This window comes from Cavia porcellus, unplaced genomic scaffold (assembly GCF_034190915.1).
Source record: "Cavia porcellus strain 051 isolate PalLab524CR breed Dunkin Hartley unplaced genomic scaffold, mCavPor4.1 scaffold_1, whole genome shotgun sequence".
Taxonomy (NCBI): domain Eukaryota; kingdom Metazoa; phylum Chordata; class Mammalia; order Rodentia; family Caviidae; genus Cavia; species Cavia porcellus.
In genome coordinates this window covers 62259265-62403443 of record NW_026947484.1, presented here as the reverse complement: position 1 = coordinate 62403443, position 144179 = coordinate 62259265, and the positions used below count along the sequence as shown (strand labels likewise).

The 144179-nt window shown below is 42.4% G+C and overlaps 1 protein-coding gene across 4 annotated transcripts; it reads right to left on the bottom strand.

Annotated features, from left to right (window-relative positions):
- Nucleotides 1-39325: 39325 nt before the first annotated feature.
- On the bottom strand, nucleotides 39326-111406 carry Rasef (RAS and EF-hand domain containing). 4 transcript variants are annotated; one of them, XR_010047726.1, is made up of 18 exons: nucleotides 110984-111406; nucleotides 89063-89209; nucleotides 85717-85807; nucleotides 81005-81100; nucleotides 78665-78742; nucleotides 76320-76435; nucleotides 74321-74389; nucleotides 72808-72892; nucleotides 71835-71923; nucleotides 68378-68612; nucleotides 67991-68128; nucleotides 67749-67896; nucleotides 66412-66493; nucleotides 65212-65326; nucleotides 56060-56179; nucleotides 49516-49592; nucleotides 47632-49372; nucleotides 39326-42362 (listed from the first exon to the last, which is right to left on the bottom strand). XR_010047726.1 is itself a non-coding variant. In XM_063249423.1 (17 exons), exons 1-17 carry the CDS (start codon nucleotides 111331-111333, stop codon nucleotides 42257-42259), a joined length of 2142 nt encoding a protein of 713 aa, XP_063105493.1. In that variant the 5' UTR covers nucleotides 111334-111403; the 3' UTR covers nucleotides 39326-42256. The 4 variants fall into 4 exon arrangements, 3 of the variants coding, with proteins under 3 accessions (XP_063105493.1, XP_063105520.1, XP_063105504.1); XM_063249423.1 differs by lacking the exon at nucleotides 47632-49372 and having other exon boundaries at nucleotides 110984-111403; XM_063249450.1 differs by lacking the exons at nucleotides 47632-49372; nucleotides 110984-111406 and adding an exon at nucleotides 110653-110924.
- Between the last annotated feature and the right edge of the window lie 32773 nt (nucleotides 111407-144179).

Here is a 144179-nt window from a genome sequence, read left to right as displayed (position 1 = left end):
TTAGCTGTTGGGAATGCTAATTGCTTTTTCTCTGCCATTAGGCACTAATCCCCACTGTGATAGAAATGTTTGCCAGGCTGGGGGCAGCAAAGTGAAGGGAGTTCACAACTTAAAGGTCACAGGCAGAATCACCTGCCCTAGCAAACAGCAGCATGACCAGCAGACAACTGCCTGCCCAGTGTTTTGCCCGCCATGTGCTTTGAAATTCCTTTCATTCATGTCCCGGGATTAAGAGTAGGTGATAACCATGGTCTCTGAATGTTCCACAGCCCTCTACCTTCAACATAAGCTTCTAATCATCACTAAGCATCTAATCAGAAATTCCTGGCTAGGAAACAGAACTCAGGGCTTACCTCATTCCTGGGCTATAGTGCATGAAGAGCTTTGTGAGGTGTGCCTGAGATCCATGTGTCTGCATCTCAACATCCACACCTCTGTGGGGATGAAATCCCTCAGTGAGTTTCCCAGCCTGTGTGAATCACAAATGCAAAGCCGCTCCTAAGCAAGTGGTTCTCTGTTTCTCACAGACACAGCCAGCCAAAGCAGGCTGGGGCTGTGCTCCTCTCCACAGGTGAACCTCTCCCAGGAGCACCCTGTACTTTAGAATGAGGCAGGGACAGAGCTGAAGACACACGTGACAGCTTTTCTTCCAACTGTATTTCAGCCCCATGGCACAGATCCAGAGTGAGCTTGGGTTCTGCCTGCCTAGCATGCACATGGCATAATCACCCCGCCTCCTGCTCGAGTGTAGGCAGAACCCAGACTCTTACAAGGGCATGCATGTGGAAAGGTGCTGGGGCATTCCAGGTGTAAGTAAGGGCCCTAATCAGTTGATTTCAAGTGAACTGAAAAGCAGATTATGCTGGCTGGCCTCGCTGAATGGGGACCATCAAAGGAGCTGCCCGAGTAGAGGAGTGTCTCCTTGCTGAGTTAGTGAGGAAGCCTGCAATCCAGAGTGACAGGTGTCTGTAGTGCTGGGGTATGCTCAGCTGACAGCCCACAAACAGCTGGGCCCTCAGACACGCAGAAACCAAAATGTGCCAGAAACAAGAGTGAGCGCAAAAGTGTATTCTTCCCCCTCCTCAGTGTCAAGGTGAAATTGCAGTTTGACCAACATTTTTTTTTGTACCAGGAATCAAACTCAGGAAGATGTGCTGGCCAGGCAGGTGCCATTGCTGCCGAGCTAATCCCCACCCTTGCCCATCGCTCTTATTGGAGTCAGGAGCCCTGAGGGGAAGACCTGGTGAAATTATCTCTGGAACCCTGTGCCATGGAAATGAGTAAAACAGCCTACAGTTTTCAGCCACCACAAGTTTGTAGCCATTTGTTACCCAGCAGTAGGTAACTAATAGAATGCTCCATTTCTAAATTAACGGTGCTTCGGCCCGTTGTAGCCCTTATCACTGCTACCTAATCATTAGCCTCTGGTTCTGTCTGCACTTCCCCTTGGGCCCACTGTGCAAATTTCTGGGGGAAACCAGTTGAGATATGCTGTCAGGCATTTTCATCTCTTTGTCTTGCTTTGTTTTGAGGCATCCCATATCACAGAGATGTTAAAAATGAATAGAAAACAGGACCAGACAAACAGATGAAGGTCCTGTCTGACACACAAATATTAGCAAGACAAATATTATTTTTATTTTTATTCAGTCCTTCTAAGTGCTGCTAAAAATCACATGAAGAAATGCAGAAAATATGTTTTATTCCTGTGTGTTTTAATCTTCGATCTCCTGTAGTCTTCAGGTCAATAAACTTCAGAAAACTTTCAAAGTCCTCAAATATTATATTTTACAGTTCTGATCTGTTTAGAAGCCCACTGCCAAGAACCAACAGACTTTTTGAGTTTTGGTTTTCCCCTCTGGGGCATGACAAATTAAATCTAAAATTTATATGGTAATGTGAGCGAGGAAGGGTCAGGACACTTAAGACTCCAAACTCCACCAGATATGAAGAATTATTATAAAATAATACTAATTATAACAGTGCAATGATTAAAAATGATAAGCCAAGAGAATAAAAAGAGATACCAGCCAGGATATTCATGTATTAAAACATAATATGAAAGGCAAGGCTTTACAAATGCTACCAGTGGTGCCCACAATAGCTTCCTAATTTTTTTCCTGGGAGAAAACTAAAGATTAATAATTCTCAAGTGAAAGTTTATTTAATTTTCCCTTATCTAACTATAGAGCAAAGAAGAAAAATAAGAATGGATAAAAATATAAACCAGTATCTTTAAACTGTAACGAAATAGTCATGTAAATGTGTTTGGTTTCCATCCCTTTGACACAATACCCAGCAGAATCAGCTTGAACGGGAGGGGAGGCTGGTTTTGGGTGGTGGCTTTAGAGGTCTTGGTCCACCCACAGTCACTTGGCTGTGTTGCATTAGGCCTCTGTCAGCACAGAATATCATGGCGGGAGAATGTGGCAGAGGAAGATGGCTCACTTCACTGTGCCCAGGAAGCAAAGAGAGAGAGAGGGGACCAGGTTCCCAATACCTCCTTCAAGGGCAGAATTCCAGCAACCCAACTTCCTTACCCTATGTCCACTCTTACAGGGACCACTCCTGCTCAGGAGTCCATCATCTACTGGGCACTATGTCAGGAAACGGACCTTTGGGGGACATTGAGGGTCCAAACCAAAACAGTAAGTCATGCAACTGAGTTGTATATTGCAATCATTTCCTTGTCAGATTAAAAGGAATTTAAGGTTAAATTGGGTTAACTGACCTTTTAAAAAACTTTTTAACTGGGATAGGGAAAGGAGAAAAGAAAGAAAGGAAAACATTGTATTACGTAGGTATACATATATAGCTATGTATACATATGTATGCAAGATAAATAACTCTACCACCAATCTGTGTTAGTTCATGGAAAAGAATAGCTTGTACTGTCACTTCTTGTGCCTAGATCTTACAACCTGAACAACTAGTTCTAAGATAACAATATGCAATGTATTAACTGACGCTAATTTCCTACTACGCTTTTTGAAAGTCTGTATAATGTCTATCCTTTTTTTCTGTTTTGCTTTTTAAAATAAAAAAATTAAGCTGACCTTTTAAAAAAGTAAATTAACTACTACCTTTGATGCAGCTCTCAAATACATAAGGTTAGTTTGTAAATGAGGAAGTGCCCATTAAAAATTATTTTAACATGTCCTCCTCCTCCAAAAGGCAAATATATGAAGATACAGTGTCTGGAGTATATTCTGAAATAATAGAAGAGTGGGCAGATTATATGAGAGAATAAATAAAGAAAAGTTATCAGGAATTGACAAGTATTGGTGGAAGATGTGACATCTAGGGATTTAATATATTATTCATTCCAATTTGATCTGTGTAATAAAGTTTTAAAATAAAAATGAGAAGAATCTAAACTTGAAAAACTAATATTTGGCTCAAATATCTTTCCAAGCACCTTGAATGAGAAGTAAAAGCTGTACAGATCTCAGGTGTTACTATTTTCAGAAAATGTACTCATGTGTTTATATGTGTACATGTGAACATAAGATGTATACCTAAATACATAACATACACTTACTTATATGTTATATGTATATATATATACAAGTGCATATATGTGTACCATGACCTTTTGGAGCTGACAAACCCATATTCTTATGCTTTCATATTCCATCTGAGGAGCCTGAGCTCTATTTTGGGTTTATCCTCTGTGCATAATTTCAGTGTGGTTTGCACTCCAGAGGTGCTAGAAGCTCAGTTCCCAGTGTGGCAGTGTTGAGGTGGTGGAGCCCACTGGAAGGAAATTAGGTTGCAGGGACTCCGCCCAACACACTCAGAAAAGAGTTGTGTGAAATTAGGGATCGCACCCAAAGGCTGGCCCACATACCAGTGCCCTTTACTAGAAGACAAAGAGATTAGTAACAGTACAACCCAATCTCTGAAAGTCCCCAACTTTAAAAGCTTGGTTTCTTCTAACCTTCCCCACATTCAAGACTAGACACAATTATAACGCATAAAATACTGCTTTATAATTATCTGACTACCTGTATTTATCTCTTCCAGTAATCTGTGAACAATTCAAAGTAAAGCTTTTTTTTTTCAATTTTATATTCCTAATGTCTAGCATAAAGGTTGTCAGATAACACACAATTAATTAATTATTAATAATTAATGCATGCTTGAATGAATAAATGAATGAATGCCAGGGTGTCCGTGTGTTCCATAGCAGGGGTTCTAAACAGAGAGGCTTCTCACTTTCTCCTTACCATCTGGCATCCAAAAGCTGCACCATATCCAAATATGACCTTGGTACCACAGAAAAATGTCTCTCTTCTGAATCACTCCCATCTGCCTGTCTACAAGCAGCATAAGGTTCTGAGGCTGAGACACACCTTGATTTGTTAAGGAGGGAGAGGGTGGAGCAGATGGTGAATTAAGGTACTAAAGCTCATTAATTCCTAATGGAGGCTTCCTCCTGGATGTAATTAGAACAAAAAGGAAGACGAGCCAAAGGAGGAGGATTTGGGAAATAAAGGAGGCAGCTGGAAGGGGTTTATGAAAGGTAGAAACCCTCAGGGAGCTTTCCATTAGAGAGGATAATAATGTCCACACCTCACAATTACGGCTCTTTACAACACAACCAGCAAAACATTTCTGCATGTGGTCCTCCAGTAGAGTCTCAGAAAATGGCTGTGGGGTGCGGAGGAGAGTTGTTCTCCCAGTAATCTTGTCACTCTGTGGCAACAAATGGAGCAGGCGACTTCCAACTCAGGTGTAAAGGTCCAGTGTCAGTCACCTACCTCGCTGGTCAAGCACTCCACTGTCCTTCCTTCTGTTCCCACTGCCAGCCATGCGAAGGCTCTCAGTTTCCTTCTATTTCTCATGGGCCTGTGGGACACAGAGCTGCTGTTTAGCCCAGGGATTTCTATATTCTTGCATTCCCATAAAAAGCAGCATGATCTGGAAAGAAGGGAATTTTCTCCCCAAGACCGAATAATGTCATTTGATTTCTCCCCATTTTTTCAATGCAAAATAAATACACATACACATGTGGTATTATAGAAACCGAGATACAAGAACTGTACCTTCTTTATCTGCCGAAAAGCGTGCAGTATAAATCTGAGTGCAGCATGAAACGTGGAGAGATCATTATCAAGCTCCTGCTGACTAGCATCAGCATTACTGTGAGCTGTCAGTCCATTTTGTTCTTTTTGTGTTTTTAAAGAAAATTTTAAATTGTATTTTTATGAGTTTTAGCAAATGCATGCATTAATGTGACCATTACCACAATAAACAGAACAGAGATGCATTAAAAAAATTCTATCATTTGAAAAGTGAATCTTTATTAAAGCTAACCTGCCCTTGAAGACTTCTAGTTAATTTTCTCAAACGTATGAGACTGACTTGTTTAGAAGTGATTGCAGAGAAAGTAAAGTGAATGTTCTGTTAAACCTGTATCAGTGCTTATAGCCGCTAGTCCCCGGTATTTTTCCCTCCAAGGAAGCATTCAGCCAACATTTTTATTGGACTGAGGCCCAGATGTGCTCCATTAATTCGTGCAACTATCTCTGTTGGAGTGCTTCAGGAATTATCATGCATGAACCCATAAAGTATAAACATATTTCTAGAAATCCTGTCATCTGGATAACATATGATCCTAAAGTAACTTCATAAATCGAAACTTCAAAGTGAGTCAGAGACTACTGGATGCCTTTTGCTATTTTAGTCATCTTAGCTTTGCTAGACACGTTTTTATATACGGAACTAGATTGTTTTAATAAATTGGTTCCTTTATTTTCAATATCCTAAGTTATTTTTGCTGATCTGTGATCTTTAAATCTTATCTAGTGTATTTCTGACATATAGATTTCATTAGTCCAAATTTGTCTTCCAATTGTACATTCCTAAAACATTCCATGGAAGGTTTTTCTCTGTAGTTTGTTTCTGATATTGCAAAACTTAGCATGAAACCTGTTAAGTTTTAGAGGTTTGGGGAAAGAAATACTTTATATTGCAATTTATTAAATCAGTTAACTGGTCCTTAAAAATCATCCATATCTCAACATGATAGTAAAATTATTTCTCACAATACTATTTCATTTCAAACCAACTATAAAGTGAACAATGTTTCCTACTCCAAATTGTCCATAGTTATCTTTTAGTGACTGTGCTTGCTTCAGAGAAGTTGAATGGAAAAAATATTCATTGAAAGAAAAGAAATACTCTGATTTACTAGACTATTTTCAAAGAAAAAAATAGAACCATAATTGTTGTACTCAGGATTTGCAAGTAAAATAATGTAATACAGGACACATAATTTTTAGGATTACTTTATAATAATCACCCAAAACATCAAATACAAAAGACTACAAGAAACCTGCCCACATACTAATACCCAAAGAATTCAGCTGAGGGCCTGGATCCCATGGCAATGTCCTCATGAGTCCAGCTGGAGGCAGAGAGCCCACAACAATGTCTTATCAAGGATCTGTGCTCAGAAGTCCCAGAGGCCAGTGGTGGAAACTAGAAAGTCTGCACCAGTGGACTGAAGGACCTGTGCCATTAGGCTGAGAGATCTGCACTGAAGCAAGGAAGTGATGCTTAAGGTAAGGGCCAAAGCTCCCCTGAAAAGTACACAGCCATCCTTAGCACCAGTGAGGTTCTGAGTTCCTCCAGTGATAACAACTGATTTCATTTCAGGAAGCCCAAATAACAAGTTTCTCCAGGAGAACCAAAAGCACCATCTCTTCCTCTCCAGCTCTCCTTTTTATGTTGTTGGCAACAAGCCTCAGGTGGGCTCCACACCCGGCACTACACAGATTCTGTTCAGTTGGATGTTACAAGTTGACCACCAGCTATCAATCTACCTCAATAACACATCAAGATAGCCTGGTTCTTTTATTTCTGGGTTTTTTGTTTTGTTTTGTTTTGTTTTGTTTGTTTTTTTTACCAGGGATCGAACTCACAACCTTGTGCTTGCCAGGCAGGCACTTATGCCGCTGAGCTAAATCCCCAGCCAAATACCCTGGTTCTGAAGATGATCTGGGATACAGAAAATCAGTATCATTTTGAATACTTGCATACGACTCTTCTCTTTTTTCTGCAGACAGAAAACAACAGTGTCATCCAGTTGTTTACTTACAGCTGATTCCTAATTTCCATAAAGAAAAGGTGATTTACAAATAAATATTATAGGGGTAATTATTGTCTGCACATATAGGTGATAGGTGGCTTGAAATGAAATTGTGAGGAAGCGATATTGATTTGTAGTAGAAAATTTTGTCTTAAACCATGGATAAATATTCTTGAAACCTGGAAAATGATGTCAAATTCTAAGAAGAAGAAAGCTCTTGTTCCCGGACAGAACTTCGCATAAGTGTTCTAGAATCTTTAAACCTCAGAATGTACTGAGCCTTTTCTCTTCTCTCCAAAGGTCATACTGACACAGGCTTCAAGGCACAGATTAAGGTCTGTGCTTAGAGATTTTCCAAGAAGGGGAACTTCTGTTTCCTGGGCTAAACCTCTTACTTCTATCCAATTTATCTGGCAAGGTCATATTTATCATGCTGAAAATTCAGCCCAAATCTACCTGCCTTTTCATTTAGCAACAGTGAATTTATTCAATAAATAATCTTTTACTGAACACTTGCCAGGAACTGCTTTAGGCAATGGATTCAACAGAGGACAAGAGGTAAAAACTCTTCCTCTCATGATTTTTATAAGACTAGCAATAAACTGGTAAATTTTCAATAACATCCTTATTTCTTGTGAGAAATCAGGTCAAATTCTTTTTATAAAAGCTAGTTTTGTTGGAATTTAATTCCTTTAACACAAATTCAGCAGCATGAAAACCAACATTAGGTAGAGTCTCACAATTCAACAGCACTTTTGGCTGGTTCTTTTCTACGACTTTGACTGGTTTATTCTAACCCAAGAATAAAGTCTTGTATTGCTGGAAAGTATTTATAGGAGTGAAGAATACTTTTTCTGAAAAGACACCTGTTCAACCACATCTTGGACCTGGAAATATCGTACATGGCACATGAAGGAAGGTGGAGGCTCTCTGGCCATGTTGCCCAGTCAACCCTGGAAAAAGGACAGTCTAGCCCTTCCATCATGGCGCCTAGGAAGGAAGCAAAGAAAGTCGTACAATAATGACCACTGATTTTAACTCTTAACCCCTGTGCTACCACCATGGTGCTTCGGCTGCCTAAACAATAGGCCATTTAGTCGTCACAGAAACCCACAAGTAACAAATGAGTACACTGGGCCTGAAAAGGCTAAATGATTCCCTACAACTAACAACTCTGGCAAATGGTGATGGAGGCTGTTGGTAAGCTTTCTATCATTATAACAAAATGCAGGAGATAACTAACTTTAAAAAGGGTAGTGTGAGCTATGGCTTGAGAGGTTCTAATCCATGATTGGGTAGATCAATTGTTCTGGGCCTATACTGTGGAAGGGGTTTTGGGGGCAGCAAAACTGCCTACATTACAAAGTAGACAACAAAGAGAGAGGAAAGGGCTAGGGTCTCAGCTCTCCCTCAAAGGCATGCCCCCCACAACCCAAAGATTCCACCACAGATACCTTCTCTTAGAACTTCTACTGCTTCCCAGAGCACAACCATGGGTACCAAACCTTCACCACAGAGGCTTTTGGGAGACGCTCAAGATCAAAAAAAGCCCATGGGTGCACACTAATGTCTGTCTGAATAGAGTTATCATCCTCTGATGAAGAACATGCTTAGTAACATAATGAAACCATACAAAGCAATCATGAACATAACTCATCATTATTGAACATCTCACACACTAGCCTTATCCAAAATGAAGAGGAAGGCATTGGTTTTGAGTATCAATTATGTATTTTTGGTTTCTCCTCTGAGTCTTCCCTATGGTAATAAAAACATAGTTGTCATCCTCAAATACATATTCCAATAAAAGGAAGACCTTCTCCTTTATGTTTGTATTGATTAAAACCTGAAGGAAATGAATGCTGAGATGTTTAATGCAGATGTATAGTTACATGCCTTAGAGCAAGTAGCTTCAAGCGCTGCCCATTCTGAAAATGGAAATATCAGGCAGAAGGGAAGTTCACTTCACTTTGTTCTAGGAAGTACAAAGACTCACAGCTCTGAGAATAAACAAACAGACCAGTCAGAATGTTTGCTTCTAATCAACTAAGGAAAAATGATTTCACAGTGCAGCTATGTAAAACCAGCTATGAGTATTTTAAGCTAGAAAAGGTCAAAGACAGTAATTGGGGTCAAAATATGATTGTTACTACACAAAGCTTCAATCCATGAGAGTTGTCTTTCTTCACCTAAATGTCTTTGTCTAAATGTCTTAGAATTATATTGTTTACCAGTATAAATGTGGTAAAAGGAAAAAGAAATTCAACATCATTTTGGTAATGAAACATAAATTCCAATTCTTCTTTTTCCATCCCTACAAAACTGCTTCTGTCTAGTACCAGGCACCCTAAACATTGCCTTGCCCATTAGAGCAAAACAAAACACAAATCACCTAAAGGCAACAGTTGGGTCAGAGGACAAAAGGAAAATGGCATTTAACCCACATAACAGGGCACTATGCCTGCCATATTCCCCTGAGCAATACTAGCTGTCATTTCAAGCTAGATACATACTTCCTGCATGCAAAGCACCTGCACTAGACATTTAGAGACAAGAATACGGATAGGTTCAGCTCTCTTCATATGATGAAGGAGAAAGAGATGCATGCAAACTAACCCAACATTAAGCAATAAGTTCTGAGATGAAGAGAAAAATAGCACATTTTGCAGAATAATGCTAACTAGTCCTGATTATCTTTTGTATGTTCCACTTTACTATAAACCCTTAGAAGCCAGAATTTGCATTTCCCAGAATTTTTGCAGATAATGAGTGCTTTAGTCTACTGTCTTTTTGTAGTAAAAGAGAGAAAACCAACTTATGTGAAGAAAATCCTGGTTCGAACACTCTTAAATCTGGGAGTCCTGATACCAGCTTTAGGCACAGATGGATGAGGTTTTCTGAGGAAGACTTAGGAAGTGCTCCCTCGTACTCTGGGCTCTGGCTTTTTTCCTTTTTTCCGGTTTCATTCTGTAAAGGCTTTCAGTAAGAGCCCAGAAATAAAGCTAGGTCCAGAAATACTGACATAATTTTATTACTACATTAACTTAAGCTATGTTGAATTAACTCATTAAATATTTTCAGTCCTTATTTAGACAAACCAGTGGACTAACGTATATTTCAAGAATCTCCCGATCCAGGCACAGACTCCAGGAAAAGCTCCTGCTCTTGTTCCCATGTTCCTGCCTTGGCATCTCACAAGGCGCAGTGTCGATTCCTCCTTGAAGACAGCTATTTTTATATGGACAACAAATTCTTATTTGGATCTGATCACACTATTAAACAAGCTAGCCATTCGCAGATAATTCCTAATATGTTAGCTCCAAAAGATGATACTTTAATAATCTCTGTAATTTTCTCTCTTAGAAATGACCTCACGGCACCAAAATCAAAGAAGATGGTGTTCTGCATGGAAAATCTGTGGCAGACCAATCATGATTCACTATTAGATCTGGGACCCAAGCAGGAAAACCACGCTTTGCCATGAGAACATTTCCAAGGCCTGCACCTTTCTCTCACTATCAGCAGAACTGAAAGGAATCTAGTTATGGACTAAAACAAAAACATTGGAAGGAATTTGTATAAAAGCATGCACTTGACATTTCCTTTCTAGATGTGTAGATTAAAAAGCCATCAATGTAAATCAATTCAAAGGTTGAATCTGACTTTCTCCTCCCTTAAGAAATGATCCCCAGGTACCAGCCGATCTTTCAATGTACTATGAGTGCTATTTCACATTGTATTTGTGTTTGTTCTTATGGAACACACTTGCTTCATTTTCATGTTTATTGAGGTGTAATTTACAGCCAGTAAAATTCACCCTTCCTAGTGTATAGTTCTAGGAATCTTAGTAAACAAATCTAATCACATGATCACTACTATAATCAAGATTGAGAATAGTTTTATACCCAAAATCTTCCCATGTCCTCTTTGAAATCAACCAATAATGCTTTTGTACTCTTTGTTTTTATGTTTTCTAGAAAGCCATACAAATGTAATCAACGTGAATGTCACATTTTCAGTCTGGCTTTTTCACATAACACAGTGCATTTAAGATTTCTCTGTGTCCCCAAAGATACCAATCACGCAAGAAGTGTGGATCAGAACACTCCCTCTAGGGGTTCTTGACTTTCTAAAGTACAGTCTCTGCGAAACCTGGATTCTGGTGCATTTAAAACTTTGTCTGCACTTAGGAAGGCAAGGAGGAAAGTGTGTTCTCTGGCATGCTAGAAAGGCGTAATCACACTCTGTGGTTACCACTGGGACTAAGTATGCTCCAAACTTATGCAGGATAAATGGCAGGACAGGAAAATTCATCAGGGACATCAATTAGGATATCAGCACGACTTTTATTATATTTTCTTCATCGCAGTATCAGTGACATACAGACTTATGACTTAAAAATATAACACTCTAGTGTTTAAATCTGATCGTCACTTCATAAAATGGAATTACCACTGAGACAAAGGAGCCCAGAAGATGGGCCTCTCGCTAGGGGTGCCAGACAGTGATCCAGTCCTGCTTGCCAAACTTTCATCATCTGTGCACCTTCTTTAAGAAGTAGGTTCTACACATATTTCACACTTATTACTTATAAACAATTTGTATTATACAGGTTATAATTTTACTAGACTAAATTTCTGTTCAAAAGGAACCTTCATCTTCTATCATCAGAGGAAAGCATTGCAACAAATAAAAGGTAACTCTGAAAACTTCCCCACAGTTTTAGAACTCTACCTAAAGGATCCCATGTACTACATCAAACCTGAGTTCTTGAGCTGATTGAAGGGGCAGCTACCCAGCTAAACACACTTGGCAAGATCCTGCAGCTGCAGAAGATGACCTTAGCTGAGCAAGGCTGAGGCAGGGTGCCTCTGCGACACCCTCCTCCATTATCTCACCATCTCCTTACCTTAGACTTCAAATGAAGCACCATCATGGCTCCTCAAAACTCAAAAAATTCATTTTCCAATATGCATATCTTTATGCTAGTATGACCTCCTTACACATTTTAGAATCTATAGGTAAACATCCTATTTTGTGAGGAAATTTATAACTTAAATCTCTTCTAACTTGTGGTCACTATGCCCTTTGTCAGCACCATTGACCTTCATGTTAATCATCTCATCTGCTTGAAGGGTATTAAAATGCTTGTCCTGATTCCTGTTTAATAAAGCTATCAAGAAGATTAATGAAAGAAAACCTCTATAATACTCCAAGTTCTCTCCAAAAAAGCAGCAGTAAAACAGCAGGTGCTTTTTGTGAACATACATTAGTCTTCTCATAAATTCATCCTGAAGGACATCAACCTTCCAGCTTATATTTAATTGGCTGATTATGTTGTCACTCTTCAACTCTTTGCCAAGTGACAGGGAAGAGTTTTCTTGGAAACCGTAGTTTCCAAACTTTCTCCAGCTATGCAGTTTAATTACATCTAGCAAAATAACAACAGAGCTCGTAATTAGCTTGGAGATTAATTACTGCTAGATCAATCCAAACACTGCAGCTATCAAATTCAACACAGGTGCTTAGGCACAGAAAAAAGAGTTTTCTCAATCCCTAGCATAAGGTGGACAGACGATATGCTTTGAGACTCTTCACATGAGCTTAAACACAAAACCTGTATAAAATGCCCTATGCTCTTAAAGTCAAGAAGTTTCTAAGTATTTAAAAAAAGGACCAGACCCACAACATTCAGAAGAGTGGCACCATATGTACTGAACTGTACTATGCCTGAGGCAAATCTTTCTTTAAAAATGTTTACAACTACAACTTTTTTCCCTTAAGTCATCTGCTGATTTTAGAACTATAAATCAGAAATAAAGAGTTGTTCAATTGGTACATTAGTCAAAATATCTGAGATAATCAACCTTTAAGTAGGAAAATTTATCTTGGCTCACAGTTTGAGGGCTTGTGGCCCACAGCCACTGGGCTGCACCACTTTGGGCCCTGTGACAAGGCAGGATCATGGGCTGGAGAGAAGTGGCCAACCTTGTGGTGGCCACAAGGCAAAGAGGAAAAGACCAGAGGAGCTGGAGTCCAACATGCCCTTGAAAGGCTGCACTGCCTCTTCATGATGCCACGGGCTCACGGCCATGCCTTTAGTCGACAGCCCTTGGGGACCTCTGAGATCCAAATCCTAACAACTAACACAAGTTCCAGTCATGCAGAATGAGTAAGTTCTAGGAACCTGCTACACAGTGTAGCACCCTCAGGTGAAGACACTATGTTATGCACTCACACACTTGTGAAGCAGATGAGGCTCACGTTAAATGTTCTTACCACACCAAAAGAAAAGGAAAAAAGGATGAGAAAAGGAAAAAGTGAATTCTAAAGATGATGGGAAGGTATTTCCATGAATTACTTTGATGCTGATGGCTTCACCAATCCGTACTGTGTCAAAGCGCATCCAATCATGTGTAGTAAATATGTGCAGGGCTGCATATGTGAATCTTTCCTCAATAAAGGTGTTTTACAAAGAAAAGAACAGGCAGAAAACCTTATTGAGCCTCATATTCATCCGAGGAGCCTTAAAAACCCACAGAGTAGGGTACCACTGCCCAGACAAAACATTGCCAGATCAAAGACTATAAACCAGAAGAAAGCACCCACTTAGGACACTGCATTCCTTTCTGAGAACCTTTGGAAGAATAAAAGGGTACGTTAGCTAGATACAGAAACGAGTAGATCCACTTTACAGATGCTGTCCACGTCTTAGTGTCCTTTACCTGGAAATCACGCGTTGCACCTTTAAATATACCTTACAGAGACCCCAGCAACACGAATTATGTCCCCAGGTGATGCTCATGCAGGGCCAGAGTCAGGACTGCCTGGAGTGGAGTCTCAAGGAGATCAGCCAGGTTACATAATTGCAGAAGACCCAGGAGGCCAGGGAGAGCCAGAAGGTACACTGGAGAGAGAAGAACAAAGCCAGAATACTGAGGTCAGAAAAAACGAAAAGATGAGGAACCAAAACTGCATCAGCCAGCTCAAAGGAAACTGATTAGGGTTGGGTTGAGGTAGCGTTTGAACGGTTTTATAGAACACATGTGTGTGTTGGTTTGTTTTCTGTTTGTTTTTTGTGGACTTGGAGAAACGGGGTCTCTTTGTTTGGTTTTAATACTCCAAATATTGACTAAAAAGAATAAATCATGTTGATGCAACCCAGAGGGAAACCTGTAGGATGGAAGAAGAAAATGAACTCTGGAAAGAACCAGTATGAAGATTTAAACTAACAGAACCACCGCAACCGAGCAGGGCTAACGCCCCAGCTCAGCCCGCCGCGGGATCGCGGTGGCTGCTGCAAAGCCATTTGCTTGCACAGGACTGGAGCGGCGAGGACACGGCTGCCAGGAGCGGAATGTTGTCAGAGCGGCATCCGAGCAAGCCCTGGGCTCCGGGAGGCTACCGCTGTGCAGCCAGCCGCACGCCATCTGGCCAGGCTGCCTTCCCAGTGCCGGGCCAAGCCGAAAGCAGGGCTCGCCCCACCAAGAGGAAACGGTGTCGGCAAGGCCTCTGGCGCAGGGCACGGGCGTGAGACCCGGAGACCAGAGCCTCTGGCCAGGCTCCGTGGAGGTGCACAGCGCACAGGGGTCGAAGAGCAGGCCGGGGGTGGGATGGGGGTCTCTCTCATCCTCAGCCCGCTCCCCGGGAGGAACTGCTCAGGCCTGCTTGCTACCTGTGAGGAGAGCTCTGCAGAGGTGAGTTCAGGTTCAGTTCTGTGGCTTCCTCACTGGTTGGCCATTGGCAAAACATTTCCTCTCTGTGAGCCTCTTTCCTCCTTGGAAATGTAAGAGGCGTAGGTTTGTGGAAGATGGTTCCATCTCGCCGGGTCAGTTGACAGGTACAGAGACCGAGAACTGAGAACACAAAGGGAAATCCCACTTGCACCCAGCTAACTGCCGGTTACAAAAAATTACTACCCGACTGTAGTTCAGAGTTCTTCCTCAGCTTTTCCTCTGTGCCTCAGTGTTTTCCTTTTCCATTTTAACAGTGGATCTTAAGAAACAGAAAGAGCCGACGGTTCAAGATAGTAGACAGACTACATATATCACTAACACTGCCCCCTAAAAGCCCACCGGATTCATGGGAAAGATAATTAAGGGACAAAGAGACGGTAGAGGATGAAAGGAGGGAAAAGCAATCCGCAATAAAACAGGGTTTGAAGGCATCTGGAAAGAGAAAACACAATGCGATCGAATTGGTAGAGAAACATTTCGAAGCCAAAAAAAATCAATTAAAAAGGCTACCCTCATTAATAAGAACTTTATTGAATATATTATTGATATTGATTATGTATTAAATAGGATAATTAAACATTAGATTATAATATTAAATTTATGAATTATATGACTCATGTCATGTTATATAATATTATGTGATGTTACATTATACTAAGCAGCCTTTGGGATGCATGGTGGTAGGGAAGATCTGTATACACTGGTATGGAAAGGCATCAGTAATGTCATGTCGAATGAAAAGAATCAGCACCAAAGCTATAGGAATAATACAAACCTACCACATGTGTGCCAGAAGTAAATGCTCATGTATGGAAGATGTATGAAGATGTATGAAGCGCCTGCATGAATACCAGCCCCACCCTAAGGACAAGAAACAGAGGGAGAATCCGCATGCATCTCAGAGCTGAGTAACGTCAAGGGCCAGGACGTAACTGAAGCCACCTTGCTCCTGAACTATTCTCATTACGCCTCTGCATGTCCCCAAGCAGGCTAGGGTGAAAATTTCCATTTTACTTTTACATTTTCTCATTTTTAAACAATCTTCCATGAGATTTCTCATTTCTTTAAAAATATATAAAGCCATAAAATTCTCTCTTTTCTTGTTTTCAGAATGCATAGCCTAGAAGTTCTAACATGCACATGGAACACCAGGACCAGCTCCTTTACACCCTAAATAACTCCCTCTTCCTCTCCTTTAGGGTCCCGTGTTTCCCCTGCCCTGAGCTCTTGGTGAACACTGTATTTCTGACTTCTTGGGACTATCACAAGACAAGCAGTGTGAGAAAGCCTCGTTCCCTGAGCACAGTGCCTCTAAGCTTAACCCAATGGCCGTAAGCATCAAGCTTGCCCCTTTGATTTTTGTGGTCACCCTGCAGTGTTCCATCCTGTGGCCTCATCTTTGTTCAGCCTTTCCCCTGCTGAAGGACATTCAGTCTGTTTCTCTCTTAGGACATTTCGTTAACAGCTTCTATAGTCATTTGTGTACAGGCTTTTGTGGGAATACAAATTTCCACTTCTCTTGGAAAATACCTAGGAATGTGTTTGTTGGGTGTTATGATAGTTAAATGTGAGCTCAGCTTTACATAAAACTGCCAAAGTGCTTTCCAGAGTTGCTGTGTGATTTTATATTTCCACCAGCAAAGGGTGAGAGCTCTGGTTGTTCTTTATCTTTAGCAGCTCTTGTGTGCTTGGCATTTTTTCATTTTGTTCGTTCTCAGGTGTGTTAGTAAGCGTGTGTTTCCTTCTAAATTTAAACAGTGGAGAAGAACTGAATGGTTGCCGCAACCATAAGGCAAAATAGTTTATCTCCTAAACTCCTGGTGAACAGAGATATAAGCAAGAACCTTTTAAAAATATTATTCATACACATGTGTGCCTGCTATGTTCCTCATTTGCATATTTCAGAGGTTTAGACTTTTCTTTTACCTTTTCATCCCTGTTTTCTATTCATGTTGTGTAGAGTTCGATTCTGTAATCCAAAGCAAAAACCTAATAAAAAGGGATTGTTAGTAAACACAGTAATATGTAAACCCTAAATAATTATTATTTGTATTAATGATTTATTACTAGGGCAAACTTGGTCCTCTACAGATAAATGTGGACAAAAGGAGAAGCAGCAAACGCGGTCACAGGATTCTGTCTGTTTTCACCGTGCTGACCTCCCCACGTTGGCACTGTCACTCGTCAGCAGCACATAACAGCAGAAGAGTTGGTTTATCTCCTATAAATGCCTCAAGAGTTCTTGGCAATGAGAAATTAACTACAGAAGACACAAGGGCCAATTGATTTTCTGGCTGCCAATTGTCCACTTTGTAGATTGCTAATGAAAGCCAGAAAAAGAGAAAGAACAATAAACAGGAGATACCTGGGCCGGAAGGCAGCGCAGGAGCTGCCCACGCATTTAACTGTAGTAATCCTTGCTGCTTCAGGACTTTCACGGAACCTTTACGGCCCTTGCGTCCTCCTCCCAAGGCCACATAGGCCACGAAACCAAGTCGAATGCACTTCCCTCCCAGGGCAGGGGCTCTTGGCTTTGCAGGGCTTGCAAAGAGCACCTTCAGTGATGGAGCGACTGTAGGTGCTGGAAAATACTTCTGAAAAAAAGCCATATTACAAAGAGGCTTACCATCATGGCACTGGGCAGAAAAAGGCTGGGGAGAGAAATTATTCTTAGGAACTGTGTCACCAACAGCAAGTCATGTACTCAGAGAAAGATTTGTGGTTCATCCTAGGATGATCTTGTGTGGGTTGTGATCATAATTCTCCTAAACCAGGTGAAATTAAACTTATTAGAAATGCTTTTCATAATTCTTTTGTGCACGACTCTAATCACAGAGGCCTAGAAATGTGAATTTGTTTGGATACATGATTTTACATTTTAGTTCAGATTTCACAGGTAAGATAGTGAGTCTTGGAGTAGCAAAATGATTTGCTGTATATCCTAAAGTAAAAGCAGAATCACAAGAAAGTTTTCAGATATCCACCCCATAGCATGAGTTAAAATTATCACTTTCCTGTATTTGTCGTCTCCTCCAAGAGAGTCGTTAAAACGCATTGCTTCTGGAGACTGCTGCAATCATTTATGACAAATTGTGTTTCTCAGAGACACTTACTCCAGAAGTACCTTTCAAAAAAGGAGAAATAAGGGGGGGAAAGGAAAGTAAGAAGCAGAGGTACGGGGAAATTTCAAATTTCACATTAGAGACCACTACAAAATTATTGGAAAATCATTTTTTAGTTAAGCTGTTTTTTAAGATCAAGCTGTCATTCTTAATGAGCTCCAGTTGACCCTATGTGTTTTACAATTTTACTCAATCTAAATTATTTTCTAATACTTCTGTTGGAATGGGATATACAATAAAACTGAAATTAATTTCGATTCCTCAATCAATTTTAAAGGAGGAAATTCAATCACAGGGATGTGACAATGACTATTTAGTTGGAAACTACTAATGGAGCCTCGTCCTTCAAAACAGTAAGAATAAAAAGGACCCAAGAAAATGAGTGAAATTTCTGAAAGCAAAGGAATGGATTTTCCATTTCCAAATAGTTCATTTCTTGGTTATATGAAAATACATTTAAGCCCATTTATGACCCCTTAAAATCCTTCCCAATGTTCATTTTATAACCTAGATGTAAGGTGTGTGGCATCTAAAGATAATGCATCCTCCTGATGTGATCTGTCCTGAGCCCCTGAAAACTGATTGCAAGTGCTGGTCAAATCCTCCCAGTCTCACTATTTCCCTTTAAAATACTGGAATTTGCACCTGTAGTTTAAGATTTTACAAATCACACAAAATAATTATCAATCCCTATATGTTGAGCACTCTTCTAAGGAAATAACACATACTAGTTGATTTAATTCTCAAGTAACCTTTTAAAGTTAAGTACTACTATTATTCCCATTAGGTTAAGACAGAAATTGTCAGTCTCATAGTCTATAAAATGGAACTGGGAAATGAACCCATGCTTGTGAAGAAATGAAGCCCACGTGTGGATGCACTATATATAGTTTTTTAAATCACAAATATAGAGACTAGGCAATACCATTTATTACAAAGAATCCTTCTGGCTAACCCCTGTTTAGTTTATTGTGAACTCTGCCTCGTAGGCTCTTGGTAGACTATTAACAAAGGTGCCTAGCAGCGAATCACTGTCCTGGTGGAGGACACTTTTGCTTCTTAACTGTCCTGGCAGTGTCTCTTCTTCATCCTGTAGTTCAACTGTCACCCATGTGTGCACAACCTTTCATCATAACTGGTGAATCCCTGGGAGAGTGTTAACTCTTCTGTGCTCTTGCATGAATTGCACTCTTTAAAGGAAAGTGCTTTTTACCTTAACTCTAAAAGTTTTGTGTGAACCTCTGCTGCTCGAGCTGTGTGTGCCTATCTTCACCAGCCCTGAATGAGTGATTTCCTCGATGCTCTGCAGTCTGCAAATGCCTGCTGAGAACCTGTGTACCCTTCCTGGCTTCAGCACCATGGATTTAAGGGCTGTTCACAGACCAGCACTTCTTAAAGTACAAATGATTCATCTGCAGATCTCATTAATGTAGATTCTGACTTAGCATCTCTGGGGCCGGAGATTCTGTGTTTCTAACAAGCTCCCAGGAGATGCATGCCCCGCCTCAAAGACCACTCTTGGAGTAGCAACGACCTAGAAGGTTTGTGATTTCTTCCATAATCAGTTTATTTTATCCATTATCAGATCTCTAGTATCCTCCAGCTATCTCCCTGCTGGCTGCAACTCTTGGGTTATAAAATATTCACACGCAGCCAATGTTGTCTCCCCAAGGTTTGCTTATTTTCTACTTAGCTACAGTCACCCACACGTATGTTTCTCTGTTCTTTAAGGACCAGACAACTTCTCTCAAGGTGGTGATTCAGGGAAACTAAAAGTGTATGAAAAGCACCATTACACCCACCCTTTAAAATATTTAATCCATAAAAAATTTGGTCGTGAAGTTGCTTGCCCTCTTCTCAGCTCGTATTTATTCTTTTCCAGCAGCTGAAAGTAGTACTCAGAGGAAATGGAAAATAGATGAGAAGAGAGCTTTGCCCAAGAGGGCTTTCATCAGTAAAGTAGCAAAGTAATTACCACACCTGACAACTTCCTAGGCCTTGTTTTAGCCCAGTTTTAATAAAAGAAAGATTCAACAATGGTTTATATTACCTGGCATTGCCTTTAATTTCATCAAGCTTCAATATGAAGACTTGTCACATTCATACTGAGACTGCTTTTGCTCCAGAAGTTCATTTAGGAAGCAGCCTCTGAGGCTCTAATCGTCTCTTCTTCAATCTTTCATTTCTTACACACTGTGATTCATAATGGTGCTCCCTCGCTCTGTGAATGAGGCAAATTCCTCATTGGGTCAGTCCCAGGTAGTTGTCAATAGAGAAAGCATACACTAATTTTAGGAACGGAAAGGACATTTCAGATAATCGTGCTTCCAAGACTTTACATTCACAGTGGGCCACATTCAAAGGTAAGGTCCTCCCACTTGCTGGACCAGGCTCTGTTTCACCAAGCGTGGCAGTGGCAGATCCCTGGGCATTTCAGTTCTGCTGAAACTTGAAGTAATGAAATGCTTTCCATGTGTGAAATGTCAAAGTGTTTCGAATCAAATCACCTTGTCAGTATAAAGCAGATCACAGGAGTCATAGCCCAATCACCAAGGCACCATTGTTTCAAGGAACTCTTGGGAAAACCTTGAAAAATATTTTATACTTCCCATATAATTCTTTTAGTATTCATGCTGCTTAAAGAGTTTATTTCCTGTGATTTTCTCTAAAAGTGGGCAGCAAGCTTACCTCTTGCATGACTGAAAGAGAATCTAACAACTCAGCCTAGTTTGTGGTTGAAGCATTACAAAATTTGAATATTGAAGAAGTATGAATCACTAATTGAAACACATTTTAGATGTGATATTTATGGTGCTTATGCAGTGAAAGCACTCCAAAAGCACTTCATTCCAAAATGCTTGGGCACTTTAGACTGTACCTGTTGTGTTTTTATAGGGCTGTTTTTATGACTGTAGTCTATTGAAGTTTTGTAAACCAGGAAGCTGGCCAGATTCCAAGGTAATGCCCAAGATCCTTACACTTAAAGTATCGGATTTAAAATACTCACATTAGGGAAAGAAATGATTCTCCCAAATTCTCAGCTCCAACCAAACAAAAAATAAATCTCCCTATTCCTGAGGTCTGGTAAGAGTGTTTTAGTGAAATATCAAAGAATGAGATAGGAATCAGTTAAACCATCCTCAAAAACAAGACTCATGCCAAAAGGAAGAGTGGCAGAACAAATGGAACCACACCAGAGACCTAACCAGAACAGCCTGGAGGAGCCATAAGACAGGAAAGGAGAGGCAAGGAGTCACTTTCATGGCGCCAAAACTGTCCTTCAGCCAACCCTTAGAGAACTATCCTGATGAGGCAAGGGTCCTGGTTTACATCCAAACTGGCCCACCAGACCTTGCATGTGCAGCAGGAGACTGGCTGACAGTGGGCATAGCTGACTCAGTGTTAGGAGAGGGTCTGGACAGAGGCTGTGGGCATCACCTGCAAGGGCTCGTCTTCCTTCCGGCTCCTCCCTAGACTCTGCTTTCTGACTGCCATGAGGTGAATAGTTTTCCTCTGCTCAGCCCTTTCACCATGCCACCAGTCACAAAGGACTGATATTTCTAAAATTAAGCACAAATAAACTCTCCTCCTTTAAATTGCAGGTGTTGGGTATTTTGTACCTCAACACCAAGAAATTCCAGTGCTTATTTAATGCATCACCTAGGAGTGATGTGAAGGGCCTTGGATGTCACCTATTGGTGACCATAAACAAAGCTCTACAGCTGTCAGCTAGCAAAGCTGTGCCGGGTGGTGTTTTTGTGCAGCGCTTTGTCTTCCCGTGTATACACGTCACCTCTGGGATGTTTCCTTAATGCTTCCAGACATCCCCAGAGATATCTGCCTTGGTCCCCAAAACATGTTCCATTTGTTCTTCCACTTTGGAAGCCTCCAAAGCCTCAGGAGGGTGTGGCCACACTGCAGCTGCTGCTGCTGTGTCCCCCAAGAGGGAGCCACCTTCCCTAGTGCTTGTCCTCCCAGGAAACTGAGAGTGTCCTGCTGTGACCAGGACACAGCATCTGATGCCCTTGGGCAACAGTTCTTCACTCAGGCCACAAACCAATGCAAGTGTGTGGGGCCCTGAGGGACTCAACCTTCTGGTCATCTTCATGTATCATTTCTGCATCTAGAAATTTGGATATTACTTCCAGAATGCAAAAGCACTTGCGAAATGCCTAGACATAATGTGATACTGGAGATTAGTAAGGTGGACTACAGCTCTTCTCAGAGCCTGAAATTGAAACACATCACTGGAATATAAACTCAAATTCAGATGTAATGGCCATGCTTCCAAGGTTTCCTGGACACTCCCTATTTCAAGCATTCTGCCCATAAAAACATTTGTCTTTAGACAATGCAAAAATGGAACAAATGATTATTGCACAGACTTGGAAGAGCCACATTAGTAACTCTACAATTGAGATGGAGTTTTTTTTTTTTAAATCCTTTTCTTTTTCTTTCTAATATATAGAAAAATTTGCTGAAAAATGTGAATTTCTAGGTATTTCTTGAGGCAAAAGAAGTATACTTTTTCATGTTCAGATGTAATGGTGAGTGTATCTCATTTCTAAATTCCTTTCTACAGCACCAGACCTAATTTCATACACATGTGGAGTAAAAGTTGAGAGCCACTCTCCTGAAGTGCACATGGCTCAGGACGCCTCACCCGGGATGGTGCTGTCCCAAGCGGCTGGAAACCTAGCAGGGAGCAGGGATACCGGCCATGACAGAAAGGGTTTGCTGATGCATGGCCTTGTTTACACCAAAGCAGCTTACATTCTAAAGATATTTAGTATCAGAGACAAAGCTATAAATATCTTCTGCCCTAATGATGTGTAAGCACAAAAAAAATCTCCAAGAAATGAGCAGGAACTTGACAGGACACTTTGAGATCTTCATCTGAAAAGAATTCAGCATTAAGAGTTTGTTTCGAGATAGATCTAAAAATGTGCCCCCAACAACATCCAGTGTGTTTAGAGGCGGGTCTCTCAGAGGTGACCAGATGATTGGCATTATACTCATTAATGGTTCATCCATTTATTAGTTCACAACAGAATATTCTGTTAGGTGGTAAGGACCAGGCGAGGAGTCATTGAAGGAGAACCTTTGGAGAATCTCTCTCTCTCTCTCTCTCTCTCTCTCTCTCTCTCTCTCTCTCTCCCTTTCTCCTTCTGCTTCTAACCACTGTGAGTTGATCAGCCTTCTCCTCCAGGGCTTTGCACCATGCATTGCTGCCTTGAAGCCAGCCCGTCATGCACGCACTGAGTCCTCTGAAACCCTGGGTCAAAATAAATCTCTCCTTCTTTAATTTGAATGTGACAAACATGCCATTCCACACTCATTATTAGAACCTGACGGTTAAAAACTACAAAACTAAAGTGCAGTCCAGCACTGTTTAATGATACAGGCCACAAGATCCTCCTGCAGAGACTGGCAGAAGACTTCTGGCCTTGTGGTAGCTTCAGGCATTGTTTGCCATGTATTCCCATAATATAACTCTGGGCGTCCACGTGTTCTGTCACACAGAGTTCTGTCACTTAGAGTTCCTGCTCTGCTGCAATTGTGCTCCCCAGACAAGCAACGCACCAGCAAGTCGCGTCTGTAACAGATGTGGGAGGCTTGGGGACGAGAGCTCCAGTCGCGTTACTGTTTCCACTGCTCCCTTGCGTGCCCGTCATTTACCGGTGGAGAGCAGGCCCTGGGTAGGTCCCAGTCCAAAGATGGGAGACTCATGAAGCCGACCTAAACACAGTCTGTGCCACAGCCAGGAGACCGGACCCCAGCATTCAGTCTCATTCACTCAAAACGCAGCAGGCCCAGAAACCAGAGAACAAGTTTGAGGCTGCTTACAATGCAAAATCATTCTGGAAATTTCCCAGCACAAACACATACATACAAGGGTCCTTCGCTCCTAGGCACTGACTTCCTGGAGCCTAACTGGAATCTATTGATGATCTACTTAAATGCTCCACAAGTATCTTTCTGAATTTATGCTTTGGTGGGCGGAATCTGGCTTCTTTAATTCTACACTGCAAAGTTATAGTGAGGTACAGAAATTTATCATGCAATTGTCTCTTTATTTTTACTTTGTGCCAGTATATAAATTCTCTTCATCTCCTCATTGCTAGTTTATTATGAGATTGCATGATCACTTAGCACATCAGTTCTTCAAAGGGGACAATTTCAATTACAGGGAATCATTCCAACACTGTCATTAAGAAAGAAATGCAGTAGGCGGCTAAATTCCAGCTAGATGCATGTATGGAGAACTAATGATTACCTCCAAAGTCCGCATTTCCTTAATTACAGCATCATGTTCAGTAAAGTTAAGGCTCTGTCAGCTGTCTACTACAATCTCTGAAAGGTTTATGCATTTACGGGGGAAGGGAATCTGTATCATTCAAACTTGATATGTTGTACAAGGCAAAACTACCATCAAGATGGAGTGAAACACTGCAGACTACAGTCTTCTTTCTAAATAACAAATTCTCTTGAAAGACAGAAAATAAACAGATGAGAAAATCAGCATTAGCATTACATATTTCTAATTCCTGCACTCTTACAGTACCCAAAAAATTCACTCCACAGTGTGTGTACACCCAAACAAGGAGCAGCTTGATTGCTAGCTCTAAAAACTGCATAAATTAATGACAACTCTCCACCAAAAATATAATACCCACTGATGTTTCAAAACAAAGCCTAATTTTTTGCAGGGCTCAGATAAGTTGTAATAATTTCATCTAGTGCTTCTAAAGTTAGATGTGAAAGTTATGTCCTAAATGAAACAAAATGCTCTTCTGCAATTATTTTTCTCTGAAGGGTAGAATAAATCTAATCTTCACCTCTCTTGAGACATGGCATCAAGCTGGGCTATACTTTGCTGTGTAAGCTGGAGGGAGCTGATCCATGGGGCTGGGGATGGTGGTAAGGAAGGAGAGAGAGCAAAAAGACATCCTGCTGAAGAAATCATCCCAAATGTTTTCTTGTTAGTACCAAGTGACCTTGCCAACCAACTGCTCTGCATTTCCCTTCTATGTCTGCAAAAGGAGGGAAAGGGAGAGAAGTATTTGCCAGGTTAAGGATTCTGGCTCAATCAATCAGACAGATCAGCTGAGTGGAAAGCAGAATCCGACTAGGGCTGAGGACACGTTAGTGTTTGCCATGTTTTCGCCATTAATTTTTCCTGTGGCTTGGGAGTGCCAGAGTACTGCTAGGTTTTTACTGGCCCACAGTAAACATGACAACTGCCTATTTCCAATGAGCACAGGAAACCGGTGCTCAGAGTACAGTGCAAACAGTTGCATTCTAATGGTGAAAAATGTGTCCCTATTTGGTCACACAGTTTACTAACACTGCATGCAGTAGGGGATTCTGGCGAAAGGCAAACAGACCACCCTAAGTGCTTCTGACCAATGGGTTTTAGAACCTATCTCTCAAGAACATGGGCCGAGTGGGTCCCTATCTGTCTCAGTGCCCCGCCCAGTGTCTCGTCCAAGCTGCTCACCATCTTCCTAACCACAGTCACTGCCACACCTCAGCAGTACAGCATTCGTGTCAGTTCATGCTGTCTCCTCTCTGAACTCTCTTCTGATTACAGCCCCAACCAAAGCTCTGCCAGCGATCTCTGGAGGCTCCCCCACACTGCCTGAGCTTGCCTTCCGTCTGCCTTTCCCCTTGTGCCTCAAATCCCTCTCAGACTATACTGCAGTGTCTTTTTTAATCCTCCCCTGAGGGTGTCACCTTCCTCCCCTGGGACAGACAGACTAACCCCAACCTGTGGCCCCTCCCAGAAGGACTGAGGCTGAGAAGAGTTTCACACTCTTGCAATGGGATGGCTGTGCCTCCTGGGGCACCAGTCCTTGCTCCGAAGCTTCAGTGTGGAAGGAAAGGAGGCTTCTCTCTGGGGACAGGGTTGAGCGTGACTCAACCACGCTCATCTTGGCAGCTCGGTTTCCTCCTGAGGAGCCCAGGGCAGCCACAGCCAGTGCCCTCAGTGAGTCACCCTCTGGAGACAACTGCTCTGTGATACACAGGTTCTGCCTCCTCCACCCACACTCAGCCTGGGCAGCAGCTCGCAAACCACAGCATCTCCTTGGGGGTGTCACATGCCAGCTCCAACCCACTGCCTGAATAATTCACTATGGCTGCACTGCCTTGCGGGTGCAATTACCGCTTTGCTGGATCTGGTTATTTATTTGTTTGTTGTCATGTTTTAGTAGAGGTTGAACCCAGGGCCTTCATACTAAGCTACAACCCTGGCACTTTTTATTTTATTATTTATGAATTAATTAATTTATTGAGACAGGGTATCACTAAGCTGCTAAATTGCCTAGACTGGGCTCAAATTTGTGATCCTCTTGCTTCAGCCTCCCAGAGTGCTGGGATTATAAGTATACTCTACCAGCATACTGAGCTCAATTTTCATTTGAGAGAAGTCTGCATAAATTCCAGAGACAACTAAAATTAAAATCTCTCTCATTACCAAGTTTCTGCCTTGATAGAGGTATAGGAATTTCAGTTCAAAAATCCAAGAAAAGATGTTTGAAGTATGAATGTGCATGCTCTAACATTATGAAAATTCACCACATTAATAAACAAAGTCTCCTGAAAGACCTTAAGAAGAGAAAAACTAAGCCAAACCGAAAAACCCACTTGGGAGTCCTCTTGAGTGCTCTTGAAGAGCAAGAATCACACAGGTTCACTGAGGTGGGAATGTCTCCGGAAATTCTGGGTTATGTTACCCACTGTATATGGCTCCTTCCTCCATGAAAAATTTCGCTTAGGTTTTGAAAACATAATTGAAATATTCTTATGAAGAGAGTGATCCAATAAAAATGAATTCATTGCTACTTCCTACAAGTCTGAGATGGGCAAATCTAGAATTTTTCAAGGGATCCAGTGCACATTTCTATAAAGACGAGGCAGAAAAAGCATGAATGTATCTTCCTGTGGAAGGAATGGTACACTTTACACACAGGTGTTTTATAAGCATCATGTTCACATAAATAAATACAGGCTGGAAAGTAAGAGGTTAATGAACCCTTGCTACCCCATATCTCCCTCTGTCTTCCCATTTCCCTTTCATCTTTCTTCTTTTCCTCTATAAAAGTCAATTCTTTAGAAACCCCCAATACTAGAATCTGTGAGTTGACTGACAAGCCTGAACTTTCAGGACTTGGTTTCAGCAAGAAAAGACACTGCACATGATCAATGGAGCCCAGCACAGGCTGGACGGTTACAATCCGGCCTGACCCAGCGTGTGACAGTGGGCTTACCTCCGGGTGGAGTTCCCTCACGTGGAAGAGGAGGGGACCTTCACAAAGGCTCGTAGGGCCTGGAGGTATAACCCAGCGGCTTAATGGCTGCCTGGCAAGCGCAGGTCCCAAGTTCAGTTCTCCAGTACAAAAGACAAAAACAAAACCAAAAACCTGCCACCCTAATAAATGCTCCTAAGGAAAGACCAAGATGAGAACTCGTGCCCCAAACTCAAAACCAGAATCACACAGCACAGTAACGAAGCAGCGTCAGCAGTGGCAGCACAGGTGTCACAGGGCTCTTGCATTTGTGAGCAAAATGTTATTTAGTTTTCCTGTGCAGCGACAGGCACACTTCACAGGTGGGCGCTGCTGAGCCTCACCCTGGCACCAGGGCTACGCAGAGCAGAGCCACACGGAGCAGGGCACCTGCAGAAGCCTCCGCCTGCTTCTGTGGCTACTCATCAGGACTGCATAGGGCCCCTGAAACAGGGACCCTGCAAGCTTTCCTCATCCATCTGCAAAACAATGACTTCCCTGCCAGGCTAAAATTCCAAGGAGCTCCCCACAGTGTGGGGTCTCTTCCATTCTTCCAGAAACATCGGCAGAAAGCGCTGCATTCTAACATCTCGCTTGCTTTGTGGCAGTCAGGCCTCCATAGACAGGCCAGAATTATTTCTAGACATGCTAAGTTGGGACCTGTAAGAAAGATAATATTCAGGCTTTTTTTTTCACTGATTATAAAATCAATTCCAAAATAAAATTCTGTGAAACTGTTCTAAAATACAGCTACATACTATTTTGTCGTGTGATAATAATTTGATACTTTTCTTCCAATCTTATGAAAAATAAAAGTTAAGACAATATTTGTACTATTAATATTTTAATAAAATTGGACTTACATCCAATATACCTATAATGAAACTATATTCATTTTTAGACATGCTTCCTGGCCACCCAGGACAAATCCACTTTATTCTTTATTTAGCAACTGAGTTATATTCCCGAGGCTGGACATACTATAGTCATCCTTCTGATGCCTTTTTTCCTTATTTTTCCCCCTGAATTTTCTGTCTATAATATCCCCAACACCTACATCTTTGTATACATGAATAACTACTGAAGAATAATTAACCCAATTTAGGAGCCTGAAGTGATATTTTAGGATGGGTTGGGTTTATTAATGCACCAAGGACGTAGCCCCATTTAACTATGGCACCACACACCATCCTGTAAAGCAAGCGACGGGGGTGTGGAGTTTAAGTTATTAAATATGGTAAAACTTAATTAGCTGTTTGCCTCAGAATGATTATATCTTTTTAAAAATGTCTGCCTCTTTTGTTTGCTATAAATATTTATTCAAATACATAAAATATACTAAGCAGCATTTTATCTGCATCCCATCAAGCAAATTCATTGAGGCATGTAGGCTGCATAAGCAGTGGAGTGGAAGGCCATGCTATTACATGGATAAATGCTCCAGAGTTACCGAAGCAAGACAAAAACAATCACGGGAACATGGGTCTCAGAATATGCTAAAGCAACCATGTTTGGGGGAGGGGGAAAGGCACTGCTCATAAATGGGAGACACAGAGATCCCATGATACTCCATAAAATCAAGTTTAAATGTTTAGTTTGATTCCAATAAATTGTTATCATTATGCTATCTGCCTTTAAGACATTTTGAATTCATCAAGAAGCCATGGTCATTTAACAGATGCACATAATGGAACGGTTTATAGGATGATTTTCTTTTAATCACCCAAAGGTCTAATAGGGTGGTTGGCCTGCTTCCCTAATAAAATTTAAATAGCTTTTGCCTCAGGTCAAAGTGAAGTCGTCTGTCCTAAGAGGAGTTCATCTGTGACATGCGTAATAGCTGCCCACTCTCAAGAGGAGATTTGAGATTACTGCCTATGTCAGAAGAATAAATATCTCTCCCCTCCTTGGGTGCTCGCACTCACACTTGTGCACACTGGCGCACATGCACATACACACAGAGCCACAGGAAGCGTAGTTCCCTAATCAATACAAATGGCTATCCATCTTCTGGACAAGTGTCCAGCAGACGGCGCGGTCTCCTTCTGGGTCCCTCCAGCTGAGCACCCCTCAGATCTATTCCTTCCTCACTCCTGCAGAACCGGTGCCCCCGGAAACGGGGCTAGCAATGCAGGGGCTCTGCAGGCCCCTTCCTAACCCTGCAGGCTGCAGACTGTGGCCCTCGGTAGCCATGAGATTGTGTGGCTTCCAATACTTTTCCCACCTCTCAGTTACGCCTGTGCCTGGGGAGTATTGTTCCTCTGGGTTTTAGTGTGGCTTCAGCCTTGGAGTCCAACTCATGAGTGACCTCTTGGGCTACTCTCTCCACCTGGCTGGACTTGCACACTCACCAGCATCACGAATCTAAGTGTGTATAAGCACACACTCAAGCTAACACATCCACTTAACCATGCGAGCTTGAGTCTGCCCAATTACCTTCACAAGTAAAGCTCTGCAAGTCTCCCCAGATTTTCCTTCTCTCCCTCCAGATCTTTACCCCTTTCTGTCACCACAGGTATCCCACCGTAGCAGCATGGTGAGCTGGCTGTGCTCATCATCAGGGGTGAAGGAATAAGTGCTTGTCCCTCTGAATGCCCAGGGACATATTTCCTTGTATTTTGCTGGCTTTAAAACTCTCCTGACAGTCCCTGAACCAACTGTTATGGCCAAACTATGTTAAACATAGAAGCCTCCAATTTTACCTGGATTCAGGGTTGCATGGTCTCCCAGGACAATGTCAACTTCTTACTGGAAGAGGGAGGGAGAGTGAATAGTGGGGTAGGGATCGAGCACCTGTACATCCAGACAAGCACATCAATTGCTTTGTATTATTTTGTCATGCAAGCTATTTAAATATAGAAGTAGTTTGGTCCATGAGTTTCTAAATACACCACTGGATGGAGAGAAGCTTCAGTTATCATCTAGCTCCTGGCTACTCCAGTGTCCTACAAGAACCAGCAGGACCACATGACTTCATCAAGATGTGTGTAGGAACAGCAGAATCTCCAGCCCTGGCACCTACTGATCAAGTATCTGCTTTCAACAGTACAATTGCTACCTAATGATCCTGCCTTAGGTCTCAGTTTACAGAGCTGGAACTGGGGGAGGCGAATTTTAGGTCTTACCCTACATGCAGTCTAACTATATCTCTTATCGCAGAGGAGGCTTCACTTGAAGGCAATACTACTTTATTAAACCTTTCTTCTAATCAGACTTTTGGTTTTCACTATGCATTTATTATTTTAGAAATGAACATCAGGATATAGGGCAATATAGCTTATAGTTTAGACATACAACTCTGTATGCAAAGAGGCCTGGATTCAAATCTTGGCTCTAGCATTTTCCACCTCGTAAGTTTGGAAAAGTTATTTGACCTCCATAAAATGTAATAACCTCTCTATGCTCTTCATAGAATTGTTGTCAGAATTAAACAAAGTGGGCTGGTGATTTAGCTCAGTGCCCATAAGCACCTGCAGAGCAAGCCCGGAAGTGTGAATTTGATCTCCACCCCAGTGCCAAAGAAACCCCCCAAAGAACTAAACAAGGAATGTAAGTATAGTTTATTCTATGTAAATATAAAACTTGATCAGCATTTTAGCACAATGTAAGCATAGTACTTATAAAATACTACTTTTGTCATTATTTCCCATAGAATATGTTTCTATATATTCATTGCTTCCAATCCATACGTTTTTAGACATCAGCAATACATATAGTTGAAAATAAGTAGCTCATACTCTGTCACAGCAGACTGAGTACCATCAGATTGAGTATGACAGAGGTAAAGCCCTCAGCATAAACAAAGGGCCTCCAAAACACCCCAAAACAGAACTTAATTTCACCTAGAAAAGGAGGATAAATCCTCACAGGAAACTGTACACCGCCTGCACTTTTAGGGGACCCTGAGAGTCCCATTAAGCTTAGCTCTTGAGGAATTGTCGTGTACTCTGTGTTCTCGACTGAAGGCATTAAAAAGCGAGTGAGACTGTACTCCAGCGGAATCACAGAAGCACACAACACAGACGTAAAGTGACTGAGACTGGGGCTGCCGGTCATCCTGTGTTTCCTGACTTCCTGGCAGAGAAGGGAAGCACGTGACAAGCAGGAGCCACAGGCACAGAGGGAGGAGCAGGCCAGGAGCGCACACTCGGGGCACCCTTCCAAGGTGGCAGCCTTCAGCCAGCCTCAGCCAGGGGGTGGGGCAGCCCATAACCGACCCCACCGCAGGTTTCAGCCAGCCCAGGCTGCCCGGGCCCCCGGTGTGCACTCGCAGGGACAAAGGGCCATGGGGCTTGTTGGCAAGCCTGTCTCCCTTACCAGCTAAGCAGTGTCTGAGTTTTCTCGGCTCACACAACGTGTCCCCGAATTTAACCTGAAGACCCTGATCCCCGAATTTAATCTGGAGACGCTGATTGGGACACGCCCTCGCACGCAGCCGTGCAAACACAGTATGTCACGGGATCACAGTGCATTTCCGTATCACAAAAGCGCTTGCACCAGCCACTCTGTGTGCCCCTGCGTGCTACTCTCATGCCACCTCGCCCCCTTTTAGGACCCAATAGGTCACAGAGCTGGTGCTGCTTTCAACCTCTAGTAAATTTTCCCAGCTGAGTGGCAAACTCCGCCAGAACAACATTTCCAAAGGGAGGCTGACAGGCTTCTAACCACAGTAGTTCCAGTGCGCCACTGTAATAACCTACTTCCTTTGATTGCATTTATTTTAATGATTATTTTCCCCTGCATGCCAATCCAACCCTTGCTGCCAACCCAGGGCAGGGGGAGGGGAGGAAGCGGAGGCCAAGAGCCTTGCCTTGGGCTGCCCTGCCACCTAGTGGCCGCGCCACAGATTCCACCCACTGAGCACCGCATGCGGCCACTGAGCTATAGCAAAAACAGGACCCTAGCTCCATCGCATAGGGTTGAGTAAAAAACTGAAACTGCCCTGTTTCACATAAACAAAACACGCAGTGAGAAAGAAAGGCGTGCCCATTGATTTACTTAGTGGAAATTATCATTGGCTTTAATGAAACTCTGTTAAGAAAACATTTTTTGAAAAGTACTAGAAATATGTTTTCCTCTGGAGTTCTTTTACTTACAAAAGTAACATTTGATGTGCAGTTTGAAATGAACTGAAAGAAATGGAATTCAGTATTACAAAAGGTTGGCCAGGTCCCGCTGTTGCAGTTACAATTTGATTGCAAAATGAAATGTGTTTGAAAATTATTTTAGACTCCTCTCAGAAGTGCTGTGGAGATTCATAAAGAGAGTGAGGCCAGTGATGGCTGATGCCTGTGTGTCCTCGGCATGAGAGATTTGACTGCGTTCCTGGTAACGCCACTATTTTCAAGGCTGACTCGGACGTCTTCTTGCTGTTGAGAAGGTCTTTACCCCCAGGCGATGTCAAATTGTACACAAGCCCAAGCCACTTTAAATAAACGCGAGGACCCCGTATTTAATGAAGTTGTTTCACTGATACAATGTATACAGTAGTTTAGAGAGAAGATAATTTAGGCATTGGGGAAAATAATGATTTAGTTAGTAATACCTACCATAAGAGTCAGGCAAAATGTTGCAGCTGCAACCCTTGCTGATACTCTGAGCCAATAATAATGGGTTTTTCTTTGATTTTAAGCAGCACACCCTACACCCAGTAACACAGACCAGTGTCACAGACCATATGGCTCTCTCTGTGTGTATCAATTGTCTGAGATCAAACACAAAGCCAGAAAATAAGAGTAAAAAGTGTATTGTAGCACAAAAAGCTTACCACCCATATATGCGCAAAATTCAAAATTAATCAAATTAATGATCCTACTCTTTACTGTTGTAGTTCTCAAGTAACTGTACATGGTGGATATTATTGCATCCTTATTTTACAGGTAAGAATTAGGAGGCACAGAAAAGTCAAGCACACTTGTAGGTAGATCCTAGATGCAAAAGCAGGTGGTTAGCCCTGTTCAGAGTATTTCCTTAAATACCAAGTACAACAGTGTCTCCTGAAAGCACAGTATGGGAAAGCCAAGAAACAATATAATAATTTCCCGTGTGCCTTTGTTCAAGGCAGTGTCTACACTGCCACCACCGTATAAATGCCCTTTACCTCCTAGCAGCCTGTCCCACTGAATACCTGTCTAATAACAAGACCAGAAATTATTACCAGTGTCTGGGACTTGCTGACTTTTTCTCCTGGATACTTCTCTGTTGGCACTGAGTCTGTAAATTCATCTAGGAGAAATCTCCCTTCCCAGCTGGTGTTCTTGGGCACTTTCTCACCCAGGCTTTGAGCAAGGGTGACTTTGCTGAGGTCTGTTAGGCCCCACCGTCTGAGGTGGGTGTTCAATATGTATCTGAATAGGATTGATGGTGTCTCAATCAAGCCAAAGGCATTTTCTGTATTGATGGGGCTCAGGGTAGCTCTTCTGACTTCACCACAATCCCTGGTGTGAAGATAGAAAGTGGTCGATTGCCCACCAGTGTTCATTTTTCTCCCCAAGATGCCCTCAGGGAAAATTAGAACACTGAAAATCCTCAATAAGATCGTTGATGACTTAAAAAATCAGCCAAGAGAAACAAAGTTCATCTTCAAAGCCATTAAGGTAAATGTCTCCTTTTTGTACTTTGTAAACCCTTCTGGTAGTTGAAGATAAACCCTGGAAGCTGCCACTGTTCCCACAGAATATTCAGTTGGCAGTGCATTTAATGACTGAATCTCAGGCTGTTAGGGGATAATAAAGTAAATTACCCATGGTGTTGGGGAACTGCAAAGTGGAGAGATATGCAATCTTGAAGTATATTACTAATACTTAACCACTAGACCATAGTTTCTGTTTTTCTTGTTCAGAAATATTGAATGAATGAACAAAGGAATCAATAAATCAACTGATAAAGAACCAAATAGATGAAAAAACCAAGATCTCCTGCACCAGGAAAAGGTAAAGGTTGCACATTTTCCTTTTGTACCTGGGCAGTGTCTTGAGCCCAGATGTGAATGCTTCTGATGAGCTGCCTGCTGGCCAGAGTTGGCAGCCTGCAGCCAGCCAGCTCCGCACAGGGCCTCCTGTCCTGCAATGGAAGCCAGAGGAGAAATGTTTACAAGGGTTATCAGGACAAAAGAGGCAGGTGGTAGGTGAGAAGAGTAGAGATGTGGAGTCAGAAGGTGAGAAGGTGTAGGAAATTGATGCACCACAATGGTTTTATTGTGCATTTTTCTTATAATGCATAATTTTGGAGAAATTTTATATGAAAACAACTGGGATTTAAAAATGATTACTATTCCTTGGCATCACAGTGGCCCAGTGGTTAGATCCAGTTCCCAAGCATGCAATCAAAGGGGCCGATAAACTGAGAGCCCCCTGATGACGCTGCTAATTATTAGAGACATGTTTGTTCATCAGAACAAGGATGCTATTATTAATCTGGATAAACCTAATCAAATGCATTTTCTAAAGCTATATACTTAGTCAAGGGCAGCGCTAGGGTTCAGTTCCAAGCCAACCGTACTCCACATACTGTTTCCTTGAGTCCTGACTTTGCTAACTTGAAATGAAAGTACACTGAATTTGAGATATTAAAAAACAAAACGAAAAAACAAAAACGTGGGCATGCCTAGCAGTCGGCCATTCACTCACTACGTGACCTTTGGTGAGTGATTTTAATCCCTTTAGGGCCTTGGTTTTCTTAACTAATTTTTCAAAATGGTAAAGTCATTAACTCCTTCAGTATTCAAAATGGTAAAGTCATTAACTCCTTCAGGATTTCAGTATTTTGTAATATGGAAAAATTCAGATGTCTTACAGAAAAAGAAAAGCAAGAGACCTGGGTTGTTCACAGGCATCATCACTGTCTCCTAAAAAATGAGCATTGTTTGTATTCAAATCCCCCAGTGAGAAAATCACTGCCCGGCCCAGCTCCTTCCTGAGTGGAGCCAGCAGCATAATGGAAGAACTTTTCTTCTGTGTTTCTTTTTTTTTTTTTTTTTTGGTCTTTTTTCGTTTTTATTGGTACCAGGGATCGAACTCACGACTGCCTGCTTGCAAGGCAGGCGCTTATGCCGCTGAGCTAAATCTTCTGTGTTTCTATTCTTAGAAGTTACTTTGGTCACTCACTTCTCACCAGGTCAGTGCTGCCACCTGTAACCTAAGGTAGGTTTGTTTCGACTCACAGCTTTAGAACTTTCAGCCCCTGCTCAACTCCTCCAGGCAGAAAGGGCAGGGCAGAAGGAGCTTCTTGCAGCAACGCTGTGCAGGTTATGGCAGCCCAGAAGCAGAGAGGAAAGGCAGAGCTAGGAAGGGAGGTGCAGGTCACTTTCCAGCGACTCCTCTCCCATCCAGGTCCATCCAGGATGGGCTCTGAGGGCAGCACCTTTAGGTAAAAACTCATCATGGAGTTAAAGTGCCCTCATGATCAGATCACCTTCCAAAAGCCCCCTCATGGTGTTACAGACCACTGAGTGTGATAGAAACACTACAGGCAGTCACACAGGGCTGGCTTCTCACAGGTGCCACTGCAGAAGACCAGATAGCTCGCAACTGTCAGAGAGACAGACACCTCTGCTGTGGGCCAGACCTCAAGACAAAATGTGAACCAAATGTGCCCACAGACTTCCTAAGGCTAATGATCAGGAATTGATACTCTAAATAGGTTCTATCACCCTGAGGGAGCCAGGCATCACTAATCCAACCCTCTACAGGAAGAGTCACTGCTCTTTAAGCTTGTCTGCTTGCTGTGTGACTGGCTTCCACATTTGTTCCCGATTTAATCAATTTTACCTGAGAATTAACCTCATTGGTTGACCATAATTCCGTCCCACTTCATGCCCACCTTGTGAATTCCCATGTTTTCCCCACCTTAGACCCGCCTCACCCTCATGGTTTTGCTCTATAAATGTCCCTAGAAAAGACAGTCTTTGGCAACCCCTTCAGGACTCCTGTCTCTCTCAGACAGAAGCTTTCTGTCTCTCAGTAAATATATTCTGCTCTCAACCTTTGTTTTTCCTAAAATTCATTTTTCAATTTTAGAGAACACAAACTCGTACTGAATGTCTAATAGGCTGCAAGTTACTTCCCTCTGTTTCAATGAGCGCTGTACATCTGTCTCTCTGTCTGTCTGTTTACCTCTGTTTCTCCCCCCTCCTCACCCGCCTTTCCGACCTCCCTCCGTGTCCTTTCACTTGCTCTCCTTCTCTTCCTTCCTCTTCCCTTCTTTTCTGTTTCTTTCTTTTGGGTACAGAGATGACAATGTGAGGGGCCCACAGGCTGAAACAGGAGGAGGGGCGAGGAGAGGCTGTCACCTAGTTGCCAGTGACTCCCAAAGTATAGAGGTAAAACTCTTTCTCTTAAATACAGGGAAAACAAGATTGTAACCTATGCTCGTAGGAGTTCTTAATGCGAATCACTGGCCATGAGTCAATTTTTTTAAATAAGCAACCCAATAGCATAAAGATAGGAAATTAACCACTGGTCTTACTTGAAAAGAACGGTTCATGTGAGTCAGTTACACAAAGAAATACAAGTCATATAATCAGTCATCAGAACATGAATTCACAAAATCTAGCTGAGAGCTTTTGCTCCGATGCAATACCTCAAAGCTTAAAAAATCCAATTCCTTCCTTTCTCTTTTCCTCTTTTTTTAACCTCTTCTTTCCTTCTCTTTTCCCCCTCCCCTCTTTCACCCTCTTGCTACCACTGTCTCTTCAAGGGGATAAAAACGCAATAATTTTAGAGGGAGAAATGATTATTAATCCAAAAAGCAGGACACAGATAGAAAGCAGGAGCTGCATCTGTGCACGGAAGGACAGAAGCGCAAATAAAACTCTTGAGTAGTCTGCTCCAGGCATTCTGGCCTCAGGTAAGAGCCGGCACCATGGCAGGTGGTGATGCTGGCTCTCCTGGGTCACAGGGCCGCCCACCTGGCCCGGCGCCCTCCACAGCCGGGGAAGGCTCTGCCCTCAGTATCTCATGTCTGGCACTGAGGCCGTATTCCAGGCCATTTACTTTGTCCCCTGTTAAGAGGATGAACTCTAGTAGCTCCTTTATAACATGTAGTAGATGGGAGATGGGCTTTCTAGAAGCATTGAATGTCTTAAAAACATCATTATTCACATTTTGCAACTATTTTGGCTGGGTTTTAAATTATATGTACATTGGAAATCATTTTAGTTATTTCTTCACTCTTTTCTTGCTTCTAATACTTCTGGTGGGATGTGCACAACCACTCTAAGTCCTGGTTTCTAATTTTTCCCCTTTTCTGGAAATGTGAGGCATTTTTCTCTGGGCATAAGGCTCTCTAACGATGATGTGCTCTATCTCCCTCCACACTCCTGGATTCTATGTAGACTCCTTCAGTTTAGCAATTAATGCATCGAATTCTGGAAAATTTTCCTTGAATTATTGATGACTGTCATCCTGCTTTCTCTCTTGCATCCTTCTGAAAACGTATTTTTCTTCCTCTATGGCCCTCTGGACCATTTAAAAAGATTGTGGTAAGCCAGGAGGGTAGAAGAGGAAAAGGAAGGAAAGAATTTCTGCTATCAAGACCCTTTGACTGTTGCTTGTTAATGGTACTTTGTTCTTGTTCCATGACTGCAACAGTGTTGTGTATTAAGTCACAATTAATGATAGTTTAATTTTCTCTGTGTAGTTTCTATTTTGCCATGTTGATACTTTTCTGTTTTATGTGGTCTGCATTTCCCACAGTTATCCAGGGACCCTTGTATTTTTTTTTTTTTTTTTTTTTTTTTTTTATCGGTACCGGGGATCGAACTCAGCCTGCTTGCAAGCCAGGCTGCTTATGCTGCTGAGCTACATCCCCAGCCCCTCCTTGTATTTTTTTAGAAAAGCTAAAGTCCTGACCGAAAGCTCTGAATGTAGAGAGGGCCTTGCCAATTGTGATGCTACTTGTTCAAAAGATACCTGATGTTACTATCTTCAGGTGTCTCTTCTTGGCTGGCTTTAAAATCTCTGGAATATAGAGGTTGTGCAAATCAAAGATTATTCTGGAATTTAATAACGGTCCTCCAGGAGAGGACTGTTAGCATTAGTGTCAAGTACACAGAGTAAATCTATTTCTACTGAATCATTTTTAAATAGCAACAATACATTCAACCATGCCTGGCATCCACCCCCAGTCTGGGTCTTCTTTGTTTTGCTCACCTAAAACTTTAGCAGACTTTAGTCAGGCTAGGAGTGACACAGCAAGAAACTGCAAAACCTGTGGGCAGAACTCCTCAAACTGTTCCTACCCCGCCCCACCCAAAGGCCCATGTATTAAAAAATTGGTCCCCAGAGAGCAGCACTATTAGGAAGAGACAGATCAGACTGGAAATCTCTGCATCATGTGAATGTGTGCCTTGAAGAGCTACTGAGACCACGGCACCTCCTCTTTTTGTTTTCCAGCAACATGAGGTCACAGCTTTCTCCACCATGCAGTGCCACTGTGATGTTCTATTTCCTCTAGGGCTGAGAACAAGAGTCTACTTTTGAGTATGGACTGAAACCTCTGAAAAGCTAAGGATCAAATTAAACCTTTCATCTTTCTAAAGTTATTATCTAGGGTGTTTTGTTACAGCAATGGAAAGCTGATTAACACATTACTCAATATTCAGTACTATTAAAGTTCTATACCTTGTGTGCACAGTAGGAAGTAACGGCTAAAAAAAGTGGCTAAGGGCAGAGCACATGTCTGATTTAAAATGAGTATGTGGACAATGAGGACATGAAGATGAGACCTCAAGCAGCATCACCTACTTGGGGTTCAGAAAGCTTCCTGGAGGAATCAGGTAAGCAGTGGAGAGGGGCGAACCAGAGAAAGGGACTGAGCCATCCAAAGCCTTAAGGACAGCCGGGGCACATTCTGAAATGTCTCAAGCACTCCAGCGGTCACACCCACGCCAGCCTCCATGCTACCCTGCTGGCCAAGATGACGCCAGGGAGCCAAGAACTGAGGGTCACACGTCGGTTCTTCTCCCCCATCAGCCAGCCTGGCATGGCCAGACAGACAGGGGTTGTAAAGGAACAGTCTCACACACACAAGTCCTGGAATTAAAATTACCTCAGGAATCTCTCCTGACAGAAAGAGCAAAAAGCCAAAAGAAGCATGTTTTATTGAATTTACAAGGCACAGAATATTTGTAGTTCCTTAGACAATCGCATTGCTATAAAAATTACACCATGATACAATTACTCATGAAGAGAAATAAACAGTATAAACAATATATGGCCCAAACTACAAAAGTATAAACCATATAAATCAAAATCATAAAACAATTATTCAGTTCTCAGAGGCCTACTTAATATATACATGTGAAATTTCTTATATGCAACAAAATCTCATAAAAATCATCACTATGAAGCCAATCAGTGTATAAATATGAAAATAAATCTTCATCTTTAACCTCAATTTTTCATTCAGCAGGGAGGCTATGTGGCTTGGATTTATGTAAATAATATCTAGTATTAAATAATCAAATGTCATATGTATCGTATAAAGCAGCAAGTGGAAAAATAAATTATGAAAACCCACAGGGCTTAAAGTTAACAGTGAAAAATGCCTCCTTATCTGACATTAGGCTCCATAATAAAATTAAAATATTACCCAGGGTATCAAGATAGCAAAAAAGAAGTATAGCATACTTGTATTTTAAAAGTTCTCAGAGGAAAAATAGAAACAAGGTGAGTTGCTTCTATAGGAACATGTAAATATATATAAATATATCAAGTAAATACATCAAATTAAGCCTAAGTTAAAAACACTGAATATTTCTTATTGAAAATACATTCTAAATTTGATAACACCTTCATAAAATGTGGATAAATAACCATGATCTCCCACCATGACATTAAAGGAGTATTTAGTAGCTTTTCTTTACACAGGATTGCTAACCAGAGATAGAAATCTCTAATTTGGATTACTTTGCTGAAGTATTTATCCCCACTTGGTTAAAAATGATGCGTTTGTCTATCAAAGGCACGCAGGTGATCTCCTGGTCAGTGTGGTGTGCTGACAGTACAATGCAGAGGCGAGGAGGAAGCTGGTACTGCTGCATTATTTATAGATTCTGAGACAAATACCATGAGACACTGGGGAGAAATAAATAAAAGTAACACAATAACACATATACTAATACACTCACTCTCAAGGCCCATCACTGAGGCAAATAACAAACGTGAAGCTTTGGTTTGGCCACACCATACCTCCCAGAAGAACCACTCCTACCCTGCATTTAGTTCCCACAAATGAGGTGTGGTTTTTGACCTGAAATGCAACCTTTTTTTTCAGAAACAAAAACATAAAATACAAAACTAGACTTTCTAGTAGCGTTACTGAAGATTCAACTTTCTAATTAAAATACTAAATGTCTTTGATAGCAAGAAAGCATGCTTTGAAAAGCTAAACGACGCTTTATCTTGTCATTTTCTATTTTAAAAAAATAAAGCTTGAGGAATTTAAACTTTGATCATGGAAACAACAAACACGAAATGACTGCTACACTAACTTGCTCCAATTTTCAACAAAAAGAAATGTTTTTGACTAGTATAACCCAGTAAATAATAGCTATTATTTAAGTTTTTCAGCAAGCTATGGAAGCCTGGGCCTGCATGACCTGAAGTCATCTACAATCTGGGATGGGAACATCTTGGACTGGCTCAGGTCACCAAAAGGTCGCTGGCATTTGCTGGCCAGCTGTGGCCACTGCTGGCTGGTTATGCTGGGGTACACATCTTGATGGGGAGGTCAGGGCGACTCAGTGGACTTTAGTCAACCATGAGCGCTGTTACTCTGCAGTGTTCTCAAGGTCCTCCGGAGCCACAGGCCACCCACGGTCATCTCAGCCCCTGTCCTCAGCCTCTCCTGGTCCCGGCAGCTGTATCCTCGGCAGTGAAAGCAGTGTTGCTCTGGGCACAGCATCTGGCAGTACATGGCTGTGTTTTCAACAGAATTTCTCATTGAATGTGGACTTTGTAACAATTCTGAGGTTAGAAAGTACTCCTTTTTATATATAACTTTTTTTCAAGCTTGATTTTTAACACATTAAAAATAGACTTTTCTGTTGCCACTGGAGCCTAACACTATCATCTTTCCTTCAATTAAATTCTGTTCTCATATCAGAAGTGAGAAAAATCAATACTGCGTTATTTAACAAAACAAGAAGCAGGAGTAACAGAGCGCTTCGCCAAGCCATCATGGGGCACTAGCTGATGATGGAAGTGCTGGGGCACGGACCGGCCGAGGCCACTCTGCCTGTCCCACAGAGGCTGGTGACCACCAACTCACTACTAGTCAGGTTAGCACGAGAATCCTCTCTGATGAGGGCCAACCAATCCAGGGACACTTGACGCCAAAGGCAGCCATCTCCTGCTTCCCATTTTTTGATGAGTTTTGGCTACAGTTCTGACAGGAGTGTGCTTTTTTTTTCTGGGATGTTGGAACATTGACATGGTGTCTCCTGAGGCTCTGTGAGGCCTGGGTGCCCAAAGCACTCACAGAGATCACGGTAGAGAAGAACTGAGGTTCCAGAGTGCTGGGAACTGCTAAGCTGGTCACCATCCAGCGTGTGGAGCTCGGAGCTCAAGCCCCTGAGCAGGAGTACCCCGAGGGCACAGAGCACCTGGGAAATGTCCCAAGGGCACAGGGTGCTAGAGGGGAGCAGGTGCTCCATCCTGAGGACACAGGAGAACACAGGGAAAAAAGTGACTGGGAAAGCAAAGGGGTGTGACAAGCGTATAAATAAACGCACTGAGTAGTTGAGCAGTCTCCTCCTCCCACCCGGAGGGCTCCACAGACAGCAGCTTTCTGTCTCTATCTTTTATTTTCTTCATCTTTAAGTCACTTGTCCCCCTGGGAACTTGGAGAGCTCTCATGGACACCGACACTAGAGACCTGAGACCACAGTTTTGACTTTCTGCTCCAAACTCCCCACGGGACAGTGTCAGCAGAATGCGCCACTCTGCCGAGGACCGAACCAGTCACCAGTGCAGTACTGTGGAAGACTTCACTGCCCAGGAGCTCGGGCACTTAGGCGTTGCAGCAGCTCTTCATTGGCGCTGACTTCCTGGAGCTGGTGCCAGCCAGGCTGGCGATGGACTTGCTGTCAGCCTCCTCCGTTCTTTTCTTGACTTCCCTAGGAGAATGAGGGTGGAGGAGAGGATTACCGAGGTACAAGTACTAGAAACACACACAGAAATATGGAGCAACTACATGAGCATGCTAGGCATTGTTTGAAAGTCTGTGGTGGGGGAAAAGTACTCGTGGTCTTCACAAGAAATCCACTCACTCTGCTGTGCTCCATTTTAAATGTAAAGAAATAAAGCCCAAAAAGATTTTAAAATTCTCTTAAGTTACACAAATGGAGATATGAGACTCACACCCCGAAGGCTGGCTCTAGTGCCTGTACTCTGAGCACAGGCCACGCATACACGTCCGCATGTGCACACACACACACACACACACACACACACACACACACACACACCCTACCCTACTCTTCCAAGGTCTCAGGGTGCTGTATCTTTGACACCTGCACAGTTCATTCCCTAGCACTCTGGACCTTGGCTCCCATGCCCACAGCAATGCCATAAACAAACCAAGGAAGTTGTCTTAATTACTTTTCTCTCTGTGCTCATACCGACACCCAACCAGTGGGCTGAGTTACTAAGCACACACCTTTAATCCCAGCACCACACACTGTAGACACAGCCACCTCTGAGAAGCGACCCCCCATGGCTGCATGAGGTTTTGGGGGACAGCCAGACATAAGCCAGAGCAAAAGTTTTACTTTAATTATACGCAATAACATAGGGCATAATGGATCTTTAAATCCAGGTGGGAAAATCTTTCTTTTGCTTCCTCCTTAGTTTCTTTGAAGAGGCCACACTGACAAGAGTCCTCCTCCAGTATCTTATGAAAGCCCCCTAAGGAAGTGTCCATTTAGAGGAGCTCATGGGGTATCTTAAGGCTCACCTTAGACAAGGTGCATGACTCTGTGGGTGAGCACAACAGTGGACCCCAGGGAGCCCCCATAACTCTGGCTGGTGCTCCCTCATCAGAGGGGGCTCTGCCCCTCCCATGGTCCAGGGCTCCAGTCAGGACATGCAAGCCCCAGGCCAGCCACCTTAGCCTCTCCCCTTTGAGGCTCTGAGCTGCCAATGTAGAGGCTCGGGGTCCCTGAACAGACAGAAACCACCAGCGTGCCATCGAGAGTGAGATGCTACACGAGCGAAGCCATGGGAGGAGAAAAGGAAGGAGGTCATAGCCCAGGAGCCCTGCGATTGCAAATGTGTGAGACTCCCAAACTGCAGCAAGCGATCTAGCCAAGGCTGCACTGTGAGGGGTTACACACAGTTGCTAAGCAAGTAAACCCTGGAAAGTTTATAAAAGAGCTAGCTGTTAATTGCAACTCTCAAAATACTGTGTGCTCCACAGAAACACAGTGTGATACACACTTCACTTCAGACCTTTTAGCTGCTACATTACAAAATGTAAGGATATGTGAAGTCGCTGTGATTAATATGTCTTATTTAACATAGCAGAGTAAAAACATTACCATTTCTGCATTGAAACATTCACAACACGCCATCACTTGTATGTCTTGCTGCTGGGTAGCTCTGAATCACCAGTGGAGCATGCATGACTGTCATGTCAGGGGACACAGGACAGGCTCCGCGGTAATAAAGACCTGATGACACAGTCCTGCAGGGACTCCTGGTTCCAGCCAACAAGAGTGTGTTCATCAATAATGTCAGTGAGCTAACTTACAATCTGCATACTGTCTGCAAAACCCAATAAACATTTAATACTCATTTCAAGAAGCTAGTGGCTACTAAACTGGCCAGCATGGCTTCAGAATATCCTGGTCCTAACTTCTGAAAAGTTCTGTACAGGAGTCAGAAGATATCTTAGCAGAAAAACAAATAAACAGACACTAACTCTCCCTGTAAGTCGCTAATAAATGCTGTGTTTTCACATTTTCCTTGTTTAACAGATACCTTGTGCACACACACACAACACCCAGCCGCTAAGTGACAGGTGGGCAGTGTCACCTAACCATCAGGCAAGGACACAAAGTCTAAAGAAAAGAAACAGAACCAACCCCACACCCAGAAATACTCAGTTCATACCTCGGCTCTGGGCCATCACATCAGTGGGCACTGGTTACGCCACTGCCTGAGATATTCCCATGTGTGGGAATTCATTATGCAGAACAGAAGATTCTATCTCAGTCTCTCTGACACTTAACAAATGCCCAGCCTATGCCTGGCTGTGGTGTCCTTACCCAGAAAGCTGTGCAGGAGAGGCAGACGTTTAAACTTCCAGGACAGGTTTCCTAGAGAGCACCTTACACCCTGTGTGGCAGGATTTGAGCATCTCCATGTGGTCTCTGACATAAGAAGATTCGTGAAGTAACAGGAATTCATCTGGGAAGGAGATCCAGGTGCAAGGAACAGTGGAACAAAGGCCGAGGCACCAAAGAGCATAGCCATGCTGGGCAGAGGTGGCCTACCTCAGACAGCACTCATGCCAGGGGAGGGGTGGCAGCCACATGCTCCGGAGCCCTGACTTTGCCCTGTAATTAGGACACTGACGTGTGAAGGAAGACAAGAGAAGGAATAGCAATGAGACTTTTGTTTATAAAGACCCCACTGATTGCAGGGTAAAGGATGATGGAATACTGGAGGAGAGCTGAGGCAGAAACTTCTGTACTAACCAAGGCAGGAAATCTGAAGTGCCAGCCAAAGGAGAGGGAGAGGGCCGTGTGGATCAGTAGGGTACACAACCACCAAGGAGCAGGTGGGGCTCGGAACCCACTGGAGGGAGAGGGCAGAAAGAGGAGAAGAGCAGAGGACTGAGGACTGGGTGACAGGAGTTGGTGTTAATTTTGCTGAAGTCCTGAAAAAAAAAGGCAATATAGAACGAGGAAGAAGATAAAGACACACACATGCTAGGATTTAGATATGTGGGGTCACTCTGCCAGTGCGACTTCCAGTCAGTCGGTCACTCCGAATGCACTTGTGCCGTTTGAGGAAACAGTGGTTCCAAAGTCAGCAGCTCGACAGCACCAGCTAGAGGTGGTTTCAGAATCCACGGGGTGGAGGATGCCCAGCCGCAGGCAGGCAAGTGAGCACAAAGTGGGATCCGAAGAGGCCCAGCCCATGTGGCAAACCCAGAGTCAGGTGGTAGCGCCTGACTACAGCATCCTCACAAGTAACGTACAACTCTTCCTTCTGGCAGGTCCAGTGGCTGCGATCAGGTACAAACCGCATGGCTGCCAGGCTATACATCTTCACCTGCTTAAACAGCAAAACTTACCTTCTGTGCCCTTATCTCCTACTGAACCTCACCCAGAGCTAAACACTTGCTAAGCTTTCATAATAACCCATTATTGAACCTGAAATCAAATATTAAGGGGGAAACTGTACAGCCACTTTTTCTTCCGGCCTTCTTTAATCTATGAAAAATGTAGGCATCCCCCAATGTAAAGAAATCAGAAAGATACAATTCCAAACCTCTAAAACAGTTTTAACACTGGGGAAACCAAGTGGCCTCACTAAAAACTAGTATGTGCTAATTGCATTATTTAAAAGTATGCACAATTATCACATACAAAAAAGAGAACAAGTATAACTGACTCAAAGTGTTCTTGCCTTCAGCTGATACATCACTCTGAACTTTTCAAGTTTCTATTTAGTTTTAGGCCATTGACTAATTCAGTGTTCACTGGACTTGGAACTGCTGCACAGAGGTTAAATCCTGTAGCCCTGGTGATGTAAATTTGCTCCCAACAGGACCGTGGTTGGGGCAAATGGCTTCCCTGCACTACAGGGAAACAGCACTTTCAGACGAAAGTCCACCGGGGATTGAGAGGTTTTACACAGAAAAGCAGTGGCTATTAACCAAACACATTGCCCACCCTTGAAAATCAAATTCCATTTCAGACAGCCTTGTAGTTTGTGTTTTCAGACATTAAGAAGAGTAGAGAGGACCATGCTGAGATCACGCCATGAGATGTAAGTCAAAGACTTAAGCGTTTTAGATAATGTGCACTTTTCTAAAGGCTGTGACACTTTTTAAAAGACTATTCTACCTGTGGAGACCATAACTTTTTCATTTAAGACTTCAGTACTTTGCAAAGCAAATGTGAAGGCAGAGAATAAAGCAGTCATCACATATTTGCTTTATTTATAATTTTAATATTCAACACATCACTAATATTAGTAGAGGTGCAAACTAGGCCATAATGCAGTGACAAAGCAAAGCCTTCACAAAAGCGTGTCAATATCATTGTCTAAAACTTAAAAAGTAACTATGACCTGACCACCACCCAGCAAAGTGCCCTTCTTATCAAAATGCCTTTGCACACCAGGTGCTTTGGTGTCTGCACTTCTTGTAAACAGACGCAGCCTGGCTGACCCAACAGGCTCTTGTGAGCAGATGGCAGGGGGGCGGCAGCAGCTCAAGATTAGATAAGACAGACAATCCACTCCACACTACAGGAAACAGGGCACTTTGTACCCATTTAACTTTAATGAGACAAATGAGCACTGCATAGGAGTATTCAGTGGAGTTGGGCTATCAATATAGAGAATCACATACTGTTACTGGAAAGGAACTTAGAGACCGTTTTATTCAGTCCTCTACTTCATTTTAAGGCCCTTTAAGCAAGGCAGGAGTTTATGGATGGTTTCATAGCTGTCTGGGGTAGATAAGAGAACAGACTTGGATCCTGCTCTGACCAGTCTTCCGTGGTGCCCGGCCGTGGTCAGTCACTACATATAGCTCAGGCATCTCTCACTGAAATGGCTGGTACCACAAGGGATTTAAAATCGGAGGTTTTGTGGACTTTAGAATATATGTATAGAACTTACCAGCTGACTATCACAACCCAAAAATCCAACATCAAAAACAGTGCAAAATTCAAACCTTTCTGACCACCAATATCTGTGTCAAAAGAGTTCCAAACTGTGGAGCACTTTGGATTTGGGACTCCCGATGAAGGACAGTCCACTTGCCCAAGGCCTGACCAGTGCCCTGTCCTCTGCGCTGCGTGGGTGCAGTACTGTGACTCTCCACAGCCTCGGCGAGGCGGCACCGGCCCTGTGGAACAGGGGTCAGCCTGCGGGTTCTCTCCATCCCGGGCTGCAGCTTCGTCTCCTCCCCCAGGGGCTCCTAACTCCACACGGACGACATGCAATGCAACTACTTGAAAGAGTGAAAACAGACCAGCTGGACAAGTACTCCCTCTTTAGTGAAAGCAAACACCCCTTCACTGAATCTCCAGCCTCTCCGTAGATACTTGTTTGGCCAAAATAGCTGGCGTGCCCGGAGCATGTGGTACCCATTACTGATCTAGTACAAAAGGCATAATTGACTCTTTTTAAAAATATTTTACTTACTGCAGTATTGAGAGCTGAACCCAAGGCTATCACACTAGGCTACAACCTTAGCCATTTCATTCTGTTTTGTTGTACAGTAACTTTTTTCACCAAGTTGCTCAGGCTGGACTGGAGCTTGTGATCCTCCTGCCTCAGTCTCCCAGAGTTGGGATCATAGGTGTGTACCACCACACTTGTAGGGAGCCGAGTGACAGGCATTGCTGCCTAGATGTCTCTCTCTCTCTCTCCTATGGGCACTGCGCCTGCCTACATTAACCATAATCCTCTTCTGCTTACGTCACTTATCCGGATGTGATGGTAACCCTGTTGTATTCATCTGTTTAACCTCTTCCTGTCCCAGCTCCCGCCCTTAGCCTATAAAAGGTGTGATTATTTTCTCAATAAACCGGAGGCTTGATTGGGTTAACATCAACTTGCCTTCGTCTCTTTTTGTCTCCCCTATGTCTTTTATTTAATCCCCGTTTCTCCTCCAGGAGTTCCGAACTTGTTGATCTGCAGGCCGGATCACACACTCAGATGCTTTTTGACAAATGTGACAAAATTCCATGAGTCTACTACTAATCACAGGCCAAAAAACAAAACAACAAAATAAAAGTGTAGTAAAAATTCAGGTGAATCTATACAGGTTTAACTATTTGTCTTTGTTTTTCTACCTATTGTAGGTTACACTCGAAGTCAAGACAAAGAACACTTTCAGCACTGGAAAGCGAAGTGCCCATGTATCTTCAAGGTGAAAATACAGGTGCCGAGGGTGAGCCCTAAGCACCCACCAATCCCTACCGCAGGCCCCAGTCAGGCAGGACACCTGAAGCCTCAGGACCTGTTCCCTCCCTGGCTCCTGGAGAGAAGACACCCACCCCGGGCCCTAACAGAAGCCTTTCTAACAGAGTCCAGTCCACCTGCTCCTGTGACACCAAGTCATGAACTGAAGAGCACATTGCAAACACTGCCGAGCAGTTCAACTCTCAATGTCCACCAGCAGGAAAGGTCAACGATCACAATGATTCTCGCAGAATCTCAGTCAGAAACAGAATCATGCCTAAAATCATGTGTTCACTTTTTCTTTAACTAGGTATTGTCCTGAATTTTATGAATGCTTTGTTTTCCTGTGAGTGATGCTATACTATCCTTTTAGTCCAGTAAAGCATCATTTTTTTCATTTATGGCAGAAAAACCAAGCATAGTCTGACAGGTGACATCATGTCCTAAAAGCAGCCCAAGGATTAAAGCAAGAGCATTTACTTCTAAGTCCTTGAACGATACAATTTTCATTCTAATCTGTACTCCCAAAATGCTATGATTAACATCACTGCCTTAGCTTAATAATTACCTAGAAATAATTTTGATGGAGTGATTCCAACTGGCATGATACACAATTTGCTTTGCTGTTTTTTTCTCCCTTTACCCAGGAAAATGTCATGATAGGTAGTTTAATTGTCATAATTCCTGAAGTTTACAAACCTGGTTCCTGGTGACCACCCACCCATACAGTCATGGCAGCGTGTTACAGAAACGACAGCACCTCAGAGCCACCTGTTTTGTTACCGTAAGGATCATTGGCAAGTGTTCATGGTGAACAGGCGGCCGTATCAGTTTCTCTAATACCCATGCGCATCTGTTTCCGTGATGGAAAGAGCGCACATGTTCCAGTGTCTGCTCTGGCTCCATGTTATGGTCAAGATGCTTGATGTATGCATTAGTTAAATGAAAATTCATGCCTGTGTCTCACTCGGAATAACTGCTATGAAGACAAAATATGCAAAGTATTAATTATTGGAACTCTCCTAACCTGTTTTGAAACTGTTTCATTATTTGTTTCTCTTTAAAAAATAAAAGAAAACTCAACCCTAAATCAAGCTTTCTGCACACGAGGCGAAACCTTACCGGGCGAGATGGAGGACAGCTTCCACAACATTGGAGCCATCTTTGGCACTCGTTTCACAGAATAACGCCCCGTAGGTCTGCAGAAAAGAGACACATGATTCAGTCAGGCCGTTCACGGGGGTCCTTGAACTTTTAGGTCATTAAAACCAATACATTAAAATATTTTTCTATTTAATATGGAAAGAGTAACTAATAGCTAAGAAATCCAATTTAGTTTCAATAGTTTAAATCTGCGCACAGTAAAACTAGGAACGGTCCCTTTCAGTGGATTTTTATTTTGTGTTAAAGAAGCACAGACTCACAGGGTTTTTTTTTGTTTTGTTTTGTTTTGTTTTTGTCTTTTTCGTTTTTATCAGTACCGGGGATCAAATTCACGACTGCCTGCTTGCAAGGCAGGCGCTTATGCCGCTGAGCTAAATCCCCAGCCCCTACAGACTCACGTTTTAAGATTCTGCTTCCACCAATCATATACATGCTACCAAACATTCTCTATTCACTTGGAGATAGATGAAGTAGCAGCTGGGGATGGGACGCCCCTCCCAAGTTTGCTTTTGGCAGTACCGAAGGCCTATTCCACACACAGTCATTTTCCTCTTAGGGTTCGGCAGCTAAAACCTGGGCACATTCTGTATTCCTGTGTCATCCAACCTCCGGCAGTGAGGTACACTGTGCATGTGATCAATGATCATGTTGTTCTGCTTTGGGCCTTTCAGGGCCTCTCTCCCTACCTCTTCAAGTGATATTCAAAGACTTTCCATGGAAAACAAAGCCCTCCTTGATGTAGCTTTGGCCAATCTTCCAGCTTTATCTCCCACCATATCTCCTCCCTCATAAAGCTGTACTTACCCTACACTTCCCTGTGTTTATGCAATGTCCCGAATTCCCACTGACTTTCAGGACTTCAGTACCTACTCTTTGATTACCTAGGCCATGCTCTAATTCCACCAATCTCTTCACCAGTCTCTTGCTTAATTGTTGACTTTTCCTTGAAGTTAATGTCTAACACTGAAAAGTCTATTTCCAGTCTTAAATCTCCCCAGTGCGTAATAACTGTTATAATCGCTGGAGTTACTTTTGTGTGTCTTTGTCTAACCAGTTGAAGACACTTTCTCTTAATAGAACAGAACTGGATGTACTACAGACCTGGGCGTGGGCCAAGTGTTCCTCTGTGGGACAAGAGAGGATTTATGGTTGCTCTCGAGTAGGCACAGAGGGAAAAAGACTCCACAATGAGCCTTTAGCCAAATGCCCCCAAATCCACAGAATAAATGAGTATATCTAGTTATGCTGAGGCTTTCACACTCAGGACATTACAGGGTGGATCTGAGACTGCCTTTGAGGAGGTTGAAAACCAAGGGTTACATTAGCCCCAGGTATGTAACACTGGTCCAGTGGGTCCAGCCATTACTTTTCTACTGTACATTTATACTTCAGCATAACAGGGGTCAGCCATGCATCTCTGTACTTTTCCTGAGGAATATGGGAAACAATCTACATATTTACTGACTTGGTGTTATAAACAGCAAGAAGTACACACGTGTGCAGGAGTGTCAAAATGGGATTTTTACCCATGTTATGTTCCACCTAACTCTGTTTTGTGTATGTTGACTCAAGCATCAGAGAAGGTTCAACAGTCTCACACCACTTCAGGCCTTACTTTTTAAAAAGTTTTCTTTTCATTTTTCTGATAGAAACAGCCCAATTTAGTACAGTGGTACATAAAAAACCGGATTTGCAAGTTTTATAGGAGGTCAAAAATGAATCATCAGATTACTCATGCATGGATGATGAAGATGATCCGTTATGGTAAAATACATGCTGTTTCATAACAGAAAGTAGCGTGGGATGAGACAGTGATGATGATGATGATGATGATGATGACTGTGATGTTATCTACGTGAGCCAAAGTTCCTATGACAGTGACATGGAGTGAGAATAACTGACACAGACACAAGGAATGCAGACCTCTTTGAGATAAAGAAAACAACAATATTAGTTCCATATTTAACTAGTCAAAATGTTGTTAAATGGTCATGGAACCAAATGGAGTGATCCAATGTTAAAACTATGTCCAAAAATACAGTGAGGGTCTTGACAGGGTGAAAGGTACTGAACAGAACATCAGCATTGTCATTTAGTGTTGGAAATTTAAACAAACAAAATGCTGTAAAATGCTATGAAATACACAAAGGCTGAAATGCAAGTAAAATGTTCTGTGTGCCCCAATAGCCATATTCAAAAATTTATTTATTATAACACCTGACTAGTTAACTACAAGCATTCGCAGGACTGTTATACTTAGCAGGGATTTCTGATGGTGATTGCAGGAATGTCAAAGACTGGTGAAAAGCAGTGAGTCAAAATATGGCATAAAAATGTATCCCCTTGTAGACGTAAACACTTATTATGCTTTAAATTTAGATACTGGGACTTGTCCTAAGGTCCTTATTCATATAGTAATAAACCAAATGATGTTGTGAACAGACTTGTTGCTTTCATCTCCCAAATTAATCAGCATATGACATTCAACAACTGGCTTATCAACTTCAATTGATGTTATATTTGCTAACACAGCACAAGTTGACCAATGCATGAACTGTACCCAGGAACAAAGCAGAAATTCCAAATGAAATACTGCAATTTCAAAATAGAAAACTATATAGCACAAACTTTGAATTTCAAAGAGATATAACATTGGCCTCATAAATAACAACGTAAAATAAACTGGTGCTGCTGATGTCAAACTTGCACCATGATGGAAATACTGATAGGGAAACCTTAACAAAATGGAAGCCTGAGATAAAAACTTTCTACAACAGGACCCAAGATGGAGCAGATGGGACTGATGAATTATGCAGAAACTATGAGGTCATTTGAAACACAAAGCATTGGCCAATAATTTTGCTTTCCTTGATCCTAAAAATTTTGGTATAAATAGTTTGACAGTTTACAAAGAAAGTAACAAGTGCAAAATACCATAGAGAAATTTTCTTAGAGGCCTGGAACTGGAGCTCATACAAGATCATTTACAGGAGAGGAAAAACAAAATGTTTCTGCACAGGGAACTATACAAAAATATTTTTGTGGAACACACTGGTGAGCTGACAGGTGAACAGGCAAATACCACATCACAAAGGCCTGTTATGAAACTAGGGTAACAAAAAAAATGTCAACTGTGCCCCACCAGAAAGTACAGGACAACAAACCATATGTTATACCTGTGTAAGTGATACTTGATCATGGGACATGCAGTTGTCAGGTTTGAAGACTTGGGTGTGACAGTTGAAGCTTATTTCTACGGGAGACTTTTTATTTACATAACAGTTCACATAGGTTTTTATTTTTAATGTTAATTTTTAGCTTCATTAAACAAGTAAACAGCTGATGTGAAAATGTTGCTGTCTATTCTAAGTACTAATTACATATCTGATACTGTATTTTATTGGTTTCTTATTTCCCTGCTAAGTGCATGTTGTACAATGTACTAGGAAGCTCCTAACAAAAGAGAAAGAGGACAGAGGTGGTAAGATTGCCCCATAGGAGACGAAAGTTAAGTACACGTGCTGTCAGTATGAGATACATGCACAGAACATGCAGTTGTCTGTATGAAGACTGCCGTGGGTGTGACGGTTGAAGCAAAGCTTACTTTTCTGGCACAATCGTACTAATAGTTTCAATGTAATTCATACAGGAATTTATTTTTTATGTTATCTTTTTAGGTTTTGTAAGCAAGTATACAGCTGATATGAAAAGGTTGATGTTTATTCTAAGTACACAATATATAGTAAGAATACTTTATCGATATTTTATGTTTTTGTTAACTACACACTGTGTAATATAAACAGCAAAACCAGTGAGATGTCAAGTATGTCCTAAAAAAATCAGGAGAGCAAAACACATGTGCTGTCAGTGTAAGTAATAGATGTATACAGAATTTGCTGTTGTCACATGTACAGACTGCCTTAGGCGTGATAACTGAAATAAAAAAATTTTTTTGGAAAAGTGTTGTTGGTATTTTGATTGTGGTTCATTGTTACGGTTTGCGTCTAGATGTCCCCCGAAAGCCTCATGCACTTTGAAGTGGGTTTTTTTCCAGAGGTCACTGAATCTAGATTGATCAATTTCTAGTGCAATATTGGGATTAAGGGAGGGTGATCGCTGGATCAGCCCACTGATTGGATTGGCACCAGCCTAATCCCAGCAGTCTGGATGGGTAGAAAGAGGCTTGTCTCCTTTTTCTCTTGATGTCTTTGCTGCCTTCCACCACCATGAACTGTTGCCCCTCTGCCATGTGCCATCCTGCCTTCGACTGAAACCTATGCGAACTGTGAGCTAAATAAACCTTTCCTCCTTTTAACTTTGGGTGTCAGGTATTTTGTCCTAGCAACAAGAGAAAAGTAACCAAGATACTCATATAAGAATTTATTTGTGTTGCTCCTTTTTAGATTTAGTATACCAACCAATTTTGAAGTTTTATAAATAACATTAAAAATTCAATACTTCATTTTTGCAATATTTTTCCTGGTACATACTCATTATTTAATATAATAAAACTCATAAAATTAAAATTAATAACTCAACAGTAGAAATACAGTAAAGAATAAACATGGATCTGATACACCCTTGTTTCATGCCTTGATGACAAAATTAGTCTTTTTGTTTTGTTTTTTGTTGTGGAAACATTCGTTAGGCTGTCCTTTTAAAAAACAAAGGATAACAATAATAGAGAATTTCAAAAAAATTAAAAATTAACACTAGTTAATTTATTGCATATTGTTATAATAGTAGTTGTTCAAATTACAATATTTAGGCATAGAACTAAAATAATCAAACAAAGAAAACATAAACTTCATTTTGATGAAGTAAAGAGATTAGTAGAACAGTTATCTATCTTTGTGGTATAGTTAGTTATCTATCTATCTATATATGTATACATATATACATATAATCTTTTTCTTTCTTTTCTCTTTTCCCCATCCCAATTGTTCTTTCCTTTTAAGCACGTTCTTTCCCCTTCAATTTCACAATATCTATTGTATATTTTGGAACTTATTTACTCTTTCATTTTTTCACACTAGAAAAATATGATATTTACACATATGAGTCTGATTTATTTCACTTATGGGTATAGTCTCAAATTGCATCCCTTTACCTACAAAAGCCTCAAGTTTATTCTTTCTTATAGCTGAGTAAAACGCCATTGTATAAAAATACCAGATTTTTTTATCCATTCTGCAGTTGATGGGCATTTATGCTGTTTCCAAGATTTGGCTATTACAAATTGTGCTGCTTTAAACATGGGTGCATATATATTACTGAGGTATGATGTTTTTAATACTTTTGGGAAGATACCCAGAAGCGGAATAGCTGGGTTGAATGGGACCACCAATCCTATATTTTGAGGAATCTCCACCCTGATTTCCACAGTGGTTTTGCCAGTCTGACAAAATCAGTCTTAATGCTTAGGAAGCAAATCTTGTAAACTCTGAGCAGCAGTAAAACTCGCAGGTGGCCAAGAACTACCAGCTCTGGGAGGGCACACCCTGAGTATCTGTCTCCCCCAGGCAGTGAACTCTGCAATGACAAGGACCCGTCACTTTTTCTCTGGTCTTTGCTCAGCATGTAAAGAAGTGTTTGTCACACAGTGGATACAACTAAGCATGTGTTGAATGAATCTCCCTGCATTTAACAGTTTCAATTTTTTCACATTTGTTTTGTAGTTCTAGAATTTAAAACAAAATTTTCCAGCTTAAGACAGCAAAAGTGAAAAAAAATGGCAGTAACATGAAACTTCATTTTTAAAGCTCTGTTCATCTGCCGGCAAGTCCTTTCCTGGTGCTGACACCAACACCAACATCAACGTTAAATCTGTGTGGTACAGCAAGGTGCATCTGAACTCCTCACAGTAGAGTCATGCAAGGGTCGCAGAACATGCTATCCCAGTGCCCGTGACAGTAGAGAAGCACTGTCTGCAGTAGCAGTCTACGCAGGAATAAACTTAACCCCACATAAAAACTCATAACCAAAAAGGTACTCCACCTTAGAACAACTATTCCAACTAAGCACAAATTCCAACTAAGTACAAATCTTTGAAAATAATATAAAAATGGCTTCTAAGTCCCTTTGCTCTGATGAGGCACTATTCCATCTCCTGCCCCTTGGCATGGTAACCCTTGGAAACCAACTCTACCTTTTCAAAATACAAGGTTTCATGGCTAGGAGAGGTTTCCCAGAACTGTGTGAGAGGACAAGAGCAAAGACGACAAGATGACTCCAGCTCATCTCTGTCAAGGATACTCAGTGCATAAACTGATGATGCAGCCGCTGTCCCTTCCTGAGAGACTTGTTCCTCGCTTACACCCTACATCTGCTGTGCAGCAGGCAGGCAGTGTGAGCTCTACAAGGAGAGCAGGACTCAGTCCCCTGAAACAGGGTGAGGGTGGCCAGATAGCCTCTTAATCACAGGAAGCTAAAAGTGCAGACTGTTGATTCCAGATCCACTCAGCCCCTCCCTCCTCTCCCATCTTGGACCCCTTGTTCTTACCATGGCCAGTTTTTCTCCAAAATGCCCTGGCACACATTTCCGTCCCTCTAAAGTAGCAGTGTCACGCATATCAGACTTGTTTCCAACCAGCATGATAGGAACACTCTCAGGAGATGCATCCTAACACGAAGAGAAAAATTGGGCATGGATCAAACACTAGACAAATTACAGTGACAACAATGATGATGGCAATAGCAGCAGTAGCTACCAATCCAGGGGCCCCTGTGTGTCAAACGATGCAAAGTCTGGCGAGTCAAAGTGTGTAACTGTAAACACACTTTCCTTGCATTCATAATCAATGAAAGCCCTATTTCAGAGGCACAAACTGAGGATTTATTATCACTGTCCAAGTCTTTCAACCAATTGTAATATTACATGTATTTATGTGACATTTAAGATATTATCTTTAAACCCCAAAATATTCACAAACACAGTCATATATTTTTTTTCCTACTTAGAGGTGAGAAAACTAAATTCAGAGAGGTTAATAAGACCATGTAAGAACCAGGGCCCATGTCCACTAACCCTGTGATCCTCTGTTACACAATGTTCCATCCTTGCATTAATGAACAGGGTAAAAGGAACTGGGAATAACTGGCTTTACAGCAAAAGAATTAGGGATCTGGCTTTTCCTGTGCACCCCACCAGCCCAGAGGAATGCCATGCCACCCTTGAACCTTGCACCTGTGCCACCACACTTTTCCTGTGTGCTCCTACCAGCCCAGAGGAATGCCATCCTGGCCCACTGCCCTCAGCGACCCTCCCCATCTCCTCATCTCCTCCCCAGACCAAGTACTGCTGTTGATGCTCAGCTCCCATTCCCCCTCCCAGAACCTTGAACTGCAGCAGATTAACTGTACTTCATTGATGGGAGACTCAGTAGCCCCTCACCCAAACAGAAGGCCTCAGCAGGCTCCAATCACTATGAAGAGTTTGCCCCTAAAATGGAGGTCTTCAGAGGCTAAATAGGAGCAGTAGCAAAGTTCCCTCCAGCTTTAACACCTTGGAGAGCTTGGCAAGGGATTAGGTGACTCCTTCCTCCACATAGAGAACATCAGGCAGGTTGAGGAGTGTGCCAATAAGGGCTACCCCAACTTGGAGAAAATTAAAAGGGCTTATGAGATACCCAGTGACACAGTAGGGTCTCAGCTGAGACAAACACTACAGATAGGAGAGCTGGTCACCTGTAATAAACCTGAAGACATAGCAACAGCAGGAACTAAGAGTTTACTTACATCAATAGTCCTAGGCTAGTGAGCCCAGGAAGAATATAGGACTCTCCCAACAGGCCCAGCAGGAGAAATTCAGGTGACTGGCCCTCCTCTTCATTGTGGTACTCAATAATCAGACAAACATCAACCACACAGTAGGACCCTAAGTATGTCAGTAGGACATACTACTGACAGTTGTGACTACTGGGGTTGAGAAACCAAGTATTAGCCCAAAAGGTGAAAATGACAAAACAAAAAAGCAAAATGCAATCTCAAATATCTAGTCCATCAGGAGCAAGAACAGGTGAAATAGAGAACTTAAGTCATATAACAGAAATCTCTGAAAAGATAGCAAATGAAATAAAGAAACAAATCCATGAGGCTGTAGAGAAAATCAAATTAGAAATAATTTCTCATGTAAAGACAGAAATAATAACCTTAGTAAACGAGTTGCTCAGCATAGCTAGAGAAGAAATAGATTAAAAAAAATACAGGAGCATGGGAAATTGAACCTTGAATGAACAATACAGAAAACATGCAGAATTCATAAAACAAATTCAAAGAGATATCCAAGAAATAAAAAATTCTATTGAAGGGGCTGGGGATTTAGCTCAGCGGCATAAGCACCTGCCTTGCAAGCAGGCAGTCGTGAGTTCAATCCCTGGTACCAGAAAAAAGGGAAAAAAAATTCTGTTGAAACCTGGCAAAACCATTTAAATGAAGCTGGGGATAGAATTTCAGACCTTGAGGACAGGATCACAGACAGGGATCATGAAAGGATAGAAGTTTTAAAAACAAAACAGCATGAAATGTCAATCCATCCAGCAGCTTCAAGATGATGCCAAGAAAAACAATATAAGACTAATAGGCATCAATGAAGATGCAGAAATCAACATAGATCAGTAAAATATTCACAGAAGTAATAGAAAATTTCCCCAAACATGGGGAAAAAATCTTATATACAAATAAATGAAGCATATGGAATGCCAAAAAATCACAACCAACATTAATCTACACCCAGATATATAATAATTAAGATCCCAGACCTACAACATAAAAACAGAATACTAAAAGCTGTTAGAGAGAAGACACAACTCATCTAACAAGGAAAGCCCATTAGAATTACGGCAGACTTTTCAGTGCAGACCTTCAAGTTAAGATGAGCTAGGAGTAAAGCAATTCAAGCCCTAAAAGAAAACAAACTTTCATCCCAGACTGTTATACCCAGAAAAAAATTGTCTTTCCTTTAATGGAGAAACAAGATACTTCCATGATAAAGAACAACATAATAAAGAAGAAATTCATATCTACCAAACTAACCCTAGAAAGAGTACTAAAAGACATGCTATAAAGAGATAAAAATGACTTCAATCTCCAGAACAACAACATAAAGAAACCATCAGGCAGGGCAAGAAATTAAACAAGGGAGAAAAGCAGAAAACAAACAACAGGAACATAATATGACAAAGTTAAGCCAGTACATAAGTTATATCCATAAATGTAAATGGCCTCAATTCACCTATCAAAAGAAACAGGTTGGCAAAATAAATCAAGAAACAGGATCCCACAATATGCTGTATACAAGAAACACATCTGACTCTAAAGAAAAACCTATAGATTAAAAGTTAAAGAATGGAAAACAGTATTCCATGTAATAGGAACCCAGAAAAAGCAGGAGTAGCTATTCTGTTTGCAGACAAAGTGAACTTCAAGCCTAAAATGATTAAAAAAGATAAAGAAGGCCACTACATACTTGTTAGTTGAAAACTTCATGAGGAAGAACTAACAATTATAAATATATATGCACCAAATACAGGAGCACCAACTATATAAGACAAATACTAACGGACATGAAAAACCAAACCAAGAACACAGTTTTAATAGGGGACCTTAACACCCCACTGTCACAGAGAAATAGATCAACTAGACAAAAAGTCAACAAAGGAATAACAGAACTGAATCATACCTGTGAGCATACTGACTTAGTGGATATTTACACAGTGTTCCAGCGAACCACATCAGAATATACATTCTTCTCAGCTGCACATGGGACATTCTCCAAAAGAGACCATATACTAACCCATAAAACATTCTTAAGTACATGAAAAGGGACTGAAATTATTCCATGCATAATATCTGACCACAGTGCACTGAAACTGGAATTCAATGGCAAAAGAAATTGCAAAATCTGCATAAATACGTGGAAATTAAATAACAACCTTCTGAACAACCACTGGGTTACAGGTGAAATTAAAGAAGAAATAAAACAATACCTACAATTCAATGAAAATGCAGATACAATATACCATACCCTGTGGGATGCAATGAAAGCAGTCCTAAGAGGCAAATATATAGCAATAAATGGTCACATTAAGAAAACAGAATGAGCACAAATAAACAACCTACTGTTACACCTGAAGCTTCTAAAAAAAAAAAAACAGCAAGTCAAATCCAAAGCTCATAGAAGAGAGGAAATTGTAAAGATCAGAGCAGAAATTAATGCAATTGAAACTTTAAAAATACAAAGAATTAACAAATCAAAGAGCTGGTTATCAACAAATTGATAAACCCCTGGCCAACCTTATGAATAAAAAGAAACACTCAAGTTCACACAATTAGGACTGAAAAGAGGGAAATTACTATAGATCTTAAGGAAATTCAAAAGATCATGAACACCTATTTTGAAAATCTCTACTCACATAGGGTGGAAAACATAGAAGAAATGACAGATTTCTAAAAACATATGAACTACCAAGGCTCAATCAAGAAGATACAACAATTTTGAATAATCCAATATCAGCTACTGAAATTGAAAATGTGATTAAAAACTTACCAACAAAGAAAAGCTTAGAGCCTGATGGATTCACAGCTGAATTCTATAAGAAATTTAGAGAAGATCTGATGCCAATACTCCTTAAACTATTCAATGAAATTGAAAGAGAAGCAACCCTTCCTATCTCATTCCTGGAGGCCAAGTATCACACTGACACAAAAACCAGAGAAAGACCCAGCCAAAAAGGAGAACTACAGGCCAATGTCACTAATGAACATTGATGCAAAAATTCTCAATAAAATATTGGCAAATAGAATGCAGCAAATTATCATGAAGATTGTACATCACAAACAAGTGGGATTTATTCCAGGAATACAGGGATGGCTTAACATACACAAATCAATAAATGTAATATACCACATCAACAGAGCTAAAAGTAAAAATCACATGATCATTTCAATAGACACAGAAAACGCTTTTGATAAAGTTCAACACCTGTTCATGATAAAAACCCTATAGAATCTCGGAATAGATGGTATCTGCCTCAATTTCATAAAGGTTATTTATGACAAACCAAAAGCTAACTTTATACTAAATGGACACAAACTGAAAGCCTTCACTCTAAAATCAGGAACAAGACAAAGATGTCCACTATCACCACTCCTATTCACTATGAAGCTGGAAATATTAGCCAAAGCAATTAGACAAGAGAAACAAAAGAAATACAGATAGGAAAAGAAGAAGTTAAATTATCATTATTTGCAGATGACATGATACTTTACATAGAAGACCCCAAAAACTCCATTGAAAGACCACTAGAGGTAATAAACAAATTCAGCAGCATAGCCAGATACAAAGTAAACACTCAAAAATCAATAGCATTCCTGTACACAAACAAAAAACTCCCTGAGAGAGAAATTATGGAAATATTGCCTTTCACAATAGCATCTAAAAAGATGAAATATTTTCTACAATCAACCTAACCAAGGATGTAAAAGACCTATATACTGAAAATTATACTACTCAAAAAAGGAGATTGAAGAAGGCATTAGAAAATGGAAGGATATTCCTTGCTCTTGGCTAGGAAGAATTAACATTGTGAAATGGCCATACTCCCAAAACTGTTATACAGATTCAATGCAATTCCAATTAAAATATTAACATATCTCACAGATCTAGAGAAAATATTCCTAAAATCATTTGGAAACCAAATAAACCTAGAATAGCAAAGGCATTCTGGGCAACAAAGGCAAGACAGGAGGCATCTCAATTCTTGACTTGAAACTATACTACAAAGCCACAGTGATAAAATCAGTGTGGTACTGGCAAAGAAATAGATCTGAGGATCAATGGAACAGATTAGAAGATGAAAACACAATTATAAAGACACTTAGCCACCTTATATTTGACAAAAGGGCTAAACATGTCCACTGGAGAAAAGATAGCCTCTTTAATAAATGGTGTTGGAAAAATTGGCTTTGCACATGCTAAAGACTAAAACTAGATGCATGCCTATCACCATGCACTAAAGTCAAAATGGATCAAAGACCCAAATATTAAAACAGAAACACTAAATCTACTGAAAGACAAGGTAGGTAGAAAACTTGGAGACACAGGGGTAGGCAGAGAATTCATGAACAAAATGCAAGCCACATGGGAGATAATTCAAAGAATCAACAACTGGGATCTCATATTATTAAAAAGTTTTGCACTTCCAAAGAAATCACCAACAAAGTAAAGAAAACCCACAGATTGGGAAAGAATTTTAGCTAACAGGCCCTCAGACAACAGACTTATATCCAGAACATATAAAGAATTGAAAGTCATCAAGCCCCCAAATTCAAAGACCCTCTCCAAAAATGGACATCTGAGATGAACACACAGTTCTCAGAGGAAGATACACAAATGGCAAATAAATACATGAAGAAATGCTCACCATCACAAGTCATTTGAGAAATGCAAATTAAAACAACACTGAGATTTCAACTCAGCCCGGAAAGAATGGCTGCCATCGAGAAATCAAATGATAATAAATATTGACGAGGCTGTGGGGAAAAACTAACACTTCTCCATGGTTGGTGGCAGTATAGAATGGTGCAGCCACTTTGGAAATCAGTATGGAGATTCCTCAACAAACTAGGATTGGAAGCCCCGTTCAGTCCAGCTATTCCCCTCCTGGGTAGTTTCCCAGAAAAATTGAAAAAGTCATATCACAGTGATATATGTGCACCCATGTTCATAGCAGCACAATTTGCAATAGCTAAATCTTGGAAACAACCAAAATGCCCATCAACTGCAGAGTGGATGAAAAAGACATGGTATTTTTATACAATGGAATATTACTCAGCTATAAAAAGGATGATCTTGAGGCCTTTACAGGTAAATGGATGCAACTGGAGACTATCCTCATAAGTGAAATAAACAAGACTCACATGAGTAAATATCACACTGTCTCTCTACTGTAAAAAATAATAAAAACTGAAAGGATACTAAGATCCAAAATGTATAATGCATATTGTAAAAATGAAAGGGAAGGAAAGTACCCTAAAGGACATAACTGTATGTGTAAGTATGTAAGATAGATGACCATATTACTCAATTTTTGTTGGATCATGGAACAGAATGGTTTGCACTGTCAATATCTGAGTGTCTACCCACTTTTTATGCTTTGATTTTGTAACTTGGATTGTCAACCATTTCTAAGACGACACTAGTGATTTCTTAATGTTATTTTTTGAATTCTGTATTACTTTTTTGTATTTTGTTTTATTTCTTTAAGTAAGTAAAAAATTTTTTTTAAAAAATAGGCATCTGCTAATCATCTGTGGCTAGCACACAGAGCACTGCAAACCAACAGCAACTTAAAAGGCTAAGCACAACAGCATATTGGGCTAGAGTGGCTACACAATTTTCTACAATTCTCACTTCAAGCAATGCTGATTTCAGGTCAATTTCCTTAACCTAGGTGCAAAACCCAAGCAATTCTTCAGCTATCACAGAATGAGACTGCAGTTTCAAAGTTCTACACTCACTGTTCTCTTGATTACAACAAAAACAAAATTTGAAAGTCCTAAAAGGTCAACAGTTTTCTCATAAGAAAAAAAATCAACTACTAACGCCTCAAAGTAATAGCTTCTAGGGCTAGATTTCCCAGATCAACATATGCAAAATGCACTATCCCGGCATGCACCAGGGCAGGGATAATGGTACTTGGGGTCGGGGAGGACTGCAGAGCTGGCCTTCACTGGAGGTGTGCGATCAGTCTCTCCAAGTTTCTACCTCAGTGTCCTCATCTACAAGACGCTATGGGTTAAAAGGCACATCCCACCTAGGCAAGCAATGACAAGGATAAAAGACGACCAGCCCACGTAGAAAAACAAGCCTCTACTTCCCAATCAAGAAAGCAGCGCCCCCACACTCCCCATCCACACGAGGGACTCTGGGTGCTTGCTCAGTTGATGATGCACCCAATGCAAGACCAAGACCTGAGCCTCAAAATAAAATCATATCTGACTTCCTTTCTCTTCTGAAAGTGCTCTTTACTAAAGGCCTCAGAAGGAAGCGAAAGCAAAGGGAGAAGGGAGCAAAGCCGACCCCAAAGCCTGCTGCTCCCTCCAGTGCTGTGCTCAAACCCAAGCTTCCGGGTGACATTAGGGCCAGGTACTTACTAGTGCTGAGCACCTAAAAGGCCTCCCAAGGTCACACAGCGGGAGCCTGACACCTCCGTCCAGCCTCCCTGAACAAACGTGGCCTTCTGGAGAAGCTGCAGGCTGCTCCTTCCTCACAGCTCCTATGCCTGCCTTCCTTTTGCTTCTCCAATGTTTATCCTGTCTTTATGTTTGTTGTCTGCTGTCACTAGACATTTCCTCCACTAGACCACAAGCTTCAGAGGACACAGCACTTCATTGTAGTGGTAGGTAAATCTCCAACACCCAGAAGAGTACGTGTTTGAAGCAGAAACTCAAAATAGCTTTTTCATTTTTGAGGTCCTGGGGCTCAAATCCAGAGGCAGTACACTACGACTTTTGAGAAGACACCTCTCCAGCAGGAGGAACAGAACCCTGGGGTTCCTCTCTTTTTATCAAAGGCTTGGGAGGCACTAGTTCTACCCCAATCCAAAACACTACAGTGCCACATACTTCTGCCCCATGGGTTTCTCTTTGTAACACTTTGAACCTCCTTTCTCAGATGTTAGAGAGATGAAGTAACATGAGAAATTTTTAAAATAAAAGTATTTAAAATGTGATACAGTTTCATTGTATTTATAAAGATCTTTATATTTTGGTAATAAAGGACCTATTTATCATCACTGAAATCTTACTGTGAATGGTCATTTCATTTTCTCATTTCTCTTATTACATTAGTTAGAGAACGTTACCCCCAGAGTTACTTCCAGAGGCTACCTTGAGATCATCTGGGAATCCGTTGTGCCTAGCCACTACAGCACTTTGGGTCTGCTTAATATTGTCAAAAATACTCCTGTCTGAAAAGTCTTCCTGTCTGCTGGTTGACTTCTCAAGGCGGACTCTGCATCATGCTGTGAACTATACTTCTGTATGGATTTATCACAGCTGGTAGCACACTAAATGCGGTCATCTGATTTCCTGTATTTCAAACTGTTTTCCATGAAACCAAATGATATGAAAGCATCCTACTTAACCACAGCTGATAGCCCACGTGTTAAAAATGCCAACCACCATTGCAGAGGGATCAAGTAATGTATGGAGATCATGCGCCAAGACCAGAAGATGGCTGGGAAGACAGCTGTGTGGCATCTGGGCCTCAGCATGCGCTGGCCTCCAGGTGCTGCTCCACCCAGGCTGTGCTGCTGGCGCAGGGAAGCCCCTCCCACAGCTGACCACGCCCCACCAGGCCACCACCTGGTCCACAAGCCTGCCAGATTCCTGCACCTTCACTTTACTGCCTGAGGTCTGATCTTACCCAGGAGAACCCAGAAGCTACCCTTGGCTGTGACCTCAGCCTAGGCCCCTTGTGTGACTTCCAAGGATGAGCGCAGCTCTGCCTAGCACCACGAGAAGCACTGCTCCTGCTAATTCGCACCACTGGCTTCTAGTCATGTTCATGCCAACACAGAGCAGCAAGCAGCATTTTCCAAGGCAGTCAGCAGCCCCTCCGGGTCACCCCTGATTCTCGTTGCGCCTCCTCACCTCAATCATGTCTATCCATTCTCGCACGTTAAGAAAGCTTCTCTCGCAGGTGACATCGTACAGCAGCAGAACACCGCCTGCTTTTCTGAAGTAAGACTTGGCGATACTTCTGAATCTGGAAGGAGAACAGCATGCAGTCACTCGCCAGTTGGGTGCCACCTCATGCTGCAACCCCCCATGCTCACCTTTCTTCGCTGTATTCTGCCTCAGCTGAGAAGCCTCTGACAGCACACTACTGTGAAACAGCCCTCACCAAGGCCTCAGACGACCCAGTCAAGGAATGGGATAAAAATCTGGGTGACTTAGAAAAGCCAGTTGCTTTCTCCACCTAAACAGTCCCAAGCATGTCTACAAACCCCAAAACCACAGTGTAAGCATAACTTTAAACTACTTCAAGCTCAACAAGAAACTACCAGAACCCATGGGCAGCTCAGAAGAGGATTGGAGGAGATGCAGAAGAAGGGTCACTCAAAGATTTACCATGGACAGAAGAACATAGGCCGCCACCATGTGTCAGAGCTTTGCATCCACGAGTGAGGTCGCAGTGGGGCAGAGAACACCTCAGTGTGCACAAACCCTCACTCTACACCAACCGTGATACTTTTCATAGCCATTTTAACTAGGGCCATGTCAACCACAGATGTCTTTAAAATGTTGGAACTTCAGTCTGCTTGAGACCAGCAGCTCTCTGGAGGGAGGCATTTGTGTCTGTGCTTTCACCACTGAAGCTCAGCAGGCTAAACAGTGCCTGATACAGAGGGAGGCACCAATATTTACTGTCTGAACAACTGAGTAGATTCTGTGCCCCAAGGAGGTAGCAGGAGGTCTCATCCCTGGATGTGATTCTGCTGTGAGGTCGGTGTCTCTGCTCTTAAGCTGAGGGGAGCTGACAGGCTCTCCTTTCCAACATCTGCGGATGCACACTTCAGCAGCCCCTCAGCGTCACTGCTTCTAGGACTGCTCCTCACTAACTTTCTCTTGTCCGGAAAGTGCACCCTCTTCACCCCACCTTAACAGCAGCTTTTGACCCGCTTCTCACCATACACAAATGTGGAAAAAAGCAAGCATTTATGAGATTACAAAACAGTTTTGTGTGGTTACATGGCATGTTCATACTCTGAGTATAAAGAACACCAAGCATTACATAAGACTTGTCCTCATAAACCTAAGCAGAACCCAAAGAACTCTGTAAACACTTGCCTCTCCTGCCCTGCGGTATCCCAAAGCTGCAGAACAGTTTGCTCTCCATCTACAATGAGAGTTTTCATCTGGAAATCAACGCCTGAAAGAAACATGAAAGTAGAGAACATGATGTAAGCAATTCCATTAGCTTGTTACTTTCCAGTCATCTTGGACGAGAGAAAAGCCAATAACTCAAAGTCCAGTGCAGCAGCAAAGAATGAACACAGCCTTCAAGGAGAGTGACTTCCACATGCTCAGCAGGACTTAGCCCACACAGCTGTATGCAGCTGCAGTACGCGTAGCTCAGCAGACTTGGGGAAGGGAAGAGAAGGGAAGGCTAGCTCCTGTTTTCCAGATTAAGAGATGAAGTTAGTCATCTTTATGTGGGCATATGTGAGTATGCAGATAAGACTGTGTGTGTATATGTATAATGTATTTATGAAGGCATATGTGTGCACATTATGTGTTTATATATGTGTGTATGCTTAAGACATTGTCAATATATATATCCACATGTTTTTATGTACACAGATATATGCACAAGCATGTATGTGAAACACATAATGTGTATATATAAGTTTAAAAATGTCATACTCTCTAGCAACCAAACCAAATGCTGAAGCCTTAGGAATTAAGTAGATGTGAACGTAGGGAACTTCCAGCTTTCTTATCTTATCAGAGAACTATAAATTTACAAAGTTGATGATTGTGAAGAAGGAACCAATCTGTTGTAACATTTCTGATTATCAAAATAAGAAATCTTCACATGAAGAAAAACAGGTGATAAATTACCTATCTTCAATTCTTTTTATTTATTATTATGGAAATTGAGGAAATGAAGATATCTATTGCTTTGTGAGATGGGGAAAACAGGAGGGGACTATCTGGCTGATTTTGACCCCAGTGACAAATTGGCCATTGGTATTGTCACGTTATTTGAGAGTTCCATGGTCCCCCATGCAAAGCTGCACCTCTTTCCAAACCAGTTGTCCATGCCTTTCCACTGAGATGTCAGCTCCTCACAGGCTGGGATTTCCTGTGGGTTTTCTTCACTTGTCTCCTTACCTGTATAACAGTATCTGGCTCTAAGCAGGAATCAGGAAACACAGGCTAAATGAGTGACCTCAATGTGTCAGGATCTCGAGGTGCTTTGTCTGGTCTGACCAGCTAAGTGGATACCTCTCTCCTTTTTTAAGTTTTCCTGTGCAACCATTAGGCTGTTCTATAGACAAGGTATACACACACATCTACTGACAGAGAGAGAGAGATGTTTATCTGTGTACATAATCCCTAAAAAAAAGAATTTATGCTGAAGAAGGCCATCTTCCCCTTATCAACAGAAAAGAGAGCCATACCCAGAGTGGCACTTGTATCTCCTCGGAATTCATTCTTGCAAAGTCTCATGAGGAAGCTGGACTTCCCCACAGCAGCGTCCCCAGCAAGTACAATCTTGTACACCTTCTGTGCCCTAGGAGCTTTGAGATTCTCGCCCTCCTTGTCTTCCTGGGGGGAAAGCCACAACAGGTAGTCATGCCAGGGCCGGTTTGCTCCAGCCCCCAAAGTGAGCAGAGCCCATGGTGCTTTCAGAGCTGCCTACCTGAGATGAGAGAGCTGAGATGGGCCTCCTGGAGGAAGTGACAGCACTGCCTTTGCTGACACACCTGGGGGGTGTCCATGCTACCATGGAAGCCGTGCTTCCGTTACCATATGTTTCTTCATCCTTTATATCGGGAACCTGTTTTAAAAAATCAGCAGTCAAAAACACAGTCTCATTACACATATACTCAGGGATCCCAGAGAAGAAAACTATGCATCTGAATCTATAGTATGTGCTGTTGTGGAGCAGAGAAGCCTGTACGGCAAATCTGCAGCTAAAGCTTCACACCTGTGATCTCTACCAGAGATTCTCATGACAGTCACAAGTCAGACATGTGGAAGTCTTTGAGAAATGCAGGCCTCTGAGGTCAGTGGCTTCAGGGCTTACATCTGTGTCAGAAGCATCACCGCCAGAATTCTCCTGCACTCCACTCGAGCTCTGAAACTCCCTCTGGGGCTTAAACTCCATTTCTGAGTCATAATCATTGGAATCTCTCAGGGTGGACAAGCCACTGTCAAAGCAGCTCTCGGGCAAGCTGTCGACCTCATAGTTCATCCTCTGCATGGGATCACAGAGGGCCAGGGATTCACAGTCCTCATCCACATAGGAAGAGCGAGATGACCTGGGAAGGGAAAAGGAGACTGCTCTCAAGAACACACAGGTGACAGATAGGTATGGAGTCAAAAACACTGTGCTCACCTGGCAAGAACCACAGTGTATTCCAGAACTAAGCTTCAGGGGAAAAGGAAAGTTCACAGAGACAGCAGTTCATTCTATGCAGCAATATTACTCAAGTAAAACAGTGAATGCAGTTTGTTTGTTTTAAATCACCTTATTTCCTAACTCAAAAGAATACTCCAGCTATAAAGCAACCCCAAATTGTTTTAGTAAAAATGCCCATAGAACTTGGGAGCCTCTGCATTTCAATATGGTCAGACCACATTCTGAATAGTGTCTCTGTGCCTGGAGAACATTTCTATTTGAAAGAGATGCTGAGGAATGAATGGGGAGGGCATGTAAGGAGGTGAGGCTCAAACCCCTCAGACACCAAGAAAGATTCTGCATATTCAAGTCTTAATGATGCTTCTCCCCAAATGCTCAAAGAGTTGACATAGAAAAGAAGACTATACTGTGTTAGGCTGCACAGGACAAAGTGAGGGATAACTGGTCTGCCCTTCTGGTGTCGGCCACCATCAACATGGTAACAATGAGAGTGGATGAGCAAGGTGCACTACCCAAATGGTTTGAGCTAGGCTGAGTTTTCTGCTCCTCAGTGTCAACACAGCCTGGAGGTGCCCATGTACTCCATAGAGAGGGCACAGTGCCTAGAACTGCCCACTCCTACGGACCCTTCTGTTTGTGAAACCAAGAGTTTATGAGTAAAGGAGTTATTCACATAAAATAAGGAAATCCAAAGAAATCACATGCTTCTATTTTCCTTTTGCTTTTCTGTTTTAAGCTTACACTGAAATGACAGCAGCTATGACTTACTCAGCACCCACTATGGACCTGATTCTGCCCCATCACAACCTGTGCATACCTGACCCATGGAGAACAAAGAGGACATGCTTAAAAGAGAAAGAGTGATCTTAAGGCAAATCAGAGAAGACAAAAATGTTTCTGTGCCATTAGAAAATGTTTAAAATTAACTGAAAAGATGATTTAGCCATCATATTCTCATTCTTTCTCTCCCTCCTCCCTCCTCTATCTTTTCTCTACTGTTCACCCACTATAACGTACTGGGAACACAGACTTTGCACATGTGCATGTATGGATATAAACTTTTCTCTTATTTCAACATTTATTAAGTTCTTTTTTGAGACAGGGTCTCACTCCATAGTCTAGACTGGCCTTGAACTCAGTATGTAGCCCAAACTGGCCTAAAACTCACAGTGCTCATCCTGCCTCAGCCTCCTTAATGCTGGGACTGTGCGTGTGCACCACCCCACCCAGCCTGAAATTCTCCTTCTGAAACTAAATCCAAGTCAATCTGTAAGGAGCTTAAGAGAACCACTCTCATCATAATGTAGTACACAAAGTCCCACACTTCGGTTGCAGGTCTTCACTGTACACAGCCTCTTCTCCTAAACCTGTTTGTATTTTTCAGAAGGTACAAAGCAGAAGTGAGACAGTGATTTCAGGAATCACCTTGGATATATAGAGTCTATATGCAAATTAAACACAGGTTCAGATAAGATTTTTTCCAGCCCAATTTCAATATCTTTTTAAAATAAACCATTCTTTTCTGTCCTTATGATTTTCACTATAATTATGTAAAACTACAAAATAAGTTACATTTTTAGAGTTCTTAAAACAGACACAAAACCAAAAAAAATTATAAAATTAAGTAAAGCTTCTCAAACAATAAAATTCAACATGCAACATGCTTTCACTAAGGTTTATACATTAACGTAAAAAAAGAAAATAAAATGTTAGCCAACCATAGTGGTACAGGCCTATAATCCCAGCACTCGGGAGGCTGAGACAGGGTGACTACTGTAAGTTCAAGACCAGCCTATGCTACAGAGTGAACAAGGTCAACGTGAATTACCTAGCGAGACCCTGTCTCAAAACAAACAAACAAAAACATATATATATGATGTTAATTTCCCATATCATATTAACCCCTCCCCCAGAAGGAACACTGGTGAAGGACCTGCTAGGCTCTCATTCATGTTGAAATAAGGAGCACATGAAGCTACACCCCTCTCACTTGGAGGTGCTGGTGATCCAGGCCACCATCCATTTGCACACACTCTGCAGGAGCTCTTAGTCCAGTACTCGTGAGACTACTCCTGGAGGCTACACTTCCAACAATAAATCATGATGAAATTTCTGAAATAATTCTGCATTATTCCCCACTATTTCCCTAGAAGTGACCTTAAGTATTAGGTCAGAAAAAAAGGCATCACACTTACACATTTTTAAAAATCTGTATTTCTCAGTAACAGAGTGGTCAGCTGCCTAAAAAAATCAATAAGCTATTAAAAGCTTTTATTTAACAAATGAGTACCAGTAAAAAGATCTTATACCTGGATATTACTTTCTTAAAGTGATCACCAATAAACTTTGATAAAAGACCTTCCTGAATTGCAAACTTGGTCATTTGCTATCACCGGGAACATGAATCACAAAGCTGCAAGATATGGAACAGGAAAGCTTTAGCTCATGTCTTCACCTCCACTTTCAGACTCTGCCTGCTACAAAATCAGCTGCTTAGGAAACACTAGACATAGGAGTACACACACATGCACATATGCAATCAAGCTTTAACTGTTCATTCCTGGGTCTCAAGAATACCTCTCTATTTAGTGACAAAAGAAAGGAAGGAAGGAAGGAAGGAGGAAAGAAAGAAAGAAAAATTAGGGCTAACTTCTGGCATTTAGAATGTCTCTGTGATTTGTTCAAGGTAGTGGTAAATCATATTTACCTGCCAGATTTCTACTTTGGAAACTTCCTCTTCCACAACACAGCTCACATAATATTATGTTCACTTATTAAATACTAAAGCTCATGACAACAGTTCAAACAACATGCACCACCTGCACTGTAACATCATGAACCTCTCTTACAGAGTCTAAGAATCAGAGAAGGATCAGGGATGAGGTAACAGTAGGCATGTAAAAAACCAAATCACATCAGAAGGAAGTAAATCTGCCCTCTGAATCATTTGCACTTACAGTTTTCATCTGGTTTACATTTTATGACTTCTAAAGTAAGATCATAGAAAATATAAACTAGTGTCCAAAATATGTTCCATTATTTTAACTTGCTCACGGAAATTCACCTTCCTCTTAACTTTGATCTAGGACTCCAGTTAACAAATGATTAGGTATGAACATACCTGTCACAACCCAGAGGCTGACGAGAATGACCACTCAATTTTGGACTGCTTCTAGAAATTGTGTTCCCTGGTGATATGTTATTTATGCGCTGTAATACATAAGTGATTAATAATACTCAGTGTAAAATTTTATACACATACATTATATATTAAATTTTTAATATAACCAAAACTTTGGCCCCCAAATATGAGCATGAAAAATCAACTGAAAAACCATAGCAAAGATAACTGACACAGTTCTTTCTTATTACTGGATATTAAGTCTAAACATGACCCATATTCTATAAAGACAGACTCTGGTTCTGGTAAATCAAACATCAAATTCCGTGGATCTCTCTTCTGAATTCATAATTTGACTCAACGAGTAACTCTTCCATGTCCAAAATGTCACTGGAATCCTGTACTTGAAGCTGAGCCAAGAAAGGCACCGAGCAGCTTCACGTGAAATGCAGTCTTAGGGAGGCCTGCACAGCTCCACAGGGGCCTCACTGATGACCACAGTACAAAGGAGAGCAAAGCCTTCACTCTGACACTCTCACTGTCCTAGTGCATGCTCTAGCACACGTGCATCTACACTCAACTCTAGCCAGAGCACTCCCCCTCCGTCAAGGGCCAGTATTCTGTTCTTACCACATGCAGTTTCCCACCTCTTCTTGTACCACGTGATCCATCTGTCCGGTTCATTACCCATCACCTCCCCGGTAGTAAGATCACTCCTTACACAACTTGCTCATTTCCCAGAATGTCTGAGTTAAGAGCTGATTAATAGTAAGGCGGAGGACGCCTTGATTCTGCACATGGGTCGCACGTTTTTAATTTGAAAACCTTGTCCCTTTCCATTTTATGGAAGGAGTTCCTCGTGTTTATAAGATGCACATGAAGTTCTCCTCTAAGACACTACACAAGCTTCATCCCTTTCAAAACACGCCATCCTCCGAAGGTGCACAGCGCGCTGTAAAGTGACACGACGTACCAAGGACCTGCTGAGCTTGCTGTAGCTGTTCTCCAGGGCGCTCCTCAGCCCGTCGTTGCTGTCGTGCAGCTTTCGGTTAGCTGATCTGTACGTAAGAAAAGAGATGGGTGTATAAGGACACTAGAGGGAGGGCCCGTATAGCACTGCCTTTTCCGACAGTGATGTTCACAATGTAGGTTTATTTACCACATTCTGTAATTTTCTCCCTCTTCCTTTCAAACCTCAGAAACTGAGATCATGATTTATTACTCCAAGCACAACAGGACTGATTAGCTGCCTCTCCTTAAAGGTCTCGGTGTCTCAGGAAAGCATTACTATGCTGTGGAACTCACACTCCTCTTGTGTGCTTCTCCCAGTTGGGGAGGTTTCATGCACATGCCCGAACCTCACTGGGCACTGCATACCCCTGGCCAGACACGTTTGTAGTGCATGGCATCATGTTTGGGCCTCCTGGCTCCTCCTGCATCATGCTCTCAGCCTAGGAGGATTGTTGATCTCAGCAGAGCTGGTTTCCAGTTCCAGCTCAGACACTGACTTCCCCACAACTTCATAAAAGTCATTTCACAGCAGAGAGAGCTGCTGGCTCTGGGCCACATGACCACATGACCTCTCAGAGCTCAGCTCAACTGTGCTTCTCCAGGAACACTTCCTTGACCTCAGTAGGCCAAGCCTCCCCTCAGGGGACATGCGGCTTCCCTCTGCCAAATCTCTCTTGCCCTGCATCTTGTATTTCCTTCTATACTACTTGACAGGGCCTCAGTTGTGCCCCCAGAACAGCCCTACAAGAAGAGAGACTTCTTCTCCTACTCGCCACTTCACCCTCCACTTCCAGCACACCTGACCTGCAAAAGGCACCAACTGAAAAGTCCACTGAGTGGAAAGGAATGAATTAATAAGGTTGTTGTAATAAATGGGAGCAATAACTGCATAGGTAAGACTTACTAAAATGCTGCAAAAAGATTTGTCAAGCCTGATCTTAATTCATTTGGTGAATTGAGAACAGAAGAAAATGCTGTGTGGGTGGGAAAGGAAGAAAGCGGGAGAGAGGCTGATCCGTGTGGGAGACCCTCGCAGGCTGAAAATAAGAGAGCTGACAGTCCAAGTGTGGTATCTCTCGGCGGACCTAAGAACATAATCACCTCTGACCGAGAAAGACGGCAAAGCCATAGTGAGGCCAACACAAAAGGCCTGAGACATTCCCAGGCTCCGGAGCTGCAAGGCAAACCAAGGGTCGGGGATGCTACTCTGCACAGAGGCATGAAAAGGGCCTGCTGAACACACTCCTGACTTGCAAGGACTGTGAAGAACTAAATCTAGCTCTTGCATTTGAATGACAAATTTAGGGTCAGTCTCATCAGAAGGCTCTGTCAGTGGATGTATGAATGTACCACAGCAAGCAGAACACATACAGCTGCAAACCCAGTCATGTGTGAGCACCGCAGGTGGCGCGTGTGTCCTATTAACAAAGCACAAGTCAAATGTAAATGTACCTAGTGTCTTATATAAAACTTACTGGAGTATCTCAATTTGCCTCTCGAGACTGTTCTGAACTTCCGTGTATTCTTGGATTATTTCCAGATCCCTGTAAAATTATACGTACGTTCAAGTGAGAATTAGGTGTCAAGTCCTGCTTACCTACACTTATCTTCCCAGGGCCTTTTTCACCTCCCCAAAAGCAAGCGCCTTGACCTTGTCTCTTCCCGCTCCATCACTCTGTCCCTGTGGCATCGGCTGGAGGACTCACACTCCACTTCCTGTAAGCTCAGCCCACACTAGCAAGGTGGTGCTTCCTCCTCCCTTGACTCCTGTGACCTGGTTCTGTTCCTCACTGGGACAGACTCCATCTGCTGGAGTCCCCCCTCCCTCACAGTCAGGGAAGGGACCTTCTCTTCCCCCTGACGCCTTAAGGACTCTCACTGCCACCTGTCTTTCGGTTCTTGCGGTTCTTGCGCTGTCTTCTTTCTCGGCCTCCTCCCTGCTGCTCTCTCTCCCCTACTCACCTTAAACTAGAGAGGAAGCCACCAGCCCAGCTTCTAGCTCATAGGAAAGACAGGCTCCGCCCTCCTTTTGCCGCATGGCAGAAGCCCTGGCTTCTTCCTCAAACTGTGCCCTCTGAATGCGTGTGCTGCACCTCTGGCCTCTCTCGGCCCCAGGCTGAGCAGACAAACCCATCACCAGCTTTCAAATCCTCTTAGGTTGTAACATTCTATGCATAAAACCCTGTCCATTTGCTCCCTGAATAGTAAAGCCTAAGGCTTCCCAACTGTCTATAGAAATTTACGTTTGTTAGTGAAAAATTCTGGGCCCCTGCAGTTCAGCCTGAATAGCTTTTAAATTTTTTTAACTTTTTTGCTTTTCCATTCACAGTATCTCCTGTTGTCCAAGGGTCCAGCTACCTCTCCCAAGGCAGAGTTATCTTTCCATGTGTTCTTTCGTCCCTGCTTCTGTTACTGCCCCATCTGGGACATCCCTGAGACTCTCTTCCTATCTGTAACATGCAAACCACGAAGATCTCAGTCTGACGGGGAATTCTGTGCACTGCAGGAGAAAACACCAGTCAAGCACTGAGGACAGTGCCCTGTAGGCCTAGTGCCAGTCTCCACTACCAAAGTGGCTGTCACTGCCTCTGCATCCCTGACCAATGCGAGCCCATCCCGCTGCCTACATCCACCATGGGTTTCTCTCTAGCAAGACTGAGTGGAAAGAAAAACTTGTGTGACTATGTGACAATGGGCCCAACCCCATCCCTGCTGTGGTGTCCGTCCTGACACTGCTCAGCTCTTACCTTATTTAAATCTATCCTTTCTGTTGTGTTCCCTTCAAAAAAGTTTGAGCTCTCCAAGAGCAGACTACATCTTTCCTTTTTATTTTGTATACTCCAAATTCAGAACTCCATATCTTGCTTAGTTATCTGTATACAATATACTTAATGTTTGTTTTCCAATAAAAACCCTGATTCTGATCAAACTTTACAAACAACAAAAAAAACCTTGTATTTTCCTCAAGGTAAAACTGCAAAGGTTATAATTTTTCAAGTTACAGTTATTCCTCCACAAATATTCATGATATGTCTATAAATACATGTCTCTGTTAGGTTTTATATTTTTAACACCATACTCTAAAATGTAAGTATCAAAAACTTAAGCAGCTCATTTAAGAGATCTACTCTTCTAGCTTTTACGTTTTAGGCCAAGATTCCTAAATGCACAGCACTGTAATAGCATGTATGATTCACAATTTAGTTTTATTCTTCCTGCTCCCCGTTAATCCAGCCATTTATTAAGCCCTACACTCTTCTAAGCAGATATTAAACCAGAAAGTCTGTTTTTAAAAAATTAAAAACATACACACACACAGAAACCCTGAGGAAATCTAACACTGAAGGCACAACTTTAAGTTAGCAAAGTTAAGGAATAACTTAGCCTTTATTATTGTACTGGTAAGCTTCATTCCCATAATTAGCTAAATAAATATTCCACTCAAACTCAAAAATAAAATGCAACGTTTCATACCTTTCAGAATTCAGACTCTGGTCAGCATAGTCACTTTTTAGAGCATCGAGTTCGCTCTGAAGAAAGGCTATGGTTGTCTGTGCCTCCAGCAGCTCTTTCTTAACTTTCTGATTTTCCTAGCAAAAAGGAAGAGAGCAGGCATGAGATTCAGTTTCTTGCTCCTGGGAGAAAGAAAGCAAAGTGCGGTGGGACTGTCACGCATGTCACTGCGGACTTTCCCCTGCTTTTCCACATCTTTCTGTTTAAGGAACTAATAATCATCTGTCCAAGTTATTTGCCTCTAAAATCTAAATCTTCAGAGCTGCTGCTCTTCAGCGTTTTAGCACTGGACATTTGTCACTGGTCTACAGTAGTCAGGTTGGCCAAGCTGTACTCCAGGATGTCGCTGGCAGAGTGCATCAGACCCTGGAGCACCTCATCACCTCCCAAGGCAGTGAGATTCTCCAGCTCCAGCACAACGCACTGGCATGGTCACAGTGCATGCTGGCGCCTTCCATTTTTAAGCTGTATGCTTAAAAATAAACCAGTATGGGCTAGGAAATGTCTATACTGTGACTTTTAAACAATTGCTGGAGGCCTCTAGTCCAAGGTAGTGTACCAAGGACGCAAACTAGGCTTCCGTCCCTTGTGAAAGTCCACTAAATAGCAAGGGAATGATCAGAACCACTGAAAGGAACGAAAGCGATGTAGACATACTCCTGGGAGGCAGAGACAGCACGGAAGGGCGCTACCAAAAGGAGAGCAGTGGAAAGGCAGTTGGTGGGCTTGGATATAATCTGTGTGTGCCTGTCTGTCTGTCTGTCTGCCCCATTCCTGTGCCAACTCCTGTGCGTGAAGGTGCAGGCTCTTTAACAGGCAGGGCTAACACAGAGCCCTGAATGAACTGCCCCAGAGGACCAGGAAAGCTTGTTTACCTAGACCAGTGGTGGTGAACCTATGACGCGTGTTACTGTGTTTTTCTTTTAAGACAAAAGACGTTAATCTGTGGATAATTTTTCACAAACTAAACCTCAGAATTCAAGTTTAATGATGGTGTTAGTATACTTAAGGGTTTAGGGCTACAGTTTGCCTCTTGATCTCTAAAGGAATCACATCACTTCTCTAGACAAACTCAATAAATTGAGAGGAAGGAAAATGACATACTCAAATATTCAAAAGTGGAAAAAATGTACCCTTCTTTCTGCAGAATTTTCTTGAGGATGTACAATAGTAAAATAAGTAAATTCCAGAAGGAAGAAAATTGTACCATGCAAAATGCTGCAATCCAGTGAAGGACCCAATGAAAACAAATGCTAGTATGATACATGGGTAGGAAGCAAGCTTAATAAACAATCAGCTCAATAAAAAATGAAATTTCATGAGCTCCAAAGTTAACGTCATTAAGGGGAAATTAACCTCCATGCATTTCAAAGCCTAGAAAAGGGAATCTCAGCATTCTGGAGGTGGGGCAGGAGGATTGCAAGCTGGAGCCCGATGTGGGCAATTTAGCACTTTAGGAGACCCCACCTCAAAATAAAAACAAAAAAGTCTGGGATACAGCTTAGAGCAAAGCCTGGGCTCATTTTGAGTACTGAAAAGAAGTTTGAAGGTACCAGAGATATAAAAAGGGTTAGCAGGGTTTCTTTCAACAAGAACTCAGCCAGTAGATTAAAAAAAAAAAAAAAGCCATGAAAGTCATGACCCGATATGAAGCCAAGTAAGACCTGGCATGATTCAGAACTGGTGGCGGTGAAGGGGCCCACTTGACCGTGAAGCTGCATGCCCTGTCTACAGAGTGGTATGAGAGGGTAAGACCTGGAGAAATTGAATGCAGCCCCAGGTCACCCCCTGGCTCTGCAGAGAAAATATTCAAATGTGTAATAAAGTCATTTAACTGCTTTGTAATAAAGTCTTTAACTGCAAAGCAGTCTTTTAACTGCTTTCCTGTTTAGAAGTTAACCTAAAATCAAACTAACAAAACTTCATAATGATAACACATTAATCACATTAGCTGCAATAGAAAAAGATGAAGTCAGCAGAAGATGGAGGGATCAGAAAGAGGGTTCCCAGGGTGGACAGGACCACGACGTCCCCCACAGAGTCAAGGGCAGACGGTCATGGGGCAGAGGGCAGGCTAACCACACTAGGTGGAGTTCAAGCACCATGTCTTTGTCTGAAACTGAAATAAAACCACTCACAATAGGATGCAATTTGCTGAGGCAAATGCCTCACACAGAATACCTTTGTTTCAGCTACAGGGTCAGTTTCTCTTTAAACTTCATTCCCGGAACGCTGAACTACCAGCATGAATAGGATTCTGTTGTGTAATGAGAAATGTATTTCTGAAAGTGAAAGGTGATTCTTACCAATGATAAATCATAAATTTGTTTTTTTAATGCTGCTACATCTTCTTTTTTACTTATGTGCTTTGATTGTTCTTCAAGCTGAAAGAACAAATAAAAGTTGTACATTAACACATCCATTTTGAACTGCTCTGGTAAAGTGCAAGAATTTCCTTGAGTATAAATATAAAAATTCTAGACAGCTCCAACTTTCAACATTGCAGGACTTTATAATTTATTAAACAACATGAAATCCATAAAGATTTGAAAATGTTTTAAATAATTTAAACATTTGAAAGAAATCCTGCTATCTAAAGAACTTTCTTGAAAACATAAAATCCCTTTCTGGAAACCATTCAGCTATGAAGTACATACATACATCCGGACACACAAATTCTCTTAAAGTCTTGGCCCTGAACACTTTCCATTCTGCACTGTAGCGGCCCAACAGTGTCTTACCTCTGCCTGATAGATTTAAGAACAGAGGAGGGAGCAGACCCACTTATGTTTTCATCGTGGTAAGTTAAAGAAGTACTCCATTAAGTAACTGAAACCAATAAAATCTAAGCATGACGTGAAGCCAGAGACTCACATACATGCAATTACATGAGTGCATACATGCACTCTGCCTGTGGATGCCTCATCCGTATCACCACATTACAGTGGTCCAGGAGCACCAACAGGGGCAGCAGACGGTCCTTCCTACAAGGAGCTTACAACCCCCGGAAGTGCGGTGGCCACACACTGCTCAAGGTGCTGTGCACATTTCATCAGGTCTGAGGGTTTCGGCTCTGGACTTCACCTTGCCATACGGAATTGATGGAATTGCATCATGACTGCCAAGTGGCTGACCAACCAAGTAAGAGAAGCCATTCACAGTAAGATGCAGTCTGACGTCACAGAAAGAAGAATTATGGGGGAATAAATAAGTTATTCAGAAACACTGATATAAATTAATGGAAATCAGAACAGCTGTAAGCTTTTCTATGATTTCATTATCATCTTTAATGTAATCTTATAAATCATATTGTTTGATGCAAAAACCGTGTCATGTGAGCAAGAAGTCTCCATGAGTGAGAAACCACAAGCACTGTAGTACAACTCCATCGGTTATTAGTTGTGTGACTCTGAACAAGTTATTGGCTTCCTGGAACTCAGTCCATATATGTAGAAGTAGGATATGTACACCTTCTTCAGAAAAGTTTGTATCAGTATTTTTTAAAATTATGAACAAGAACTTAATAAACTGTGAATTCAGTAAAATTATAATTATTATGGTTAATTAGGACAATTCATTTTTAACTCCATTTTATGGGTAAGAAACCAAGGATCAAAGCCAGGCATACTAGTGCATGCCTCCCATAATCCCAGCACTCTGGGAGGCTGAGGCAGGAGGATCACTGTGAGTTTGAGACCAGTCTGGGCTACAAAGTGAGCTCAAAGGCAGCCTGAACTGCATAGCAAGTTCAAAAAAAACGACAAAAAAAAGGAATTAAGGATCACAAAAATGAAACAAATTGTTGCAGGTATTCCAGGACAAAGTGGAACAATGACTCAGGCTTCAGCCCTCCTGATTGTGGCCTCGCTATCCAGGTTCCAGCAGCAGCCGGGTCACAGCACACTTCCTGCCAACATGGACCAGCTTGTTACAGAGGTGACTGCCTACCTCAAACATCACTTCCCAGTTCTGCACTCGGGGATGTCAACTTAACAGCTGCAAATCAGTAACGGTACAGGGATCCACACCACCGAAGTGGTAAATGCTATGCGAACCTCTCCTGCTCTTCCGCCTTCCCCCAGAGCCACTTGTTAATATCCACCAGTACATCACTCAGTGCCAAGGACCTGGCTCTTTAGAACTGAACCAAGACAAAGCCAAAACCCAATCATACTTCTGCTCATATTTCAGCAAGTTCTTGCTTGAGTTTTGCTCACTGGGATCCCCTGCATCTGGAACTTTCTACTTAGAAAAGCAATATTCATTTCATTTAAAAAAATATTCACTACTTCTGACCTTGAAGTAAGTTAGGGGGGAGATGTAGAGGTATGTGACAAAGGACACTCTGCCATGTCTCTACAGCAAAGAGCAGAAGCCGCTGGACACAGGGCACCTGAGGCACCTGGCTGGTGACAACTGAGGGAAGCAAAGTAGGGTCTGAAGGACAAGTGTTCAGGGATCCGAAATATTTATTAGCTGTATGAGAAACACAGGTGATCTTGGAAACTGAAGAGGAACTCAGAGTGTCTGCTCAAGGAGTAGATTGGTTTGAAATCTGCCACTTCAGTATGATTCTAGATGTTTTCAGCTTAATTGCTTAGACACAAGATCCTGAGACTGCTCCTCAAAGTTGGGCACATACTTACCATTCTGAGTTTTTTAATTGTCACTTGTAGATCTCCCACTTCTGTTTCATACTGATGTCTGAGGTTACAGAGGGCTTCTTCAGCTTTACGTTTTTCCTAAAAGACAAAAAAAATAGACTTTGTTGGTTTAAATAGGTTTGGCCTATTAAATGGCCTTAGAGGCCTATAGACAAGAAGCATTTTGCAACACTTCTCCAAATGTTAACTTTCTTTAAGAAGCTGTCTTAGAGTCATTCAGCTCTACAGGTGAGGAGGTGAGAGCCGCTCAGTGGATGGAAACGGTGGCAGCCTTCTCTGCATTAATAACCACTCGGACACAAGTATCTTCCCTGGATCCATGGCCAAAACAACTTGTACGATTTAAAAATATGTCACTCAGAGCCCAATTAAGGACATCACCATCAGCCTATTCCATTTCTAACCTGCAGAGGGAGACAGATGCAGGATTTCAGGTGGGACTGACTCACTACTACAGTCAGGTAGATAGGAAATGGTGGTAGTTCAGATCGACTCTTTCCAAGCAAACAGAAATGAAGGAAAGAAACACTTCTCTAGCCATTTCATGAGACCCAGCATTAGCCTGACACTAAAGTCAAAAACATTAAAAGGAAACTGCAGTCTCCCATAATCACAGATAAAAATACAGTAGCTAAGACTTGGCAGAATGAATCCAACAATAAATGAAAAGAATAATACATTATAACTATCTGAGTTTATTTCCAGCATGGAAACTCATTTTAATATTCTAAAATCAAATCTATATAATTTGCCACATTAATCTTCTAAATAAGAAAGAAATATTACAATTTCAATAGACACACAAAAAGCATTTGACAAAATACAACATCCTTCCCCAAAAAAGTTAGGGAACGAGTACCAGAAAGGGTCCTCTCAGTGTGAGCCAGAGCTTCTATACACAGCACACTGTTAACATTGTACTCAACACTGAATGACTGCAGGAATAACTGCTTTCACTTCTTTTATTCTTGCCAACACAGTATGGCAAGAAAAATAAAAAGTATTATCAAGATCTTAAAAAAATGAAACTGTCTTTAAGAGATTACATTATCACCCTAAAAATCTGATGAAATCTACCAAAACCTAAGCATAAACAATGTAGGCAACACTACAGAAAAAAAGCTACACACAAAAATCAAATACATTTCTAAATGTTTATAAAGAACAATTGGAAATTAAAAGTTTGAAAAGTTTTCCAGGGAAAACTAATAGGTGAAAATGATCAATATGTTATATGCATGCACCAACAGGCCAAAATTAAACCCACTATTTTAAATAATTAATATGCACTAATAAAAAATAACATTTCCACTTGCATCATAAATGATATGCTAGGAATAAGTTTGAGAAAAGATGAATATCGGCAGGTTAAAAGTTGTAAGATTGCTGAAAGTAAGGAGGACCTAAGTAAAGTGAGATAAAAACCTAAGCATAGAATATTCGATATTATTATGATGAGAATTCTCCCCACAGCTATGGATGCAAAGACCTAAAATCAAACTCCCAGAAGACTTGTTTTTGGTTTGTTTGTTTTTTCTTTAGAAAATGACAAGGCAATTTAACATAAATTAAAGAACTTAAAATAATCAAAACAATCTTGGAAAAAGAATAAAGTGAAGATGAATACCACTTGATTTTGAGACTTTTAATAAAGTAACAAATATTAATATCCATATAAAGACAGACAAATCAATCCACAAAACAGAAAACAGAGCCTGGAAATAAACCTACACAATACACTAGATTCATTTTAGACAAAATTCAAGGTAGTTCAGTGGAGAATAATCTGCAACAACAGCTGCTGGAACAATTGGATGTTCACATTAAAAAAAAAAAAAGGACCACTAACTTATACTTTATTTTTTTTGTCTTTTTTTGAGACAGGGTCTCTATGCAGTTCAGGCTGGCCTTGAGCTCACTTTGTAGCCCAGGCTGGTCTCGAACTCGCAATGATACTCTTGCCTCAGCCTCCCAAGTGCTGGGAATACAGGCATGAGCCACCATGCCTGGCCACTAACTCATACTTTATACCATATATAAGACATTAAACAGATCTTATATGAAAAACCTAATATAATAAAACTTACGAAAAATTATGCATTAGTCAAAAAATTTTTTTTTGGTACCAGAGATCAAACTCACGACCTCACGACCTTGCACTTGCCAGGCAGGTGCTTTGCCACTGAATTATATACCAGGCCCTAGTCAAAAATTTTTAAATAAAACACTAGAAGCATGATTCAGGAAGGGAAAAAATTGGAAATATGGATTTTATCAAAATTAAAATTTTCTACTCTATAAAAGATGAGGTTAGCAGAATGAAAAAACAAGTCACAATTTGGGTAAAAACATTTTTTATATATCAGTATTTCATAATTTTTCTGTTCAGAATATATAAAACTCAAAACTCAGTAATAACAAAACAATCAGATTTTTAAAATCAGCAAAATCTTTTAACAGGCACCTGACTGAAGGAGATAGAATAAAACAAATAAACAGATGCAAACATCCCCAGCAGCATTAGTCAGCAGGGGAATGTGAGGGAAACAGCAAGATTCCTCTGCCCCCCACGAATGCTGACAGAGGGAAGGGCACGCAAGGCTGCGTAAGCACAACCAGCCTGGATGTCAGGACAGTGGAGTCTGATGAAAGCAAACACAGACGGCCAGACTTTCCATTCCAGGAATTTACTTTAGAGAAATAAAAACATGCCTATCTAAATTCTTGTACAGGAATACGCACAGAACTTTAAGTTGCAACAGCCAGTAACTGGAAATAACTCAAAGGACCTTAACAGATGGATAGATAAAGAAACTGAAGTGTGTTTATGCAACAGAATACTACTCTGCTACATGAAAGTATGAGCATTAATACATAAGCTCAAATGGTAGTTACCTAGAATAGAGGAAGCCAGACAGATGAAAAATAGTATCTACTGCAAGATTTCATTTAGCTGTAATTCTGAAAACTTTAAAAGAATCTATAATGACAAAAAAAAAAAAAACAGCAGTTGCCTAGGAAACAGACAACAAAAGCAAGCTTTAATGAAAGTCCTGAAGAAACTTTCCAGGTGGAAGCACCCGTGGCCTTGTCCGGGAAGACGCTTTCACGGTGTGTACCTACCCCCGAACACAGGAAAGGTCAGCAAGGATTCAGGATGTGAAAAGCAGAGGGCGACACCCTCGGTGCGGGTGACAGCTGGAGCAAGAGCAGGGCTGTGAGCCTGGAGCCTGGGGAGCTGGGCGAGCCCTGGTGCTGAGGGAGGGTGGAGAAGACCCTTGCAAGTCCTCAGGTCACCACGCTGCCACTCAGAAGGCTCTGCGGTGGATGCAGACACAGGAAGAGCTGGAAAAGAGGAGCCCTCCCAGGGCCAAGACTGCTCGGCAGGCAGCAGGCTCCGCCACCATGCTCAGGTTCAGAGCCCAGGGGCAGGTGGCACAGGGCTGGTCACCGGGGCCAGCACTGGAGGCAGAGAAAGGAAGCTGTGCTTGCCAGGGATTTCTCTACCCTGGACCAAAGCAGGAAACCAGTGACAAGGCTGAAGTTACCAAAGCATGAAGCTGTAACAAGTGAATACCATGGAAATGCACATACCACCAACAACTAGGGTGGGACACTTCGGGAGAGCCATGTGATTTAAAGGCAAAATGACACCTGGGAGGCTCAGGGATTTACATCAGCGGAACAAGTGAGTTTGATCCCCAGTACCAAACAGAAAACCAAACACCTGGTTAGAGTTTGATGAATGAATGAGTGCACGTTTTAAATAGAATGGGTGAAAAGAAAAAAAAGACATGGGAAAGGCCATTTTATTCTTTCTGAACTCTAATAAGGAAATTGCTAGCAGAACAGGCTGTCCATTGTTCTAATGCTTAGCCAAGAACTCGGAACTATTTCCTCAATGGAGTATGACGTCCCAAGAGTTATTACACTTCATGCTGAGGGACAGGACAGCAGAGAGACTGGGATACACACAGGACACAGACACTGAAGAGCCCCGAAGAAACCGGGGGGAGACTGAACCCAGAGACCAGCGGGGAGTGACAGCGCTGTGTGCCCGCCTGCTCGTGGGCACTGCTCCAGGCTCATCTACTGACCACTGTGCTAAGCCTCACTAACACCACTGGGCAGGTGTTACCCCAGCTTAAAGTTGGATCAAGGAGGTATGTCTATTCTGTTTTCAGTAAACATTGTCCAAATATATTTCATAAGGAGAAAAAAAATTTTTCAGTGGAAATCACCAAAGGTAGCATACAACTTTTAGCTTGAAGAATACCTATAATAATAATAATTTTCTATTATGAAGTACCTTACACAGAGAGATAGATTTTAATTTCACTGCAGTCTAGATTCAAAGCTGGCAGAGGACTCGGCAGTGAGACAGGCTATAGAGACCAGAGCACCTCTGTACCCCGACTCGCAGGTCACTTCTTCAAAGAGGCCTCAGCCCTGCTGAGCAGACTCCCGTCCTGCTCACTGCCTGTCACAGAGCTTCTTCATGGCACTTGTCATGATCTGAAGACCACCTGCCACTTCTATCTACGTGGACATAATCTCTGCCTCTCCCTTTGCCTTTCCCGAGAAGCACTGCTGCTGACAGCCCTTCTGCGAGGCGCCCCGTGGAGACCTTAGTGTGCTGCACCCATGCCCCCACGAGGCTTTGCTGCTGTACCCACGCTGACCCAGAAACTCACTTCTTTCCGGGTCTTGTGTTCTGCAGCCTGAATCCTCTGATCCATCTCCTCTTCCAACTCGCTCAGCTGCATGGCTGTCTGGTTCTGAGCTCTGAAATGTGAAGGGAGGCAGACATTTCATTATGCACCTGGACCAGAAACAGAAGAGAAACTTCACCCATGTCTCTTCTGAGCCCTGTACCTTACAAATGAGGGAAACACACCATTCCTTATAAATATCTCTTGCCTCTTCCATGTAAGATTGGTAATTTAACCACTGGCTGTAAACACTAAAAATAGATGTATAAATGAAATAAACTATATAGAGTGATAGTAAATTAGACTGTGGCAAAGAATAGTTACAATTACCAAATAACTGGGAGATTCTCAAATTCCAAAACTCTCATTTGCTATCATAACTGAGTTACTGATCTGGACCAAAGAAAAGAACTCTGCTGAAAAGACGTTAGATACAATTTTAAAACTCTATTCTGTGAAATTCACAATGCTGTATAGTAAAATAAGAGGGGGAAAAAGATTTCAGGGATTATTTCTAGTCAGTTCCCCACATTACATACTGTAATGTATTACCTTTTAGAAAATTTGTTTCTTCTGTTAATGTCATCACTAAGTCATGTCTCTATAGAAGGGACCGGAGGGAGGAGTAAAAGGGGAATTCAGATGAGTTATGTACGTGTGTCAACACCCCCCAATGAATACTATCACTCTGTACTGCTGACAAGTACTGATAAAAAAATAGAAATATGAGAAAAAAGCCTGGAAAAGGAAAAAAATTAGAAATATAAAAACTGGTAGAGGAATTGAAGGACTATTTTACTATCAACTGTCTAACTTAAGCCATCATAAAAAGCCAGAGATCACACGCCTGGGAAGATGTGTCTTCCTATTGCTTTCCGTGAGCTTTGTGTCCAACTTTTCATGCATACAAAGGCTTGTCAATGCTACTGTAAGTGACCTCAGACCAGCCCCCCAAGATCCAGAGTCGATCCAGTCAGGGACAATGACAGCACACGGTCCTGAGGTGGACAACAGGCCTCCCACGTAGGGCCTCCCACCTTCCTGAGTGGTGGCCCCAGGGTGTACCCCACCTGTCACTTGCCCTTTCACAGCACCATTTATGTATGAGCTTACTTGCTATGTAAAACCTCAAACACAGTGAGGGGAGAAAAAGGCCCCAAAGTAAAATGTTTAGGATCACTATTTTCTGCTCTCGTTTACTTCTTTAGAGTCTAGCCAAGATGCTATGCTAACTGATTTTAGTTAGTTAGCTAGCTTCTTTTTACAAATACCTGCTATTTGAAGTCTAGAATTTATGTATCTACACTGCAACATTTTTTGCTGTTAAATCTGAGGCCATAAACAGAATGACCATATCCTTTCTTTCTGTATTACAATCATTCTTTCTAGCTATTCTTTTAGCTATACAGTTCCAAACAACTGGGACTGACCCCAGGGTTTTCTTTCTCTCTTCTGAGCAACATCGTGTGTGTGTGTGTGTGTGTGTGTGTGTGTGTGTGTGTGTGTAAATCACCAATACAATGTCTGCCTGGAAATTGCTAATTCCTAGCAAAATGTCTACTGTTACCTTGCCCATGACTCCTTCCAGGACACTAGGATCCCAGTCTTAGGTCCAGTGCAGTGTGAAAAGTCTCACACTCTCCCTTAGGAGTGAAAGTGAGCAGGGATTCCTGTCTAGGAATCCAAGGGATGGTCCACAGTCCAGGACTACAAGAAGTACTGAACTTTGACGAGAGCTCTGATAGCAAAAGAGGGCTCCTTAGGAGAGACCCCAGGCCCAAGAGACAGCCTGGCTACGAGGCCGCCACACAGCACAGAAGGAGGCAGAGAAAGACCAACAGAGAGTAACATGGAGGGAGGGAACCACGCCACTGAGCCAGTCGCCTGCTGGCAGTAAGAGTGTATCATTAGTAAGCCCTAGGTTTGCTAGCACAGACAATTCCTACGGGGGATAGCTGGCTTACTTAGGACATCCTACCGCTCTTAATAGTCACTGAGTGCAAAAAAAGAGATTCTCCATGCTGCAATCTAGGGTATAAGACACCGACGTCCTACCCAGAGACAGATGACTTTGTGGGGCTCTGTGTTCCCCTATGCACGTACCCAAGTCAGTGAACACTCTGAGGAATCAGTATGTGTGCTTAAGTGTCACACTGCAGAGGAAGCCATCTCCGGAGCTTCCGGCAACCTTACAGAACTTGGAGCTTTGAGAACCATCCTCTTAGAAGCCCCTGGAAGGCAAACCTGAGGGCAACAGGTACAGAAAATGTTCCTGTGAAACCCTCAGTGAGTATTTCAACTCTTGCTTGGCTCTAGCACTACAAGAATAGTTCTATTTAGCATCCAAATTCTGCAACATTCTCTCTTCTGATTTGTAAGTCCTTTCAGTTACTCCAAAAAAGAAGAATAAGGAGACAGGGAAGTTACAGACACATGGGCTCAAAGCTGTCACCTGCCACCAAGCAGGCAGGGAGCATCCTATCACAGGCCTTGTGTTTGCAAGTTCAGGGTGCAGACTGCTGAGTGCTCCTACTGGACCACACAGACACAAGAAGCACCTGCGGGGCAGAACCCCCACATGTGCCCACTCTCCCGGTGTGTGTAAAGACAGGTGCCTCCCAGGGCTGATGCTTGGACTACAACACGCACCAGCTCCCCTTCTCTGTTACAGCAGCAAGACAGCCCATATGAGCTGTGCACTCCATAGCTGCCGCATTGTAGCAGAGTGCATCAGTGTCCTGGCTTTTGGCTGGGAAGCAGGACTGGGTGAAGAGGGCTGCTGAGAGGAAAGACACATGACTGAGCACCCACCACGGGGAAGGCACAAACTGAGGGGCTCCACCCACAGCATTGTCTGCTGAATCTCCAAACCCCAGCACACAAACACTTCAGCCTCACTTTGCAAGTGCAGGAAATGAGACTCAGGGAGGTCAGGCAACCTGCCCGCAGAGTCTGGCACACAAGTTAAAGGCCAGGCTTCAAATGGAGCCCTGCTAGTTTCTCTGGAAGCGTCCTTTATACTGGAAGTAGCTGGTGTAAGACAAATCTCCAACTCGTTCTGTATACAGTCATTGGTCCTGAAGTGTGGATATAAGAGGACCACAATGAACAATGACTCACTGACTGATTAATTAGTGGACAGGGAGGTACACATACACCTGTAAATCACTGCTGGACTCAACCTGCCACCCGCTGGCTGAGTTCAGGTGTCAGAAAGTCCACCCGTGTTATTATGCATCAATGCAGTGCAGTCCATTTGTCACCCAGACCAGAGAGCAAGTTAAAGGACCCCATGTGCCCGCCCCTCATAAAGGGAGGACTTCAGTACCTCTTCACTGCCATGGCCAGGTGTTCCATCTCTTTGCTTTGAAGTTTGATCTCCCGGAGAAAGTTCCTTATCACATGTTCGTAGGGCTGGATTAGTCTTGGCTCCACAAGGTTGATGTTCTGATACAGGGTACTAACTTGCTCTTTTCTGCCAGAAAAAAAAAATTAAGTTAAATTAAATGAATGAAAAGGCAAAGAAGCAAAGTTACAAAACACTTTAGGAAAGAGGAACAAAACCAAAGAGCCAAGGAGAAAACAACAACAATATAACCTAGAATGAAGGAAAGATGCCAGTCAGAGCACCTGACGCATCTTTTCTTCTATGAGCAGGTGGAGGCCTCGGAGGGCAGTGGAAATGCAGGGTAGGGATTTCTAAGGGAAGGACACGAGCTATTTTTTCTGTTTCTTGTTATTATTATTGTTATTGTTGCTTTTGGTGGAGTTGTTTTTAAATAGAAAAGCAAAGCAATTTACAAGAAAATTAGGTAATATGGAATTGCTTATTTCATCAATTCCTAGTCGGATATGTTTTAGCCATTACATTCAAAAAAATTGGAGCTATATATATTATTTTTTGGTAAGTTAAATTTCACTTTGTATAAATTCATGGGATACATAGGTATGTGCTATTTTTATTCAGAATGCTTCTTACACTAATACTAATTCTCTGATTTTCCAGAAAATGTATGTCCAACAAATTGATTTATTTCTCGCATTATGTGGAGATAGCACAGAACAGAGGTGGCAGGGTCAGACACACCAGACTCCTGGCTTCGGATGCCAGCCACACTGCCCACTTCACTCCCAGAATTTCCCTACAGCTTACATGAGAGGCCACACCACTAGACCTCCTTCTTCTGACCCTAGAGGGGAGCCTCACCTGCTGCTTTTAATACAAATAAGGGCGGTGATGTTAAAGCTGTTCTTCTTTTACTTTAAAAGAACAGCTTTAACAACTGACAGAAGAAATGCCTTGGACTTAAAAGACAGGCAATTTCCAGGACCTGAAATGATAACTTACTGTTACACCAGCACAAAAGAACTCTATTGATATTTATCAAGTCTAAGAATGCCAGACACTTTCAAACATCGCATTACTTAAATGTCACTTTGAGTACTTAGGTAATTCTTGTGCTCAGTGACCTACTGCTGTGACTCTAATAGTTACTTCCCTGATAATGCAAACTTCCTATGTCTCCTGCCCCAGTCACGGAGAGACTGTTCTTCTCTAAGTATGTGACTCATTTTGCTACAGCCACTGGAGAAGCCACAGCAGGAATGAGAACAACTGAGCTTTGTATGCACGACAGCAAATGACCCCAAAGTGACAGCCACTGAAGACAGCTTGGCAATCCCCAACACAGAAGGATCCCATCCACACCACCCCTTTTCCCTGGGTATTCAACCTGCTCAGAGGCTCTGAGTGCCCAAGAAAGACTAAGATGCTTGCAGGCCTCAGTCACGGAATGGAATGGATGACAGACTAAGATTTACGATGCAGTTCTATTCAGTGAGTGCTCACCAGATTCCAGGTACCGTGTGAAGTAATCCCATACCTCACCCCACCCCCACACCCGGAGTACTCACAACAACAATATGAAACATTTTATGATGCATTTTGAAAATCAGGGTGGACGAAGGCCTCCTATGAGCTGGACCAGGTCCTCTAAACCCCAATTTGTACCCTGAAGTTCTTAATACTCAGTCCCTTGCAACATAACTGTTTGGAGACAGGGTTGTTAAAAGGAGAAATCAAAATAAGGTAATTTGGGTAAATGCTGATACAGTTTTACTGGTTATTTATAAACTGAGGCGTTTTTGGATAGAGACATGCACAGGAATACCACTGTGGACCTGGGAAGATACCTTCTGCAGTCAGACAGGCCTCAGAAGGAAACACTCCTGCCACCACCCTGGGCTCAGCTCTGCAGCTCCTGGATGATGGATGGGAACACACACTGCAGCTGTTCAAGCCACCCGGCCTCTGGGGTCTGCTACACTACCACCAATGGCTCAGCAGCCCAAGGCCCAGAAGAAACTAATGGCGGAGCTGGTGTCCACCTTGGCCCCCTGCTACTGTGATCCACGGCCCTGTGATCGGCTGTAACAGCCTCACACTCCCAAAACCATGAAATGCTGCAGAGCACAAGCAGCACTGATGCAGTAAAGTGTGGCTCCGTGTGGGCCATAGGCTTCCTAGATTTGCTCTTCAAAGTGAACTGTTCAGTCTGTGCACAGACTATGCTTCAAAAACAACCATTTAGGTGAAATACAATTAACAAACTCACAGGAATGAAGTCACTTCATTTAGTGATTTGAAAGCTGCCACGGACCTGAAATTAAACACTGGTCACGAGTGATTCGGATTAGCAGAAAGGAAACCCTCGGCCCTGACACTGTTCCCTGCAGTGTCAGTGTGCAATAGACACTTCTTTGCGTTTGTCATTTACTGATGGCCAACAGCATACCAGCCAGAACCCTGCTCTGTAACAGGAACCTGACTGTCAGACACAGCTGCTAAGCAACCACGCCGAGTCCCCGTTTAAAGGCCAACTGCACAACATCCAGAGGTAGACATCTCAGGAGAGTCCCTCACATTCTACAGATTATAAAATGAAAACAAAACATAGGAATTTGTACATTTTCTTGGGTCACCTGTGGTCCTGGCCTTAACAGAATTTTAGGAATAGTTTACAGCGAAGTCTTTAAATATCTTAAAGAAAACGCTTGCCTGTAGAAGATACATTATTTGGGTAACCCCACAGCCAGGACACTCATCTGTCAGGACACTCATCTGCCCTGATGTTTCTAGCAGGGAACTCATGGAAATTTGATTTCCCAGACTCCTAGTGAGTCAGTGGCAACCCTTAGCCAGTTGTGAGGAATGGGATGGGAGAGGAATGGCCCGTGGTTACCAAGCACCCCACTTCCTGCTTGGCCCCTAAAGTCTTTGCAAACCTCAGCTCACAGTCTCAGTCTCTGTCTCCGACCCCACCACTTTCCTCCTTTCCTCCCTTCCTCCTCCATTTCCACTTTCCTCCCTCCTTCTGCCCCTTGTCCTTCTCTCTCCCTCATTCTAAACTTCATGGCTGAAAAGTCTAGTATGGCAAAAATAAAATGTGTGGTCCCAGAGGTTCTGAACTCTGCCCAGCCAAGCATAAGGCTCTGGCACCACACTCCGGAGGTGCATCTGTACTAGCTGCAAGGAAGATCTGAGCTCTAGCCAACCCAGCGTCCCAGTGTAATACATTGGGGTAGTGCCCGGCCAACCTCACAGGTCACAAAAGTACGGAACACAGCCTAACCCAGCTCAAAGCCCAAGAGCCGCCCATCACAGAAAAACCAGCCTAGCCAACAGGTCTTGGAGAATTTGAGCTCCACCCATCAGAGCACAAGGCCCAAGCTCCATAGTTCAGGTGGTATAGCCCAGGTAGCCATGAAGCGGGTCCCAGAGGTTCCGAACTCCGCCCAGCCAGGAGCAAGGCCCTGGCACCATATGCTGGGGGCACACTCCAGCTATCCTTGGTCCAGAGGCTCTGAAGTCCTCCCAGCCAGATACAAGGCCCCAGTAGGACCAAGCTCCAGGGATGCATCCCTGCTAGCTACACAGAGGACCCAAGCTCTGCCCAGCCCAGTGTCCCAGAGCAACTCAGTGCAGTACATCAAGGGAACACCTGGCCAGCCTCACAGGTCACACAAGGCTCTGGTGCCACAGTTCAGGGGTGCACCCCGGCTAGCGACAAGGATATCAAAGGATTGACACTGTGCCTAGGGCAGAGTTCCAATGCAATCTATCAGGAGGGTGCCCGGCCAGCCACAGGAGTCCCAGGGGAAAATGACAAAAGGAAAGAGCAAGAAGCAGCCACAGTCCTTCAGCCCACTGAAAACAAACCCAAGAGGCATTGAAATTGAAGACACTGGAAATTGCTCAACTGAACTTTCTGAAATGATAGCAACTGAAGTAAACAAACAACTCCATGAAGCTATAACGGAAATCAGATCAGAAATAATCTCTCAGGTAAAAAATGAAATGACAAACATTATGAAAGAAATGTTGTGTGTAACTAAAGAAAATCTACATTAAAAAAAACAGAGGAACATAGAAAATGATGGAAAGCTTGAATGGACAATATAAGACACAATTAGAATGCATGAAACATATTCAAAGGGATATTCAGGAAAATAAAAATTCCATTGAAAGCTGGAAAAACCGGTTCAATGAAGCTGAACACAGACTCTCAGACCTTGAAGGCAGGATGGAAACTTATGATCATGAAAGAAACAATCTCTTAAAAATAACAAGGAACCAGGAAACAACAATTCAACAGTAGCAAGATAATGTAATATAATGTAGTATAAGAGAGATCAACACAAATGACATAAGAAGACTATTTACAGAAGAGCATACAGAATCTCAATTAACCATGACCAAAATAAATCTCCACCCAGACATATAATAATTAGAATGTCAGAAATTCAACACAAGAACAGGATACTAAAATCTGTCAAGAGAAAAGAAACAGATCACCTCTGAAGGAAAGCCTATCAGAACCACAGCAGACTTCTCAACACAAATCTTCAATTCAAGAAGAGTGTGCAGTAAAGTATTTCAGGTCCTGAAAGAAAACAGCTTCAACCCAGATTGATGTAACCTGCAAAACTATGTTTGCAAATTGATAGTGAAATATGATGTTTCCACGACAAAGAACTGAAGAAATTCATGACCACCAAACCAACACTACAAAGAGCACTGAAAGACACTCTGAAAAGAGACAAAGATAACTACAATCCCAACAGTAGCAGAAGGAAACTACTAAGCAGGACAAACAAACAGAAAAAGTATAAAACCAACAACAGAAGGATAACATGACAGTGATAAGTCAGTACATATCAGTTATATCCATCGATGTAAATGGTCTCAACTCACAAATAAAAACAAACAAAGTGGCGGAGGGGATTAAGAAACAAAATCCAACAATATGCTGTGTACAAAAAACACATTTAACTCAAAAGGAAATTCATAGGCTAAAAGTCAACGGGTGGAAAACAATCCTCCATGCAACAGGAACCCAAAAAAAAGCAGAGGTAGTTATTCTGTGTGCAGAAAATGTGAATTTCAAACCAACCATGGTCCAAAGAGGTAAAGAACGCCACTACACACTTGCTGGGGAAAACTTGAAGAGGAAGAGATTACAACATAAATATATATGCACCAAATATGGAAGCACCCATCTATGTAAGACAACTCTTAATATACATGAAAAATCAAATAAATAATAATACAGTTATAACAAGGGACCTTAACACTCTATTGTCACAAAGAAACAGATCAATCAAATGAAAAGTCAGCAAAAAAATAACAGAACTGAATCAAACTTGTGAACAAATGGACTTAGCAGATGTGTACAGAGTGTTCCACCCAAATACATCAAGATATACATTCTTCTCAGCTGCACATGGGTTGTTTTCTAAAATAGATCATATACTAGCCCACAAGACATGCTTCAGTAAATGCAAAGGAATTGAAATAGTTCCATGCATATTATCTGACCATAGCACAATAAAATTGGAAATTAGTGACAACAAACCCCACCAGAACACCATAAACACATGGAAATTAAACAATACTCTCCTAAACAATCAATGGGTCACAGAGGAAACTAAACAATATTTACAAGTAAATAAAAATGCAAATACAAATTATTGGAACCGGTGGGACACAATGAAAGCAGTCCTCAGAGGGAAATTCAGAGCACTAAACTCCCACATCAGGAAAATGGAACAAACACAAATAAACAACCTAATGGTGACCTCAAACTTCTAAAAAAAGAGTAAGTCAAGCCCAAAGCCCAAAGAAGAGGGATATTATGAAGATCAGAGCAGAAATTAATGCAGTTGAAATTAAGAAAACAGTACAAAGAATTAATGAATCAAAGAGTTGGCTCTTTGAAAGAATAAATAAAATTGATAAACCCCAGCCAACCTTATCAAAAAGAGGGAAGAAAAAACTCAAATTCTTGCAATAAGAAATTAAAAGGGTGAAATCACTCTATAGACCCTGTGGAAATGCAGATTATCATTTCCTACTTTGAAAACCTCTACTCTCATAGACTCAATAAACATACAAGAAATGGACAGATTTCTAGATATCTATAAATTACCAAAGCTGAATCAAGAACATGTAAAACTGCTGAATAATCCAATTTCAGTTAATAAAATTGAACATGTAATTAGAACCTTACCAATAAAGAAAAGCCAAGGTCCTGATGGATTCACAGCTGAATTCTACAATAAATTTAGGGAAGACTTAATGCCAACACTCCTAACACTCTTTGATGAAACTGAAAGGAAAGCAAGTCTCCCTAACTGATTCCTAGCAACAAGTATTACCCTAATAACAAAACCAGAGAAAGACCCAACCAAAAAAGAAATTACAGAGGTCAATCTCTCTAAAAAAAACATAGATGCAAAAATCCTCAACAAAATACTGGCAAATAGAATGCTGTAAGTCATTAAGATTATACACCATGATCAAGTGGGATTCATCCCAGGAATGCCGGGGTGGTTCAACATATACGAATCAATAAATGTAATACACCATATCACTAAAGCCAAAGAAAGACATCCCCTTTTCATGGATAGGAAGAACATTGTAAAAATGGCCATTCTCCTGAAATCGTTATACAGATTTAGTGCGATTTCAATCAAAATATCATTTCCATACTTCACTAACCTAGAGAAATAATTTCTAAAATTTATCTGGAGACCTAGAATAAGAAAGGCAGTTCTGGGCAACAAAGGGAAGGCAGGAAGCATCAAAATCCCTGACTTGAAATTATATTACAAAGCTATTGTGATAAAAATCAGCATGGTACTAGAATAAAAACAGACTTGTATATCAATGGAAAGATTGGAAGACACCACTACAACTACAAACACACTCAGCCTCCTCATCTTTGACAAAGGGGCCAAACATGTACACTACAGACAGCCTCTTTAATAAATGGTGCTGGAAAAACTGGCTTTCTATATGCCAAACTAAAACTATCATGTCTATCACCATGCACTAAACTAAAGTCAAAATGCATCAAAGATCTAAATACTAAAACAGAAACACTATATCTGCTGGAAGACAAAGTAAAAATCTTGAAGATAAGGGGTAGGCAGAGAATTTATGAACAAAAATCAAACTGCATGGGAAATACTTCCCAGAATCAACAACTGGGAAGTCATCTCATTGAAAAGGTTTTGCATGTCAAAAGAAATCTTCAAAAGAGTGAAAAGAAAACCCACAAACCGGGAAAATATCTTAGCCAACTGTCCCTCAGACAAAGGACTTCTAATCTAAAACATATAAAGAATTTTTTAAAAATCAGGTCCCCAAAATTCAATGACCGAATCCAAAAATGGGCATCTGAGATGAATACATACTTCTCAGATGAAAAACTCCATTTGGTAAATGCAAATTAAAACAACACTGTGATTTCATCTTACTCCAGAAAGAATGGCCAGAATCAAGAAATCAACCAAGAACAGTCACAGGAGGGGCTGTGGGGAAAAGGGAACTCTTCTCCACTGTTGGTAGGAGTGTAGGCTGGTGCAATCACTGTGGAAATCAGTCCGGAGATTCCTCAAAACTAGGATTAGAGGTTCTATTTGACCCCGCTATCCCACTTCTGAGCATTTTTCCAGAATAATTGAAAACATCATACCACAGTGATATATGTACACCCATGTCTATAGCAACACAATTTATAATAGTTAAATCTTGGAAACAACCCAAATGCTCATCCATCAAGGAATGGATAAAAAAGATGTGGTATTTTTATACAACGGAGTGCTACTCAGCTATAAAGAAAGATTGCATGGACTTTTATAAGTAAATGGACATGAATTGAGATCATACTCATAAGTGAAATAAATCAAACTCACATGTGTAAATACTGTGTTATCTCCCTAGTGTAAGAAATTGAAAAAGTATATATAATCCAAAATCTACAATAAATAATGTGTAAGGGTAAGAAACTACTTAAACAGGAAAGGTAATTGGGATAGGGGGAAGAAAGAAAAAAGGAAAGGAAAAGGAAAAAGACATAAATTTGTGTGTGTGTGTGTGTGTGTGTGTGTGTGTGTGTGATAGCTAAAATGACTGTACTACTAATTGTATCAGTTCTTGGAAAAGAACAGTTAATCCTCTTATGATTAGATCAGTTTCACATGTCTATAATGGTAACCTAAGCAACCCTTTTGACAAGGTCACAATATGCAATACTACATCCATTGTCAAATTCCTATCTTGTTTTGTAAACCTATACTGCTACTATATTAGGTTTGTTGTTTTTTGTCTCTTTTGCTTTTTGTATTTCACTTATGTCTTTTTTTCTCTTAAACTAAAAGAAAAAAAATTGAAATGCGTTGGGGTCCCCGTGGCCCCGTGTGAGGAGAAACCATATGATCCTTCCTGACAACAGTTGATCTGTCCATGCACACAAGAGAGATACCTGCCCTGCTGTGAGCTCTGTGGCTGCGAAGTTCTTTGCTGTACTCGGCTTAACATGGAAAGCTGAATGATAGTCTCCTACTTGGGTATGGTATTATCCTCCTCACAAATGAAAATACTTCCTCATCTCCTTACTGGACAGCTTCGTGTTAACTAAGAAATAAAACTTTTATGATCAGGGTAAGTCTTACCTGTCACCACCTATTCTCTTTAAAAGGATATAACGATTATGGTGAAGCATTTATATAGTGAACCAGAAATTTATGGAACACTTTACACTTGCAGTCCAGGCACTGATTTCAACATTTCCAAGTATCACTCATTTAATTTTCATGACAACCCCAAAAAGTTATAACCAGTATCTCTCTGAGGCAAATGAAGATGAAGTATCATCCTGGTGGCTAGACTGAGTGATCCCCACTCAGTCTAATGGGCTCCAAAGGGAGGAACCAGATCTCCATGCCCAATCTAAGAGAAGAAGTGTTGTTAGCATCCAAAGAAAATTTGATGTAACCAAAACCTTCCGTTGGAGGATATGCATTACCACTACAAGGGCAGCTCAGATTATAAACAGACTCCTTGAAAGCATGGAAGCATAACTACGAATGAAACAACCTTATAAAATTCAGGGTATGTAATTCCATTTGGGGAAAGCTCTGTGGGACACAGTGAGTCGGACGCCCACTCCCCACCACACATCTCCCTCCCTCTGTGCTTAATGATGAAACTGGAGAGCCAGGCAATCATGGAGACTGCAACATAAGCAAGCAACTCCACAATCATGGAGACTCCACAAGCAACTCTCACACACGAGGAACAAACCCTGACAGCCTCAGAAGAAACCACAAAGCATATATTTAGTGAGCTACCAAGGCAGACCTGGAATTTCGTCTTCTGCACCTCTGTAGTGAGCTCAACAGTTTCTTCATCTAGTTTAGTCTTCAGCATGTTACGGTGAAGGCATCCCAACTGTACGCCGGGCACACTGGCTCTCGGGTTAGTAAAATGATTCTGAGTGAGGGTTAGGGGAATTTACACTGCATTTTTAGTAAGTGAACAGTCCTGAGTGAAGGACTCTGGTGGTACTCATCTCACAGGGCTCTAATAGGATAAAGTGGTTTGGGATTTTATTTTGTTCTTTTCCTGGGAAAGTGGCAGGTGCCATCTAAATGGAAATTTTACATAGAAATTAAGATTCGACTCTTTATTTTTCCCCAGATCTCATCTTTCTTGCCTAAGCATAAACTTTCCATGACACATAACTACCACACACCTACATGTACTGACAGCTGAAATTGTTTATGCCTACATTCAGTTGTAAAATTTACTAGTCACAGCAGACTCCTGGGAAACAGTGAAAGGCAGCAACCCATTCCATCCCAAGGGTCAGTGACCAGAGAGCTGCTGCCAAAAACTAACCCTCACATTCCATCCTTGCTGGTATTAGGATCAAAACAGAGTTAAACTATTTACTCAAACTACATATTTACACTGATCCAAAACCCAAGCAGTTTTGTGAACAAAAGAAACACTATTAAATGCCAGTGTCTTCTTCCTACACAAGGAATGCCAAAGAATACTGACCTTAGGTTTTAATACTGAACACAGGAAATGAGAACAGCCATGCCACTCAAGGGTTACCCCGTGAACTCCTGGAAAGAAAATGCTAGCTCACATGAGATGGAAGTCATCTGTGAAGATGAAGTACGTCACAAGATGCCCTGATGGCAGGGCCGGGGACCCAGCTATAGCACCCAGCACCTAGCACCCACAATTACCTAGTCTGGAGCATGCATGGTTGTCAACAGGCAGGAAGCAGGAAGGGAGGTGGGGTGGACGCAGCCTATTCTGAGAGAAGCCCAGGCTGTGCAAAGCCTCAGGCAGACAGGATGGGGGCTGGGAAGCAGCCAGCAGTTCCCAACCAGAGGGAACTGCAGAGAAAGGAGTATAACCTGAAGAGTGCACAAGGCCCACAAGCACCTTCATTCAGACCAGGAAGGGAGGGTGCGTCAGAGAGGACAGGCTGCCGCTGACATTCAAAGAAAGACCATCAAGCCTGTACCTCAACCACTCTCCTCAGAGCTTTGTCTGGAAATTAAGGAAAGGAGTTTGAATCAAATTAGCCTGGTATGGTGGCACAGGCCTACAATCCCAGCACTTGGGAGGCTGAGGCAGGAGGATCACTGCAAGTTTGAGGCCACTCTGGGTTTACAAAGTGAGTTCAAGGGCAGTCTGAATTGCATAGTGAACCCTGTCTGAAAAAAAGAAAAAGCAAGAGGACAAATTTGCAGAGATAAAGCCAACTCTAAGGTCATTATCATTTAATCCAGAAAAGCAGGACATCAGGAATTGTCACCACCTTCTACTTTACTATAAAATCTAATGGTATAATTCCTTCTCTTTTAGGATAAGAATAATGAGCTTCTGAGATGCCCTGAATGTACCACACATCATTCTGTCAGATAAGTGCTAAAAGCTCATCCTTTTCTCTCCATAAAGCTTGAGCAAAAATTTCTCTTTTTTAAAATGCATTTACTATAAAGCACATATACTGCAAGAATGAACCCTCCTTAACTGTAAAGTAAATGTCGGTGGCCAAATTTAGCTTGCTGCTAGAGCAAAGCAACATCAGGTCTCCTTCTAATGGTCCAGTGCTGCCTTCCAGCCAGATGCCCTGTGCCCTCTCACAGCCCCACACCCAGCCAGGACTGGAAGTGGTCCCTGCCTGTTCTCACAGAGGCCCCCCTTTCAGGAACCACTTTCAGAATGGCTGTCTGGCTCTCCATTCCAGAGAAGACACACAACAGACTCCTCAGTGTGGCCCTGCCAGCCAGCACACAGGAAGACAGGCTGCTCCCATGGCCTGGGTTTTCCGGCTGTTCCATGGTGCTGCATCAGAAGAGGATCCTGCCCAAGTACATCTCCTCCAGGTGAAATTCTTTCCAGATTTGTGTTTCCCTGAAAAATATTTTATCTATCTAGGTACTGACTTGATTACAAAAGTTTTAAAATAAAGACCTCCTTGAAGATGAAATAGTCAGCTAGATTCATGCAAAGGCTAGGAACAATTCCTATGGCAAACTGCTTTCTATTTTAGAAATGTCTTAGAGGCTCCATTTTTGAGGGGAAATGAAAAAAATGAGAATGAGGTCATGTCTGAGGTAGCCTGCCAAAGTTAGAGTCAGCAGTAAATCTTTTTTAGGCCAGGCCCTACCATCTCTGCTGCACCCATCCAGCTCCATCACTCTAGTGAGAAAATGTACACGTGTGATGCACCTGGCTAAGACCCAGTACAACTTCACTTACTCAAACAGAACCTTGTTTGTTAGTTCTCTTGCAGTCTATTAATGTGAGTCCCTGGGCACAGACGGGAGACAGTGCGATGGACAGCTCATCCCTCCATGCCCAGGAGACCTGGCTATTATTCCTACCCTACCCAAAAGCCTACAGCAGCTTTTTAATTTTTTTTCAGAAAGTTTATTCTGCACATATCACATAAGTAGTATTCTTTACATGTGAATATATAGAAATAATTCTGAAGAGTGCTTATTTGCAGTGCACATCCACTTTCTCAGCATTCCTCTTCTATCAACTTAGTTTCATTCAAATTTATTATAGGCATAATCAATTTCAGTTGTCAGTACCCATAGGTGTGTTATAGTTATCGGCATTGGAAAATTTACATTCAGGCAAGAAAGATGAGATCTGGGGAAAAATAAAGAGTCGAATCTTAATTTCTATGTAAAATTTCCTTTTAGATGGCACCTGTCACTTTCCCAGGTTTCCTAGGACAGTTTCAGTTTAGGCTTGTTTTCCTGTACCCTGACAGCTTTTGTATTTAGGATTTGCTTTCTTTGATTAAAAAGGTATACTACTGCACAGTTTAATAATCGTGTACCAACTCTGAATGTAAAGTTACTACAGTTGCATTCATATTAGCCAGCATGAGCTTATAGCTCTCCACTTCACCATGCAGGTTGTGAGACACCTGTGCAAAGAACAATTACTACATGGCTAAGCTGTAAGACAATCGGTGATAAAGCCCCCTCACCCTTCTGGACCCTTTCCAGGTTCAATGCAACTACGGCTTCCTCTTAGGACCAGGAGGCAGAATACTCACTCATTCGGTAAGTGAAGCATGAATACAAGTTGGAGACAGATACCTCTTCCAGGGCTCAGACGGTGGTGGAGAAAGACTGGAGGAGCAGGCTCACAGCCACCTGGAAAGGCAGCCAGCTGTGCTGCTGCCCACACGATGAATACTGCTGCGAGATGTGTGTATGGCCAAGTCACTGAGAACGTTGGAATTATAGGCAGCATGCACAGGACACAGGTGCAGAAAACAAACCCTGGACAACCGTGACACTGAGTGTGGAGAGGAGTCACAGTGTTTGTGCTAAAGCACTTTAACCATGGTTCATGTGGCTTAAACGTACAGTGAAGTATTTCATTTCATGGTAATACTCCTATTCGCAATAAACCCTTTTGACACAAATGGTCTCAAAAGAAAAGCAAGAAAAAGTTTGTTAACAAAAGTTAAATGCCCAATTTCCTTTCCTCAAAGAGTTAATAAACACATAACTGCTCAAAATAATTGGATTGGGTCCCAGGCGAGGACACTGGGAGCAAGCAAGTGGACAACTAACAGTAATGTGGCCTTCCTGACAGCATGTGGGCATAGAGGAGGACACCAGGGGAAAACTGCAGAACGCTGAAAAAAGTACGGACTTTAGTTAATAACAACATACCAATACCAATTTATTAACTGTAACAAATATACTGTACCAGAGCATGATGGTACTAATATGAGAAACTAAGTAGATTAAACAGAAACTCTGCCCTATGTTGTCAATTTTTCTTTTAATCAAGCCATAATTCATGCTTGGTGGCCCCCAGGCCTCATGAATTTGCATTGTGCATTTGTGATTGGTTTATTATCGCGCACTTGGATTGATGGTGTTAGTGCTACACTCACCTAGGTGTGGAGCCAACATATAACGTAATGGCAGGAAGAAGGTGTGTCTCTCTCTTGCTGGTTTCTGCCTTGTTATTTGTGGCCGCTATGAACTGTGGCCCCGCCATGCCACCCTGCCTTGGAACCAACTGAGTATAGACTAAAACCTCCAAAAACTGTAAAAAATAAACCTTTCCTTACCCAACTCTAGGCATCAGGCATTTTGTCTCAGTGACCAATAAAAGTAACTAAGCAGAATTTGGTACCAAGGAGTGGGGTTGTTGCTGTGAATATACCTGACCATATTTTTTGAGAGGCTTTGGAAATGGCTTGTGGGCAGAGTTTGAAAAGGTTTGGACATGTCACCTGGATGCATAGAGCTGGAGCAGCTTAGGCTGTTCTATAGAGGAGATTCTGGTCAGAGCTCATTAGAGACCAGAAAGCTGATAGAAAGCCTCATGGTAAAGACCAGGCTTGGGAGGTTTCTGCTGGGAAGAAGGACCGCATTGGTTATTAGACTCCCCATGATGTGTGTTATGGTTTGGCAAAAAATTTGTCTGCATTTTGCTCATGCCCAGAGACTTTGCCTGAGACTGAGATTAAGGGCAATGGACTGATTAATCTGGCAAAGGAAATTTCAAGGCAGTCAAATGTTGAGGCTGTGGCATGGCTATTGTTAGGGGCTTTCAGCCAGATATGTGTTGCAAATCAAGAACAAAAAGCTCAGCAAGATAATTTTTTTTTTGTCTTTTTCCTTCTTATCGGTACCGGAATCAAACTCACGACTGCCTGCTTCCAAGGCAGGCGCTTATGCCGCTAAGCTAAATCCCCAGCCCCAGCAAGATAATTTAAAATGCTCTCAATTTGGCCAAAAGAAAAACTCCAGTAAAACTGTGGATTATAAAGATAAAACCGAGACTCTGATTGCTGAGAAGAAACAGAGAGATAAAAAAGATGGTCAGGGGCATCCCAGGAAGCAGCTGATCACTACCCTTTGCAGCCTCAAAACTGGAAAAGCAAAAAAAAAAAAAAAAAAATTCTCAGAGAAAAAAGCTGAAGAGCACCATGCTCCAGAATGGGGACGGAGGCCACATGAGGCTCCAGATGGGTGGCAATCAGGTTCACAGAGCCCAGCGATCCAAGCAATCAACCCCTACTTTTAAAATGGTAACATTTATCTTGGGCCTCTGCATTTCAAAAATGTTTTACCTTGTTTATACAGGGGGTTACAGTTAAGAGTTTGCCATAGTTCTTGGAGAAGACTTGAGACTTAAACTTTTCAGCAATGCTAAAACTGTTAGGAGTTTGACAACTCTTGGAGATGGACTAAATGTCTTTTATATAAAGGATGTACATGAGTACTGGGGGCCAGGGGTAAAATGTCATGGTTTATGTTGGTGGCCCCAGGCCCCATGCATTTGCATTGTGCATTTGTGATTGGTTTATTGGCTTGTGCTTGGATTGGTGTTAGTGCTATAACCACCTAGGGATGGAGCCAGCATGTACTGTAAGAGCAGGAAGAAGGTGTCTCTCTCTTGCTGGTTTCTGCCTTGCTGTTTGCCGCTGCCATGAACTGTGGCCCTGCCATGTCACCCTGCCTTGGGGAGCCAACTGAGTATGGACTGAAACCTCCAAAAACTGTAAAAAATGAACCTTTCTTACCCAACTTTAGGCATCAGGTATTTTGTCTTAGTGACCAGAAAAAAGTATCTAAGACACCATGATAAAAATAAAATTTATTTTTTTAAAAAAAGAGCTTTATCTTCCACAAAGGTGCACAAAAAAAGATACCATTAACCAGATGAAACCCAGAAATAAGAACCTCTCAGAGAAGCAGACATCTAAGTCTTTCAGGAAACCATGATCAGAGTTTAAAATTTTACTCAGGCAGCTGTCGAGGGTCCAGCTGCACACCATCTGTGAAACACTCCCTTGACTGATCAATTAATTCTGTGCATTTTTAATTCCAAATATTCTTGTACAAATGCAAAGTGAAGCTGCATCAGAAATGTTAATTGTCTTAACACATTGTACCTTTGACATAAAATGCTATTAGCATCTTTATGCAGTCTCCATTAACCAAAAAAGCTTCACAATGGTAAAAGAGTCCAGTTAAATATCAGCACAATGCAGTGCTTAGAAATGAATCCGTGATATTAATTTCAATAATGATTTGATTTCTATCCAACACGGAAAATCAAAGGAAAGCTTGCAGTAGCTCAATCAATGAAGGGCAAACACCCAACTTTATTATAAATTCTAGTATAAATTCAATGAAAAATGAAATAACGAAGCACTGTCATGAAATAATAGGTATTTTTACCAATTAAAAAAACTACTGGAAGCCAGGAGTGGTGGCACATGCTGATAAATACAGCACTCTGGGAGGCTGAGCGAGGATCTTAAATTCAAGTTCCACCTTGCCAAACTCAGTGATTCAGGGAGATCCTGTCTTAAAAAACAAAAAGGGAGGAGGCCGTAGATGAGTGTAAAGCTCCCTGGGTTGAATCCTCAGTACCACCAGAGAAAAAGAAAAAAAGAAAAAGATAAGAGACAGACAGGCAGACAGACAGACTCTTTAGTGAACATGCTGAATTTTTCTATTTCTAATTTACTGCATGTAACATGTCCTCCAGATCCATTCATTTTTCAAATGACAATTTCTTCCTTTTACATGGATGAATAATATTCCACGGTGTACAGATATCACATCTGAAATCCAGGCTGATTCCATGTCCTGGCTACTGTGAATAGTGTAGCAACAAATATAAGCCAAGGGTGAGAGGGAGGGTGAGATGGAGCTGAGATGGCTTGGACCCAAACGCAGCCACAGAGCAGGGTAAGTCCAAACCTGCAGTACAGGAAGGCAGCTAGAGCTCCCAATCGCCTCTTACATATTTTATGAGTAAGGAGAAGACAGAAACTCTAAGCTCCAAACACAAGGAATGTTAAAGACATGGAAATGCTAATTACCCTATTTGATCAATACATATTATACACATGCCCTAGAATAGCTCAGTAATTATGTGTTAAAAATTTTTTCCAGTATATAAGGAGGTACAAGTGTTAGCCACCCTGATCTAATCACAGCACACTGTATATATGAATTGAATTATCACATGCAAACCATTTGTTCAACTGGCGCAATAAAAACATCTGAGGCAGAAACTGCCTGCAGTCCAGGATCCACAGAAATATATTCACCGTACCACAATACTCTCCTCTAGTCACAGCTCCGAATTATCTTAAAACTGCTGTGCACATAACCACAGTGCAGTCTGCTAGCTGCGATCTGAAAAGACACGACCAAAAAAGAACCTTCTGTGCTAGTTCTCACTCTAAGAACCCGGGTTTTTATTTTTATCTGCCTACACTGCTGCCTGAGCATCAGACTTAGCGATGGCCGGTGCCAGTTTTACCCAAAGATGTCACAACAGTGCCGAACCAAAGCAAAATTAGCTTTAGAAATGTTCTTACAAATTTTCTTAACACATTATGCCTTTGAAATAAAATGCTATTAGCATCACTAACTTACCACTTTCATAGTTAAAACCTTCTGAGGGGCTTGTGTGTTTTGCAAGGCAAATGAAATTCAAATATCAAGTAACCAGAGGCAACCCAAGGAAAACTTACTAGAGTTTATCTCTTCCATCAGGGCAGCATTTTCTTTCAAGGTGTTTTATCCGCAAGCAACTCCTGAGCAAATATAGCCAACCTCTAACCTTCCTTCTCATTTCCTTGGAACAGAATTTAATACACATTCAAATGGGCGGGTCCCAAAGCCTGCATTTCTAGAAATCCCAGGCGCAGCCAGAGTGGCTGCTCTGAGGCCCCTGACTAACCCCTGAGGAAAGACCTGGTTTAAAGCCAGTGCTGCGAAGCTTCTGAGAACTGATTCAGGAGTTCGCAGTTCTGTGGCTGAGTTTTAGGACATATACCAGGTACAACACTTCCAGGCCTCTCGAGTATCTCAAATTACATCCTGGTTAGCAACTATCAGCACAGGGTCAAAGTCGCTGGGCACAGCAGAATAAGAACATATTCCCCTTCCACGGAAATTCTTAGTGTTCAATATTAAAAATGTCAGCCTACCGAAAGGACGGAGAGAGGAGTGATTGCCTTACTCCCCGCCGCAGTCCTGCAAGGTGAAACGCAGGCACTGCCTGCAGGCTGGCCAGGGCTGGACTGCGGCTTCTCCTTAAGGTGCCTGGCTGAAGCCCAGACGAACTTCGATAAAGCATAAGCTGGGAATAAGGGTGAGATTGTAAGAGTGAGGCTGACAGGGTAAACCAAGGAGGGGGAGTAAGCCCTGATCTCCCAGGACAGTGGCTGAGAGCCAAAAGCAAGCAAAAGGAGATCAAGCTGTTTTGTTGTTGTGGTTGCTGTTGTTTTGGGCAGGTAGGAAAAACTGCTAAAAACTTTTAAATGGCCTCAGAAACAGAGAATGTGTTGTGATACATTTAAAATTTTATGAGCTAAAAACATTTAAAACAATGCTCTCTGGTCATTTTGGGACTGATTTCCACAGGGCAGTGAATCTCAAAAGCTGAAAATATCTGGAAGTTTCTTAATGGCTCTGATGCTTACTATTTATACTTCAGTAAACTAGATGATGCTCCATCTGTGGGCAGGCAGGCCCTAGCATTCTGGGACACCCTGGCAGAGTGAAGGGCCTTGTAATGACTCAGCCTATTTACTTGAACTGCAACCTCTCTCCCTCCTTGGGTCTCCAACCTGCCATCCTACCACAGATTCTAGGACTGCCAGCCCTTAAAGTCTTGTGAATCAATTTCTTAAAAGCAGACCCTCTCTTTTCCGTGACCATGTGTACACACAACACACACACACATACCTCATTGGTTCCGTGTCTCTGGGAAGCACCTGTGACTTAAACTGCTGCACTCTGCTGAGGCCAATACCACACAAACCATTGCACCAGCTTCACGGTGAGTGCATGCTAGCATCTGCTGAAGAGCTGAATAGGAACTTTAATCTGTCAACAGAGCAGGCTGCTTCCTAAGGCCCCCAGTGCTCAGCTATACTTGAATCCCAGCCAAGGTCCTTAGGACTGTGGCAGCCTCTCTTACAGACTTAAGGACTCCAGTGTTATTTTCTCTCTGACAGGATTTTACTAACCTAAAGAAAGCTAGCTGACTGTGCCCTCTCAGGAGAGAGGAGATGCACTATCCTGGGCCAAAATAAAACTTCCTCTCTGTACCCATGGAATCAGCCAGACACTGTCTTTGTGCCTTGCTGCAGTCTCCTGTCAGTTTCTGCCCATGATGAGGAGCACTCTGCCATAACACAGGCCCTGGGCATCAGCCAACTCATTTGCTAGGGCAACAAGTGGGTGATGCTAACGTGGAAATTACTTTTCCCAGCACCCTAAGCTACAGCATTGTAAGATTTGTGCCCCCAAGTCGCAGCCACAATATGCAAGGTAATGTACAAATCACTTCCTCTGCATTCTCACAGATCTATCACCAAGCAGGAAAACAAAAAGTATGTTGTGTGGTAAACACTAACTAGTTTACAACATATTCATCAAAAAACATGACATACCCGATATCCTAAAACACAGATTTCTTAAACAAACATGGGTTGCACTTTAGGAATCCTTTCAACACAGCCTCGTGCAGACAGTAACTATTCTATTGAAGCAAGAATTATGAAGTGTGTTAGCCAGCTTTCTATTTGCTAAAACAAAATACCTGACACCCATAGCTTACAGATTTAATTTAGCTCACAGTTTCAGAGAATTCAGTACATGGTCTAGGAATGGAGGAAATGCACACAGCATAAACTAACTGCAGTCTCAGGAAACACAAGGATATAAGCCAAGGAGCAAATGAATTGCTTACTTGGTTCATTCAGCAATCACCCACTGCGTATCTGCCGAGTACGAAACTTCCTTTCACCAAAATAATGCTGGGCACCAGAAATTACCTAGGTTACACCACAAGTCTGCTCTCTGGTTCCCCAGGATCAGCCCACATTTCACCCTCCTTCCAGGATTTTCTGGGCCTGCTACAACCTTCCTTCCTGAACTGTCTTACATAACCAGCTCTCCTCAATAGCCAACTGGTTTCATCTGCTGGCTGGCCTTATTGTAGCTTACCAGGAAGAAATAAAGGTCATTCTGAACTTGAAGACCATCTATCCCAGCCAGGGCTTAAACCAATACCTGCTCAGGTCACTCCCTTCTCTATAGCACTCAACAGAAGCGGTTCTTTGATTTTTCTGAGAAATGGAACTTAAAGGATTTGGGTGGATTGGCATACATCCCAAAGGCCACTTCACAATGAAGTGTTATTTTTTCTCTGACATCACAATTATTGGGGACTGGAAGCGTAACCCCACATTGCTCAATATTTTGAATGATTTCTGAAAGGGAAACGTTGTCAGTACAATACTTCACCTCTACAGGAACAAACCAGCCTTAAATTTAGTATCCATTCTTCCCAAACTGGACATAAATGCCCACAGTGTAGCCCTGGGGCAGGGCATCATCAGATAAGATAAAGTGCAAAGCTGGAAATAAAACCCAAGTGGAATGCCACACCTCTTGGTAAAGACTGTTACTCCCCTATAAGAAAATATGATATTCTACATTAAAATAAGCCCCAGTACTTTATGCAGTAAAATGAACACCAAGGTGTTTCTCCTAAGATACAAAATGGAAAGTCAAAGAAAACCCCTACTTGCTATACCCCTTTGGGCTCTGTCCTTTCTCAAGTGTAGATGCCCGGCCTTTAAATGTCTTTTGATGAGATTTTTAAGGAGGGTTTTACCTGCACTGTGCACTTTGTAAGCATGAATTCCATCACACCTCTTCCTTCTCTGGCAGCTGGGGCAGTACTTAAGAGGTTACATATGTGGCAAATCGCAGTCACTAAAAAAAGCTTGTGAAATTAATCTGGCTGAAATAATGGCAACAGCATTATCAGTAACAAACCTTACCAAGCTTAAATGGAAGGAAAGGCTGAAGGAAAGGTAACAGCCGAAGGAGGAAGTGGAGTAGAAGCAATCTAATTCACCATAACGCCTAAGGGCTGCCATGGTAACAATCACATGAATCAACTGTTTAGTGGGTTCCACTTGACCAAGGACAGACAGCAAACACTGCACTTGTTAATGTCACACCAGGAGGTGGGGCTGGCGACACAGGTCCACCAGGTGACACTAGTGCCCATAAAATTTAAATTTAACAACCGCTGCAGCAGAGTGCGGAAAGGCATGATGACGGTAGTAATGCCACCAAGAAGGCTAAGTCTTGGTTTGTACACGGATCCGAAAAGGTGAGGACGATCATGTAAGGGCTGACGGCCAAACACCTGCCACTCAGACTCGATATCTAGGAAAATAAGCTCACTGGTTCACAAACGCTACACAAGACACCTGCGGCGGTGTGGCGTCCCCCTTAAGTGCTCTGGAAGTTACTGCTTCGTTTTGATGACCTGAACCCAAATTAACTCACTGAAGAAACTTTACTCAAAGAAAGGATACGACCATAGTCATGTTTTCTACTTTCCTGGTGGCGACGCTGCATCTTACCTCCCGCAAACACCAAGATCAGCACACACCCAAGCGAGTCAGCACCGCAGTCCCCTCACTCTCTAAAAGCCTGCGGAGAAGGCGGAGCGCAGGGCGCGGGGAGCCAGTGGCAGGCTCCCCGGCTGTCTGCCTCTCACAACCTTACGTCTCAGAGTCACACAAGGCCAACAGAAACGATGCCTTTTAGATGCTAGTGGTGACACAGAGACAATAAAACGTCAGCTAAAGTCCAGAACGTGCTTGGCACTAGGCGACTACATTCCCTGGAACAACCGGCTGGCAACAACCCAGGCCACCAAGCTGGTGGCAGGGCAAGCACGCAGCGCGGGGAAGACCCGAGCCCCTCTCCCTTCCGTCCCGGCTCCTCCTGCACTGTCGCTGTGGGCAGCCTGGTGCCATCTGGGCTTGCCGTCTCATCTACCCTATAAAGGGCGAGGGTCTTCGAGTTCCCGGGCCCAGATCACAGCTCTAATCCCTGATTCACTGAGCCAGGCCCCTGACAGCTCTCCACCTGGGTTTCCAGGAAGAAACCTGTTCTCTGACCAGAGAAGCACAGGTCCCGCGGACTGTTCCCAGCACTAACCAGGGGACGCGGTCAGACAGCGCCTGCGGCCAGCACACAGACGCCTAGCGTTCCTCGGCACCCAGCCCAGGAGAACCCACATCCAGAGCTGCCACGGAGGCAGCTTCTGGCGAGCGCGGTCCGCGGGGTGCTAGCGGCGCTGGCGCGGGGGCTACCGGGCGCGACAGGTGCTGAGGGTGCACCCCAGGGTGCAGGGCGCGCCTTCCTTCCCAAAGCCGGCTCCACGCACGCCTCCCTTCCGGCACTCCCGGGAGCGCCTCTGGGGAAATCCGGCCCGGCCTCCGGGCAAACGCCACGCGCCCCGCGCAGCCCGAGAGGGACCTACGCGCACCTGGGGAGCAGCCCGGCCTCCTCGCCGAGCCGCGCCTCGAAGTCCCGCCAGGCCAGGCCCGGGCTCCCGGGGCGCCCGCGCGCGCACGGGCCCTCGTCGCCCTCCAGTGGCTCGGGCGCCCCACCGTGGGCCCCGAGGAAGCCGCGCGCGAACTCCTGGAAAGTGACGGCGTCGTCCCCGTCGGCGTCCAGCTGCCGGAACAGCGCCTCCGCGTCGGCCGGCGGAACGCGCAGCTCCGCGCACAGCGCGCCGAACTCGGCGCGCCCCAGGCGCCCGGCGCGGCCCGCGTCGCAGGCGGCGAAGACGGCGCGCAGCCGGTCCAGGGGCTCGGGCTCCTCGGCCGCCTCCATCCCGGCGGGCGGACGGGCGCGCGGGCCGGCGGACCGGCGGCTGCTCGGGCCCGGGTCCCCGGCCCCGCCCGCGGGAGGAGACTCGAGGGGGCGGGGAGGAGGAGGCGGAGGCTCTCGCCGGCGTGGCCGGGCCAGGGCTCCTACAGGTGAGGTCGCTGCTGGTCACCCAGCCGCTCTGCTTGTAGCCCTGGGCGCTGGTGGAGACAGCCCTGAAGAAAAAAAGGCTGCTGTAGCTCTGCTTCCGTTTTCTTTTTTAAAACTTTGTGGAAACTGTATATTCAGAGTCTCACTATGCTTGGCTCTTAAACGTTCAGTAGTACTGCTGTTTCATTAGCACAAAATGCTTGGTGCACATAAGATTTTTAAAATTCGTCCGTTTTGACACTTCTTTGCTTTTTAAACTTGTCCTGCAATTTCTAGGAGCGTCCCGGCTACCATATGGCTCCTTTGAGTGTTTTAGATGATTCCTGTGGCCCCTGAAAATACTTTTTAAGTTGTTTGTACTTTCACATGTTCTCCTCTACCCTTAGACTTTATTTATTGCTATTTCTTGTAGTTAGGACTGTATTCCCCTTTAATTTCATTCCAGATTCTCTGTATTGCTTATTACTTAGATTTTTAAGAATTTAGTAAAGAATTTGAGTGGTATATTCCTTCCAGACTGTTTTTAAATGTAAATCCCAATGTAAATGTCTGAAGAACTTTTTCATGTTTGGTCCACAGTCTACAGCATTTGCAAGCTCTGAATGGTACTGGTAACCTCCACCTGCACATTAGCTGCTAACCAGAGATTGCTCCATTAGAAATCCGGTCTCATTGCCAAGTGACGTGCAGCTGGACAGCTAATGCACTGAAATGAGTTTTATCGTTAGCGCATTATACGTTCTTAATGATTTTGAGTTTAATGTGCTTGCCTCTTTATTCTAAAGATTCACTTTTCCATATAAAGTAAAAACTGACAAGTTCAATAATACATTTATCTTTACAAATATACTTCCTAAACTGAGTCTTGGAAATATTGTCAATTTTAATTTCTCAGGCAAAAATACTTTACTGCTCACACAAGTTCATCTTGACTTTTCAATCTGAGCTTTCTGCCCACCAGTTCTGTATTACTGTATCCTGAGACCCGCTGTCCCTTTTCCTTGAGCCATTGACTGAAGGAACATAGATTATTCCCAATGTCATACGCACACCTCTTATTTCCACTGATACTCATCTATTTGAAACCTACTACCAGACTTACCACATCAGCCATCTGTCATTACCTAACAGCACAACCAACACACAGTGATTACTGGGAGTTTTTGTGCTGACTTGCCTGGAGGCCCTCAGATGTTGCAGCAATGTGAGGGAACTGGGCCTGGTTGGTCTCTGAGGTGTTCAGTCACATTCCCAGAAGATCCTGCTGACTGTTGCCTGGGCCATGTGTCCTCAGGAGGCTGCCTGAGCTGCATCACAGGGTAGCAGGGCTCCAAAAGGGAAGCCCTATTCCCAAGGGGTTTTCAGAGCTCAGACTGTGTCCTGTTTGCTCATATTCCATTGACCAGGGCAAGTCACATGACCAAACCCTACATCCACATGGGAAAGAACCACACAAGCCCGTGGGTACCAGGAGACATGCTTGATCAGAGCCCCTGACTGTGACAACAGACCACACCAACCTTTATCATGTGCTCTCAGGGTCTTGTCCTGCTGTCCTTCTCTTTATCCCACCACACCTGGACATGTGTCTTAAACACTGATTGTCCTGTCATTCACCATCTCACTGGTTCCAAGTCAGGTGGCAATTTTGTGCCTCGGGGTACATTTGGCAATGCTTGAAGATTTAGTTGTCTTAATTTGAGAAGGGGGAAATGGCTACTGGCATCCAGATGCTAGGAACGCTGCCAGCATTTAATGGTGCACAGACCTGCTCCTTCCATCTCTCACTCAGAAGGATTAACCGGCCAAAAATGCCAGTACTGCTGAGGTTGAGCAGCTGTAGCTCATAACCCACCCCCACCAAGATGTCCCAGCAAAAAAAAAACCAAAGGTCACCTTCAGCAGAGCAGCCAGAGCCCTCTGTGATCTGAACTGCTGCAGAGATCCAAACACTGCTCTTTATTCTTCATTACCTGATTAACATCATAGCTCCTTATTATCAGAACACAGTATAAATATCAAAAAAATTCTTTAACTTATTTCCTCTCTTCTGTCTAACATCTATTTTTCAGCTTCAGCAGAACTAGATCCTGCTTTTCCTGCCAGATCTCCACAATTTCATTATCACTTACAAGTACACTTGTGTCAGCTGAAGTCACAGGCTGCCAAAATGCTTTTGAATAACTCAGCAGAGCTCATGGGGGGAAATCAAGGTTATGTAATCTGTCTCTAATTATTTTTTTTCAAGAAACAGAGGAAAGAAACAGGAGACTATTCTTTTGTGTCTTACCAAGCAGAAACTACCAGCCAGGAATTGTAGATAACAGAGGAACCTTTGAGAGCCAGAGTTGGTAGAAAAGGAGAGCGTGCCCAAAGTTACCATCCTTTTAGGGAGATCACCTTGCTCTCTAGCTGCTCAAGGATTTTAAAAATCAGATATAATCTTGTTAGAGTGTATTTCTCAAAGTAGTGAGAAGATATCTTTGGAAAGAAAAGGTTTTGTGACCAAATACATTTGTAAAACACAAATTTGGAAAAGAATCCTACTAAATTCCTTCTTGGTGAGACAAAGCAAGCTATTTAAACTACTGTTTCCTAATCATATTTTACTATGGAAGCTTTTAGTGCTGGTTGGGGTTGGTTTCAATTTCTGGGAGTTTTGCAGAGAATAAGTGCTCTTGAGACCATACTTTGTGAAACTTCATGTAGACAACGAATAGGGTGAGGAGTCCTAAGACCTGATCCCTCACCACTGCGCTGTAAATCGACCTAGCTCCCCTGACACGAATGAGCACCAGGCCCTTAGCTTGCTGGCCCCACAGTGAGCGGGAAAAGCTTTTAATGGAAGCCTATTGTAATGTGCCAGGTAGGTGTTCCTTCCTTTCCAAGAGCCTTCCTCAGAGCATGACAGCATGACCATTCTTCTACCTTGGAAAGATCCAGTGGATCACTCAAGGTGAAACTAGAAATCTGTGTATGTTGTATACTTCTGAGGGGCCAAATAGTAGGTTCAGGAACTCTCTAGAAGGAATGAATCTCTGGTGGACCTAAGCCTTGTTTTTTCATGAATATCACTGTTTGGCTCACTATACCTGTAGAAGTTAAAGGAAAATTTTTCACAATTTTACAGAGAAAATTGAGTCAGCAAACTTATAGTGATCTACTTAATCCTTTAGGTAAAGCATGAAAAAAAGTAATGTAACTTTTATAATCTTTCAAGAACAAGCAAACGGGAACATTGTATCACATTGCTTTATATCTGTCCAAATAAAACATTATAGTCCCAAATGAACTTCTCCTTCAGTTGCATATTGCTTCTGTAGCTAGTAGCATTTTTCTATATCAGAGTTTGCTAAATTATTCATTCTAAAAAAAAATAGATGTCTTTATAATGCTCCATACAGTATCAAGTACCATTTTACATCACAAACCAGATCCGAGTTGGCATCATCACTAGAACTGAGCAGTGTTAAGTTTCAAAACTTGTGATGCCATTATATGATGACAAAGCACAGTTCATGTGCCACTTTCCCCATGTTAGTAAAACATGTGTCTGCAAAGTTTGAGACAAACGTGCGTTTTATATGAGGTATGCAGGCAGAAAATAAAGAGAAATGGATCTCAGTTCATCTTTTGCACAGCAAAAAAAGCACATGTGGCAAGCACAATTCTGCAGTGGCCCCAAATTCCACCTGTTCTTTTACATGTGATATATAATCCACAATGAGCAGAGTTGGAGACCCGGTTGTGCAGGGTTCAGTTGCTGGCACAGGGACCTCTGCTGTGTTGGGAAAGAGCATATGCATAGTGCTCTGAGGTCAAAATGACCACAGAGGAGGCTGCTGAGGGTGTGGGCTATTGATAACCTTGGAGATAAGACAGTTCAGAGAAGTCTTTGAACTGACTCCTAAGGTCCTGTCCAGTTGCCCTAATTACCTCAATATCCCTTTCCTTTATTTGAAAACCAAATAAATATGAGCTGCCCAGAGTTCTTTGTCTCAAACCCCAGGGAATCTTGACTTCTGGTAGAGTTTTGGCAGTTCTTAGAGCCCTAAAATAATGCCACTTGTCTCTTTTATTTAAGATATCCACTGTCCACTCATTGAGGGGATTGGGGCTAGGCCAAGACCCCAGTAAGCAGGGCTGGAGTATGTCAGGTGGTCACTCTTGATGAAACTCCTGGCCCACTGCCTTTGAATATGTGAGCTGCATGTCATGAAGGCTGGGTGGCAAGGACCTGAGGTGGTCACTGGTGGATGAAGATGACCCTGGCTGATGGCCAGCAAGGAGCCAGATGCTTTAATTCTACCAATGTGAGGAGTTGAATCCTGCCAACAGTCCAAAGGAACTTCAAAGAGGACTTCCAGTTTGGGAGGAGAACACAGCCCAGCTTGACTGCAGGGCTCCAGGAGACAACCTGGTTATGTTTGCCCTGTGCCTCTGACCTACAGAGCTGCAAGCTAATAAAGCGGCCTTGCTTTAGGCTGCTAAACTTGTGGTCATTTGCATTCTGCAATCATAAACTGATACACTGATGTAAATTCATTTTCTTGAAGAAAAAGGGGAAAAAGAGGCAAGGAATGACAAATTAAAATTCTAACAAATGCTGTTAGGAAAACCATAACATGTTTACCACCACTGGTGACTATTCATGCAATTTTAGGTTAAATCAGTTTTTGAGGACTTTAATCTTAGCCTTGTAGGTACCAATGAATTATTATTGCCCAACTGTAATTGATAATATTCTTTGCAAACAAAAATTGTAAACCCCTTTGATCTCACAAACTTGAAAGTTTTGATCATTGCTACTGAGAATGAAGTCATTTGGCAATCCTTTTTAATGAGATAAAATGTACATCCGATAAAATGTTCCCATCTTAACCTTAAATTAATGAGATTATTTGTTTGGCCACAGCCCAGTAAAGGTATAGCATATCTTCTTAATTACAAAAGTGCCCTACATCCTTCCCAGGGTAATCTATCTAACCCCAAACTCCAGTCGCCACCAATCTGCCTTTGCTCACTACAGGTTTACTGTGATTGTATGTGTCGTACAGTTTTATGTAAATAAAATAATCCAGCAAACTAAGTCTGTCAGACCTGTCATCTTTTGTTCTGCATATTCATAGATTAATGCATGTTATTGTGTATTTCAGTAGCTCATTCCATTTTAATACTGACTCGGATTGCATTGTATGTCTTGGCATGGAGTAGTTATTCACTCCTCTGTTGACTGACATCTGGGTTACTTCCAGACTTTTCAAGCTATCTGTGTCAAGGCCACACGCTGGGTCAGAGACTCTCCACCGCCTCACCCTTGTCAGAAATAAGAACAGCGTCTGTGCAGGATTCAGATCCAGCTGACCTGGGCTGGTGCAGACAGCACACGCTGGCCCCAGGCCTCCCGAGTGCACAGCCCTCCTGTGGGTGACTACACCGCGGGTGCTGTCCCGCGGCGGGCCCTGCAGCAGGCGGGGTACCCCGCGGCGTGGCTAGAGCGCTGTACCCCAAGCTCCTGCGCTCCCTCTGCCCGGGGATTTCCAGGTGCTGCGCCCGCCTGGGCACCACCGCCCCACGGGCTGCAAACCTGGGCCGAGACAAACCTCTCCCTTCAGACTGAAGGTCTGGGCATGTCCCCCAGAAGAGGAAAACGCGGCTGGGTCACCCGGTCTGCTCGCCGCGGACTTCCCGCTGTGGGTGCGGCCGCTGCCGTCCTCCCGCACCGTCCAGGTCCCGCACACCTCTGCTCCTCAGCAGGCCTGGGCTGGGGGGCTGGCCTAGCCGTGTGTCCGTCCGCAGAGCCTGGGCGCCGGCGCTGTGCGTCCCTCAGGAGCAGCCCTGGACGATGCAGGCTGGGATCAGCACCCCAGCGCCCCTGCACACTCCTGACTGGGACCCACACCCGGGCAGGGAGCAGGAGACAGAGCCGCTCCCGGGGCAGCGCTGTGGTCAGGGCCGGGTCCTGTCCACACCTCCCCCCGCCCCCGCCCCGCCTGGTTCTTTCCTGTTTTTCTTCCCTCCCCTTTGCCCCACTCCCACAGGCACGGAACCCCTTACTGCAGCGTCTGGGTACCCACTGTGGGGCAGCGCACACCTCCCCCACGGAATACTGAAAAGAGATTGAAGGCCAAGGACGTGATGTTCCCGGAGGGACCCACAGGACACTGTGCTACCTGGCAGGAACAGTCATGCAAAAGTCAGTGCTTCTTCTCAGGTAACACTCACAAAGCCACCAGGCATGCAGCTAAGCAGGTCTGAGGATACAATGGCAAATAAATACCTCTTGTGGAGCTACCTGACTTACTCCTCTGTCCTGATGTATTGAGTGACTAAGGAAAAGTAGATTTGAGTGTCGCTCAATAATCTCGGGTAAGAATCTAAATAGTATAGAAACAAAAAAATCCTAATGTTAAAATTATTACAAGTTTGTTATTATTTAGAGGAAGGGAGAAGGTGTTTCACATACAAAAATGATGTTTTATGCGATGCCGAAATTTCATGTATAAATCTTTCTTGATTTTCTACTTCATGGTATCAGTCTGTATGGTTTGATGTCCCCCCAAAGCCTTATGCAGCCATGGTGGTGGGCTTCTAGAGTTTGTGGATGATTCATGGTCGGGTACTGGATTATGGGTGTGAGCGATACACACAAGTGAATGTGGCCTACATGCATCATAACGGACAGAGTCTTCTCTCCAAGTTCCTCCAGGATTCTTGTGCTGTTTTCCACCGCGGCTAAAATGATAAGAAGTATGAAATAAAAATGGGATTTATTTTAAGAATGTGGGGAGAGACTCCATGAACTCCGGGGTCTGGCATTCTCTCTGCCAGACACGTGGAGTGGGGGCATACATGTAGCTTAGGTTTGGGGTGGTGCCTAAGGGGCATTAGTGATGCACAGGTGGTAGCCCATTGGAATTCATTTCGCACCACAGGTAAATTGCCTAGGGGCGGGGAAGGTGACCTCAAGATAGAGCCCCTTGGTTCTGCCTCCCAGGCTTCACCGGCTACAGTGTCCCATCTGGGGCAAAATGCTTTCATTGAGTGACAGTGAGGATGGCAGGAACCACATGAGTAGCTTGAGCTGGCTGGCCAGGTGGGGAGAAAAGCATCTTTGCAATAATCAGGGAGAATGACATGGGGAAGGATCAGTCTGCATAACTCAATTGGAGTAGCATTTGAATGGTTTTAGAAGGCTGTTGCTTCAGTTTCTGGTATGTAAACTTTTGTGCTCTGAGGAGTCATAGCCTCTTATTTTGAGGCTCGGACCCAGCTGACAATCCTGGAATTGACTGACTCTGTCACCCTGCTGCACTCAATCTTTTAAGAGAGTACAATGTGAGGAAATAAGAAACTACCAGGTTGGCCTCAAGGATTACATATCAGTACATTAGCTGGCCTTATTTGCATTGCTTATAGCCAATCGAAGAAAGAAAGAAATACCATAGCCAGCTCTGTACATATCAGTGCATGGAAACAAGACTCAATTTAACTAATGCTGAAACAACTGTTCTGAATCGTTCTACATTCATGGGGAGCCACCCAAATAGTCGCCCACATCCTCTTAAACCAAAAATAATTTCCAAAATAGAGGGCATATCCACCTAAGTGTCCTCTTAAGGTCTTGGGAGAAATTCTGTTGATCTGAAAATATGAGCATGCCATGAAATACTCTGTCCCTCTCTAATCTCTGTTTATGCTGCTCAGGTCACAAGTGACACTGCAGTCTAGAGATGGAGAGTCAACAATTTAAAAAGGGAAGGAAGCCCACAGACTTCATGGAGTAGATCTAGTGAGCCAAGATTCTAACCATGAGCAGTACATGAAAAGTTGTAAATAACCTTGACTATTACTTTGGGCTTTCAAAGGAGAAATACAGCATCAAACTTGAGAATAACATGCACATTTTATAAATTTATCACAAGTGTGAGGAAATGGTGGAACACCTCAAGCTAGTGGCCAAGTGTCAGAAGAGAGAGTGCTGGGCCCTGACACGAGATGCAACACTGCAAATGCGGTCCAGCCTTGCTTTGCAGGATCCTTGTACTGAAAATGGTTTTTGTGTATAAATGGCTCAAAAAATTGAAAGAAAAATATTTGAGGATGTGTAAAAATTCAAATTTAGTGTTTCTGTAAGGTTTTTGGAGCAGGGACACTGCGCTTGCTTTCTTACAGCAAGAGCACAGCTGAGCTGCAGTGACAGACGTCCATGACCTGCAGAACGGAACTATTTATTCCTTGGGCCTCTACAGAAAAAGTATGCACGTGCTGCTTCGTATGAGGAGTTAGGAAAGGGTGCATCTCACCAGTCTCACAGCACAGTTTAAGTGTAAGCAATGGTAAGAAATCGCTTCTTTTCAAACAAGTCCTCTATATGTGTGTGTGTGTGTGTGTGTGTGTGTGTGTGTACTCTAGAGTCACTTTATTTTTCACTCTAGGATAGTTGTAGAGTACAATACACATCTACACAGCTTAGAGCCACCTCCTACTGGTTCTAAGCTAACATGAATAAGGCACCCTGCTGGCAACCTCCAAACCTGAAGAGTAGGTCTAGGACAAGCGACAATAGAAGCTACAGAAAGCCCAATGGAAGAGATGCTGTTAGGTGGAGACACCTAGAAGCAAATCCAGTTATGGCAAGTTCTGGGGTTAGGGTGGTTCTGACAAGCCCAGAACAATGCCACATGACCCCTCCAGCTTCCCAGAGTCCCCTACCCTGAGTTTTTCTCATCAGAGTGGCTGTCTATCTTCCTCTCTCTTCCCCTTCCTTTCCTCTTACAAATGAAGTATCTTCCTACTGTTAAACTTTATCCCTCCAAGTGTTTAGTGGGGCTGCTTTCCGATTCTGGTGAGCTCCCCCTGCAGCAGAGCCACGTGAGGCCACCTAGGACACAGCATCTATAGTTCCCTGGCCAGGAGCCAGATGTGATAGTGTTGCATTTTAAGTGTTTTAAAATACTTCCTGAATTTTTTAATGAATGCCCCAAAGTATAAGAAACTAATATATTTCTTGCTATTGAAAAAAACCATAGAAAATAGGTTTATCCTCAAGCTAAATTACTAAAAGCTATTTTCTAGGAAATATTTATTGGTTGTGACAAATTTGTGTTAGTAAAATAGAAATAACTTAAGTATTTATGAGAAAACACAAATGCACAGTTAGTATCAGACTTCCTCTTCACTTTATGAACAAAATTAAGGCTAAAAGAGACAAAAGGAGACATAACCAATATTCTCTTCCCAACCACAATTTTTGTACAGTTTTTTAAATCCACATCCAGGATGACATTTTTACAGAAATTGAGTTTCATACATTCCAGATTGAGACAATAATTAGCCACTAAACAAACTGGAAAGGAGAAAGAAAATTTAAAAATTATTTAAGTAAAGTACTAAGATACAAATCTTACAATCATTTTTCAGTATTTAATTAAAATTACCTTGGCCTTGATACATCTAAAGACCTCAGTCCTCCTCGCCCACTGCCTATAACCAGTCGGCTGGGATCTGACCGAACTGCTGAAAAGCATTACATACAGAAAACATACCTAACAAAATTTCCAGAACACAAAATCAAGCAAAAAATGAATAAAACTTATAGACAAAAAGATGTATCATTATCAGAGTTTCACTCTGAGGTTAGAGAAATGACCCATAGAAATGATCACAGTGTTATTATTTTATTGTGCTTGATAAAGAGGTACATATAATTATTTTCTTAATATGGATCACCAGAATTCCTACTGGGTGGGACTGTGTTAGGGACAATTCCGTAGGGCAGAAGAATCTATAGGGTAACAGTGATATTTCTGTCACTTTTGATGAACAGGAATGTATTTTTATTTTTCTTGACAAGTTGGTGAAGACAGAGAAAGACAAGAGAGAAGACAGAAAAGTGGACTGAATCTAGAGGCACCAAAATGAAGGACTATTGCTCAGAGAGTTAACGGATTTGTAAAAGTAGTTTCTCTGCTGTGACGAAATCTCTTCCAGGGTTCCCTGACACATCTCCCTGAACTCTGCCTTACTCACAGAATGAGAAAAAGAACCTGAGTTAAAACTGACCATGTTGGAAGGAGCAGGAGCCCAGAAAGCAGGGGCTTGGGGAAAGGGGGTAAAGTACAAGTTACTCTGAATTTGTCAAATTTGTGGGCTTCTGTTATGTTTGGATCTTAAATGTCCCCCAAAATAATAGCTATTGGCATTATTGGGAAGTGGCATCAATTGACTTACCTAAGGTCACACAGCTGGAAAAGGAGCTGGGCTTTGTACCCAGAAACTGGTTCTGAAGTCCACACTCCAACTCAATTCTGCTTCTCAAGCAAAAATGAAAAAACAAAATTAAACAAATGGTTCAGACTGTGCAAGATGATATGGGTCTTTTCCTGGGCACTTCAGTCAGACGTCTTACTGCTTTGCATAGGGAATGCCGTCTGCTTCTTACTCCCGACGACACTCCGTTATAAATGAGTAGACTAGCCTCCGGGTTTGACTCACTGCTCCAGCTCATCTCTGGCCCAAAGCACAAGTTTCTATTGAGTGTTTTCGTGAGATAAGAATGACATATCACATTTTCTTCTAAAAAAACAAATTCACTCATGTGTTGAAGACCATGAGGTGGCAGGTCTTACATTTCTATAACATGTTTCTCTCAGATTTAACCATCATTGGGTATTCCCATTGCTTTTGGAATAGAACATGCTTGTCTCTAATAATGGAGCATATCCTGCTAAAACAGACCGGCTCTGCTCAGGAGAGGGCAAAGCTCCGAGAGGCACAGTCAGGGAATACGCAGTAGTCTCTGGTGCCTGTCAGCACGCACTGCTTGATCACCACTATATAAATTAAATAACGGAGGTACTGGCTTGTGTACGATACGCAGTGCAATGTAACTGGCTTTGAATTAACATTTGAACCAACTGAGTGTTTTATTTAAGATGTGAGAGGAAAGTATAAATGGAAAACTCTGAGGAAGCATGAACTAGATAATCCTGTAAGCACCAGGAAGGCCAACCAACAAGAGATTGTTGTCATAGTTACCAGGAAACACAGCCTGGATTCTTAAAAGCCAGAAAAACACCAAACATGTGGCAAAATCATTGTTTCAGACTGTACTTGATCTCGATCTATGCAACCATGCCTTAAGAGAAGAAAGTGAAGCCATCCTGCCCAATGGCAATAAACTTCCTTAGGAAGTTTTCTCTCTGGGTCTCTGTAGCACATCAGCTAGGAACACAGCCACCTTATGAGGCAGATCATTCCTCATTAGGAAATGAACTTGGCCTGTGTAACACTGGTGGAAGCCCTGGCCATCAGAATCTCAGAGAAAACCAGGGTCCAGCTGAATAACAGCACTTCCATCTGCTCCATGTCAGAAAGCGAGCTGCTTTTGTCACAGTGGACAAATCTGTAGAGCAAATCTAACCTGACTTGTCAATTGCCCCAGGACATTGGTGCTCACTTTTATTTATTATATCTCAGTCAGATTTAAATGTGAAGTTCAAATGTGTGTAGTGGACAGCAGGAGCATAGCCACAGGATTATCCAGATACCAACAGATAAAACCCAAAAAGAAAGGCAGAATGAGAGAGGTAAACAGAAGGTGACTTTCATTTGTAACAAGGCTTAGCTATAAAAAAGAAGCTAGGTCTAAATTAAAATTGGGCTTCAAGACAATGAAATAAATGTATTGCGTTTCATTCCCTATTTGTTTTGATTGTTTTTCTCATATAAATGTTTATTGAACTTCGACAAGTTCACTCTTTCTACCAACTTCCAATTAAATTATGAAGGGAGCAAGGGACAGAAGCAACTTAGAAAGGGGGATAATACTGCAGAATAGTAGATGGAGTGGAGGAGACGCATGCCTGTTTTGTAATCCTCACAGAAATTCGTAGGACTTGTGGTCACTAGAGAGGAGGCATGCCCCTGCAGTGAATGAATGAGAAACGCAGCTCTCCCTACTCCCCACAGCCTGCTATACTCCCTGCATCTCACATACTTTCAGTTCCCCAAAAGGAATCAACTCCACATTTCTTCTAGAATGTCAGTGGGTTGCACCTTAAATTCTGCACTAGAGCAAGCATATGCATTCTACAAAAGGCTGTATGAGTCTAACAAATTGCTTTATATATTATCTTTGAAAAGAAATTATTGGATTTAAAAATGTTGTGAATTTAAATCCTGTTAGAGCACATATATTTTAAACATAGTCACCTATATTCCACCTTAAAATGTACTCAGTATGTCAAGAAAACACAAGAGAAATATTTCAAATAACATTACCTACTTGGACAAATATTTACAAAATATTTTACAGCCTAGTATAATGCCATAATGTCTATAAAGAATATTTACAAATCTATGAAATGAGAACTACATTTCACTAGCAAGAGGAGCATAAAATAGCATACACACAAGAAATATAAAATAACAATAAAAATATTAAAAATGCAAATGACCATCAATGATAAATGAAAACATCCTCTACATAATCTTGGGAATATATTTAAGGGAGGTTTCCAGTGCCATGAGAAGATAGGAACTTTGAGACACTACTATTAGAAGAACAAATTGGGCTCTCCTTTTCATTGCAGTCTTTATAAATGCTCAACTTCATAACTTCTGAATGGGTAATTGTGTTTCCTGGCCTTTGTGTCAATAAAATAATAAACATACAAATGTATTCACATATATTCTTTGTCATAATTAGAATTAAAAACAACATATTCAACAATGGGATAATAATTAAATGAGTTATTTCATTTTTAGTGGCACATTATTCACATATCAAAATAATGTTTTTCAATGATGACTAGCAAGGAGCACTTGGTGTAAACTTTAGATGAAAAAGAGACAGACACAAAATTATATTTCTAAGTTGCTCCATACTTACATGTACTGCAATAGTGCCATATTTTTATTATAACAGATGAAATGTTTTGGTTTTTTTCCTTATAGTTTTAATGGCATGTATTACTTGAACAATATAGTGAGTTTATGATGTTTTTATATATGCATAGAACTTCCTTTGCTTATATCCACTTTTTTACTATCCTATGTCACTCTCCTGCCCCTTGCAATGCCCTTTCACTATTTTGACAGTTTTCTTTCTATATTCATGTCATATTTTCCCTTAAATCCCAAATATGAAAAAAACTATCTAATACTTATCTTCTAAAATCTGATTGATTTTAATTAACATGATGATCTGAAGACCCTCCATCTTCCTGCAAATGACATGATTTCATTCCTCTTTATGGCTGATTATAACTCCATTGTGTGTGTATACTACATGCTCCTTATCCATTTGCTATGGTTTGTGTCTGGATGTCCCCCCAAAGCCTCATGTAGTCATGGGGAGTGGGTCTTTCTAAAGCAGCTGAATCTAGTATTTGTGATTGGTTCATTTGTCTAGTTCGGGATTGGCAGTATGAAAGCTGCACCCACCATGGAGTGGATAGCCTACATACAATATAAGAGAAGGAAAGAGGCATGCTCTTCCCTTTTGTCTCTTTGCTCTTGCTGTTTTTTGGTATCTTCCACAGACATCATGAAAGGTTGCCTCTCAGCATTCCACCTTGTCTTGGAGCCAGATGAGTATGGAATGAAATCTCCACAAACTGTAAACTAAATAAACCTCTCCTTCCTTAATTCTGGATGTTAGGTATTTTGTCCCAGCAACTAGAGAAAAGTAACCAAGACACCATTCATCCTTTGATGGGCACTTAGTCTGATTCTATAGCTTCACAACTGTGAATTGTGACATGAAAAACATACGCCCTCAAATCTCTTTCTACTGTGCTGGCTTTAACTGTATCAGGTATACCAGGAATGTTATATCAGGGTCATAGAGCAGCTCTATTTTTATTTTTCTTATGAACCTACACATCAGTTTCCATTGTGACTGTATTGATTTACATTCCTACCAACAGTGTACAAGTGTCCTTTTGCTAGCATTTATAATTTTTTTGTATTCTTAATAATAGCTCTCTGACTGGAGTAAGATGGAATCTCAATGTAGTTGTGATTTGCATTTTCCTGATAACTAACACTTGAACACTTTTATATATAATTATTGGCTATTTGTATTTCTTCATTTGAAAGGTGTTTTTTCCAGTATATTTGCTTATTATTGATCAGGTTACCTGTTCTTTTTTTGTGTTAAGTAAAAATGTTTTATTTCACACTTATGAAAACCCTAAATCAGTGCACAGAACCCTGTTTTCTTATACTTCCAAATAGTAAACCTTTTAGTTTTGCAAGATTTAGCAGAGGCTATGAGGAAAAATTAAAGATAAAAGCTTTATATAAGCATTTAAAGTGTAATCATTCATTATATGTCCTCATATGTTTATTGGTGAGGCTTCTGAAGAGAAATTGAATCAAGAGAGTTCTATATTTAAATATGCTTGGAGGTGGGGCCTGGTTGAGACAGGTCACCACTGGTGGTGTGACCTGGGAGGGTATCTTTCTCCCTGGTTAGTGTGTCCAGTCTCTGTTAACTGACTGCATCACATGAGCAGCTTTCCTCCATATGCCATGCTCCATGCCCTTTCAAGATTGGAGCCAACTGACTGTGGACTAAGACTTCCACAAACTGTGATCCAAAATATACCTCTCCTCCTTTAAGTTTCAGGTGTCTGCTATTGTGTTGCAACAAGACAATGACCAAGACAGAGTATAAGGAGTGGGATCAATGCCAAGACTACCTGACCATGTAGGTTAGAAGAATTTGGAGCAGGTTCATAGGAGAAATGTGGAAATGTTTGGAACTCTCATTTGGAGAGAAACAGCCCTAAAATGTAGTAATCCAACTTGATGGAAGATTCTGGTTGGAGCTCAGAAGACCAGAATGCCAATAAAAGGGCAGATGGTAAAGACAGATTCAGGAGGTTTCAGTTTGGAACAAGGTCTCCACTGGCAGCTGAGCTCATGTATTAGGCTCATGTGTTAGCAGAAAGCTTGTCTACATTTTGCATATGTCCTGAGTCTTTGCAGGAGACTGAGATTAAGGGTGATGAACTAGTTAATCTGGTAGAGGAAGTTTCAAAGCAGCCCAATGTTCACACTCTGGCATGGACACTGCTTGCTGCTTTTAGTGAGATCTACACTGACAAATAGGAATAAAAGGCCCATTTTTTTTAAAGTTTCAGTTTTATCAGAAAGAAATGAACCATAAAGTTTGAATAGAAGAGAACTTGGTTGCTGAAAGATTAGAATTAAAAGGAAGTCAAGTACTTTGAGTTAGGAAAATAGTAAGGATGCCTTGAGGGCCTCCCAAGAAACATAAAACCAGAAAAAGGTACAGATCTTTGCCCTACTAAAATAAAAGACTACTTTGAGAAGAGAGCCCCAGGGTACCCTGCTTGAGAAGGACCTGTTAGGGATTGCTGGGATTCATTTCGCAGTGCTCATCCGAGAGATTTCAGAAGAGAGCTGAGCATCCAGGCAACATGCCCTGAGAGAGCCAGCTGCGAAGCTATAAAAGAGAAACCCAAAGTGTAGTGGAGACTCCAGGGCACTGGAGATGTGAGGAAAGTGGAATGTCCACTGAGGAAGATCCACTCCTTGCATCTCAATTACAAATGGGCAAAAACCCCCAAACGGGCCAAAGCCCAAAGTTACGTATGGGCCCCAAAGCCCTAAATTATAAACCAGCAAAAAAGAAAGCCCCAGAAGTTGTCTCATTTTATCTGCAGGTACAAATGTGCGCACTCAGATTATAAACAGGCAAAAAAAAAAAAAAATACAGATGTTTAGCCAATCAATTGGTGAAAAAATAATTGGGGGGCAATAATGCTGGACAAGCTCCCAAATCTTGTAATCCACAAATGAGTCTCCCAGAACCCCCAACCTTGAGTTCAAAAATGGGGCAAGACATATATATATATACTTTTTAAAAAGTAGCACTGAGTTTGCAAAAGCTGTGTGTCTCCCTCAAAACTTTCCAGACTTTTTGTAGAAAGCACAGTTTACAAAGTAAGGGGTTATGGGCGTGGATCAGGAAATCTGCTAAGGAATGAGGAAGATCTTTGTTTCCCTTTGCAGGGGACAGAGAAGTCTAGCAGGAATTAACAATCCTTTGTCCAATCATTTCAGCACTCAACTTTAGACAACATCTGTTATTTGTAGAGGGCAGCAATGGCTAACATATCAATTAGGTCAGGTTCCCAGGGATTTACAATTCTTTACAGAGGGGAGCATTGATTAACATATCACATATTAACATATCACTCAAAAAAAATGCATACAGAATAGGATGGTGGTGTTACAGGTACTTTGGTCATATAATTAAGGCTTAACACAAACATAACAAAGCTTTTTGCTAGTGTACAGTACTGGGTACTGGGCATGGAACTATGAGGTTTAATGTTTGCCCTGCTGCATTTTAGTACCCTTTTGGTCCTATTCCTTTCTATCCCTTTATTCTTCTCTTTTGGAATAGGAATTTTTATCTTGTGCCATTGTATGTTGTCAGTGTTCAAAAATTTTTTAGAAAAAAAGTTTTTATTTAAATAAAAAAAACAGAAAAAGGGTAGAAATAATATCTAATTTCAAAAAAAACCAGTAAGAAATCACTAGTTGATAATTACATCTTGTCCTCTTAGAAATAGTTGTTCAAGTTACAAAAGCAAAGCATATAAAGTGGACATTCAAACAGTGAGACTGCCAACAGTTCTGTTCAGTAATCCAACAAAAACTTAGTAATATGGTTATCAATCTGACACACTTAAACATACATTCAGTTATATCCTTTAGAACACTTTCTTTTCCTCTCTTTTTTACAATAGCAATTACACATTTTGGGTTTTATTACTCCTACAGTTCTTATTACTTTTTACACTAGACACACAATGTGATATTTATAAATATGATTCTTATATATTTCACTAATGAGAATAGCCTCAAGTTGTCTCCATTGGCCTATGAAGGCCTCAAGATCATCCTTTTATAGCTCAGTAATATTCCATTGTATAAAAATACCACATCTTTTTCATCCATTCTGCAGTTGAAGGGCATCTTGGTTGTGTCCAAGATTTAGCCATTACAAATTGTGCTGCTATGAACATGGGTGCACACATATCACTGAGTGTTCAAATTTCTTTTTGATTTTTTTTTCAAGAGCTCACAACTCAGAGGAGACTTGGGATTTAGACTTTTTGGTACTGCTGAAATTGTGAGGGTTTGGGGACTCCTAGAGACAGACTAAATGCATTTTTCCTTAAAGAGATGCATATGATTGGCGGAATGCAGGAGTGGAATCTGTTATTTGCACATAGATGTCCCCCAATAGCCTCAGGTACACGTAGATGTAGTTTTGGAAGAGGGTTGCATCATGGAGACCCTACAGCCAAAGGGGATGCCAGGTGGTGGTGCCGGGGCAGAAGCTGGTCATTGGTGGTGTGACCTGATAGGGTGGCTCTCCCTCCCTGGCTCCTGCCTTCTTGGCGCCCAAGCTTGTTGCAGCTTGTTGGCGCCCAAGCTGCTTGCAGCTTTCCTCCTTGTGCATGCTCGGTCTTGCTTTGAACAGACTGACTATGGACTGAAACCTCTAAAATCCATAAGATAAAATAAACCTCTCCTCTTCTAAGCTGTTGGCATTGGGTGTGGTATCTCGGCGAGAAAGTGAATAAGACACCATGTAAGGGTCTAAAAAAAACAGGCAGATGACACAGTTCACCAACTCCTGTCCTGCATTAACCACCTTAGGATATTCCCAAGTAGCTTTCTGACTTAATGTTTGTCATTTGTAGCTGCAGATAAACATGTGACCCATGTACTTCAAAGGAATGTATAAAAAACTATTGGTAAATATCAATGATTAAAAAATATTAACTTCATGTGGGACAACATGTTCTTGGCCAGGATACCTTTTCCTTTCTTACTGGCATCTAAGTCCTATTTTCCCTTCCAAGTCTATCTGTAATTGAATTCTTTCCCAAGAATCTGCCCCATTCTTCTAGCCACATCGGTCTTCTCTGCATGTGCTATTTAGATTTTTCCATGTGTATGTGACATTTTTTCTGTTAGATGATATGCTCCTTCAGGACATATTTGCCTTGCATATTTTTTCTATTCCTCACTGCAAACAGCTCATCGTAATTATTTTGAAGTTGTTATATATTTAAAATATACTGATTAAGTTAAGTTTCACATTGCCCTGGTGCTCCAATTCCAGTATTCAGCTTTGTAGTATCAGAGAAAGAAGACTTAACCACAAGACTTACTGAAATTTTAAAATGATAGTGAAGACAAACAAGTGCCTGAACACCATTTAATGTTTCCATAAAAACAAAGTAACTTCCTGCAAACCACAACCATCATCAGACCCCTCCACTACAGCTCAGACCCCAAACAACTGTTATGACAAGAATATCTAGAATCTGGGAAGAACATCAACCTCTTATAATCAGTAGAATTTGGTTCTCAATGAATGTGTTTTTTAAATCATCTTCACTTTACAAAGTATCAACTTTTATGAGTTAAAATAGTTTAAGCTTCATAAAAATGGTTACAAGTCTCTAAATAAAATAAGGATGTGTGTATACATAACCCTTTCCCCTGAACACATTTGTTGGGAGCCATTGAAGATGGAGATTGACCACATATGTGGGGCTAAAGCAAGGCCAGCCCAGAAAAAAGAGAGACCAAAACAATCTCTGTAAACAAGCTGTTCCAGCACCAAGAAGAAAAAAGGCCAGGCCTGCCAGGCAGTGGGTGACTGGGCAAAGGGGATGACACTGACATCATCTTTCCCAGTGTATAAATAAAGGTGCTACAGTGATTGAGCAGCTCCTTTCCTCCCATCAGGAGGATAAGGGATCCACCTGGCTCCAGCTTTGTCTTGTATTTATTCTTCTCCTCCTCTCATGGTCTTTAACCCCCAGAACTCATGAGCCACATTGGGTCATGGCGCACATGATGAAGCAATAGCCCTCTATGTTCTTTTTTCATTATTTTTACTTTAAAGAAAGTTGTAGGAGGCTTAAGCTGAGTTAAGCAACCAAGAAGTATTTAATGCTTAACCACTAATAACTCAGTGGAGTATTAAGAGTGCCAAGGCGTCATGGGATGTAAAGAGGTAGAATTAATCTCGTAAAGTCGGTCATGAATAAAACAAATTCAACTATTTAGAAAAGAATCAAGAATAAAAATATGAGCAAAAGATAAAAACATATTTATTCAGATATATCCATAAAACAGACAAATTTGCTGTCCACTGCTAGAGGTCAGAGTTGAACTCAGAATGTTTTATTATGTAACACATAACAAACTACCTGTAAGCTCACAGCGTGCAACAGAAACTATGGTTGTTTCAGTTTCTCTGGGTCAGGGATCCCTGCTCTACCCGAGGATACACCGCAGAGGTAGCAGTGTAAACCAGGGGAAGTCCTCACAATAACCCCACCATCCTTGCACCTTGATCTTGGAATTTATTCTCCGAAACTATGAGAAATTATTTTCTGTGGCTTCATAAATAACTTTACGATGGCATCCCAGGCAGACTGATGTACACCCTAAGTTAGAGTAGTTCTGCCTGAGCTAGCCAGTGCTGTAAGGCCACAGTTGCCTAAAGGACAATAGTTCTATCTACGACCATGGCTTGGCTCTCTGAAGGAGAGATGGATTTAAAAGAAAATGAATGAGCTTATCTCTAAAAGCCTAACGGATGGTAAAATTTAAAAAGCTGTGTCATGACATTGCAGGCAGCTCAGTTAGTCAAAAATATTATTATAGGCAGTGAGACGGGGCTAGGGCTTCAAAGAGCCAGTGCAGAAGCCCGTATAGTTTGTAACTGTAGGGGAGACAGACACTTCCTGCTGTGGGCCAGGCCTCAAGACAAAGGATCAAACAAATGCATCTATATCCTAAGGACTGATTCTAATTAGTTACCTATCACCCCAGAGTCACCATCCCATCCCCCTAGAGGAAAGGTGATGGCTCCAAGAATGTCTGCCTCTTATGCTTCTTACGCGACTTGCTTTCCCATTTGTCCCTAATGTAATCTGTTTTACCTGAACTACTGATCTTATTGGCTAACTGTAGTCATGTCCCACCTTATGCCCATCTGCCTTGTGGGTTCCCAGTCTTCTCCCAGTTTGAACCCATGGTTTTACTCTATAAAAGTCCCTGGAAAAAGCAGAGTCTTGGGCTACCTGCTCAGGTCTCCTTCTATCTCTCAGTAAATATATTATTTCTCTCAATGCATATATCCTACTCTTCACTTCCATTGTTCCTAAAATTCATTCTTCGGTTTTAGAGAACACAAACTCGCAGACATAGTAGGTTGGAAGTTTCATTCCCCTATATCAATGAGAAGGTTAAAAAAAAAAGAAAAAAAAAACTCTTCTTTGGAAGTTTTTTAGAAAGCTACCTCTAAGAAATGGAAAACTTTCTCTAGCATCCAGTGACACAAGAGAAGGCAGAAAATGCCATGAATGAGCAGCAGAAAGTACAGAGGACTTGGGGTCAAGGGGAGTTTAGCTTCTATTTGGGTGGCCCCAGTAGACACCAGCAGACATGGCAAGTGGAAAAAGGAAGACAAAAGCCAGGGGCCTTGTGGCATGCTGCCCAGAGCAGGGGAACAGGAGGAAAAGGGGAAGTCCTGAGCTGCTGAGATCATCTGGAGGGGCACATCCTGGGGCCTTCTTTTTTAAGAAGCACAGAATATTTATAATGGAAATCCAGCCGTTTAACAGGGAAAGTTGCAGAAGCAAGAGATTTTGGATTAAAGAGTTTAGGAATACATTTCTTGGAGACATAATGTAAAGTATTCCAACATTACAGTGGTGGTTAATTGACCGGCGCAGCTCCCCAATAAGGCAGGAAACGCTTCAGGTGGGTAATAGGAACTGCCCCCTTTATTGTTGTGGGTTCTGTCTTATATATCTGACTGTAGCCAATCAGGCTGCCACGAGGGCTGCCACGTGGAGGAAGGGCTGGAATGAGACGCGGGCTCTGGCTAATATACTCAGCTGTGGTGAATACGAAGTGAGTACAGGGTGACTAATTTGGAGAGGGACGTAGTGCATTGCGGAAGCTGGCGTGGTCCTTAGTCCCGGGTGGGGTATGGTATGTTGAGCACCTGCGCCCAACATCTCCCCCTTTCTTTATAACTGATGCAGGGTCTCCAGAGGTCGGCGCCCCTCGTGAGGTGCCATGCGGCCATCATGACAGTGCCTCACTACCCATTGGTGCTCTTTTGGAGGGGGTGGGAAGTCTGTTTTATGAGCCCAACCCGCATGCTCGCCGACATGGGGACCGGGGTGTCTCCTGGCCAAGGACGACACCCCCTGCGATGCTTTGCTCCACACCTGCGTCACAGCATGGCGAGCCATGCTGCCGGGCTTTGACCAGATTCTACGGCCAGCAATGCTTGTTTGATAATTGCTTTGTCCCTATTCTTTTGTCTGCGAATCCGACAGAGCAGAAGTAAACTGCCGAATGCGGCAAGTGTAGCTCACTATCGTGGCCGTGATTCCAAAATCTCCCTCATTGCGCACGAGCCAGATCACAGGAAACTCATCTGGGTCTGCCATAGCTGGAATCGGTACAAACTGGAGTACCTGCATAACGATAGCTGAAAGTGCACTGTTATCCCAACATTGTAACACATAACAGGTTGTGGTGGAGCAATTTAGAAAAGTCATTGGCTGCAAGGGCCATACGAGATACAAGAAGAAGGGGAAAAGGAGGCTACTAACCAGGGGAGTTGGAGTCTGGCCCTAGGTGTCATGCCCTGGGCAATACCCTCCTTTTGTTTATTCAGGAAGGGGGAGATGTTCTCTTCCAGGTCTCCAAAATGGGCAGTCTCTTTTTATATGTCCCTGTCTGCTGCATTTAAAGCAGCCTTCTTTTGGGCGGGTGCCATTCTGTGGCACCACTCTGCCTTCCTGATCTTCTTTAGTTAGCTTCATTAACATGGCCGCCAAACCTGAGTTGGTTAATGGCCCCCCGATCTCCCGACAGAGTTTCATCCATGCCTCAAGAGGCCTATTTTTGTATGGACTAATGGCAGAGCGACATTCTTTAGTACATTGCTCAAAAATGAGCTGCTTAATGAGCGGTATGGCTGTCTCAGCGTCCCCAAAAATTCTCCCTGCTGCCTCCATCATGCGGCCACAAAATCTGAAAAAGGCTCACTCGGGCCCTGCAAAATTTTTGTCAAGTGGCCTGAGACTTCTCCCCTAGCCGAGACCCGTTTCCATGCTTGTATGGCTATTCTATTTATCTGTGCATATACCTCTTGCGGGAATATCAGCTGGTTATTGAGATACTGCCCTTGTCCTAATAACATATCCGCGTTCCAGGCGGCCTGATTGTTCTGGGCATTAGCTTGGGCCTGTTCTGTGGCAAGTTCAACATTCCAAGCTTTCCAATCAAGATATTGGCCCGGGCTGAGCACCACCTTGCACAAACTGGCCCAATCAGCAGGTGTCATGGCGTTTCCTGCCAGGGCTTCTACTAGGGACAGGGTATATGCCCCGTTAACACCGTACATGGTGCTGGCCTCCTTAAGGTGCTTTATCGCTTTTATATCTACAGGCAGGTGGGCTCTGTTTCCCTGAGCATCTACAGCAACCGGAAAAGCCTGGAGAAAACGGCCCAGGCCTCCTGGGTCCTCTCTTTTGACTTGATGCCATAGGTCTTCCTGGAATGTCCCAGGGGACGTCAGGACCCGTTGCGGACAGCTACATAGCTGATGGCAGGGTCTCGGGTAAGCATGATAATCTGGCGGGTCGGGAGGTAGAGCCGTAGGTCTTATACGGGGCGGCCCTGGGATCCCATACTCGCTTTCATTGACCCATTTACTCTGAGAAATCCTGCGTTGCAGCTCATTTATGGCCTCAGAGTAGGGCCCTCTCGACTGCGTGTATGTGACGTCCCCTCTTTCGGTGGTGTCTACATCCATTACCCATGTTAATCGGAATTTCAAGAGTTTCTTTTTATTTTTATTTTTGTTTCCTTTTTCCTTTTTTTTTTTTTTTAACAGGGACAGCTTAGTCCCCGCGCCCCTTTACGGCACCCCCAAAACAGGCCTCTTTATGGCCCCCGGAACTCTCTTTACGAATTCCTCAATCCGGCCTCTTTACGGCCCCCGGAACTCTCTTTACGAATTCCTCAATCCGGCCTCTTTACGGCCCCCCGGAACTCTCTTTACGAATTCCTCAATCCGACCTCTTTACAGCCCCCGGAACTCTCTTTACAAATTCCTCAATCCCGCCTTTTTACGGCTCCCGGAACTCTCTTTACGAGCTCCTCAATCCCTTGCGACGCGTCCGCCCAAGGTTGCCCGATAGCCCCCGCCATCCGGCCCAGCAGCACTCGCTGCCTGTTGAACAGTTTAACCTGTCAGCCCCCCGCCCGCCGAGTAGCCCCCGCCATCGGTGCTTGACGGTTTTACCTGTAGCGGAGAAAGAGGTTGGTTCCCTGTACTGTTGGAGAGAGGGTCTACTGTCGGAGAGAGGGTCTCGTTCCCCGTACGGGCCACCAGTTGACCGGCACAGCTCCCCAATAAGGCAGGAAACGCTTCAGGTGGGTAATAGGAACTGCCCCCTTTATTGTTGTGGGTTCTGTCTTATATATCTGACTGTAGCCAATCAGGCTGCCATGAGGGCTGCCACGAGGAGGAAGGGCTGGAATGAGACGCGGGCTCTGGCTAATATACTCAGCTGTGGTGAATACGAAGTGAGTACAGGGTGACTAATTTGGAGAGGGACGTAGTGCATTGCGGAAGCTGGCGTGGTCCTTAGTCCCGGGTGGGGTATGGTATGTTGAGCACCTGCACCCAACAGTTAATTGTCTGAGTCCCCTCCAATAGCCAAGTAAAGCATCCAGTTTGCAGGGAGGCATCACCTATGTTTTTTAATAGCAATAGCTGACATCCAGAGAAGTATTTTTAAAAGCCTTTGAAAAGTAAGTTCAGTGATAGCAAGCACAGAGCTGTGAAGTCCTTTCACAGAAGGGCAGAGGACCCTTGCATCCCAGTGGTCCTGTAAGTTTCTGATTGGTGGGACAGGCATTGCAGTGATCGCCCTGAGGTACTTACCGCAACAATAGTTAAACTATATAGCCAATTCTTTCTCTACCTGCATGGGACTATATAAAAGAGTTGCATGTAATTTGATGTACAAAAGTTCCATTTTGGAGATTTTTATATTACTCAGAGTGATACATACTTCACATAAAAATCACCATTGCAAAGTATACAGTAATCTTTAGGATACTCACATATGCAAGCATCACCACTAGTCCTGGAACATATTCATCATATGCATCTCTTCTCACAAACCCTGCAACCATTATTTATCATGCTCCATTCCATTTTCTCTGACCTTAGGCAAAACCTCAGCCTGTGCTTTCCCTGCGCTGCACACAAACGGAGCACTTTGCACAGTGTTTTCAGTGCTCGTATGTATGCAGCACAGCACGCCCTTGTACTTCATTTTCTAGTCACAGCCAAGTAATTCTACTGCACAGAGACACTGCCTTTTGTTTATTCATTCAGGTTGTTTTCACTTTGGCTATAAATAATGCTGCTATGAACTTAAGTACAAGTTTTGTGTAAAAACAAAATGAGGTAAGAGATACAGTGAACGTTTAATTTTTTAAAAATTACAGCCAAAGACACATTGCCATTAAGCTCCTTGCTTTAAGCACAGGCATATCTTTCTTGCCACTTTCTGAGGCAGTTCTGGAAACTGTCATGTCTTTAGTTGCACAGCTGTGTCTGCCTTGATATTCTGAATTGACTTCAAATGTTACTGATTATTTTGACTCTAGGGAAGAGCCCAAAGCAACAAGGACTCACTGTAACATTTTTACAAGCCTGGCTTCCATTGCATGACAACAGCAGCATTTATGGAACTTTTACCACGCCTCTTATAGACACTCACAAAAGAGGACTTTCAGAACTGCCTCAGAAAATGGCAAGCACAATGGGAAGTGTGTACTCTCTGTGCATTCTAAGTGAGGGGGAGTATTTTGAAGGGGTTAATGGCAACATGTCTTTTGCTGGAATAGACTTTAATTTAAACACATTTTAAATTTCCATCACATGATATGTTTTCAGTTGTCTTGGGTATCTCTATCCCTGGAAATGGAATTGCTGGGAACACTTAAGTTTAGCTTTTTCAAGAACTGTCAATCTGTTTTCCATACTAGCTGCAGCAGTTTATGGCAACACATGAGATTTTCAACATCTTCACTTCTTTATCAATGTAGAAGAACAGCAATGATTTTCTATCCTTTTCTCCCTTTTCCTTCTTCTCTTTCTCCTCTTCACCTTCCTCCTCCTCCTTTTTCTTCTCTTCTCCTTCACCTCCTCCTCCTGCTTATTGAAAGAGTGTTCAGCATAGTTACAAGACACAATATAAAGTAAAGTGGCCTTTATTTTAAGAATGTGGAGAGAGACTCCATGACCTCCGGCGTGTAGCTTTTTCTCTGCCCCACACGTGGTGTGGGGGCATACATGTAGCTTAGGTTTGGGGTGGAGCCTAAGGGGCATTACTGATGCACAGGTAGCCCATTGGAATTCATTTCTCACCACAGGTAAATTGCCTAGGGGCAGGGAAGGTGACCTCAAGATAGAGCCCCTTGGTTTCACCTCCCAGCCTCCCACGGCTGCAACTTCCCATTCAGGGCAAAATTCACTCATTCCCATCTTTTCATTATTAGGAAAAAGGGCAAAGTTTTTCTTTCTTTTACTGCTTCCTGCTCAAAGGGGGTGCTGTACTGGGGTTTAGGAGGGTCAACAGGATGACTGTTGATGCCCAGATAGAAGCTGGTGCAAGGTGTTTTAACCAGGACAGCTTTATCACTAGTGAATGCCCGCACATTAGACTGGAAAAACAGACAAGGTGTTATGAGGAGCAGGCCACCGTCATATTTAAGGACCCAGGTGAGGTAGAAGCAAAGTACTTTTGATTTAGATATGGCATTTTATCAGGACTATGTTGAGGTAGAATCATTGCCATGGTGAGGTAGAATTCTGAAAAATAAGTGTGGGGTTAGGAGAGGTGATTATTCCCCCATTTGAAAGGGTAAAAGTTAAGAGGGTAGATAGCTAAGGCTTGTCTCTGGTATGTGTGATGTGGAAGTCTTTAGGAAAGACTGTTGAGAGTCCTGCTGTAAAAATGATCATTAACAGAACATAAGAAATTAGGAACCAAATTGGACAACAAAACATGACAGCCTGAGAGTTGTGGCTGTGAGGCCTTGGTGAAGTGGAGATGAGTGGGCAAAAGAATGTTTAGATCTAGGGCTTGGAGGGCACCACTTAGCCTGAGTGATGTGAAACCAGGATGGCAATCTAGAAATTTTGACCGCTGTTGAGGTTGCCAAGAAGACCAGGGGCGGGCCGTTCCACCTTGGTTGTAGTCCTTGAGATGATTTGCTGTAACAGGACTTTAGTTAAAGTATATCAGCAGTCTCCCTGGTTGTGGGAAAGGCTTTTATGTATCCTGAAGAAGTACAAACAAAGATGAGAAGATAAAATTTATCTGTCAGTCTTAACCAGGGTTGTGTCTGAGAAATTGGTGAATAGGAAAGGAAGGGGATGTTGTGTGTCCCTGAGAGAGGTTTTACTAGAAATAACAGGTGTAAGCTGTTGAGACATCAGAATGTCTGTGTCAGTCTGCATAAACACAAAAGAATAGAAAGTCATTTTTAAGACTTAGGACTATAAAGTGAGTTGTAGAAGGAGGGATATGAGAGAGCATGGTATAAGAGTTTGGCACCACTGGGTGGATTGGGGTAACAGCACTATTGACTATCTTAAGGTCTTGTACTAGAGGTAAGATCCATCTGGCTTGAGTACCAGGAGAATGAGAGTATTATCAGGTGAATGGGTAAGTTTAAGAAAACCATTATCTAAAAGGCACTTAATTATAGGTTTAAGTCCCTGTAAATGTTTGGAAAACATGGCATATTGGGGAATACAAGGAAGAATTGAAGGATCCCTGAGATGAATTAAAATAGGCATGGCATGGGCAGTGCAGGTGGGATTGGAGGCATCACAAACTATGGGACTGACCAGAGAAGCAGTGAGTCTGGAATCTGCATGAAATAGGCCCTGTCTGTAAAGGCTGCATAGGTTGGCCATCAATACCTCCTAAGAGGACTTAATATAGTGGCGTTAAAACTCAGAAAGTACCCTATACATGGCCTCTATGTCCACAAGTACAGAGAATATCTTACCTGACACCTCAGTGGGACTTGGGATTCTGAGAAGGACACCTTAATGGGGCCTGTGGACCTCAAGCCCCATCCAGTCTTTAGCAGCAAGTCAAAGCAGATCTGTCAGCAATGAATCTGGCAGTGTTGTCATTTCCTGTGAGGGCTAGAAGTTAGGATGGCTTACCCACTCTCTCGTGGCTAGGATAGTCCAGTAGCCCTGGGGTAAGGCCCCAAAGGAATGCCAGGATGGGGCACTCTCTTGCCCAATGTCCTTCTGCTGCATTCAAAGCATGGTCCAGGAGGGGCTCAGGCAGATCCACCTTGTGTCAGTTTACCTGTCTCAGAGCTCCAAGTGTCACTGCTAAAAGATCAGATTGTTACTTTTTATCTCTGTTGTTGAAAACATGAAAAGCCATATTAAGAAGGTCTCCCTGTGGGATTTGAGGGCTAAGTTTAGCCTTTTGTCTTAGGGTCTGGCCCACAGTAGAAGGTATCTGTAGAATCAATTAAGTCTGCAGGAGTCAAATAATACAATCAACAGTGTATCTATGATTATAACTTTTGTAATAGCTTCCCATAAGGAGGATAAGGTCCAGGGAATTTTAGGGACTGACATGTCATTTATTTGTCATATATAAGTATCTCTTTATACTGTTAAAATGTCTAATGCTGTCTGATTTTTGGAAGATGGCCTGTTTTATTAATTTTACCTTTTTATTTAGGAGAGAGATCAGCTACCGTGTCATTTAACACCAGTTGAGTATAGTTAATTATGGCTCGGTGGAGGGCTGAGCCAGAGCAGGCGGACAGGCTGGGAAAGGCTCAAGCCTGGCCTCTGCCCCAGTGTTGGTCTTGTTGCTTTGCATGCATCATATAACCTTTTTTCTGGAAAAGACCTAGTGGATCCCAGCAAAAGGAATCCAAAAGGAATTTATAATTATCTCTTAATTTCAGTTGTTGAACATCTAGAAGATTGATAACAGTCCAGTACATTATAGGCAGTAAGCTTAACATAGAACATTAAATGGCTATCAACCATGAGTGTTTTAACATTTGAAAGCTGAAGAAATTTGTGAAGCATCTCTAAGCATATGTCTGGATCTGAAAGAAAACATTTGTCATCATACATTACATAAATTTTTGTTTAAAAATTATTATTTGACTGGTTTCCTAATGTTGGTCTGATTTATAACTCTTGGCTGGAACACAAGAAAAAGGCAGCAGAAACAATCTCAATTTTATATTTGAAAGCATGAATATACCATCACATCAGCAACAATGAATTGTCTTAGTCATATGAACTTTAGTTGAGGTGTCTCTCATAAGGCTATGGAGATTATTGCAGGCTTTAATTGATAAACAAGGCTGGTAAAATTACCAGGTGGCCACTTCCCTGTTTATCAATTGAAGTCTTGTCTCCTCACCCCAAATCTCCTCACCCCAAGAGATTTTATTTAACTAGTTTTAGCACCATTTTGACCAGCTGGCAAACTAGGTGGAAGCATGGTTTTTAATCTATAACCCAAATAAAACTTGATTAAATGGTTTGAGAATGTAAAAAAGGAAACAAATGTTGAGCTCTAACAGGAACAGCTGTTCACAGAGCAGGCAAATGGACAAACATGGACAGACGATCTATACAGTATAAACGGACTGAACAAGCAACAGATATATCTTATAAAATCAAAGTGCACTCAAATATATTTGGCCAATTTGAACTATATTAAATCAGGCTGGTGTGAACCCTTTTGTAGATTGAGATCTCTTGAAATGAGAACTGGCCCCTTTTCCTCTCACTGAGACCCGTCGTCTCGTCCTCCATGCTGCCACTCACAGCCTCGCTCACACTCATGCTTGAGGGCAGGGCCTGGGGCTGGGACTGCTCAGGAGGCCAGTGGAGCATGAAGGGGGGCAGAGCACGCAGTGGAGTGGAGCACATGGCGGGGGGCGCAGGGTGAGAGCCCAGAGCAGCCCACGCAGTCCGTCTGTATGCACTGCACGCCCCGCCTGTCCGCAGGCACCTCCCCCAACACTGTCAGCGTGCACCTCCTCCATCTCAGCTTGCATCTCGAGAGGCAGGCTGGCACACAGCACGGGGAGAGATTGAGAAATGGGCGAATCGGGGAGGAAAGGAAGATGCTGAGAAAGCTGTGGGATCTGGTGTGTGAGATATAGGGGAGAAGCTGTGAAGAAAGAAGCCACCTCCTAAGTGTGGGGAGGTGGAGGGATCCTAGAGGAGCAGAGGGAGAGAAGGATACATTCCCAAAACAAAGGCCTAAAGATGGGGAGTTTTTGCAAACTTGTCAGTGTGATAAGCTATAAATAAAATATCAGCCGTTTGGGTTTTAGGTAGCCTTTTGAATCAGGCACCGCATAGGTATGTTTTTTGGGGGACAAGAATTGGTCCCCATGATCAAATTACAGTCAGGTGAGCCAACTGACTGTGATCTAAGCCAGGTCAGACTGTCACCTGGCCTCTTAGACTGATGGTAATCAGTTCCAAAACTCGTATTCTTGGTCTTCACCAAAAAAGGCACGAGTGGATTTCCCATGGATTAGTAATGGCTCTGCCTCAGGGCTGTCCCAAGGGATGTGAGAGCGTCACCCCAGTCCAGGGAATGGAAAGAAAATCTGGCATGGGACCCAGCCCCACCACAGAGTAATCTTCGGACAGAATTGGCTCAACTGCGGTAAATGAATTAGACCGGTGTTGTTTGCAAACCAGCGGCGACAAGTTCAGCAGCTCCTGGGTGTTGAGAAGTGAGGAATTAATCCAGTATGCAGTCCAGTCATGGCTAAAAAGATAAGAAGTATGAAATAAAAATGGGCTTTATTAAGAATGTGGGGAGAGACTCCATGACCTCCCAGGTCTGGCTTTCTCTCTGCCAGACATATGGTGTGGAGGGCATACATACAGCTTAGGTTTTGGGTGGTGCCTAAAGGGCATTATGGATGCACTGGTAGCCCATTTTGTGCCACAGGTAAATTGCCTAGGGGCAGAGAAGGTGACCTCAAGATAGAGCCTCTTGGTTTCGCTCCCAGCCTCCCACTGCTGCAGCTTCCTGTTCAGGGCAAAATCCTTTCACTTATTATTACCATTCTAGAGTTTGTGAAGTGCTTATCTCATTATGATGATGATATGTATTTTTCTCATCTGTAGTTTGGAGTAATAAGATAGGGAAAGGATCATAGGGTACAAATAAATTCAACAATAGTGTCATTGCTCAAATTCTTTAGATCATCACTTTTATCACTATTCCTCTGCTGAATCCTTCTGGGTAAGGGCTTCTGTTATATGATTATTTTATGTTAATTTGCCCCATCATGTCAGCCAAGGTCTGACCTTATTTGATGAGGGCAGAGCAATGCGTTGATGTTGCAAAATGAGCCTTTTACAATCATGGAATAGTCATTTTGCTGCTTTTGAAATTATGTCATCAATTTTCCTTCACACAGTTTTTGATCAAACAAAATCTCATATCTACCCAGCCATACAGCTTCACTTCTGATTGCTCTTTTCCAGATAGCAGTGATGGAACAGGCCTCTTCACTTGCAAGGCTGGCTGATACTCTGCAGAATTCCAGTTTCAAAACAGCCATCCACTTCTCATCCATGCTTTGAAAAGCATTTCCAAGTCACTGGAGTGATTTAGACAAAGGAAATCAGATCTCATTGTCTCAAGCACAGTGTGGTCACTTTTCTGGGATCTGGTGAGGCTGCTCACACAGGAAGAAAGAGCTGAGGTCTCACAGGTAGGTGTGTGATTTTCCCCAAGCTCGCTGTGTGTCACCTGCCAGCAGCAGCTAAGGAACAGACTGCAGTGGAGGACACTGCACCAATCCTTTCCGACAGGGGAAGCAACTGTTCTTTTCAAAGTGTCTGCACATAGGCCACAGGGCAGCGAATCAAGTCTGTTAGAGATACGATGTGGTTTTCTCAGATCATCACTGTCTTCTTCATCCTCACATTAACAGTTCTTCTTTGTAAAGTGCTGAAGGTGCCCCAAACTCTGTACAGGCACCAGCTCTGACACACACAGTGTCTTACGGAACCCGGTGTCCCCAGTTTACACACCAGGAAACCCAGGCCTGGAAGTTCAGTGTTTCACTGATGCTGCCTGTGCTAAGAGCCAAGTCCAGGGGCCACAGCCCGTATTTCTTCCAATGAATTTCTAGCTCACAAAACTGCTATGCGTACCTCATCTTACCCAAGTGCTTAGTCCTCTATTAATACTGTCAAAAAAGAGGAACTCGGATAAATTAATAATACAAAATCAAGTTAGTTATAAGATCCTACAGTGAATAACATGTTTAGGCCTACTTGATTCAGTTTTAAATTATAGAATAAAATGAGTTAGAAAACACTAAGAAATTAAAATGTTACCAAGAAATCAATATATCAAAGTGAAAAGAAATGAACATAAGAAAAAAACAAACCTAACCTATAATTAACCCCAAAATTTTATGTGATTTTTTCTCCTGGTTTAACTGAAAGAGTTTTGCCTTAGAAAAAATTACAAGACTTTATGGTGGTGGAAGGCTAATTGCGGATATTTATCCTGAGGTCACTTCCTCCTTCCCCTATTAAAACTTCCTTTCCCAGTGCATGCGAAGAAAGTTCCAATCATTCCTCGTGTCATCAGTGCCCACCCTAAGCACCACCCATGTTCAGAGGTTATATATATATATATATATATATATGTATGTATATATCCCATACTCCATATTCCAGTCAAGGAAAGCCAGACCTCTGTTGGTCCTGTGCTCCTCTCCACATCTGCAGAATGAAGGCCACTTTTACTTTTATTTTTTGCTCTTTTATTGCCCTGAAAAACACTAACATTAATCACTATCATGTTTATGATTGCTCCTGAAATGCACTATTGCACTATTTTAAAGTGAAAAATCTAACTTGAATCATTGTGATTAAGAATCATATATACTTAGCACTCTATAAGGGAGAAGTTTTACCTTCCTAATATTATTATTATAAATAATGATTAGTAAGTGCTAGTTACAATCACACAATTCTAGATGCTATACAATAACTGATTTTTCCACTCAAAATTTATAGTAGAGCAATGACATTAGAAATTCCATCTGCTAGGGAATTTTCTTCTCCCAGAGAAAGGAAATTTAATATCTCTACCTCCTTCAGACACCCTTACATGTATCTCTTCATCTATCTATTGATCTATTTCTGTCTTCATGTATATTTATATGTAGGGATGCTCTATCATTTATCTAGTACTTTATTCCTTCTGTCTATGATAGTCCTATTATGTATGAATACACAATTATACTTTCTATGTAAATGAGTATAAAAATCCACTTTCTAAACCTTGGACTATGGAGGCTGACATCTCAAGGCATGTCTTTCTTCCATGGTGACTATTTGAAAATTTATTACAAAGCTTCATGTTTAAAAAACATCACAGATGTCTTAGCTACTTTTTACTCATTGCTGAGACAAAATACCTGAAGCCCGTTGGGAAAGGAAAGGTTTATTTCTTACAGTTTTT

Excerpts from the sequence above, each read along its gene's own strand:
- Rasef (XM_063249423.1), bottom strand. The coding sequence starts at position 111,333 with ATGGAGGCGGCCGAGGAGCCCGAGCCCCTGGACCGGCTGCGCGCCGTC. Across the intron at positions 85,808-89,062 it reads CTGGCCATGGCAGTGAAGAG|AGCTCAGAACCAGACAGCCA; the intron begins GTACTGAAGTCC and ends TTCACATTTCAG. Across the intron at positions 49,593-56,059 it reads TTGGAGAAAAACTGGCCATG|ACCTACGGGGCGTTATTCTG; the intron begins GTAAGAACAAGG and ends TCTTTTCTGCAG.